This window comes from Quercus suber, unplaced genomic scaffold (assembly GCF_002906115.3).
Source record: "Quercus suber isolate HL8 unplaced genomic scaffold, Cork oak 2.0 scaffold_661, whole genome shotgun sequence".
In the NCBI taxonomy this organism is placed as follows: domain Eukaryota; kingdom Viridiplantae; phylum Streptophyta; class Magnoliopsida; order Fagales; family Fagaceae; genus Quercus; species Quercus suber.
Genome location: NW_027070102.1, coordinates 189,369 through 301,710, shown reverse-complemented (window position 1 = coordinate 301,710; position 112,342 = coordinate 189,369). Strand labels below are relative to the sequence as shown.

The 112,342-nt window shown below is 34.7% G+C and overlaps 5 protein-coding genes, 2 long non-coding RNA genes and 1 pseudogene across 10 annotated transcripts; 5 read left to right on the top strand and 3 right to left on the bottom strand.

The window, feature by feature from the left end:
• Positions 1 to 14,881: 14,881 nt before the first annotated feature.
• Positions 14,882 to 16,117, bottom strand: LOC136064305 (uncharacterized). The gene is made up of 2 exons (XR_010625943.1): positions 15,430 to 16,117; positions 14,882 to 15,307 (listed from the first exon to the last, which is right to left on the bottom strand). It is a non-coding gene; the product is annotated as an uncharacterized LOC136064305 (long non-coding RNA).
• A 5,201-nt stretch (positions 16,118 to 21,318) lies between these two features.
• Positions 21,319 to 34,670, bottom strand: LOC112005908 (alpha-1,4 glucan phosphorylase L isozyme, chloroplastic/amyloplastic). Of its 3 annotated transcripts, none has more exons than XM_024038227.2 (15): positions 34,097 to 34,666; positions 31,697 to 31,902; positions 31,518 to 31,619; positions 30,387 to 30,563; positions 30,007 to 30,282; positions 29,387 to 29,658; positions 28,755 to 28,872; positions 28,226 to 28,663; positions 27,919 to 28,071; positions 27,385 to 27,513; positions 26,536 to 26,772; positions 25,582 to 25,658; positions 22,522 to 22,708; positions 22,079 to 22,279; positions 21,319 to 21,683 (listed from the first exon to the last, which is right to left on the bottom strand). In XM_024038227.2, exons 1-15 carry the CDS (start codon positions 34,320 to 34,322, stop codon positions 21,567 to 21,569), a joined length of 2,916 nt encoding a protein of 971 aa, XP_023893995.2. In that variant the 5' UTR covers positions 34,323 to 34,666; the 3' UTR covers positions 21,319 to 21,566. The 3 variants fall into 3 exon arrangements, with proteins under 3 accessions (XP_023893995.2, XP_023893988.2, XP_065621957.1); XM_024038220.2 differs by having other exon boundaries at positions 31,697 to 31,935; positions 34,097 to 34,665; XM_065765885.1 differs by lacking the exons at positions 21,319 to 21,683; positions 22,079 to 22,279; positions 22,522 to 22,708 and adding an exon at positions 22,794 to 23,225 and having other exon boundaries at positions 31,697 to 31,935; positions 34,097 to 34,670.
• A 2,637-nt stretch (positions 34,671 to 37,307) lies between these two features.
• LOC112005964 (BAG family molecular chaperone regulator 8, chloroplastic) lies at positions 37,308 to 39,254 on the top strand. Its single transcript, XM_024038259.2, has 2 exons — positions 37,308 to 38,071; positions 38,152 to 39,254. Exons 1-2 carry the CDS (start codon positions 37,460 to 37,462, stop codon positions 38,974 to 38,976), a joined length of 1,437 nt encoding a protein of 478 aa, XP_023894027.1. The 5' UTR covers positions 37,308 to 37,459; the 3' UTR covers positions 38,977 to 39,254.
• An 806-nt stretch (positions 39,255 to 40,060) lies between these two features.
• On the bottom strand, positions 40,061 to 43,702 carry LOC112005953 (uncharacterized). Its single transcript, XR_010625944.1, has 3 exons — positions 43,491 to 43,702; positions 40,565 to 42,913; positions 40,061 to 40,471 (listed from the first exon to the last, which is right to left on the bottom strand). It is a non-coding gene; the product is annotated as an uncharacterized LOC112005953 (long non-coding RNA).
• Positions 43,703 to 51,746: 8,044 nt separating this feature from the next.
• On the top strand, positions 51,747 to 53,598 carry LOC112034073 (uncharacterized; annotated as a pseudogene).
• Positions 53,599 to 58,598: 5,000 nt separating this feature from the next.
• LOC112005855 (pentatricopeptide repeat-containing protein At5g39350) lies at positions 58,599 to 61,606 on the top strand. The gene has a single exon (XM_024038157.2). It carries the CDS (start codon positions 58,962 to 58,964, stop codon positions 60,978 to 60,980), a length of 2,019 nt encoding a protein of 672 aa, XP_023893925.1. The 5' UTR covers positions 58,599 to 58,961; the 3' UTR covers positions 60,981 to 61,606.
• A 5,566-nt stretch (positions 61,607 to 67,172) lies between these two features.
• Positions 67,173 to 77,870, top strand: LOC112005837 (probable galacturonosyltransferase 14). Of its 2 annotated transcripts, none has more exons than XM_024038145.2 (6): positions 67,173 to 67,879; positions 68,997 to 69,052; positions 69,187 to 69,342; positions 74,978 to 75,568; positions 76,229 to 76,531; positions 76,894 to 77,870. In XM_024038145.2, exons 1-6 carry the CDS (start codon positions 67,663 to 67,665, stop codon positions 77,176 to 77,178), a joined length of 1,608 nt encoding a protein of 535 aa, XP_023893913.2. In that variant the 5' UTR covers positions 67,173 to 67,662; the 3' UTR covers positions 77,179 to 77,870. The 2 variants fall into 2 exon arrangements, with proteins under 2 accessions (XP_023893913.2, XP_023893905.2); XM_024038137.2 differs by having other exon boundaries at positions 69,184 to 69,342.
• Positions 77,871 to 89,541: 11,671 nt separating this feature from the next.
• Positions 89,542 to 98,408, top strand: LOC111985647 (U2 small nuclear ribonucleoprotein A'). The gene is made up of 8 exons (XM_024017301.2): positions 89,542 to 89,805; positions 89,926 to 89,966; positions 90,100 to 90,229; positions 90,334 to 90,539; positions 91,408 to 91,575; positions 93,987 to 94,037; positions 94,172 to 94,342; positions 98,123 to 98,408. The coding sequence occupies exons 1-8, from the start codon at positions 89,724 to 89,726 to the stop codon at positions 98,126 to 98,128; spliced, it is 855 nt and encodes a 284-aa protein (XP_023873069.1). The 5' UTR covers positions 89,542 to 89,723; the 3' UTR covers positions 98,129 to 98,408.
• The last annotated feature ends 13,934 nt before the right edge of the window (positions 98,409 to 112,342 follow it).

Below are 112,342 nucleotides of genomic sequence, written 5' to 3'. Positions count from 1 at the left end.
ATTTTATTACCAGGGAAGGCGTTTCAATTTGAGGACTCGGATTAATAGATCCAACTCAAAACGGAGATGAAGTATTCTTATGGTAAAAAAGGATTTGGTGACCAATTAAAGATTGAAGAGCTCATAAGAATTCCAGGTATTGGAGTTATCTTTCCACCTATTTTGGCAATGGTAGTATTCCAGAAATGGAATGGATGCTTCAATTATTCATTTGATCAAAATGCTTCCTTTAGAATTTGGTTTTGCGAGGCTTCAGTTCTGATAAGGGCAATTGCATTATCTTTGCTGATTGGATGGAGAGTTTCCTGATCAGTAATGTGCGGAATTATGATAATTTAGGAGTGGAGCTTATCGCCAATGATCGAGTTTGTCAAATGGCACTGTCCCCTGTGACGGGCAAGGGGGGGTTCCCAAGAATCCCAACCCCTGGGTTTGGTGCATGCAACAATGGGATAGGAAGGGAGATCTGTCCCATTGGCCCTGTTGTTGTTGAGTAGAGCTCACTTTAATACAGAAATTGTTCATTCATCCTTCAACCATAATTCGAGAAGCAGGAGGAAAGGTACTGAAAAAGAAAAAGAAAAAAGTACTACGTTCCTATCGCGTAGTTGGCCCTGTTGCAATCTACAGGATAGGCTATCCTGTAGATTGCTAAAGTACTTAGGACCACTTAGATACAGAAAAGCTGTGTAGTTTTTGCTTACTCTAAAAATCAAATCCTGGCGTGGGGCTGGTTGGAGAGGGTTCCTGTTATTTTTTGGATTTAGATGTGCAATTACCACTTTGACCAAAGATGTAAATATTAACGGAATAAAAAAGTTCAAGGTTAAATCTGGTTCCTAAATGTTAAATGAAAAAGAATGAAATGAATCATTTTGGAATAGTTCATCAATTCCCTTGTTTTAGGAGTTTTTAATGGAAAAAATGGAAGCATCGTTCTCTTATTTGGAAGTTTTTAAATGGAATAGAACGAGTAAGTGGGAAAAAGCACCCATTCTCTCTATTATCTTAAAGCTTTATATTTTCATTCCTTTTAAAATTGGGAGTAATTTTTTTTTTTTTTTTTTGAGAAACAAACACACATACACACAAGGGAGAGGAAAAGGAGTTCTAACATAAAGACACACTACAACTCCACTCAAAAATTATGATAAAATTGGGAGGAATTAGAGTCAAAAAGAATGAAATTATATTTAATGAAAGTTTCACTAAAAATCTCAAAATACCCCTAGATTTTCAACACTTTATTTTAAAAGAAGGGGTCTAATAGTAATATTGTGATAAAATAATTCTATTTATTTCTCTATGTTACTCTCAAATAATGTTACTTACATTTTATTCATTTCCACCACTTAAATACGTTTAATTCCATTATTTAGACACCTTGGTTCATTCCTCAATTATAATGTATACTTTTTGCACATGCATCCCCCCAATAAAACTAATTGAACGAGCATAAACTCTCAAGTCTCTTTTTCTCATTTTGTTGTTTTAACTTTGCTTTTAATTTTACTTTTATTCATGTTTTCAATTATTCTTCAGCTCTATCTTATCAAGTTCTCAATTTCAATTTCAAAAAGCGTACAAAAATTCTTATTTCATTTATTATCCAAGTCTTGTATTTTTATTTAAACCAACTGTGTTTTTATCACAAATGAATTCTTTACTGTTTTGTCCAACTTTTACCTCTTGAGTAGTAGGAAAAAAAAAGTTTTGGCGTGAGGCGTGCACTGTGCTACAGTGTACCTCACCTGCCAGATCAAACAAAAGACGGGCATGCTCTATTTGCATTGTGCCGTTGGCTTTAAAACAAACAAAACAGCTAGTGCAACAGGTTTTTCAAAATTGATAAGGACTGGAGAGCCTGAAAAGTTTGTTTGTTTGTTTTTTTTTTTTTTTTTTTAAAGAGGGGAAGGAAAAATATGGAGAGTCCATCTCCGTTTGATTTCACAACTAAGATTTACCTTATATTTTTCATCTCTTAAAATCATTTCACTACATTTCTTTGTTTCTAATTTTCCAGAGCTTTCCAAAATACTAGAGAGAGATTGAAACATCTTGGGAGAAAATCCAATCCTGAGGGGGGACAAATCTGACCCTAAATTAACAAATCCAATATTCAAGTCTCTGTTGTTAGCTAAGCCCATGCTATACACAGCTAGTTCAAAGTGTCTTCATCGGCAGTTTCCATTGAGACATCATGTGGTGGGAGGACTGTCCTTGGGAAGGTCTTGGTCTTCGCTGCCGTAAATCACGGTGAGCGTCATCACCAAACTCACCTAAGGAGCGTTGGTTATACCTCTAAACTTACTGTTCTTATCTTTGCGTTTCTTTGTTGATTGAAGTTTGGATGCCTTGCTTTTTGGATTGAAATGGTTAAAGATTAAGGCTGAGTTTGTTTCGGGTGTAAATGAAATTTGAAAAATATTTCATAGATGTGTGTTTGGGTGCACATGAAAAATAAAATTAAACTGAAAATTTTAAACTTTGACCGTAAAATATGCCCATTGACCCAAAAAATAATTTACACATCTCATTTACCTTCAAATGCTTTTTTGGACTCAAACACTCAAAGAGAGAGAAAGAAAGATCAAGAAGAGAGAGTAGAGAGAGTGAGCTAGAAGAAAAGCCAAGCCATCAGACCACCGCCCAAATAGCGCTACCCCAACCCCAGATCGCACCATCGAGATCGCAACCTAGATCGCACCGCCGCCACCCTCTAGATCAAACTCACGTCGTCTCAATCTCATCGCCACCTAAAGCCTACCGTTGCTTGATCGATCTCATCGTCTCGATCTCGTCGCCCATGACCAATCTCTCTCTTTCTTGATCTACCTCTCTCTTTCCCTTAATTTTCAATCACTCTCTCTTCCTTCTTCTCTCAGTTTGACCGAATTTTTTAATTTAACGAATGGTTTTGTTTTGATTTTTGTTTCTTTAAGTTTATATATTGAAATTTTTTATTATAAAATTTGTTTAGAAGCTGAGAAAATGTGAGAAACTAGTAGAAAAATAACATTTTTCATAATGCAACCAAACACTTGAAAACATTTTCCAAAACAATTTTCATAATGCAGCCAAACACTTCAAAATATTTTCCTTTCCCAAAAATATTTTTACCTAAACATATTTTACACTTGGAAAATATTTTACATGTTGTCAAACGCAACCTAAAACTTGGGCCGTCTTGATAACGTATAATAGACTATGGGCCTTAGGCCCACCTTATTTACTTGTATATACTTATACTACACATTCTGCCTCCTATATAAAGGCACTCATGTATATTATATTACTTGTGAAATACAATACTATTAATTCAATATTTCTAACATGTTATCAGAGTCACTGCTCTAACTTTCTTGTGTCCTACAGTCTTGTCTTTGTTGGTATTCTTCGCTACCTCAACTTCTCTAGTCAGTAAGCTTTTTCAATGCCCTCTCCCAACTATTATGCCGTCGTTAAAGGTCCTCAGGGTTTGATCTTCGCCACCATAAACTCACTCTTCGCAGCCAAGACCACTGTCTTAGTCGGATCTGTCACATCTAACCTCCGATTAAGACACAAGACATATCATCGTGTAGATCGTCAACCAATCTACTCAACGTCGCTAGAATCGTCACCATTGGAACAACCACGCGCCTCCACATGTTGGTCAAAATTTTGGCAAATTCCCTCCACGCGCTTCACGTGTGTCACGCGCTGCTTGGTATCATGCTAACATCATCTATGATGTCATTAATACCACATCAGCCTCCACGTAAGCCCTAGTTGACGTCATACATTACGTCATTGCTTACGTCATCACGCCAATATCATCGCTTACGTCAGCATGCCTACGTTAGCGTTGACTAACAGCCTCTAGTTTACTATTGACCGTTGACTTTTGTTGACTTTGACTAGTGTTGATCGTTGACTTTTCACATGTTTGACTTTTTGCAGTACAGGTGTTCCACTATTCCTTACCCAGTTTATTCGCATAGATTTTATTTTTGCAGTCTATTTTTGCATATTTTGCTTCTAAATGAAGAATAAGGATATGTCTTCTTATTGCAACAATTGTCGTCGAAAATTTAACAAACGATTTTACAATTTTTGTAAACAATTTGGCTATAGTATTGAGACTTGCTATTATTGCATCAAATTAGTTGTTTCCATTATAGCTACTACAGTTTCTCAAACTGAGAATATCTAACCAATGGCTCCCATCTTCACGAAGTTGAAGTCTTTTAAATCCACTATCACCATTTCCACAACTGACTTGTGTTAAGGACAAAATTGTCACGCCACATGGTTTTATTTCATTGGCAACTAGCACCACATCAATATTATCATGGATTTTGGGTAAACCTATTTCAAAACCCAAAATAGCCAATTTTTACACAAAACGACACCAAAGGCCATGGTCCAAAACCCATGGTGATATTATCTCATCAAAACCCATGCTTCAAGCTCATGGAACATCATCTCATTTTCTGCTCATGATCCAAGCTCATTAGTCTCATTGGAGGAACTTTGGGAGTCGTGGTTTGGAGGGCCAAGAAGTATATTCAGTAAGACTCTAGTATTTCAAAATTGATAAAGGAAACATGCTGCTTGGCATGTCTTCCCCATTCCCTAAACTATGACAAGTCAATGTGTAATAGGTAACATCTTGTAAGTCTCTCATATCACATAACACTTAAAATGATAAAACTCTCCATTGCTCTTTACCTAAAACTTAATGTTCATCATATAATCTAATTATATTATTTCATATAAATTATATTACTATTTTCATCTAAATCCAGCCCAAGCACATGGCTAAATCTTATTGGCTATCTCTAAATATAAGAAATCTATTTAATATCTCATCTAGCACTAAATGCCCACCTTGCTCTCTAAGATTTGGTCATAATATTAAGAGACCATAAACTAAACCTCTAAAGCTTCATCAACCAATTAATTTATTAAATACTATAAATGTATTGTAATTAAACCATGGACTAAATATATATTTCCTAGAGAGGAAACTTAGCCAAAAGGTACCAACAGCAGCTCCAATAGAAGTTTCAGAAAATGACATATGTCCAAAATGCTATCATCAACCCATTAATGTTCAATCCCAGCGACTTGCTACCATACTCAAAGTAGCAAAGATCCCATAAAAGAAAACTTATCGTTTTAACCAAAATCCTTAGCCTCCAGCTGCAATACCAAAAGTAGGAAGATCCCATAAAAGATATCTTACCATTTTCAACCAAACCCATGAATTTATTGCTAAATATTTCGTCTAGTAGGTGACATCATACAACTGACATTATCCAGCTATGTCAAGACAACTACTGTTATGTAGCTGTCAGCTGTAGTAGCTACTGCTGTACTGCTATGTCAAAGAATTGCAAAGATCAAAATGTGTACTAACCATGAATTGAAGATCAATCTAGAGCTCTCAGATTTGAGAGAGAGAGAGAGAGAGAGAGAGAGAGAGAGAGAGAGACTCTCTCTCTCTCTCTCTCTCTCTCTCTCTCTCTCTCTCTCTCTCTCTCTGAGAGATATGAGTGTTTGCGTATGAGAGAGTGAAAGGAAAAAAAAAAACCCAAAATCAATATATGAGAATCAATCAAATTGGATTAGACAGGCAGTCAATGAAATTAAACCCTAAATTACAAAACCAAAGAATTGCAAAGAACAAAATCAAAGAATTACAAAGATCGAAATGTGTACTAACCTTGAATTGAAGATCAATCTGGAGCTCTCATATTTGAGAGAGAGAGAGAGAGAGAGACTAAGACATATGAATGTTTGTGTGTGAGAGAGTAAAAAAAAGAGAAGTGGGAGAATTATAAAAAATGAATAGCAGTTGTAGCGTACGTGTCCCCACATGATATCCAACTCGACATAGTTGAACAAAACCCGAACATTCAGTTCGAGTTGGGTCTCGGTTGTGTCCCTTCTATCTGGAGTTTGCTTTGATTTGTATTGGGAAATAAATCAGTTATTTTCAATTCATTTGATAAATTTATAAAGTACTTCCAAATATGATTGGGTTAGTCAATGTTGAATTCTTAAAATTCAATTTGAAAATTGCATAGGTTTTAATGGGGTGATTATAGATAAAATCTTTCCATTTGAATTAAGGTTTTAAATTCAAATTTAAGTTGGTCTATACTAAAAACTAATTGGTGTCTTGGTCTGATGATAGAGAGCTATCACCAGGAGCAACACCATAAGTTGTAACTCTCTCCAAAAAAAAGTTAGCATTTCTATTGGGAAAGTTTTTTATAAGTGGTTAAATATTTTCTCAAATAAATTGGATCATTAATGTCAAGAGATTTTCTTTTAAGGTTTATATTAATTTTCAATTGAAAATAAAATATGGAAAATATAAAAGATGATAGTCTTAAATCTTAACTGAGGAAATTAGGTCAGGTTTTAAGTTGAAAAAGGAAATAAGAGGGAAGTTTAAAATTGGAATTGATTTTTTTATTTATAATTGGAAATAACGTGGAAGGCCCCTGTAGGGGGGTAAATATTAGGCCTTATTATAATAGGATGAATACTGGGCCATTTCAAGCGGTGGCCAAATAGCAAGAAACAAATCCAACATGGACCAGCCCATTCTAACAATAGATATAGAGCCTCAGACTATTGATCAGGCCCAGTCCCCTTCCTAGCCTACTTCCAAGTTAGTGTCCAAACTACCAAGGTAAGTCCTAGCCTAGTTTAGAGGTAGTGTTCGAACTACCAAGGTAAGTCCTAGCCTTGTTCTGAGGCAGTGTTTGAGCTACCAAGGTAAGTACCAAAGAAGATCAACTTCACTGAGGAAGCTGTCTCAAATTTCCATATACTTCCACAACAACCCCCGCATTAAATGAAGGTCACCTGCTTGGCATCACTACATTTAATGTAGAGGGACAAGCCTGAAAGTAAAAAAGACTGCAGAAGTCTCTATCCATGATGAATAACCAAAAAAGAAGAGCCCGATAAGATCAGAAGTTATCCAGGTGGACACTTGAATAGTAAGAAGAAGCCCTAGAAAGCTCAGTTCATGATGAAAAACCAAGAAAGAAGAGCCTCATAAGACCAGAAGTTGTCCAGGTGGACAATGACAAAAACATAAAAAAGAAGGAGAAGACTCATATAAAGGAAGAGAGAGAAGAAAGGGGAGACGCACAGAAAATACTAGGTCTAAAAGATTAAGAGTAGAAAATTGTAACAAAATGAGAACAAAATGAATAAGAGTTTTCTTTTTGAACATACTTGTGTGAGAATGAGATAAATTATAGATTCTTGTTCAAACTTCCCATTGCGAATTGTTATAAGCCCATAATCTAAATTAATTGTGTTCTTAGCCAAGTTATTAAGCTCGGTTTAATTTCTTGCTTCCACAGCCCCCATTCAGATTATAGTTCTAAACTTTGTTGATGCTGAAGTAAGTCCAGCTGTCATGGTGGGTACTCAATTTTTTTTTTTTAAATGAGAGTTGTTGATGGTGCTAGAGGGGGCTTCTTTGTTGAGATTTCAATCTATAGTTCTTTAGTTGTTTTCAGTTTGAGCTATTTGGTGGCAAAAACATAATCGCTATATGTTTTGCGCTATATGGTTAACCGATTTCATTTTGCTGCTCACATGGTACCTACTATTTTGAGTAATGTGACCATCAATAGTTTGCAGATAATAAAAATCGCCAAACCCAGTAGAGGGCAGCAAAAAGGAACAATAAGAATTAAGATGAAAGTTGTATCATTCCTCGAAGAGAAAATGAGGTATCCTGTCAGCTGCTTACCTTTGAATTCTCATCATTCTCAGAATGTGACCAAATTGAAGGAATAAAAATGTTAAGCATCAAGTGAAAGTAAGAAATATTCAGGAAATATAGGTTATGTTAATTTCCAGAGGCCACCTCTAGATGAAATCTCAGGAAAATTACAAACAAGATAGGCGTGGTTAACAAATAAGAAGAAATCATATCTAGATGCTTTAACCACAGCTTTAGCTCAATAGCTTCTTTAGTAAGATATGTTATGTTTTTATCCTTACTCAATAAGTTTTACCTATATCATGTATTATGGATATTATATTCTTGATATTTGTTATATTAAAAAAATAGTGGTTCAATTGGTGATCTCACACTAAAACTTGTACTGAAAGCTGACCCTTTCTTATTGGGTTAAAGCTCGGTATGGTTATGACTTATGAGAACAATGGCTTAAGGTGGTCTTCACATTAGTTGAAGCTGGGCTTTGATTAAAGTTTAATGAATTTATCTACACTGTTTCTTTACCAATGTAAGTTATACTTGAAAAGTTTAGATTAAATGGAAGGAAGCTTGGGTAATTGGTTTTAACTTAGGGTTTAGGTTTCTATAATACTGGTGTGGAATATAGGTTGGGTTCTTTCTTCTCAGTTCCCACAAAATCTATTATGTCCAGAACTTAAGTAGTAACAGAAAATTAAAACCAATGAGTTGGAGGCCTGAGGGTTCGTTCCTGGAAGTGTTGCTCGGTACTGTTTGACAGTTCCAGGTCTAACAATGTCAATTCTGTACAATTAGAATACAACATTAGAATATGTGCTGTAACATTTACAATATACTTTTTTTTTATGGTAGTTGGAAACAGTTTTGTAATATACTTTTTGCTTCAGAAAGAATTTTTGTTTGATACACACACACACCCGCACACAAAATATCTTTTTCCCTCACTTTTCCATCGAATAGTAACTACTTTATGTGCATTGAGTGTGTCTGAAAGCAAAGAACAATTTTCGAAGTTTATGCATTAGTAGAATGTTAGATAAAGCTTTCTGAAAACTGAACCGCTTCTCTTTTTCCTCCTACCTCTATGTACTATTGCTGGGATGAGCCAGTAAAGTTAGCAAATATGAAGTTTGAAGTGATCCAGACTCAAAGGTGAAGCTTCAGATTCGCAAGGAATTAATGAAGTTCCAAAGGAGCTCTCGGACTTGTCAAATTGCATTTGATGAAGGATATTTCTGTTTTTAGACATTCTCTCTTAATGGCCAAGAAGCAATAGTGCCCATTGTTATTTGAAACTTTAATGGATTCAAGATTTAGTGTATTATTTTAGGAAATATTTTTAGAAATGAACCAATATAAATATTTTTTGCACAGTGCAACATATGAGGAGTCTAATATAAATGAATCATTAAAAACTCAATTTGTAACTATGCTAAATAAAGTATAGGCTAGCCTAACTCAAATTTTAGACAAACAGCACATAATCAGGCTAGCCTAACTCAAGTTTAATACACTAATGATCTTCTTCAAACACGTAATGGAAAAACTTTGAAACTGAATCCTGCCATCCCTTCATTTACCGTATGCAGCAAAAGTAAAACTACACAACCAAAAGACGTGCAAAGTAACCATATTAAGAATGAAAAATGAAATATCTTATATATTGTGATAACTCACTTTCAAGAATACACAATCCAGCAACAATGACATTGCATTCAGGGATGAAAACAACCTAAAATAAACAAACAATAGTGCAGTCTTTGGGTTAGTGACACATCTCTGAGATTGTAACAGGTACAAATAAACAAAAATTTCAAGAATAAATTCTAAGTTTTTCCAAAAAAAATCCAATTAAATAAACTAAAAGTAAATAATGTGACCATAAATTGATTTCTAGATTGAATACGATAGAGATGTACAAATATGTAGCTGTAGGCTGGGTCCAACCTGACTACACAGTGTTGTAGACAAGTCACCTCACCTCTCAAGAATCAAAAGAAACCTCGTTGTATTGCAGCTTGTACTACTTGATCAATGATTGTAGAGAAGATATTTCTTTGATGAAAACAACGTTCAACATCTTCCTTTCAAATATAAGTACTTTCAGCAAAGCATCAATTATTTAATAATGAAAGTCCTAAAACTGTATATTTCCCCATACTATCATTCCAGCATTTGTTGTTACATCTTTAACTTATTCAAACCTTTCTAGTTTCTTTATTCTTTCAATACCTTTTTTACAAGAAGGCATAGCAGTGACTCACTTGTATCAAGGCCCATTAATAGCATAAGTCCATAACTGATACCAGACGCCAAAGCACCAAAGAGCTTTGCTAAGGTAGGAAATTCATATATTTGATCAATTCCAAGAAACGCAAGAACTAACCAATTAAACAACAATAACTATGTGAAGTGAGACATGTGATGATTAAGAGTCTTCCATGTTCTTAATCATGTAATTGTTACAGCAACTCTTAAACAAAAATCCAATGTATGAGGACTTTTCACAAAATTCATTAACAAGATTTAGCATCAAACCACATATATAAGGATCATGGCTTACTGTAGCTCCAGTATCAGTGATAAATTTCACAATTCCGTTGGCTTCCACATATGTAGCAAATGCTTTCCCCTAAATATACAAACTCGTGGAATAAACTTCGATATCCTTTCTGCTTCTCTCATTTCTTTCATCTTCTTGGAGCAGTGAACATTTCCCAAGATATTCAAGAGTTCCCTCTTGTGTTCTTTGATTCATTTCAGCTAAAAATAATAAAGCCATTTTAAAATTAACAATGATAATAGGTCAGTTATCCAGGTATAACTAACCCACACATACCAAAAGGGAGTTTTTGGCTTCTTTCAAGATTTCCTAATTGGGTGAAGGGTTTAACAAGCAAATTATGTTGATATCAAGCTTCCTAAAGGGGTTTGAGAAGGGTTTTTGAGTCAAAAGATGGAAAAGTGGTGGTTAAGCCATTCATAACCATACCAAGCATCAACCAGAGAAGAAATCTGCTTTCAAAACAACCAGTTTTAACAATCACACCGCTGCTTTTTTTTAATATAACAAATATCTAACACATAATAAATGTAATATTAATATAAGTAAACATTAATAAGTATTAAAAAGATATCTTACTAAAGAAGCTCTCATGACTTAGAATACTGCAGCATCTCATCCAAACTTGAGGTTCCAAGTTCAAATCACCATGATAATTGCTACATGCAATTTGTCCACTTCAGGTAGAGTGGACAAAAAGAGGAGGGGAGGCTTTTACTCTATCTGCTTTTTTCTTTTCCCAGAAAAGTTATAATTTCAAGGTGCTTAGTTCAATCCAATTCAACAACTGGTTCTTATTGATAGCATTCTTAAAAAAATAAATAAATAAATAAATAAAAAACAAAAACAAAACCTCACTTCAATTCAGTTCCACAACCAGTTATATTGTACACCATTTTTTCTATTTTCTATTTTTGAGATAGGTAGATAACAGGGGAGCAGAATGTGAGATTCAAACCACAGACATGAGGCAACACAAAGGATGCCATTACCATTAGGCTATCACTTGTAGTCTTGAACCCCAGTTTTATTGCATATCTGGTTAAAATGAACCTTGTAAACCTTGTTGTATTGTATTATAATCCGCCAATGATTACATAAGTATAGCTCAGTACTAGCAAAAGTACTATCCTTTCAACCCACCAAAGGGAAATAAGCAGAAAGTTGGATTCTCTGGCTGATCTAATAAACAGTCTTACGAAAACTCTCTCATTTAAAGAACGAAGTTTAATTTAATCAATTATTTGAAACATATGTTCAACATCTTACATTAAATGTTTAGTTTCAATTATTTGATAATGTAAACCCAAGGATTCTATATTTCCCCATGCTTTCGATCCAACACGTTTTGCTAAATTATTCAGAAGTAAAGATTGGAATCTTAACAAAAGAAGCCTCCTCTACGATCATCAACAGCCCCCAAGCAAAATTGAGATCCAATGATGACAGCCGGATTCATTTCAACATCAACAAAGTTTAGAACTATAAGCTGAATAGGGGCATTCCAAATTAAAGCATTTTAGTGGATATATCAAGAACCATATAATTTATGCATTTCTTTTTTGAGAGAGAGAGAGAGATAGAGAGAGAGAGAGAGAGCAAAGTTCACAATTAAAGGAGTATTTCATTATCTTGAATCCACTAAAGTTTCAAATAAAAGATGCAAAGAACAAGGGGCATTCCCATAAAACTATTGCTGCTTGCCAATTAAGAGAGAGAGACTAATAAATTCAAAATGACCTTCGTCAATTGCAATCTGACAAGTCAAAAAGCTCCTCTGGAACTTCCTTAATTCCTTGCGAATACGAAGCTTCTCCTTTGACTTTAAATGACTTTCAACAGTGGTTTTCATTGTCTTTAACACTTGGCCTCCTTCAGGATCTGGCTAAGAAGTTCCATCTCAACTTCACTCCCTGAAAATCCTTTAAAATGACAAGTTTTAAGTTGTGATGACAGACATTCAGGAACATCTGTTGGCTCCTTCAAGCCACAGTAAGGTGTGAAACTATGTACTGTCAATTGAAAGACAAGTATTTGTAGCTTTGGAGCCCGAGAAAGTAAGTCCAGTCTGTAGTTGATAGTCAAGGTCGTGTAAATGTAAATAGGCCATCTGCCTAACTGACAATGAATCACATTAAGGATCTGCCTCAAACAAGAAATGGAAAAGGTTCGAATTGACTCCTGGTTCCATATATCATTTACCATATGCAGAAACAGTAAAACTATATAACCCGGAATGAACAGTGAAATACAGTATGTATATATACACACACACTGTACTTCACTTGAAGGAATACGCAATTCTGCAACACTAACTGACTAACAATGTAATCAGGGACCAAAACAACATAATATAAGCAAACTATTTACTAGTATTGGGTTAGTGACACAACAACTCTGACATTGTAAAAAAGGACAGATAGAAAAATTCAAGAAAGAATTCTAAGCTTTCACCCAAAAAAAAAAAAAAAAATCCAACTAAATCAATTAAAGTCAATAATGTGATTGTAGATTGATTTATGGATTGAAATGATAGAGATGTACTGATATGTAGTGGTATGTAGGGTCCAACCTGACTACACGGTGTTGAAGACAAGTCACTTCACCTCTCAAGCATCAAAATAAACCTTGTTGTATTTTATTATAATCCGCCAATGATTACATAAGTATAGCTCAGTACTAGCAAAAGTACTATCCTTTCAACCCACCAAAGGGAAATAAGCAGAAAGTTGGATTCTCTGGCTGATCTAAAAAACAGTCTTGCGAAAACTCTCTCATTTAAAGAACGAAGTTTAATTTAATCAATTATTTGAAACATATGTTCAACATCTTACATTAAATGTTTAGTTTCAATTATTTGATAATGTAAACCCAAGGATTCTATATTTCCCCATGCTTTCGATCCAACACGTTTTGCTAAATTATTCAGAAGTAAAGATTGGAATCTTAACAAAAGAAGCCTCCTCTACGATCATCAACAGCCCCCAAGCAAAATTGAGATCCTATGATGACAGCCGGATTCATTTCAACATCAACAAAGTTTAGAACTATAAGCTGAATAGGGGCATTTCCAAATTAAAGCATTTTAGTGGATATATCAAGAACCATATAATTTATGCATTTCTTTTTTGAGAGAGAGAGAGAGAGAGAGAGCAAAGTTCACAATTAAAGGAGTATTTCATTATCTTGAATCCACTAAAGTTTCAAATAAAAGATGCAAAGAACAAGGGGCATTCCCATAAAACTATTGCTTCTTGCCAATTAAGAGAGAGAGACTAATAAAGTCAAAATGACCTTCGTCAATTGCAATTTGACAAGTCAAAAAGCTCCTCTGGAACTTCCTTAATTCCTTGCGAATACGAAGCTTCTCCTTTGACTTTAAATGACTTTCAACAGTGGTTTTCATTGTCTTTAACACTTGGCCTCCTTCAGGATCTGGCTAAGAAGTTCCATCTCAACTTCACTCCCTGAAAATCCTTTAAAATGACAAGTTTTAAGTTGTGATGACAGACATTCAGGAACATCTGTTGGCTCCTTCAAGCCACAGTAAGGTGTGAAACTATGTACTGTCAATTGAAAGACAAGTATTTGTAGCTTTGGAGTCGAAAACTCTCTCATTTAAAGAACGAAGTTTAATTTAATCAATTATTTGAAACATATGTTCAACATCTTACATTAAATGTTTAGTTTCAATTATTTGATAATGTAAACCCAAGGATTCTATATTTCCCCATGCTTTCGATCCAACACGTTTTGCTAAATTATTCAGAAGTAAAGATTGGAATCTTAACAAAAGAAGCCTCCTCTACGATCATCAACAGCCCCCAAGCAAAATTGAGATCCTATGATGACAGCCGGATTCATTTCAACATCAACAAAGTTTAGAACTATAAGCTGAATAGGGGCATTTCCAAATTAAAGCATTTTAGTGGATATATCAAGAACCATATAATTTATGCATTTCTTTTTTGAGAGAGAGAGAGAGAGAGAGAGCAAAGTTCACAATTAAAGGAGTATTTCATTATCTTGAATCCACTAAAGTTTCAAATAAAAGATGCAAAGAACAAGGGGCATTCCCATAAAACTATTGCTTCTTGCCAATTAAGAGAGAGAGACTAATAAAGTCAAAATGACCTTCGTCAATTGCAATTTGACAAGTCAAAAAGCTCCTCTGGAACTTCCTTAATTCCTTGCGAATACGAAGCTTCTCCTTTGACTTTAAATGACTTTCAACAGTGGTTTTCATTGTCTTTAACACTTGGCCTCCTTCAGGATCTGGCTAAGAAGTTCCATCTCAACTTCACTCCCTGAAAATCCTTTAAAATGACAAGTTTTAAGTTGTGATGACAGACATTCAGGAACATCTGTTGGCTCCTTCAAGCCACAGTAAGGTGTGAAACTATGTACTGTCAATTGAAAGACAAGTATTTGTAGCTTTGGAGCCCGAGAAAGTAAGAGTCGTACTGCATGTAAGGAATTAACACGAAATTCTCATACCTGTGAGAAACAAAATAGAAAAAACACACACCAAAGAAAAATAATCACACTCACAAAACAGTATTTACGTGGTTCAGCAATTTACCTACGTCTACAGAGTTGCAGGGGTTTCATTATTATCAAGGAAAAATATAAATGTGCGGCAGTACAGTTTTTTTTCTCTCTCAAAAAGTACATCAACAAACCCTAATCACCAAAACAGCATTTTTTACATCCTACGCACAGGATTCACAACAGACTACAAAACATGCCAAAAAATTTTCCCGAGGGCAAGCGTAGAGCTTAAGCCGATAGCTCTATGGACTAAGCCTTAGAAAATCTCCTATTAAAAACCATGCAATATTATTTTGAGTCGAGTTGTCATCCGGATCAAACACAACTAGCTCCATAAAGGCCAAAATTGCAGGCCATCCATGCCAGTTAGGCTCAAGCAAACCATGAAACTTCAAGAAAGACAAATTATGAAACAAGGGAAGATCCTCATGATTAGAAGCATGGGAGAGGATCTGTGCAGACAACATAAGAATCACATAGTCAGAACTCACTCACAACAATATTATCATTAAGTATTTGGAAATTTAACTAATGATTGAGAGTTAAGATCACGGAAAATATAATGTTCCCTTACGTGTGCGGTTGATATCCACATATCCATGGATGCAACGTTATAGAGTGGTTCCATGAAATCCCATATCCTGTTCGCATAATTTTAAATACTCATACGACTACGTATCCCAATCACTAATTCAAACAAGTTGGGGAGGTTTTGGTTTTCCAACACAATGTGTCCGCCCAAATCAGCTAAAAAATTAAAGTACTCAAGAGCTGGGAGTTTATTTGGAGTTTGTATGACGAACAGTCAGCATTGGAACTGAAAAGCAATCTTTTGAGCGGAGCTATGAGTACAATGATATTGAACTTGGCAGCATTTTTGTCCAAATATTTCAAATCTGATACAGACATCTTGAGGGTCAAATCTTGGAGGAGCGGGCAGGCAGCGAGGAGTGTGGAGAGAGAGTTGTGGTTTGCATACTTAACATAGCTGAGTTGCAGAATCCTGAGACTCGGTAAGCTATAATCATGAGGAGGATTGAGAAAAATCTGATCCGTGAATTTGAGAACTACTAATGTTGTAGAAAAGAAGAGAGTACGGGGCAACTCCAAAGCTTGATAATATGTATATATGAATAGATCGAGTTCTTGCAACACGGCAAGATGAATGGTGGCTAGTAGCCATGTTTCAACATTGAAGAGCTGACAATTAGGATGCGCAATGTGTGTAGGGGAATGGCCTTGCAAAGAGTCCAGATTCTTGACACTCAATCTACAAAGCTGAAATTATGTTCATTCCTTAGAAGTGTGCGCTGGTCCAAGTTGAGAATTGGGAGGAGAGTCCAGAGAGGCTTCCACCTGCTCGACAAAATGCTTGTGAGAACGGCGTCCCGGGTTGGGAGAAAAGAGAGGATGTGGATGAGGAGAAAGTCTGGTAGAGTGCTGATAATGTCACCGCCATTTCTTTCTGCTTCTCTCTTCTACTCTCCATTGCTCAATTTTGTGGTGTGGAGTGTGTTTGGTTTTTATGGTAACTAGCTGCGAACCCGCGCGTTGCGCGTGATAATTATTTTTATGGTAGTTTTATTAAAAAAAAATTTACAATTTAAACTAATCTAATAATGAGTAATGCATTTCGTAATTATATTTTTATTTATTATAGGAACAATCATAAATGTAATATAGAAACAATCCAAAACACCAAAAAAACGTAAACTAAAAAAAATTAATAAAACTTAACAATGATTAATTGAACCAATATTAGGATAAAATTTTATTTTTGATAATTTATTAAGGTTATTTTCTTTGTAGAAATTATAATTTCAGCCATCCAAAACATATTATCAAATAAACAATTATTAGCAAAATCTAAGAATTAAATTTCTATATAGACATTGTTATAAAATAATAATAATTAAAATAAAATTGCAAAAGTTTAAATTTGTCACCTATTCGATTATTTTTGTTTGGCTAACCTTTGCTTTTCTTTAAATAAATGGCATTATAGAGTACTTCTAATACAATTATTAAGAGTACTTTGTCCACCATAAAGGATTAGAAAATAAACAAAAATTAGTAAAGTCTCATAGTTTAACATCTAAATTGAGTACTATGAAAAATGATGCTATGTAACAAAATAAATACCAAATTATCCAAATCATGCTATGTAATAGAATAATATTATATTTTTATATGCTATATTTAATTCTTTAGAACGCAATAGGATAACATTTAATAATCAAAGAGAATAAAAAATAAAAACAACAACAACAACAATTTAAAAAACAAAACTAAATTGCATTAACCCAAAATAAAGTTTTAAAGAATATAAAAAATTATCAACCTAAAGTAGAGATGCAAGAAAAATAAAAATATCCACCAAAAAATTTAGAGAGAGAGAGAGATAACCTTTTTTTGTGAGGGAAAACTATGCATAAAATAGATGAAATAGTGACAAATTTATAGTAAGAGGGTGTGAATAAGAAGAGCCAAAAATAAAGGAAGATGAAGGGAAAGAGGAAGAATGATATTAATGTAGAAGGTAGTGGGGAGATGAAAAGGTAAGGAAGAGAGAAAGATTGAAGAAGTAGTGGGGAGATAAAATGGTAAGGGAGAGAGAAAAGTTGGGGAAGGGTAAATATTAAAAAAAATAAATGTTAAAAACAATTATAGGAAAATTAGAAAAAAAAAAAAAAACCCTAAAGCTTGAAAGGCTTCAACGTTTTTTTATTTATTTATTTATTTATTTTAACCCTAAAGCTGAACTAAAAAGGTTTTGGATTGGGTTTAATAGTGGAACTAAATAAATAAGAGGTAGGCTAGATTAATTATATAGATTTATTATAGGGTGATAGTGGAAATAAATAAATAAGTAATGGGTTGAATTTATTATAGGGTGATAGTGGAAGTAAATAAACAAATAGTGGGATGCATTTATAGGGCTGAAAATTGTAAAAAAAAAACCATTTTAAAATTGTAGGACAAATTATATTTTAAAAAAAATGATGTGGTAGCTGATGTGGCGCAATGTGAGAGCAGCAGTATTAAACGCTACGCTTCAGTTTTTAGTAATATATAGATTTTTTGAGTGAGTAGGTGAAGGATTTTGGCAGTTTAGGTGGTTGGTTAATCGGCAGTTACAGCGAGAATAAATGAGAATATTGGCAGTGACTACAAGTTCAACAATGAGAATGAGCATGAGCGAGAGCATTTTCCAATTGCCAAATGCTTACAAACGACGTCGTTCTGAGGACCCGCCAAATGCTTTCGTAATTTCTTCTCGCCTATATATTTTCATACTATATATTATAAATACACTACTTAGTTAGCTCTCGACAAACGACATGGCGCGAGCCTCTTTCTTTCTCACTCACTCACTAATTAAGGGTCTTTCCTATCATAATCAATCATCTTTTTGGCTAGGTAGTAAAGTAACTAGGTTTAGAGATGGAACAAGAAGTGGTGGACAGGACAGCCTACACAGATTGAAGCTTACAAAGGAAGAAGAGGAAGATATCGTCATCACCAAAGTCAGTAAACCAAAAATAAACGAAGAATGCTCTTTAAGCTTATTTGGGCGTCTCCTTACTGATCGAAGCCAGAATCAAAGGGCCTTCAAAGATCTGCATGGAAAATGGGAATCCGATCGATCTAAGGATTGTGAAAGTTGGAAATAACGTCCTGCAATTTAAATTTAGCTCTAATTATCAGCTGGGGAGTGGGTTGAAAGAAGTGGTCCATGGAACTTCGACAACAATCTTCTCCTGCTATGCCGATGGCGGAAAACAATATTGCCTTCACCCATTCTCCATTTTGGGTACAATTATGGGGACTGCCTTTTGAGCTCATGTCAAAAGAAATTGGACATGATATCAGAGGCAAAGTAATCTGTAAAATTGTTATTTACAACTATTTTGTGTTGGCTTTTATTCTGTATCAAATTTTATTTTAATTCCACTCAATCAATTTTTTTCCTCTGTATTTATGTGAGATTTTAATTGTAAAAGTTGTGTGTGAGAGAGTGTGAAGACTCAAACTTATATTGAAGATCAAGTGGATTGCACGAGAAGCTCACGAGAAGCTAACCCACGAAGTAGCCACGTGTAGAGTACATGACTGGAATACGAAGAGTTATGACAGCTTGGAGTTTTCGCGAATATCTCGCAAGTAAGGTCTTCCCACAAAATACTCGAGAAATATTCAGTTTTGTTATTTTGTCATTCCTGCTCTACTAAATCTTTACCTACACTATATATGTCCTCATTACCCACATATTGTAAGGAGTGCTTTCAAAGAGAAAACCCTAGTATGCACACTTAAGAGTTAGAGATTGATATACCGACCATAATCATCTACACATTTTCTTGTGATTTTCCTCTACTCTTACCTCTCCATATCCAAATCCTTGAGAGGTTGATAACGAAAACACTTACTACACCCAATCTGAGTGTAAAGTGAGATTTTGGTACTACTAGGAAGCATTAGAAAAAGCCAATTGTTGGCGGATGCAATCGGACTGAATGGCGTGATCCGGGAAAGCTAGAGAAAACAAGATTTCATCAAACCAATTGGTAGCAAGAGCTTGGAGGGCTCAAGTACATGGAGTAGACTAGGCTTGGAGGGTATTTTGTTATTCATGTACTCCAACTTATTCTCTAGTGGATCAATTTACTGCTTGGAAAGCGGTGGAGAGGTTTTCGTCTGGAAAGCGGCGGAAAGGTTTTCGCCGAGTTCTTCGGTTTCCTCTTTGATAACACGTCTTGGTGTTATCTTATGTTTGCATCCTTCTTCCCTACTCTTTTAGCTTTCATTTTATTGTTGATATTTGATGAATATGATTTAGAGTAGTTTTATCGTTTATTCGCATGCATTTACTCTTATTCCGCACTTAGTTTAAATTAGAGTAAAAGCAACCGAGCCGTAACTTTTAATTGGGGGTCTAAACAAACTCTTGTGTATTCACACATATTCGAGCTTTAATAATCGAAATAGACAAGCGATCAATGCAAACAGATCAGGCCAAGCTAGGACAAGTTCATGAGATACCCATCGATAAACCTATTCGAAAAGGAGGGAATGTGGCAAACGGAGAAGGTGAGAGGAGTTGGGCTACTTTTCAATATGAAAGGCTTCCCATTTTTTGCTATAACTATGGAAAGCTTGGGCATGACGAAAAACACTGCCCATCAGGTTCTCCAAAAAAAATGCTTTGATCGACAATATGGCGAGTGGTTGAAAGCAGGTGGGACGGTCAAAAATGGAAGTGAGAAAGCAAGAGCTGCTAGTTGGGAATCCATGGGGACTGAAGATACAAGAGTTGATTCTCAGCCGGATCTACATGCAGGGAGGGTCTACTCTGAAGAACAGATAATGATTCTAATTAAGAAGGATATCAAAAGTAGAGTGGAGACTAAACGCAAGAGCTGTGAGTCAGTCCTCAATCAATCGAATGTTGTGTTGTAAATGGCAATTTAATTTTTCTATGTTGTGGTGTAAATGGTGCATGGTTGTCCTGGGACATATTTATTATGACGTGTAATTCTGCAGAGTAGCAGTAGGCATACTGTTGTAATTGGGTTAGCTCATTCTATGTTAGGATGGTTCAAGATGGAAATGTTGCACAGATGTTCCAAGGTGGTTGTTCTGTTGTTCAGCTCTGCAGAGTAACAGCAGCTCCAGTTTTGTTGGTTGCAGGGCCTCGTATGCTCCTTGCTTATGTTCATGTTTTCTGCATTTTACAAAATTCTACTGATTCATGAAATTAAAAATTCTACTGATACATTAGGACTTTGTATTATTGTTGTATTATTGTCTTGTTATAAGGACTTTGTATGATTTTTATTTTTATTTTTTATATTACTGTTAAAATTGGCTTTTTTTTTTTTTTTAATCATGACTTTTGAGTAGTAGAATTTGTGATGCGTCTTCGTGTTAAAACTTTATTTCCTCTTACTTGTGTTAAAACTTTATTCCCTCTTTACTTGTGTGTGTTCTCCAAAAGAACAATAAAATTGGCTTTTTTCAATATATATATATATATATATATATATTCTTGGTAGGTAAATAATTCGTTTGTGCCATTTTTTATTTATATTGTATGTTTTAAATTAAGTGTGCGGCTCGGCCTTGCTAGATAGAGGGGGTTGGGGGGATTGGATCCTGTGGGGAGAGCTCCGCAAGACAGAGAAGGGGCGGGACAAGTTTCCCTGACCTGTAAGGTAATGCAATTGCAACATCAACCTCATATTTGAAGACTGAAGAAATATCTAAATCTTCAATAAAATACAACCGATGTCAGCTTGTTAGTCTAGGCATGACTATCAACTAGTTGGTAGACTTTGAAGTTTGTACCTTTATACAAGAAATTCGCGGCATGTCCATGTCAAGACAGGATCAAGTTATTTACCATATTGCTGAACAATGGCAAAGTTGCAATGTAAACAAGAACCACTTTTATGCACAAAAGTAAAACCAAATACTTTGTATTTTTTATTACATAACACATTTATTTATATTACACCTTAATCCATCATCACTGTGCGAAGACCATCTCTACCATGGTAAATATATCACTTCTACAAGAACCACTTTTATGCACAAAAGTAAAACCAAATACTTAGTATTTTTTATTACATAACACATTTATTTGAATTACACCTTACTCCATCATCACTGAGCGAAGACCATCTCTACCATGGTATAAATATATCACTTCTACAGCAATTTTACAGGTTCAATGTTCCATATGTCCTTGGCATATTCATGGATTGTTCTATCACTGCTGAACTTGTATGAACCCGCCGTATTCAAGATTGACATTCTTGTCCACCTCTGAATCAACACCATTCACAGATATTAGGCACAAATAACATAAACCAAATTAGAGTGAAAATAATAATAATAATAATAAATGCCTTCAGATTATACACAAATGCCTGTTGCATTTCTTATATTACCAAAAGCAACATGAACAACCACCAAATATTTGCAATAATTTTCTGTGAATATTCCACAATTGTACGTATAAAACAATTTTAGTTGAATATGCTTGATAGATGAGTCACACAAGCATTTGACATTCAAAAAGTCATTTAATACCAAAGATGGAATCTGATACATATTCAAATGAACCCAGTAAATGAAAAATGTCCTCCATGAATGGTGCTCACATAGATTTCTGCACCACACCACATAGGCATGCACATATAACTGCAAATATAACTCACCTTTCGATCTCGATATGCCTCGTCAACCTTCTCTTGGCATTCTATGTAACTGGGGAAGTCCTCGCCAACAAGGAAATAATCAGCGCAGCCAAAACCTTCATTTCCTTCCAAAGATCCAATCAGCTCATCATAATTGTAAGATCCGAAAACACCACTTCGGACAAATTCCTTGACTTCCTCAAAACGTGGGTCTGGAACAAACTATATCAAGAGTTCAGCAAGGTCAAATATCAATGAGGGTGCCCAAGACAGGAACAACTGAAGTAACGATACTTTTTTTCTCATTTCTATACTTCATTTCTTTTTAAAATCAGGAGAAGTGGTGAAATTTTCACCAACTAACCCACCAGCCTAGCAATCATTATTATGTGGTAGAAACAATATGACAGGTTCAGTACCAAAACAACAAAAGTAATGATTCAGTTGTAATTATAGGGACATACCTTCCCCTCAGCTCTTTGTTTCCTGAGCCCAGCAATCTCATGAGCTTTAGCACCAAAGAGGAAAAAGTTCTCAACTCCAACCTCTTGTCTTATTTCAACATTCGCCCCATCCAAGGTCCCAATCAGAATGCAACCATTCATTGCAAACTTCATGTTGCTAGTTCCACTGGCTTCCATCCCAGCAGTACTACACAGAGGAAAGAGAAAAAAAAAAAAAAAATCACAGAGGAAAGAGAAAAAAAAAAAAAAAGAAGAGTCAGTTTTCTGAGATCTTTATCTAACACAGCTAACTATTACATAAAGACTTTGAAAATTTGTTCTTTGCTTTCACACACACACACACACACACACACACATGCTCACTACACTTTTATGGAAGTCACTTTACAATGGAAAAATATGAAAACTAATAACAAACAAGGTACTTGAGAATCTGTACCACATATACTTCTGGTTCTGAAAAAAAAGGTCTATCAAATAATTATTTCCAGCAACTACAAAGAAATATTGTAGATGTCACAGTACATATTCTAAGGCTGTATTCTAATCGTACAGAATTGGCATTGTTGCAACTGGAACTTCCAAACAGTACTAAGCAATACTTCTAGAAATGAACCCACAGGCCTCCTATTCATTGGCTTTGTCTTGCTGTTACTACTGAAGGGCTGAACATATTAAGTTTTGACGGAAGAAAGAACTATATTCTGCAACAGTAGCATAGAACTGGAATCAGTCTGACGAATACCTTGAATAAACATTTCACAAAATCTTAGAAACCCAAACCCTTAGTACTCATTACCCGTGACATTTCATCTATACCTTTCAAACATAACATACAACATTGATAAAGAAAAAGTATAGATAGCTTCATTGCACATTGCACTTCAATCAAAACCCAGCTTTAACAAATGCCAGGACCACCTTAAGCAATAGTTAAGCAATAGTTATCATAACCGCATTGAGCATCAACCCGAGAAAGGGTCAGTTTTCAGTACAACCAGTTCAACCTTTGCATCACCAATTGAGCCTCTGATTTTTTAAATATAACAAATCTCTATTACAAAGTATCAATACTTATTAGTATATGCAAAAATTAATAAATAAAAAGGAGATAAGTTCAAGTTACACTTGATGTATCAATAATTATTATTTCCCACATTACCAAATTCTCGGACATATCAATATTCATCTTCTTCTCCACAGGTTCTGTACACTTTCTAAACAAACCAATGTTATTTGCAGATGATGATCACAGAAGAGAAACATAAGCCATAGCGGGTGTTGCATAAAATAGAAAGTTCACTGTGGTAGGTGGTAGCTCCACCATTTCAGCCCCTTTTTTGTCCATATTATATCTATGAATTTGATGGTAATGTCCTCTATTTTTTTTCTTCCTTGAAAAAGAACTGTATACATGCTAGTCTTTCAACATTGTATCGGGACAACTTTGATCAAGAGACTTTAAAGGTTGGGTCAGAATTAAGCACATAAAAATTCTAATATGTCAGTATCCTCCTCAAATTGTAATTTTACAGCCTTTTAGAAACCATTTTTTGGATCTATGGGGTGTTTAGCAATCCAAATTAAATAGTTAATAATTTGGCCCAGGCACTTGGTGACGCTTGAAGGTGGAATCCATTCAGAAAGTACATAGAACCTGTGGAGAAATGTCTTTGAGATGCAAAGATTGACTACAAAGAGTTGATAAAACCCAAATTTTCCACATCTATTTCTCTCATGTCATGGGGAATTTTTTTTTTTTTTTTTTTTTTTTTTTTTTCCACATCTATTTCTCTCATGTCATGGGGAATTTTTTTTTTTTTTTTTTTTTTTTTTTTTTCAAATGATCATTTCTGTTCCCATACAATACAATACATAGAACTCAGAAAAATATATAATTCACTATCATTGAAAAACCCGGAAAGAACAAATTTTGTTTTACCTCCACCTTCTTTCACGCAGGACAACGATTCCTACAAATTCTCATAATCCACGAAATCAATTCCACTGGAAAACATAATTCCATATAACTCAAAAAAGAAAAGTCTTGTTTCATGAACTAGTTCTGGGAACCAGATAAAGCCATGAAAAAGGCGAAACATTTTGTTCAGAATCTCTTAAAGCAATTCAAGTTCAGTTCAATCAAATGTAACAAGTAAAACCCAGTTCCTATTTTTACAGTGGAGAAGAGGGAGGCAGTGGAGTTTAGAGAGAGAAGGTGAAGAATTCCAGGATTAGTGAAGGCAGATGAAAATTAATAATTTGATGAGGTCTAAAAAAGTGTAATTCTTATGAAGTTACACCAGGTGTAACTTGAACTCATCTCAATAAAAAGATATCATATCTTACTAAGGAAGCTCTTATGACTTAGAGATACTGCCTCATCTAATTCAATCATGAGGTTCAAGTTCAAATCACCACGAAAATTACTACATCCAATTTGCCCACTTCAGGTAGAGCAGACTATAGAGGAGTCTTTTGCTCTATCCCAGACAAGTTATAATTTTCAATGTGATCAGTTCAATCCAGTTCAACAACTGTTTAATTGACAATATTCTTAATAATAATAATAATAACAAACAAACAAACAAAAAATAAATAATAAATAAAAACCAAAAAAAAAAAACAAAACAAAACAAAACAAAAAAAACAAAACACAAAAGCATGTTGCTAAAATCCAGTTCTACAACCAGATTTATTGTATATCTGGTTAAATAAAAATATTAAACTGAAAAAACAGTGAGTTCATACTTCAGCCAGTTCAACTGCCAGGTCAGTACAGTGCTGATAATTAGGCTCATCCCAAAATCAATTTCAGGCCCCAAATTTTAGAGAGATTTGATTATGCTAAATAAAGCATAGGCTACTAAAAACAGGCCATATTCTGGCCAGCCTAACTCAAAATTAAAAACATTAATGATCTGCTTCAAACACAAAATGGAAAAAAGTTTGAGACCGACTCCCCATTCTATTCCATCATGTACCATATGCAGCAAAAGTAAAATTACACAACCAAGAGACAAAGCTACATAATCATATTAAGAATGAAAAGTGAAGTACCTTATATGCTGTGATAGCTCACTTGCAGGAATAAGCAACTCAGCAACACTGACATTGTAATCAGGGACAAAAACAACCTAATATAAACAAAAAATAGTATTTGGGTTAGTGACACAGCAACTCTGACTTGTAATTAGGGAGAAATTAACAAACATTTCAAAAAAGTAAGTTTTTCCTAAACATCCAATTAAATCAATAAAATTCGATAATGTGCATATATGTAGCTGCAGGTAGGGTTCAACCTGACCACACATAGTACCTCACCTCTCAAGCATCAAAAGAATCCTTGTTTTATTTCGTTATGGTTCACCAATGATTAAAAAAGGATACCTTAGTACTTGCCAACATACTATCCTTTCCACCCAACAAAGGAAGAAAGAAGAAAGATGGATTCTCTAGCTGACCTAATAATCAGTCTTGTGAAAATTTTCTCATTTCAAGAATGAAATGTAATTAATCAAAGATTGTAGAGAAGTTATTTTTTGAAGAAAACAATGTTCAACATCTTAACATTAAATATTAGTACTTTCAGGAAAGCACCAGTTATTTGAAACAGAAAATCCTAGAACAGTATATTTGCCCATGCTCTCATTCCAGCACATGTTGTTACATCTTTAACTTATTCTAAACCCTCAGGTCTCTTTTTCTTTAAATACCTTTTTATAACATGGCATTGCAGCAACTCACTTGTATCCCGTTAATACCATAACTGATTACCCAGACACCAAAGCACCAAGGAAGCTAAGGTAGGAAATTTCTATAAATTGATCAATGCCAAAAAAGCAAGCGAACTTACCAGTTAAACAATGATAACTACATGATGTAAGAATTGTGGTAACAAGAGTCTACCAAGTTCTTAAGCATGAATTGTTACAGCTAACGTTTTGACAGAAATCCAATGTATGAACTGTTCACAAAATACTTTAACAAGATTTAGCATCAAACCACCCATACCTTCAGCAAATCACCTATTTCAGGATCATGGTTGACTGTAGCTCCAACATCGGTGATAAATTTCACAATTCTCTTGGCTTGCACATATGTAGAAAATGCTTTACCCCCAAATATACAAACTCGTGGAACAAACTTTGATTTCCTTTCTGCTACACTCATTTCTTTCATCTTCTTGTAGCGGTAAACAATCCCCAAGATATTCAAGAGTTGTCTCTTGTATTCATGGATGCGCTTCACCTAAGAATAATAAAATGCATTTTATGGTTCATCAATAAAAAGTAACCTCTAGGATGGGTGAAGAAAAAACAGATTTCTGCCTTCTCCTTATATTATATACTTCCTGTGTACTTGGGTAGCAGCCTGTGTTTGTTTCTTCCCTTTTAAATGAATTTTTTAGTTATTAAAAAAACAAAAGAAAAGACACTGAATTAAGAAACTTGGAGAAGGAAATTTGGTGGTCGTAACAAACTAGTAACCATGCACTAAGCTGACTTAGAAGTTGGCAAGTCTTAGGTTAACTTCAAGCCTTCATAAGCACACATTATTTTGCAAGGCATTAAATTAGCCAAAAAAGGGAAAAAAAAAATTGCAAGACTTTAATACAGTCCATGAAAAAAAAGTTAACAACATGAACCTTGAGCTAAAGCATTGGTTGGAGCATTTAGATATAATCTCTTATGTATCTCATCATTAATTTTCTTGAGATTTCATCTACAGTCGGCCTATGGAAGTTTACATAACTTATACTCATTTCCTGAATTTTCTTACTTTCATCTAGTCTGATCTTTTTTATTCCCACAATTTCATCACAATCTGAGAAAGAGAAGAGTTCAAGGGCAAGCAAATAACCTGAATATCAAACATTGCATCAGGGCTGACAGAATATCCTGTTCTCTCTTTGAGGAATGATACAACTTTCAACTTATTGTTCCTTTTTGCTGCCCTCCACTGGGTTTGGAGATCTTCATTATCTGTAAACTATGATGGTCACAGGACTCAGATTAGTAGGAACTAGGTACCATGGGAGCAGCAAGATGAAAACAATTAACCATACACTTATTATTTATGCATTCATATATAGCAAAATATATAGAGAATATGGTTGGAAATTTAAAATCCAGGGTTTATATTCTGGAGAGTTCCCATGAATAAACAAAGAAGATGACTTTACTCCAAAAGCATGAAATGTTAGATTATAGAGACTTAAAAGTCTTACAAGCAACATTTACTAAGGCAGATAAGAAAAGACAGAGCCTAGTTGAGCTAAATTAAGATTAGGAAAGACATAGACATAGCAAGGCCAGTTGGCCCAAGTGCTGTCAAGACTTATGATCCATTGATGAGACATATCTACAAGCAAAAAATTTGGTTATGGTGGATTACCTTTCGTAAGTCTGCCAGTTTTTCAGTATTCAAGACCCAGTCTTCTGAGCCAATCCGGTCGGTTACAATTTTACTTAATTCTGGATTGCAGAAGTGGATCCACCTTCTTGGTGTCACCCCATTTGTTTTATTTTGAAATTTCTCAGGCCACAACTGCCAAAATTGTAGGGTAGAGATCAATGACATGAGCATGTTTCACAATATTGTAGACATTGGCTAAAAATAACCACACTTTTTTCTAGAATCATTCAACTGTATTGCATTGTGATCAAAGAAAGAGGGGGGAAAAAGCTATTGATATATGTACCTTAAAAAATGCATTAAATACTTCATCCTTTACTATTTCACTATGTATCTCAGCAACACCATTTACTGCATGACCACCCACTACACAGAGATTAGCCATATGAACCCTCTTTGGGGGTTCTGGTACTGGTTCTGGCAACTCCATTTCTGTTTCCTGAGTGACTTTCTTTTCAGATGGTTCTGGCAACTCCATTTCTGTTTCCTGAGTGACTTTCTTTTCAGATCCATCTTCTTCATCAATGGGTTCAACTGCGTCTTCCGAATTTTCAAGTTCCTCACTGGGAACAACAACAGGGCTTTCCTTGGGTTTAAGTTTAACAAATAAATCTGCAAAGGCTGAAGGCAAATCAACATTTTCTAATATTCTCATCTCCTTCAATTTTTTCTCCAACAATTCATAATCTGCTGTATCATACTCCGATACTATGGTGTGAATAAGCTGGAAAATATGGAATGGTAGGAATTAGGAAAAACATAAATAAGTTCCGAAGGTAAAAAAGGTTTTGATTATGTAAATATTCCAGCATTACCTCCTCATCAATCATTTCTATAATCTCAACATGTCGAGGAAGCAGTTTCTGCATAAGTTCTAAACTCCATTTCTCCAATGCCTCAGGAAGAACAGTATGATTTGTATAGGCTACAGTTCTAGAAAACAGGTTGCAGAATGTGAGAAACAGAATTACTAAATTTGAAACTGTATTAAGCAAAGATATTCAGTCATGCATCAAAAACTAAATAGAGAGTTAGAAAACATTCAAAGAATCTCGTAGACTTTTTTTTTTTTTAAATTATTATTATTGGGATGAAAACATGGCTTAAGACAACCAACTGGAATCTAGGAGTGCATGTGTGTGCACGTAGACATGCTTCTACAGCATGCACGTAGATTAGGAAAAAAAAAAGTCTATTCTTATCTTATCTGATCTGCATTAGTTTTCAGCTATCGCAATTTTTTTATTTTAAAAAAATAAATAAAAAGTGAAGCAATCCCCAAAACTACCCATTGGGAAATTTTCCACTAATTATGATCTGGTATCCCTCATTCACTTCATTACCATAAAAATATTTACTAGTATATAATTCCTCTAATTACCAACACTGGTACAGTGCACAATCAACATAGCAAAGTGTGTGCATGTAGAACAGTCATTGAATGTACCTTTGAGTGATATTCCAGGCCTCCTTCCAGCTTAAACCCTTCAAATCTATCAAAATTCTCATCAGCTCTGGGATGCAGAGAGTTGGGTGTGTATCATTCATCTGTACTGCAACCTTCTCAGGAAACTCTTCCCATCTTACATTTGCTCCAGATCTTCTCTCAAAACGTGCAATGATGTCTTGGAGAGAAGCTGAACATAAAGTGTATTGTTGCTTCAAGCGAAGGACTTTACCCTCCATTGATTCGTCCCCAGGGTAGAGTATATAACAAATCTGATATTGAAAAAAATCATTACCCACAACATCTTTCTACAATCATCACTTAACATAGTAGTAAACAAAAAATTAAACAAATTAAAGAAAGCATCCAAAAATAGGCATTACTGGTGGTCAAGTCACCCACAATTTGAAAAGAGACACAGCATAGGGATGCTGGGTATCAGGTTGGTAATAAGATAAAACCTAGCATTTTCCACTGCAAATGCTATCACCTAAATTTCAGAATCTCCAGCACATGTATGGCCCTAAACTATTTTTTATGTTAAAATGTAAGAGACGTGAACTTATAGAAGTCAAAAAATCAAGGAAAATGTTTATGCAATGATGACTATCCAACCAGACCTTCTCAGCATTTGCTAGGGCCTCATATGCTTTGCTGTGCTCCCCAGCATTAAAAGCATTTAAGTCAAAATCTTCTGACACAGCTTTGGTTGACCAAAGTCGCAGATTGATAGTGGTTTTAGTTTTATATCCTGGAATGGGAACATCACAAGCAACAGCCTTTATATCTTCTCCTCCAATCCAGTGTCTTTTTCCATCTGATCCAGAAGCAACCTTGCCATAGAATTTGACAGGATATGAGACATCATTTCTCACAATTTCCCAAGGGTTGCCCATCTACAAGGAGAAACCACATTAAAATAATGAACCAGTAAGACATAATGCTAATGTGCTAAATTAAGCACTTGGAAGGGGAAGAAAAGAAAGGGTAATCAGCATACCTCAAGCCAATCTTCAGCAACTTCCTCCTGCCCATCTTTTGTAATTCGCTGCTTAAACAAACCATACTTGTATCTAAGTCCATAACCCCAGGCTGGGTAATTTAATGTTGCCAAAGAGTCCAGAAAACAGGAGGCAAGCCGCCCAAGACCCCCATTACCAAGTGCAGCATCAGGCTCCTACAATTAGTCAACCGAAGAAAATTAGCTGACATGACACAAACACAAAGATTCACTGGTTTTCATGAAAATGCTTTTAGATAAATAATGACAGACAAGGTAATATTCAAGATTAGTAGCTATGATAGGTGGTAGAGTCTTCAAAGCAATTAGGAAATGCTTTGCAAATGCAAGAAAATCTTGTAGGACAGGAACAAGGCTTAGAATCAAAATCACATTCATTAAAAATTATCCATGAACTTTCTAATTGATAAGGTAAACAATTTTAAAAATCGTCACCAAACCTATATTCCTATTTTAAACAACTACACCTGTAAGTGTTATTAGAAAATAGGATTGTTCTTTAGTTATAATCATCATCTGTTTTCTAATACTGGGAATCCAGGATTAAGGAGCCTGTTGCTAAAATTTCAGATTCTCTTTGGTTGGTTTCAGTCGGATATTGATTAACAAGAATTGGTGAAATCAAACTTAAACAAACATCAAAACTAATATGAAATTTCTTTTGCTGAAGTCACACTTCCAGGCGATGAAATTAGAGGTTTAATCCCAGAAGTTATCATTATATTTACACTTGTGATCTTAAGCTTGTCTACAAAGACTTTGTTAGACCCCATTAATTTTAATCATGTAAAATGATAGTTGATATCCTGGTTTCCATATACATTAGAGTACTTAGGCATAGTAATTTTAGTGACTCGCTTTATTGTTTTACTTCATTTAATTATGGCTGTGATTCACTGTAACTTTCAAATACCCATTTAATTTTGTTGCATATAATGGCTATTCCTGACCCTGACAAATAAGTTGGTTAGAATCAGATTTAAAACAGAAAACAAAAGAACAAAAAACACCATGGAAAAACACAGAATTTAACTTATGCAGAATCAACAATGAACAATCCATAGCAAAGTATTTTAAAGTGAAAGGAAATTCCATAAAAAAGCACCTGACCTGGATAGCCACATGTTCTAATTTGTGTCCTAGGTTTCTCAAAGCCTCTGCATAAGCACCAGTGAGCTCTAAATTACCAATTGCATTTAACAGTGCTCTACCCTGCAAAAATAAAATGTTAGGGAACAAAAAAATGAATAATAATTTGTGGGAATCAATGCAGAAGACACATAACAAACCTGTAGAAATTCCATTGACAAATAATATGCCTGCTTTACATTCAATTTTTCATAATAATCATATGTTGCATTCCAATTTATAATGAGAGCATCACGAACACTTTGTGCAGTTGCAAAGAAAGCCTTCGGAAGATCAAACCGCTCAGGAGAAAATAATGGAGTGAACTCTGCATGGTATTTGATACTTGAGGCAATGGATGCAGCATCTGGTGTGAATGAACTGTGAGCAGTCAAAGCCTCTAAACCAAAATACAAATGCCAACCATTAATTATGCTGTAGAATGCCAAAACTACTATAATATAATATATCAAAAACATAGAGGAATCTCCTTCCAAATCTCTCTCTCTCTCTCTCCAGCATACACCACACACACGAGGCATGTCACATTTCCAACAACCAATCACGTATTTCCATGTCAGCATCAAAAAAGGATCCGAACGCACCAATTAATGTGCACCATTTAGTAGCTCAACATAACAATGATTCAACTTAATTAGTTGATTTTTCACTCATTTAACCCGTAAACTCCTTTCCCAAACATCCTCAATTGAATTAGACGCATCAAATGAGTTTGACCAGAACAAGATTAGTTGATTTTTCACTCATTTAACCCGTAACTCCTTTTCCCAAACATCCTCAATTGAATAGACACATCAAAGGAGTTTGTCCGGAACAAGATAATCAAATAGCATGATTTTTTACTTTTTATTTTTCTATAGATTTGAGGTACTAACCCAACAACTGGTGAGTCCCAATCCTTTCTTAATGCTAACAAGGTAAAATGTAAATGACCATACATGACATACCAAACATAGCTTCGTAGAGGAAACAAAATTCACAGATACTTTCATGAGAGAAATGCCATATACAAGTATGCAAGGTTGCTGCCATCATTTACATCATAGTAAATTAAGCAGCATAATGATAAATGATTAGGTCAACAAAAGCACACTCCTTCCTCTCACACAAAAGTGGGTCCTACCTAAAAACCTTTTACATCATAGGACCCGCCATTATGTGAGAGGTAGGAGCACTACTCTGCAGCTATTTAATTATCCACCTGACCTTGTAAACTTGTATGGAATGCGTCTCTGTTCATAAACAAAAATTAACCATCATCACTAGATATTATTAGTTACGCCATAGCATACTCCTCCTTTTTCCTATCACATAAAAGTGGTTCTCATCTATAATCCATGGGACCCATCATTCATGTGATGGAAAAGGTAGCATTGCTCCACGAGTACCTAATAATGACTAAGTCTATAGGGACGCACTTTTTGTTCACAAATTTGTTGAGGTGGTAAGTTGTATTTGGCAGACAATCACTTTTACATGAGCTCACCAACACCACTTTTATTGCCTAGCAAAAGACAGCTTTCCACCTCGAGTTGAATCAAAATCAAATGCATGATTAAAATTATAGTAACTAGAGTCTAGAGTCACAAAAATTTCAAAAAATATTTAATAATTACTAAGGTGGCAAGCTGTCAATGATAGGTAATAAATTGATGTCAAAGGTGGGTCTAGATAAGAATGAATAAAAAAATCATCAACTCAGCTCATGTAGCATTACTCTTAATAATAAGTCTAAAGATTCTACAAATTTCACAGCTGCTAACATGTCAAGTTATGATTAGTGTACAATAAAAGTGGCGTCCAAGTCAGTGATGATCCTAGTAAAAATGATGTTGCACTCATTACCATTTGACACATCAAGAAGTTGTGAAACTTACTGTCTTTACTAGCATTGTTGTATGATTAGTGTGTGTACGCCACTTTTATTCCTTTCCTTCACACACACTCTCTCTCTCTCTCTAGCTTAAAATAATTAGGGGTAGCAAAATCTGACACAACCCGCGAACCCGACACAACTAACCCGTTTATAAACAGGTCATGACTTGAGGGTAAATGGGTTCGGGTCATATTCAGATTGACACTACTAACCCGTTTAACAAACGGATTGTGTTCGTGTTCAACGTGATTCCGTCTAACCCCATCTAACCCGTTTAGCTTATAAAATTATTAATTATTTTGATATTATTGCTTAATTAATAGTTGTTTTTATATATTTATTATTATATTTATAGTTTTAATTGTATTTTAATTTTAAATTAACATTTACATAACTTGTTAATTAAACGAGTTAAAAATATCGGGTTAACCTGTTTAATAAATATGTCGTGTTCGGTTTGAAAATTCTTAACACGCCTATTAAACGGGTCAACCTATATAACTGAATACTAATGACACGACACCATACAAACCCGACCGCGAACACGAATTGCCGCCCTTAAAAATAATACTAAATACTGAAACACAACCAAATAAAAAAGGATCTGAAACAGAAAAGCATAAAAATTTTAATAAATGAAAGCTGAAGATGAGAGAAAAGAGACCTTCTTGAGTGATCGGATCCTTCAGTGTTTGCTTGGAGTCGCTGGAGACGCTGTTGACAGAGAAAGACCGCCTGACAGTGACAGGCCGTGAAATCCATGTCCTCATCAACAACACCTTGGATTTGCTGCCTCTAGAACCCAACCCACCACCGAGTAATCCAGACCGAGTTAGTAACGCCTCTGATCGTCCGGTCGAAGTTGCTGCTGAGAATTGCGAAACAGCCATTGCGAATTTGCTATAGATATTCCTTCCTCTTTCTTTTTCTCTCTCTCTCTCACACTCACTTAGATCACTGACTCGAAGATAAATAGAGAGACTCTGAGAGACTGTTTATGTGAGAAAGACGGACTTCTTATCCTTTTAAGAAATAGGTACTTGCAATCTGCTCAAAAACTACTTTACTGCATGTACCGCACACTTGTATCCATGGTACTTGGTGACGGTGACGGTGATGGTGATCTAAGAGAGGTGTTCGCTCAAGTGCATCGCGCCTGTGAAATTTATGTTCACACATGAACGGTGACTATTTACTAGTTGGATGTGTTAATGGAATGATGCCAAAGAGACGGTCAGGATAAGTGGAACATTGTTTATTACTTCTACTATTTTTATAGGTACTTGCAATTTCCTCAAAAACTACTTCACTGCATGTACACCGCACACTTGTAACCATGTTACTTGGTGATGGTGACGGTGATGATGATCTAAGAGACGTGTTTGTTCGAGTGCATCGCGCCTGTGAAATTTATGTTCACATGTGAACGGTGATTTATCTACACTACACACATTACTAGTTGGATGTGTTAATGGAATGATGCCATAGAGACGGTCAGGATGGTTCCTGTTTGTCATTCAACTAATATTGTTAAAAACTTGGAACTTAAATTCATGCTATTTTCAATTGAGACATTTTAGACAAATCTAATTACTAGAATTCGCAACAAAAAAGGCAATGGGAATAGAGTAGGTCTTAATCGGACTGGAAGCCATTGACTGAGTTTAATTCTAAGTGTCAGTTTCTGTGTATTATCATCTCTTAAGTTAATGGGGTAATCGGAGAGGATGACTTCTATCATTCAACCTTAACCACTCGTGATAAAAAGGTACATGATGGGTCAAATATACAGAGGAATGACTTTTACCCAGGTCAAGCTTACTCTGCATCCTCTTATAACATATTTCTTAACTCATTCTAAAGGTACATAATTCAAAATAATTATTAAAAAGAAATGCTTCTCCCCATTACATAATAATAATAAGCCATATATGGATTCAATTTATGGCCCTATATACTTCTGTACGAGAGAACATTGTTTCAACTTTCAAGAGTGTTAGAATAATTTGGGCACAAGTGATTAGCTCATAGCGATAGCGCAATGCTAATAATGTCTTTTTTTGATGTTATATTTTTGTGATTCAAATTCCAATTCCCAACTCCCTCATTTTGCAATCTACCTATCTAAAAATGCCCTCTTTCAACAATCTACCTATCTAAAAATGCAAAATGTTAGAATAATTTTTCCATATCAGCCTTATGGGCTCGTGTGTTATCTCATAAATACCGAGGGCAAAGGAGTAGACCTATTAACCTTCTCAAAACCAGCTCTTGCTCATCCACCTGGGCTGGTATTAAGAAAGGTGAAGACATTGTCAGTAAAGGCGCTAAGTGGGTTGCTGGGAAAGATAGTGGCCTACCTTTATGGTTTGACAAATGGCTGAATAAGGGCACCCTTAGAAGCTGCATTTCTGGCCCACTTAATAGATGAGAAGATGAAGTCAGATTGAGTGATAATTCTAGCTTCTTCGGCTGGAATTGGGAGGGGATCTCCTTCTCCTTTCCCAAAGAGATTCTTATGGAAATAAAAGCCACTCCGATTCCCTATTCCAAGCTAAGAGAAGATAGACTTTCTTGGAGCTCCTCTTCCAGCGGAAAATTCCATCTTAAAGATGCATATCATATAGTTAATGCAAAGGAAATCAAGCCAAAGTTTCAGCCTTTCAGTGGAGCGTAGGTATGGAAAATTCCAAGCCTTCCAAGGATTAAGTGCTTCCTTTGGCAATGTTGTCACCAAAGCATTCTTGTGCGTGCTCTTCTTGCTAAAAGAGGTATGAATATTTCCCCTATCTGCCCCATGTGTAATGCAGCCCCTGAGACTATCAGCCATGCTCTTAGGGATTGCCCGAAGGTACAAAGTTTCTGGAATTCTTTCTCTCCCCCGGTTTCTGCTTCTATTTTTTATGGCACCCAAATTTTGGATTGGTTGAGACTAAACTGTAAGTCGATGCAGCAATGTGATGTTGCTGATCTAGATTGGGCTATTTTGTTTCCCATAGCGGTTTAGGGGATTTGGTTGTATTGGAACAACACTATCTTTGGTAAGGCAACTTTACATAAAGACTTAAAGGCCGAAGCACTAGCCAAAGCTGCTAAGATGGCTTATTTGGGCATCATTGAAAAGCACAAGCAGACAAAAACAAAGATCCAGGTAAGGTGGATGCCTCCATCTCTTAATTGGGTTAAGGTGAATTCTAACGGTTCGTCCATGGGAAATCCTGGCCTGGCTAGAGGGGGCAGTCTGATTCGTAATCAGGAGGGAGAGTGGGTGAAAGGCTATGCGAGAGCAATAGGTTGTGCCACTAGTGTTGCAGCGGAGTTATGGACTTTAAGAGACAAAATTCGTCTTTGTATCTCCCTTAAACTTCCAGCAGTTGTTTTTGAGCTTGATGCAAAGTTGGTAGTTGATCTTTTTAAAAAGGATATGGAAAAATTTAATGGCATTGATGTGCTGGTTGCTGATTGTAGAGAAGGGTTTAAAGAGATTCCTATGGTGCGAATCCAACATTGCTATAGGGAGACTAATAAGTGTGCTGATGCACTAGCTCGCAGGAGAGCACTCATGGACTAAGACTTTACTATTTTTTTGATTCCCCCACCTGATGTTGTATTTTTGCTGAGTTTAGATACTGCTGAAACTCTGTTTGATTGGTTTGTTGCCTCTGGTTCAGAGGCTTTTTAGTTATTTAATGCATTATCCTCTTAACCAAAATAAATAAATAAATAAATTTTCTATAACTATTTTATGGTCAAAACCCATTAATGGTTAGGTCATCAAAGCATGGACCATACAAAGGTCCAGTCATTATTGAATCAGATCGGCCTTCCCTGTTGTTCACGTGATGTTAGCAAGGTTATCAGATCGTTTTGTACCAAAAGACCTTTTACCCTTGGATCCATCCAAAATGACTTTTAACATTGATAGATAGATAAAGACACCACAGTGCCAGCACGGCGCGACAGACACTAGCCTCAAATTCTCCAAAATCCTCAAACCCCCCGAATCTCTGTCTAGCTCACCACCCAAATGGCCTCTCACTTCCACCACCTCCACCACCAAAGCTACTCTTCCCCCACCACCCCCTGTTGCTGCAACTCTTGTTGCTTCTACAGCCAACCCCATCTTTCTCCACCATCACCAGACCCACTTCTCCAAGCCCTCGCTGCTCACATTCTTCAATCAACCCCACCAAATCATCACCAACATCAATATCATCCCCATCACGATCCTTACTCTCATCAATCTATGAAACTCAACCCCCACAAACTCCATCCTCAAAACCAACACCAACATCATCAAAAATTCCAAGAAATCCCAGATACAACCCATTATTCCCTTCTCTCCTCTCTGCATCAACGCATCGATGCCCTTGAGTCCTCTCTCCACCATTTTTCCATTTCTTCTTCTCATTGCTCTCCTCCACACTCTCTCAGGGACTTAGCCGCTCGTGTTATCCAAACCCATTTCCGTGCCTTCCTTGTTCGTAGATCAAGAACCCTTAGACACCTCAAAGACCTTGCTCTCATCAAATCTACCTTCAACTCTCTCAAGTCCTCGATTTCCAGTGAGACCCACTTCGATTATGACACTCTTTCTCACAAAGCCATGGATTTGCTTCTCAAGCTTGACTCCATTCAGGTAAATCATTCGTGGTTGTTTGTTATTCTGTTCAAAGTTCCTCTCTTTTTGTTTTTTAAGTATGTGGGTTTTGTTTTCAGGGTAGGGATTCAATGATTAGGGATGGGAAGAGGTCGATTAGCAGAGATTTGGTGAGTTTCTTGGAGTTCATAGATGGGGTTGCTGTGAAAAGGACTAGACTTTCCTTAAAAGCAATGAAGAATATGAGGTTTGGTCATCCAAATTGTAACAAAGGTAGCGTTTTGGGCACTAAGATTAGAAGTTTTGGTGGGCAGAGGGAAGTGACACAGAATATGAGGGCCAGAGCTGAAAAGATTGGTGGCTTTTCTAGGGCTTATCAAAATGATGAGGATGATGTGGAGTTTGAGGGGTTCCAGCAAGCTTTTGATGATGAGGAGGAGGAAGAGGAGGAAGGCCCTAGAGTTGTCATTAGTGGAAAGAATGGGCAAATTAGAAACGGGGTTTTGGTGAAAAGAAATGGGGTTCAATCTAGGGTGAAGAAAAGTGTGAGTTTTGCAGAGAACGGGAATGTGTATAGGGTTTTTAGCAACACCCATGAGCCTATTTCAAGGAAGAACGGTTCTGCTAGCTTGGATGAGAGTGTTTCCAGTGATGATCAGGGAGAGCTTGACGGAAATCTTTGCAGTGAACTTGAAGAAGTTAAAGGTTTTCCTCAGGGGGCTGAGGATGATGATGAGGCACACTTGGAGAATGGAGGATCACCAGAGACCAGTGATGGGGAAAGAAACAGTGCAAGGGTTATAAGAAACGGAGGTGATTACGAAATTAGAGGGCATTTTAATGATCAAAATGGTGACTTTGTATTCTCTGCTCCTTCCCCAGTGAAGATGGAGGCTAAAGCTGATCAGATGAAAAAGAAAAGGACCACGAAAATTGAGAAATAAATGGCAACTATGGGAGTTAGGTTCAATGTTTTTTGTGACTGTTGAGTGGACATTTGTGGTTTTTGTGTTGCACAAATATCCTAATTGCTAGTTTAGAATTGATCAAAAAGTCGTTGTGAAAGAGATGCATGTAACTGGGGCTTTGCTTGTGCGTTTATTATAGCCGTTGCTGTGAAAAATAGGGTCCGAGGTTGGTCAATGTGACTAACCTGCCCCCGAAATTGTAATGTCTGCTAATTCAATTCTCTCACACCGTCATTATTTCAAGTCATTCATTACATTCTCCTTGTTCTTATTATAGTTTTCTAGTACTATTGATGTAATATGGACTTAAAAGAGCTTACTCCAATTTCTATAGTCTATCATTGTTTTAGGCCTGCCTATGTTACATTTACTTACGGAATGAACTGTTGGCAGCGAAGGATAATAGACCCAAGTCAGTCTCTTCAAATTTATGTCCCCTAGCAGAGGCCCCATCATAAACGCGTCATTAAGAAATAAAAACATGACATAAGACCTAATAAGACCCTCATTTAGGCCTGGGTTGCAGAGCACTTGTTCTGTATATGATGATGCAGAATTCAATACAATGCTCACAACGTATTCTAAATCGTTGAGGGAGGATAAATCAAGCCACTATATACAACTCTATTTAGCTAAATATTTGGTGTGTTTCGGAGTTTGAAAATTGGTCTCTGAAAAAATTTAAAGTAAGTTTGCCACCAAATATTTCTCTTTGCCCTTATACAAGTGAGAGTTCAGTGTTCAGAGTATGACCTTTTAAACAAGCGAGAGTTCTATTTTCGGAGTATGAGAGTATGACCTTTTAAACAAGTGAGAGTTCTATTTTCGGAGTATGACCTTTGTGATTAAAAATAGCTTAAATTTAAAAGCACCCAAATCAAATCACAAAGTCATCTTTAATATAGCAGATTTATCCGATACTAACAATGGCAAAAATCTAAAGAGCTCATTCTACAAGCAATTGGCTACTCAAAAAACCAACTCTGAAACCATGACCTCTGCAAAGTAAAGAAGAATCACCAAAACCTTTTACTTATTTTTTACACAAAAACACACGTACTACAGGGGCAGAAGAAACAATAATAGATACTTCAAATACCTTTTCTATTTATTGGTAAGTTAGACAAACACCCTATCGATCTTGAATCTACAACTTTACCCTCCATCCATTATTTAAGGAAGAGAAAGTGGCATTTGAGTTCAGAACTCATAGGCAAAAATGTTACATATACTTTCTTTCTTTCTTTTTTATATAGGAATGTTACATATACTTGAAAGAATAAAGTTACAAAAGTTAGACTACAATGCTAATTTTTTGTAAAGATCTTTTACCTTTATTAAATATATACGAAGCGGAATGAGGCTGACATGTTAGACAATTAGGGAAAATAAATAAACCTTCAATTCAGAGGAATAACTTCTCCTATCTGCATGGGCTGGTTGTGTAAGCAATTTTCTGATTTTGGTTATCCTACAACCAAAAAAAAAAAACTAGCTTGTAAACGATTTGAGCAGATACCATATTCAACATAGAGCAAATTCTATTGGAATAAAATAATCTTACCAGGGAAGTGTGTTGGCTTGAACCCTTTAACCACAAGCAAGTACTGCCATCATGGCCAGGGCACTTACAACTAGTGCAAAGCGTGACCCTGCTTGATGATTGCTCTGGTGCTAATATATTATTTTCTCTTGAAGAGTCTTTTGTTTAAGTTTTCAGGCATTCAAGGGGATTTATTGGTGCTGATGAACTGTCCACGTGACTGGCAGTAGTGGTGTTCTCATCTTGATAACTCATGCTGGCCATGGTTTCAAGTTTCTTTGGATTGATGGCATCTTTCTTTGCATCAATGATCTTAATCCTGGCCTCTCTTAACGCCTTTAATGCCAATCTAAAACTATGGTCAGATGTCATCCCTTCCTCCGCACATTTAATGGCTTCCTGAAACAAAATATTGTACTGCAACTGCATGCCTTTCTGAGAATTGCCTTGCATTTCACCATGGCCCTGTACATCCAAAATGGCCTCATCCTTGGCATTTCTTGTCCATCGCTTTAAGACATAATAGTGTGGAAGCATAAAGACATTCTTTGCTTTAAACACTGCAAGCACATGTCGGCAAAGAACAATTTCAAAATCAAACATCTTGCAGCTACAGCTAGCAATTTGTTCAGCTATATTGAAACAAACAAAGAAACACTTATGTTCTTCATCAAATCTTGCTACCTCATATGTGCCCCTTCTTCCATCCTCTCCAGTGAATTTGACAGCCAGTGCAACAGATTAAAAAACTTCTTCCTGATATATTATGAAGAATTTTCTTGTGTAAATGTCTGCTGCTTGCTTTTCCATAGGAAGTGGTGTCTTCAAAACTGGTTTAGTCTAAGGTTTCAAACTCTGCCCTTGCTTCTTTTTCATATCGATCGTCTAAAGCCTTTTCATATTGCTCTGCAAAATCTTGTAAGGTAGTCCTTGCATTCACATTGACATCAAAAAGTGAGTTTACACTTGTGCTTTGCTGGGTAGCATACATTCCGGCAAAGAATGTGTCTCTTACTTATGTTGGCACCCACAATTTGCGGTCAATATAAAGTGATTGAAGCCATTCATTTCCTCTAAGGTTGTACTTATCAAGAAGCACTGGCCAAGCAGATTCAAATTCATCAGGTGTCTTATTATTGCACCTATGAAATTCTACTTGAAATGTTCTTGGTAAAGAGCTATATGTATCACCCATTTCCCTAGGCATTTTGCTCATGATATGCCACTTGCAATATCGATGCCTTGACTGGGGAAAAACATGTTCGACTGCTCTACCTATGGCTGAATCAGTTATGATTAAGCCAGGTTGCTGTCCAGACATTGCCTCAAGCCATGTTGTGAAAAGCCCAATGAATGTGGATTCAGCCTCATCTGCAAGCAATGTGCAACCAAACAGCACTGATTGTTTATGGTGATTTACTCCAGTAAAAGGTGCAAATGGCATTTTATTCTGATTCACCTGATAAGTAGTATCAAAGGCTACAACATCAGAGAAACGATTATAAGTAATTCTGGATCTTGTGTCAACCCAGAAAACACTACTTAACCGATCTTCTTCATCAACCTGTATCGCATAAAAAAATGCAGGATCACTAGCTTGCATAACCTTAAAAAACCTGAGCAGACTTTGGGCATCTATCCCAAAAGTGCTCAGGCTTCCCCTTCCGATGTAATTGACACTATTCTGTGCAGTAAAGACCAATTTATCAAAACCGTTGGAATCGTTAATCAAGACATTTACAGGATCACTTAGACCCATTCCAGGGGAACTGCAAGACTGACTCAAACATTTGCTGGGATCAAAATCCTGCTTATGTGATCGAAGAAAATGCCACATTGCTGGAGTCACTAGCTCATGATTGTGGTTCTTCTCTAGTTTTGCCACAAACCATTTCCCATTATCTCATTTTCTCAGAGTCATCAAAGCTTTACAACCTTCCCTTGTGATAGGTCTAGCACGCCTCCTTTTCATGTCATCACCTGAATCTATCCTTTTACCACACCTCTCTCGATGAAACCCTTCTTTAGAACAACAAAACTCTCGAGATATAATCAAATTATCTTTCTTTGAACGATAGTATGAGTTCACACGAATACTAAACTGGTTTGCTTAGCATACGCATTGTAAAAGTTCCTCGCATCATCCTCTGAAGTAAACTCCATCCCCAATGTGGGCTCTACAACCCCACCTACCAAACTCTCAGAATACTCAAGATTCACATCGTGCTCGCTTGCAGCATCCAATACCATTGGAGCTTCAACATCCTCAACAACACAACATTCATCACCTTCTTCTTCCAAAGCCACAAAAGAGTCCACCAATTCTTTAGCTTCACTAGAAGGCTCTACCTCCATTTTATATTATTAAACCTGTTGCATATATAAATCATACACTAATAGCAACGGATACCCTTTAATTTTCATTCACACGCATTATGTTTCTCAAAACAAGGTACAGAATATACCATACATGATTTTTCAGTTCACATAACATTCTTTTGCTTTGGTGTGTTGAACAAACAACTTATCGACATAGATACATTAAAAAAACAAACCCATTTACAAAACAACACCATATCTGAAGAATATAAATTTAAAAAAGCAACAAGTCATAAGCTTTCATATTCAATGAAGTAGTTGGCAATCAGAAAATAGTCATAATTCTTTGGGCAAAGAAGAATTAGAAGCACAATAACAATGGTAAAAATAGGGAACCAAAACTTAAACAGTTCTTCACAGATGGTTGTATAGAGAATTCATCTTAATACAAAAGGATATACCAATGACCATAATTGCCATTAAAGAGCAAGAGAAAACCATTCAAAGAAAACCCAAAAATTATAGTCAATTCTTTTCTTTCTTTCTTTTTTTGATGGTGACAAATGGAAGAGAAATATAAATACTAATATATATTTTGGGTTGTTCAATTCAAGCTGTTCAAGTTTACCTTTGCTAAGCAGAGAGCAGAGCGAGGGAAAGAGAGTGAGAAAAAGAATGAGAGTTCAGAGTAGTGTCAGTGTGGTCTGTGTCGCCGCGGACCAAAGGCACTGGGAGGACACCAATAACGCTCTGCTTGCGCTCTTTTTTCCGGATGGGAAACCTATACCGCCAATTATGGACCGTCCGATGCTTAAATCTTCGGACATCATGGTTCATGTTTCGTGTGTAAAAGCTCAACTTAAGTTTCGGTACGAGTGTGTTTGATACTAGTTCGGTTGGATCGCTAAAGATTGTGTCCTATCAATGCATCCGTTACCATCGTTACATGTGTTCACTTTTGGTTACGTCCGTGTGCTATAGACTTAATATCCAATCCAAGTCGAGCTTTGATGAGATAAAAGTTTTACTAAATTGCACTCTTTTTTTTTTTCCTTCTTTTTAATAATAAAAAAAAAAACTACCTTTTGATGGTTGTATAGAGAATTCATCTTAATACAAAAGGATATACCAATGACCATAATTGCCATTAAAGAGCAAGAGAAAACCATTCAAAGAAAACCCAAAAATTATAGTCAATTCTTTTCTTTCTTTCTTTTTTTGTTGGTGACAAATGGAAGAGAAATATAAATACTAATATATATTTTGGGTTGTTCAATTCAAGCTGTTCAAGTTTACCTTTGCTAAGCAGAGAGCAGAGCGAGGGAAAGAGAGTGAGAAAAAGAATGAGAGTTCAGAGTAGTGTCAGTGTGGTCTGTGTCGCCGCGGACCAAAGGCACTGGGAGGACACCAATAACGCTCTGCTTGCGCTCTTTTTTCCGGATGGGAAACCTATACCGCCAATTATGGACCGTCCGATGCTTAAATCTTCGGACATCATGGTTCATGTTTCGTGTGTAAAAGCTCAACTTAAGTTTCGGTACGAGTGTGTTTGATACTAGTTCGGTTGGATCGCTAAAGATTGTGTCCTATCAATGCATCCGTTACCATCGTTACATGTGTTCACTTTTGGTTACGTCCGTGTGCTATAGACTTAATATCCAATCCAAGTCGAGCTTTGATGAGATAAAAGTTTTACTAAATTGCACTCTTTTTTTTTTTCCTTCTTTTTAATAATAAAAAAAAAAACTACCTTTTTTTTCTCTTTAAAAAATAAAAAAAAAAGTTATACCTTATGTATTATGCAAAGATTAAGGCTGCGTTTGGTTTGGTTTCAAACCACTTTCGGAAATGGTTTTCCGTAAATATGTGTGTTTAGTAAGCACAGGAAAATAGGGTCAATAGAAATTAATTTCAGCTTTGACCGTAAAATACCCTCTCAAGCTAGAAATCAATTTCAGTTGCTATTTTACCTTCAAATAGATTTCGGAAAATAGAGAGAGAGAGAGAGAGCACACCCCTCTGGCCAGCCAAGCTCTGGCCAGCCCAGATCGTGCCGCCCCCATCGCTGCCCCCACTGCCCAGATCACATCGCCCCACAGCCCAGATCATGTGCCGGCCAAGCTTTTTTTTTTTTTTTTTTTCTTCACTAGAAGGCTCTACCTCCATTTTATATTATTAAACCTGTTGCATATATAAATCATACACTAATAGCAACGGATACCCTTTAATTTTCATTCACACGCATTATGTTTCTCAAAACAAGGTACAGAATATACCATACATGATTTTTCAGTTCACATAACATTCTTTTGCTTTGGTGTGTTGAACAAACAACTTATCGACATAGATACATTAAAAAAACAAACCCATTTACAAAACAACACCATATCTGAAGAATATAAATTTAAAAAAGCAACAAGTCATAAGCTTTCATATTCAATGAAGTAGTTGGCAATCAGAAAATAGTCATAATTCTTTGGGCAAAGAAGAATTAGAAGCACAATAACAATGGTAAAAATAGGGAACCAAAACTTAAACAGTTCTTCACAGATGGTTGTATAGAGAATTCATCTTAATACAAAAGGATATACCAATGACCATAATTGCCATTAAAGAGCAAGAGAAAACCATTCAAAGAAAACCCAAAAATTATAGTCAATTCTTTTCTTTCTTTCTTTTTTTGATGGTGACAAATGGAAGAGAAATATAAATACTAATATATATTTTGGGTTGTTCAATTCAAGCTGTTCAAGTTTACCTTTGCTAAGCAGAGAGCAGAGCGAGGGAAAGAGAGCGAGAAAAAGAATGAGAGTTCAGAGTAGGGTCAGTGTGGTCTGTGTCGCCGCGGACCAAAGGCACTGGGAGGACACCAATAACGCTCTGCTTGCGCTCTTTTTTCCGGATGAGAAACCTATACCGCCAATTATGGACCGTCCGATGCTTAAATCTTCGGACATCATGGTTCATGTTTCGTGTGTAAAAGCTCAACTTAAGTTTCGGTACGAGTGTGTTTGATACTAGTTCGGTTGGATGGCTAAAGATTGTGTCCTATCTAGGGGTGTCCAGAGTACCCGAAGACCCGCCGGAACCGATCAGCCCGACCGGAACCGACCCGTCACGGCCAGACCGACACCTCCGACGGGTCGGTGACGGGTCCCAAACTTCAGAACCCGACCCCGGCGGGTCGAGTGGCGGTTTCGTCCTCAAAAACCCGATCTACCCGACCCGCCAGACAAAACCTCAGAGAGAAGGCCGAAATCCGGCGATGTATGGGCTTCTCAGCTCCGATCCGGCCACGTTTGGCCTTCTTTTACTCAAATCAACTCAAATCCTCACTCAACATGCTTAAATCCGGCGAATCTATCCCAGATCTACTCAAACTCGGCCAAACTCCGGTAAGCTCGACTGTAACTCGGCCAAATCTCGGCCAGATTTCCATTGATACGAAGGAATATCGGCCATATCTCGTTAGATCCGGCCAGATCTGATGAGGTCCGACCAGATTTCGGCCAAAATCTGGCGAAATCACAAAATCCGAAACCGACCGATTATTACCCGAAACCCGATACGGCCCGACCCGGTTGATCTAAAACTTCTCACGGGTGGGTTGCGGGGTCGAAATTTTCCCCACTAGAGAAAGTCGGGTCGAGTCCGGGTTGGGCACAAACCCGACCCGTGGACACCCTTAGTCCTATCAATGCATCTGTTACCATCGTTACATGTGTTCACTTTTGGTTACGTCCGTGTGCTATAGACACTATATCCAATCCAAGTCGAGCTTTGATGAGATAAAAGTTTTACTAAATTGCACACTCTTTTTTTTTTCCTTCTTTAAAAAAAAAAAAAAAACCACCTTTTTTTTCTCTTAAAAAAAAAAAAAAAAAGTTATACCTTATGTATTATGCAAAGATTAAGGCTGTGTTTGGTTTGGTTTCAAACCACTTTCGGAAATGGTTTTCCGTAAATATGTGTGTTTAGTAAGCACAGGAAAATAGGGTTAATAGAAATTAATTTCAGCTTTGACCGTAAAATACCCTCTCAAGCTAGAAATCAATTTCAGTTGCTATTTTACCTTCAAATGGATTTCAAAAAACACAGAGAGAGAGAGAGAGAGCACACCCCTCCGGCCAGCCCAGATCGTGCCGCCCCCATCGCTGCCCCACTGCCCAGATCACACCGCCCCACAGCCCAGATCATGTGCCGGCCAAGCGCTTTTTTTTTTTTTTTCTCTCTCTCTCTTCTTCCTCAACACTTCTTCTCTCGATCTGGGCGATCTGGCCGTCACCGCTCAACGTCACCGATCCAGCCCTCCCTCATCACTGATCAGGCCTCTCCCTTATCACCGATATGGCCTCTCCCTCCACCCCTCTCTCATCATCGATCGCCAGCCATCACCGATCCAGCCCTCCCTCATCACCGATCATCCAATCGATCCACCCCTCCCTCATCACCGATCCACAAACACCCAAGACCCACCTCTCCGATCTTAAAGGCGACGTTTTGCTTGCTTGGGTTTGTTGTCGTGGGTCATGGCTTTCGCTTGCTGGAGTTCACTTGCCGTGGGTTGTGGCTTTTGCTTGCTTGCCGTCAGTTGTGGCTTTTGATTGCCAGAGTTTGCTGCCGTGGGTTGAAATGGAGTTTGCTACCATGTGATTTGTTCTGTGGATTGGGATTTGGTTGTGATTTTGAAATTTTCTATAATAAAATTTGTTTGGATGTTGAGAAAATAGCTAAGAAAATGTGAAAATTTTGTAGGAAAATAGCATTTTCAGAATAGAACCAAACACATGAAAATATTTTCTAGAATAATTTTCATAATGCAACCAAACACTTGAAAATATTTTCCTTTCTCGAAAATAGCATTTCCGAAAAATAAATATTTTCCGGAAAATATTTTACGAGAACCAAACACAACCTAAAACTACACTTTTAACCTATTTTATTTAAGGATGTTTTCATTTTTCTTCTTCATATTTATAATTTTTCATTTCATCTCTAATGTTTGATACAAGTTTTAGCCTTTCCATCCATATTCATTATTTGACTCGTGTTCACTTTTGGTTACGTCCGTGTACTATAGACACTACACCAATCCAAGTTTTACTAAATTACACTCTCTTTTTTTCCCTTCTTTTTAATAAAAAAAAAAACTATCTTTTCTTCCTCTTAAAAAAGAAAAAAAAAGTTATACCCTGTGTACTATCCAAAGACTAAAACTACACTTTTAACCCATTTTATTTAAGGATGTTTTGATTTTTCTTCTACATATTTATAATTTTTCATTTCATCTCTAATGTTTGATACAAGGTTTACTCTTTCCATCCATATTCATTATTTGACATGTCCTTAAATATAAACCAAATCTTTGAATTAAAAAAAAAAATATATATATATATATATATTTTTTTTTTTTTTTTTTCTCTCTCTCTCTTCTTCCTCAACACTTCTTCTCTCGATCTGGGCGATCTGGCCGTCACCGCTCAACGTCACCGATCCAGCCCTCCCTCATCACCGATCAGGCCTCTCCCTTATCACCGATATGGCCTCTCCCTCCACCCCTCTCTCATCATTGATCGCCAACCATCACCGATCCACCCCTCCCTCATCACCGATCATCCAATCGATCCACCCCTCCCTCATCACCGATCCACAAACACCCAAGACCCACCTCTCCGATCTTAAAGGCGACGTTTTGCTTGCTTGGGTTTGTTGTCGTGGGTCATGGCTTTCGCTCGCTGGAGTTCACTTGCCGTGGGTTGTGGCTTTTGCTTGCTTGCCGTCGGTTGTAGCTTTTGATTGCCAGAGTTTGCTGCCATGTGATTTGTTCTGTGGATTGGGATTTGGTTGTGATTTTGAAATTTTCTGTAATAAAATTTGTTTGGATGCTGAGAAAATAGCTAAGAAAATGTGAAAAATTTGTAGGAAAATAGCATTTTCAGAATAGAACCGAACACATGAAAATATTTTCTAGAACAATTTTCATAATGCAACCAAACACTTGAAAATATTTTCCTTTCCCGAAAATAGCATTTCTGAAAAATAAATATTTTTCGGAAAATATTTTACGAGAACCAAACACAGCCTAAAACTACACTTTTAACCTATTTTATTTAAGGATGTTTTCATTTTTCTTCTTCATATTTATAATTTTTCATTTCATCTCTAATGTTTGATACAAGTTTTAGCCTTTCCATCCATATTCATTATTTGACATGTGTTCACTTTTGGTTACGTCCGTGTACTATAGACACTACACCAATCCAAGTTTTACTAAATTACACTCTCTCTTTTTCCCTTCTTTTTAATAAAAAAAAAAAAACTATCTTTTCTTCCTCTTAAAAAAGAAAAAAAAAAAGTTATACCTTGTGTACTATCCAAAGACTAAAACTACACTTTTAACCCATTTTATTTAAGGATGTTTTCATTTTTCTTCTACATATTTATAATTTTTCATTTCATCTCTAATGTTTGATACAAGTTTTACTCTTTCCATCCATATTCATTATTTGACATGTCCTTAAATATAAAACAAATCTTTGAATAAAAAATATATATATATATATATATATATAACCAAATCTTTATAGCCTATTTGGAAGTTTAGAGAGGGAGGAGAGTAGAGGGGAGGAGAGTAGTGGAGAGGAGAGTAGAGGAAAATGGTTATACTCCACCTTATTTGGATGTTTTTTAAATCAGTAAGGAGGAATGAAGTAATTAACCTTTCCTCTTGTTTAAATGTTTTAAAAATTAGTATGAAAATGAGAGTAAATGATTTAAATAGACAAATTTACTCCTATTTGAAAATGGACTTGCAATATTGGTCTACGATTAATTTGTTAGATTAAATAATTATTTAATCAACATTTTCATTCCATCAAATACCAATAATAAAAGTATAAAACTACTATTAACTATTATAAAATAAATTTTATTACCTCAAAAAAAATATATAATAAAATAAAAATGCTTCATAAATTTCTACAGTTTCCTCGCATTTCTCACTAACCAAACAAAAAGCTAGCTCCACCTCCAGTGGCAGCGCCACGTACAGGTCAGGGTGTTCCTAGGAACACCCTGACTGGGAACACCCTGACCTGAAAAAATTATATATATATATATATATATATATATATATATATATATATATATAATATATATTTAATCTGTATTAGGAACACCCTCAAATTAAAAAAAAAAATTATCTATTCTACTTTCAAGCAAAAAAAAAATTGTAACAGAGCCAAGCCCATGGCAAGCCCAACATAATATGGAGGTAGCAAACCTATGGATTCTCAAAAAAAAAAAAAAAAAAAAAGTACAGAGCAAATCAGAAATCAAACCCACGGTCACATCGCTCGCATGTGTAGCTCGCTCCTCGTTGCCGTAGCTTGCTTGTCGTCGCTCGCTCGCCCCTCGTCATCGCTCGCTCACCCCTCGTCATCGCTCGGCCATCGCAAATTGCTCGACTACTCCTATGCTCAGTGTTCCCTCCCTCAAGGTATTTCTCTCTCTCTCTCTCTCTCTGAAATGAAAAATAAGAAATGAAAGTAATGAATGAGTCTCTCTCTTTTTATTCTTTAAGAGTCTAACTCAGTAACTCTCTCTCTCTTTTGAACTGTAAGACTTTGATTGGCTAGCCGATTCTTTACTCTTTTATCTTCATTAATATTTTGCCTTTTGCCTGTTTTTTGGTTTTATCTTATCCATTGCTGTTGGTCAGTGTGTGGTGGTGTTGGTGTTGGTGAGATATTGATTGTCTTTTAGTGTAATGTGTATTGTGATTTGTGATTGTGGAATTTTCTGATTGGCAGCTTGTGATTGAGGGCATCAGACGGCTTATGTTTGTCTGTTGAGTGGGGTGGGGGTAGCTAGGCTGATGGGCACATGGGGCCGGGTAAACAATAATTAAAGCAGTGTAATGTGCTGCACATTACACTGTTTTAATTATTATGCTGCACATGGGATGTATTATATCTGGCTCTTTTAGTGTAATGTGCACAATGGGCTAAACAATATAACAAATTATAGCAGTATAATTAATGACCAACAAATTAAAGCAATATAGTTTATTGTTACGCTAAACAACAATAATTAAAGCAGTATAATATAACAAATTATGTCAGGCTAAATAATAATTAATAATTTTATAATTAATGAAACAATAATATAACAAATTATAGTTTATAAAAGACAAACAAATTAATGAAATAACTAAACAACAATAGTTAATAATTTTATTAATATTTCAAATGAACTTATAGTTTATTGTTTATTCTTTTGCGAGAATTATGGACAAATATTTTATAAGAAAACCATGTATTCAAGATTCAGCTCCTGCGCAAGATTCATCTTTATCTTCAAAGCGAATTCGTGTTGACTTTAACTTAGAAAATCTTCATTCAGATCCTGGGCTACGAGAAAAGATATCATCTTATCATCCTAATCATCATGATGAAATAAACAATAGTTTATTGTTTATTCTTTTGCTAGAATTATGAACAAATATTTTATAAGAAAACCATGTATTCAAGATTCAGCTCATGCGCAAGATTCATCTTTATCTTCTAAGCGAATTCGTGTTGACTTTAACTTAGAAAATCTTCATTCAGATCCTGGGCTACGAGAAAAGATATCATCTTATCATCCTAATCATCATGATGAAATAAGAAGATATTATTTACAAAAAGGCCATTGTCAACTTGTTTTACACAGTGATGATTACCCTATATCATATTTTTCTGAAAAGCGCCATCGATTTATATCCAAATGGTATAAAAATAGGTACTGGTTGGAATATAGTATAGGGAAAGATGCAGTATTTTATTTTTATTGCTACCTATTTGGGCAAGATGTTGGTAAGCAAGGAGGAGGTGACACTTTTGTAATGAACGAATTCAAACTTTGGAATCAAAAAGATAAGTTAAATTCCCGTGTTGGAGGAGTTAATAGTGCTCATAACCAAGTTGTCCAGAAGAGTGAAGATCTATTGAAGGAAAAGCAACGCATTCAAAATGTTTTGGTTAAGCAATCAAATCAAGATAAAATTGAATATCGGGTTCAATTAAATGCAATAGTTAATTGCATAAGATTCCTTTTATGCCAAGGATTAGTTTTTTGTGGTCACGATGAATCTCAAGGTTCAAGTGATAAAGGAAATTTCCTTGAGCTTCTACAATTTTTGGGGGATCACAATAAATCTATCAATGTAGTGTTGCAAAAAGTTCCTAAAAATTGCAAGCTTACCCACCCTGATATTCAAAAAGATATTGTGAATGCAATTACACGTGAAACATCCAAAGCCATCATCAAGGATCTTGACAATGGGTTCTTTTCAATATTAGTTGATGAGTCACGTGATATCTTAGTGAAAGAACAAATGGCCCCTGTACTTCGTTATGTGAACAAAGAATGAATTATTATAGAGCGATTCCTTGGTATTGTACATGTAGCAAGTACTACTGCTTTGTCACTCAAACATGCTATTGAATGTTTACTTTGTGAACATAATTTGAGTTTATCGAAACTACGTGGGCAAGGTTATGATGGGGCTAGTAATATGCAAAGTGATATCAATGGTCTCAAAATTTTAATTTTGAAAGAGAATAAGTCAGCATTTTATGTCCATTGTTTTACTCATCAACTTCAATTGACATTTGTTGCTGTTGCTAAAAATCACATTAACATTGCTGAATTTTTTTATGTGGTTAGTAATTTAGTAACTGTTATTGGGGGCTCTTGTAAGAGACGAGATGCTCTTTGAGATACACAATTTGCCAGAATTAAAGAAGATTTAGAGAATGGTGTACGTAGAAGTGGGCAAGGTTTGAATCAAGAGATAAATCTTAAACGTCCTGGTGATACACATTGGGGATCATATTATAGGACTATTCTCAACTTTATTTTGATGTTCTCTACTGTTATTAATGTACTTGAGATTATTGAAGAACATAGCCTCTCTGACCAAAAAGTTAAAGCTCAATCTATTATGAGGTCAATTCTATCTTTTGAATTTGTTTTTGCTCTGCACTTGATGAAAAACTTTTTAGGGATCACAAATGAGTTGTCAATAGCATTGCCAAAAAAAAAATCAAGATATAGTAAATGCTATGGATCTTGTTAAAGTGTCTAAGCAACAGTTGCAGGTGATGAGAGATGATGAATGGACATCTTTATTGGCTGAAGTGTCTTCATTTTGTACCTCACATGATATTCATATCTTGAACATGGAAGCGATATTTGTAGTTAGTGGGAGGCCGCGACGCAACACCCAACAAAATACAAATTTACATCATTATCATGTTGAGCTATTCTACACAGTCTTAGATATACAATTTCAAGAGCTTAACAACCGTTTTTTAGAGGCGAATATCAATTTGCTACTTTGTATGGCTTGCTTGAATCCAAGTAATTCATTTGTAGCTTTTGATAAGGAAAAGTTGATACGTCTAGCTAAGTTCTATCCATCTGATTTTCTTAGGACAGATATCTTGGCACTTGACTATCAACTTCAAAATTACATTTTTGATATGCGCAATAATGACTTCTTTTTAGAGCTTCAAGGATTTAGTGAACTTGCTGAAAAGTTAGTTAACACAAGGAAGCATGAGACTTATCCATTAGTTTATATGCTTTTGAAGTTAGCTTTGACCCTTTCTGTTGCTACTGCAACAGTAGAAAGAAGTTTTTCAGCAATGAAATTTATAAAGAATTAACTGCGTAATCGAATGGAAGATTAGTGGATGAATGATTGCTTGGTTGTGTATATTGAAAAAGATGTAGCTTGTAGCATTGATAATGAGACTATTATGCAATGATTTCAAAATATAAAAACTCGTAGAAGACAATTGTAAACTTTATCTATTTGCAAGTTTTTTTTATTGTTGTTGTTGTCAATTTATAAAATTTTCTTTCTATTAGATTTTGTAATTTGTGCTTATTGAGGAATACCTTGGAAAAAATTTCTAGAGTCGCCACTGTCCACCTCAGTCTATCATATGACATCCAAAAAGTAAAATTAGAATTCAAATTTTCTGAGCAACCAAACAAAGACCAAGAGAGAGAGAGATAGAGACTGTTGCTCTGTTAGTTATGGATTAGCCACTGTAGAGGAGGGCACCGCTGAGGGTTTTGGAGAATGACGGAGAGTTTGTCGATGTGGTGGTCGGAGAAGGGGATGGACTGGGAGCCAGGGTGGTTCTGGCCATGGACGTGATGGTGAAGGTTTTTTGCGGCATACGGAGCCAAACTTTTCGTTGCTGTGGCAGCGAAAGAGGTAGTATAGCTCGAGTAGTAGTGGCTTCGTCATTGCCAGGAGGAGAATCCTCACAGACACTCACTCCGTCAAGCATTTCACTCAGGTAAAGCTCAAGAAGCTTGGCTCCGACACCAAGTTCCTCGCTACTGTCCTCGCTATCGGCACCGAATGCGACATTGGTACGCCTTTCCTTCTTTCTGGTGATTTTGTTTGGAATAGATATTTGAGCTTCTTTTGGGTTCGATTTCGTGGGGGTGTTTGGATGCCAAGAACATGTGGGAAATTGGGTGTGACTGATTTTGTGTTTTGTGATCGTTGCTCTGTTAGTTTATGGATTTGGGTATTGGATCTTTGGATCTATGCAATTAGAGACTTTGTTTAGTATTCGGTTTTGGGTTTCTCTTTTCTGTTTGGTTGTTGAGAAAATATTGGATAGAAACTGTAAAGATACTAAATTTAGTAGAAATTGTGTTTGGTTTGTAAGAAAGCACTGTGAAGATTTGTCATTTGTAGTGTTAAATTTTCTTAGGAAACAAACAAAGATTATTTATATAATCGGTTTGTAATTTTGTTAATTTAGAAAGGGTAAATTGGGAAATTCATTTGGTCAATAATTTATCTACTCTACTCTCCCTCCAAATTTCTCCAATTTGGAGGAATTAAAAATGAGGGGTTAGATGAAGTTGAAACCCCTTGAAACCTCTCCCCCTCATTCTTTAAAAAATTTCTAAACAAGGTAATTGAATTACTCTCCCTCCCTTTACTCTACTCTCCCTCATTTTTTAAACTTCCAAAAAGGCCATTAATTTCTAATATAGCATATGTCTATCTTTTAGATAGGAAAAAAAAAAAAGTATAGCATAAGTGATAGTCAATCCAATCCAATCAATACGTGTACATTTGATCTTTTCTTTTTTTAAAAGACCAAAATCCTATCTTTTTTTCAAAAAAATGAAAATGAAATCTTGAAAAAACACTATTCAATTCATCACCCTTTTTACCATTGCCACCGCTATTTTCAGTTGCCACTATATCAACGGCTCCAATTGCCTCAACCATTTGCCTCCAACCCACAATCCTAACCCAACCAAATAAAAGAGTTAAAAAAAAAAAGTTTAGAGAGAAAGAGGGAAAGATATGGTGGAAGACATGATTGCATGCAGCGATTTTCCCAATTGGAGCAATAAAACTTTTTTTTTTTTTTTTTGAGAAAGAATTGGAGCAATAAAACTAATAAGTAAGAAATGATATTAGTTTCAATTAAATTTACGAAAAATCTATAATAATATGAAATTTCTTATTAAAATTAATTTAATGAAGTGGTTTTTTTTTGTGCTAATTCTTTGTTTTATAATTATTTTATAGATATAATATAATTTGACCTTATCCATACTACTATTTAGCCCTCGTTTAGGAGAAATTAATGGAATGGAATGGAAATGAATAAAAAACATAATTTTAGAGTATTCTTCTATTCTCTTGTTTAAGAGTTTTAATTAAGGGAATAGAAAGTTCATTATCTTATTTAGAAGTTTAAGTGGGAGAGAATAGAATGAGTATGAGAGAATACTCATTCCTCTCTATTCCCTTAAAACCTCAAATTTTCATTCCCCCCGAAATTTGGAGGAACGAGAGGGAATGAAATTAGATTTAATGAATTTTTTACTAAAATTCTAAAAATACCCCTATATATTCAACAATTTATTTTAAAATAAGGATCTAATAGTCATATTGTTATAAAATGAATCTATTACATTCCCTACATGTTACTCCCAAATAAGATTACTTACATTCCATTCATTTCCATTATTTTATTTTAAAACATCCAATTGAAGTTACTTAATTTCATTCAATTTCATTCTTTTTCATTCATTTCTTTGCTTAAATGCATTTCATTCCATTCCATTCCTTTCAATTCCCTTATAATCATTCCACTCCATTCCATTCTATTCCCTTATGAACTCCCAAACGAAGGAGGCTTTCCCTATTTATGATCCTCATTTTTTTTGTTAAAAAATGCCCATATACTCCTATGTTTAAGTATAGACAAAACTAAATGACAATTTAGTAAAAATATAATTCTAACTCCCACTAAAACATTACCTAAGAAGTAGGGCTACTCTGATTTTCAAATTACTTTATTCACTTATAAATTAAATTTTCAAAATAAAAATTATATATATAAAATAAAAACACTAGTTTTTTTTTCTACAAAATAAACATGTAATATTTGTTCATTATTTAATGAAGTGGTTTTTTTTTTTTTTTTTTTGCTAATTCTTTGTTTTATAATTATTTTATAGATATAATATAATTTGACCTTATCCATACTACTATTTAGCCCTCGTTTGGGAGAAAGTAATGGAATGGAATGGAATGGAAATGAATAAAAAACATAATTTTAGAATATTCTTCTATTCCCTTGTTTAAGAGTTTTAATTAAGGGAATAAAAAGTTCATTCCCTTATTTAGAAGTTTAAGTGGGAGATAATTGAATGAGTATGAGAGAATACTCATTCCTCTCTATTCCCTTAAAACCTCAAATTTTCATTCCCCTCGAAATTTGGGGGAATGAGAGGGAATGGAATTAGATTTAATGAATTTTTTACTATAATTCTAAAAATACCCCTATATATTCAACAATTTATTTTAAAATAAGGATCTAATAGTCATATTGTTATAAAATGAATCTATTACATTCCCTACATGTTACTCCCAAATAAGATTACTTACATTCCATTCATTTCCATTATTTTATTTTAAAACATCCAATCGAAGTTACTTAATTTCATTCAATTTCATTCTTTTTCATTCATTTATTTGCTTAAATACATTTCATTCCATTCCATTCCTTTCAATTCCCTTATAATAATTCCACTTCATTCCATTCTATTCCCTTATGAACTCCCAAACGAAGGAGGCTTTCCCTATTTATGATCCTCATTTTTTTTGTTAAAAAATGTCCATATACTCCTATGTTTAAGTATAGACAAAACTAAATGACAATTTAGTAAAAATATAACTCTAACTCGCACTAAAACATTACCTAAGAAGTAGGGCTACTTTGATTTTCAAATTACTTTATTCACTTATAAATTAAATTTTCAAAATAAAAATTATATATATAAAATAAAAACACTAGTTTTTTTTTCTACAAAATAAACATGTAATATTTGTTCATTTTTTTAAGCTAACCTCATGAAACTTTGGTTATATTAGTAGTTGTAAATATGTAATATTAATAAGGAAACATGTAAATCTCAAATTGGAATGAATGAAAAATTATGACACTAAAAATAAAAAATAAATAAAAAAAACCTCTTCGCAAGCGTGAAGCACGTGTAATGAAGTTAATTTGAATTTATGGTATTCACTTTGAGAAGATATTTAGCATCGAATGATACAATGTCAATTAGGGGTGTTGTGCGGTTTTGGGCCATTTTTAGCACCACACTTTGTGGTGCGGTTTAGCTAAAACTATAACTGCACCACACCTTATTTTGCCACACCTTATTTTGCGGTCACAGGTGCAGTGTGGTGCAGTTTAGAGTTTAGCCAAAACCATAATCGCACTGCACCTCATTTTTGTGGTCACATGTGCGGTGCTACGTATAAGATGCAGTTTGAAATCATTATATTTTTCAAATTTTTGGCTTTTCCTACCCAACCCAAAACTAATTTTTCTTTTTTTTTAGCTAAGTTTTAAATTATTGAGCTAGTTTTTCTTTAATTTGGCTTGAATTTTCTAATCAACACTTGCTAGGACTATCAAATTTTTTTTTTGAAAACTAGGGTTATTAAACTATGAATAATATATTTAATATTAAAAATAAAAAAAATATTAATATATAAAGAGGGTGCGGTGCGGTTTATACGATTTTTTTATTATAAAAATGCAAACTACACTACACCATGCAGTGTGATGCGGTGCGGTGCACTGTTACTTGCGGTGCGGTGTGGTTATGCCATTTTGCGAGCGGTTTTTGCAGTTTGGTGAACACCCCTAAATTGTCAGTAGTATCAAAATCCAATAAGTGTGTGACATACAATAAAAAATAACTAATTCACTAACAATTGAAAGACATGTGCTAGTGAGTAGTTATTTTTACACACATGTTTTTCGTTTATTAGATTTTGATACGGGTGACATGGTATTATTTGATACAAAATACTTTTTTGTTCACTTCATGACAATTACACTTTATTATCAAATAAAAACACCAATAAATTTCATTTGTTTTATGTGTGTTTTAGTTAATTTAAGTGGTAAAGTTTTGTATCGTCAAATATATATCTATATATATATTACATATTTTTATTATTCTTTAAAAAATTAAATAAGAGATGAGAGATATTATTTTTTTAATTAAAAGAAAAAAAAAAAAAACTCAAATATTTTGTAAAAAAATAAACTTGGTTTGGGTTATTAGCAAAAGAGGAAGGTGGGCCTTCCAAGAAGGCTGATTTTCGAGTTTCAAACTTTGAACTCACTGTTGACTTGAATGTCTTTTCCTATCCTATTTCAAATACCTGACGCACCCGCGTGATTTCATTTCATGCTTCTTTACGCGTTCACTTCCTCGCTACTAGCGCTGCTTCTCCTTCTTCACCTCATCTTTAATCTTCTTTCTTCTTTGTTTTTATTCTCACCAAGCGGCGCGGCCGGTGGCTCATTAAATTTATTGTTTCATCGTCAAAGATCAGATCACCGGAATGGCGGTTTAGGCCGGCACTGGAGCGATACGGAACACGGGTCTGTTGTACCGGAACGGAATTCAAACTTTGATTCTATCATTTTTAAAGTTAAAGTGGCTCATAATCATAATTTGAATTGATGAATGGCACATGACATCTCAAGCTCTCTCAAAAACCAAGCACCTTCTCACTACTACCGCAGCAGCCCAGTGCGAGTCACTCTTGCGAAGCTATGCGACCATTCGCTCACTCACAAAAACCAAACAACTCCATGCCCACACCATCACCTCTGGCCTACTCTCCACCCACCTTCGCTCAAACCTCTGCAAAGCATATACACTATGTGGCTACGTCCCCCATGCGCGTAAACTGTTCGACGAAATGCCTCACCGAACCTCATTTTTGTATAACATCTTCATAAGAATGTACATACAAAAAGGTGTTCCCTTTGATGCACTTAGCGTGTTTGTTGAAATGCTCAGCTCGGGGCAGTGCCGGCCTGATAACTTTACGTACCCTTTTGTTATCAAGGCCTGCGGTGACTTGTTGTTGCTTAATGTGGGGCTTGTAGTTCACGGGAAAACACTGATGGCTGGGCTTGATTTGGACACGTTTGTGCAGAACTCTTTGCTGGCAATGTATATGAATTGTGGTGAGAAGGAGGAGGCGAGACTGGTTTTTGATGCAATGTGGGAACGGAGCGTTGTGTCTTGGAATACAATGATTAATGGGTATGTTCGGAATGGGTGTGCAAAGGAGGCTATGATGGTTTTTAATTGGATGATGGATGTGGGTGTTGAGCCTGATTGTGCCACCATGGTTTCAGTGTTACCAGCTTGTGGGTACTTGAAGGATTTGGTATTGGGAAGAAAGGTTCATGCGTTAGTAGAAGAGAAGGGTTTGGGGAAGAAGATAGCAGCAAAGAATGCGTTGGTAGACATGTATGCTAAGTGTGGTAGTATGGATGAAGCACGATTAGTTGTTGATAAGATGGGTGAGAGGGATGTGGTCACATGGACAACAATGATCAATGGGTACATTTTGAATGGTGATGCAAGAAGTGCTTTGGCACTTTGTCAGCTGATGCAGTTTGATGGGGTAAGACCCAATTCAGTGAGTATAGCTTCTCTTCTTTCGGCATGTGGTAGTTTGTGTTCTTTGGAGTACGGTAGGTGCTTCCACGGGTGGGCAATAAGGCAAAGAGTTGAGTCTGATGTTATTGTGGAAACTGCATTGATTGACATGTACGCAAAATGCAAAAAAATTTACCTCAGCCTTCGAGTGTTTGCTAAAACTACTAAAAAACGAACCGTCCCTTGGAATGCAATTCTTTCTGGGTGTATTCACAATGGGCTTGCAAGAGAAGCAATAGAATATTTCAAACAAATGCTAACGGACGCATTACAACCCAATGATGCAACCCTGAATAGTCTCCTTCCTGCATATTCTATTCTTGCAGATTTGCAGCAAGCAACAAATATACACTGTTACCTAGTAATATCTGGGTTTCTTTCAAGCACCGAAGTTGCTACTGGGTTGATAGATATATACTCAAAATGTGGAAGTTTAGAATCTGCTCACAAAGTTTTTAGTGGAGTTCCTGAAAAGGAAAAGGACATTATCCTATGGAGTGTAATAATAGCTTGTTACGGAGTTCATGGTCATGGTGAGATTGCTGTTTCACTTTTCAATCAGATGGTTCAATCTGGGGTGAAACCAAACGAAGTCACTTTCACCTCTGTTTTGCACGCATGCAGCCATGCTGGTTTGGTGGATAAGGGTTTTAATTTGTTCAAATTCATGCTTGAAAATCACAAAATCAGTCCTCGTCCAGATCACTACACTTGCCTTGTCGATCTTCTTGGTCGTGCTGGTCGACTGGATGAAGCTTATGATCTAATCAAGACAATGCCATTTAAGCCTAACTATGCTGTTTGGGGTGCACTGCTCGGTGCTTGTGTGATACATGAGAATGTTGAGCTAGGAAAAGTGGCTGCAAAGTGGCTTTTTGAGCTTGAACCAGAGAACACGGGAAATTACATATTGATGGCAAAAATTTATGCTACAGCAGGAAGGTGGAAAGATGCTGAGAATGTGAGACATATGATGAATGAGATAGGATTAAGAAAAACAGCTGCTCACAGTTTGGTTGAGGTCAGAAATGTGTGATATGGGTACAGATTTTTCGGTTTGAATGGATAAAATATCTCTGCTATGACCTATACCTAAGTAGAGGTTCCAATCAAAAGCCAAGGTGCTTGCCCAAATGGAAGTGTTTGATTATGATGACTGATTGATACCCTTAATTGGAAGATTTTGTTTGATTGACAGAAGGGAATCTGTTTTAGAGACTAGGGAATGCCTTCATATATCACTTCAATCTAACTTATGTTGCAATCAGTTCTAACCAGCGTTGCCATTGTATCAATTACAGTTGGCATGCAGGTTAATTTTGTAAGTTATTGACTGAAGAGGCAACTTCTTAGTCAAACAGAATGTGCAAGTGCAACTGTCATTATTATGCATGGACCAGTTTGCCATTCCATTTATCTGCATTGTATGGATACTATAGGTAGGCATTTGTATGTATCATGTTAGCCTGCTGGAGGATCAGGTATATTGAATTATATTACTCTTCAAGGGATCGAAGTATCGAACTGTAGATTGATGAGAATGTTGGTGATGAGATATCTCATGACAGCAAGCAGTCTACATTAGATCACAGGATATGTCTATGTAAAATGGAGTTTGATATGGTTCTTTATAAAAAAATTACTTTAGGCTTTGCATGTTAACTTATAATGTTCTTTATCATTTACTATAATTTATTTGTCTTCTTGAGTTTCCTCTCGTCACCACAGATTATTGCATTCCCCATCTTCAAGAAATGATCAAACATCCTATTTCAGTACTTTGTCAGAATCACATACTCAATTTGAGAGCTCAACGTTATCATTAGATTTGAGAGGTTTTGGTTTGTTTTTGAGCTTTTTAATAAATTTCTTTTTTATGATTGAAAATAGGAATGGTTTGGGTTTAATTTTTTATTACAATTATAGGCTGAATTAAACACTTGTAGAGGTTGCCTATTTCTTTTTCCCAAATTTTGCCTTTTTATCTATTTTTTTATTTTTTTTTTTATTTTTTTATTTTAGCATAGAGTATGTTACGTACTACTTAATCATGGGATTTTATACACATCTTCAAGCATTTAGCATTGTGTATCAAGTTTAAGAGGTGATAAAAAGCAAAATTTTACCTATGCTCATACACAATTTTCAATATTTTTTGTACTAACACCTGAAAAAAAGTTTAAAATGTCTTATATTAATATTGCTTAACATTTATTTTTATTGGTAAGTTATACATGCATTCAACAAGTCTTGAACTCAAAACCTCACACTGTTCTATGCCACCAATTATGATTTTATAGGAACAAATTGCTCAAGACTCAAGAGTTCCCCTCCCACCACCGCATCCATCTCCTTCATTTCACCGCCACTTTCAATGCTTGTTCATAAAATAAATGGATTTTTATTTATTTTTCTTTGTTTCACCAACAAGCTTGGGAGTTCACTAACCAACACTACATCCTCCTTTCACCCCAACCTGATCCCCCCTCCATCTGCTTGGTTCAAGTTTAATTTTGATGTTGTTGTGAAGCCCAACAATGTTTACTTTGTTGTTGTTTGTCGAAATCATTTGGAAAAGAGCACACATGCTTGGATAATGGATTGGTGTTGACGTTCATGGCGATCCTCTATGGGTTGAAGCTGGAGCCGGACTTCTAGATGTTACCTCTACACAGGCTTTGGGATTAAGCTATATTATCTTTGAAAGTAATTCATACAATATTAGATAATGTCTCTTACAAATATTTTGTTGCACATACCATACATAAATTATTTTTTAAACTGAAAAAAAAAAAATCCCATTTAACATAATCTGTTTAACTTGTATAACAAATAAATATTCATTTTATTTTAGATTTGTCAAATAACTTTTATATCTAATCTATATTTTAAATTTAAAAAGAAAAGTAAGTAATTACAAAAACTTACAAGGGATATAATTGGAAATTGAAACTTTACAAACCCTAGATCTCTAAACCCTAAATCTCCAAACCTTCTTATATTTTTGTAAAGAACTTATTTCTAGATGGATGTTATATGTTTGTTGAACTATATTATCTTGAATGTGGGTTGAAGACTTAAAGTATATACACTACTTTGGGATGTAAAAAAAAAAAAAAAAATTATTTCTAGATAGATGTTACATTTAATATTAAGCAAGTTGAAATGAGTTATGTCACATTCGTGTCAACTCAACACGACCCGTTTATTAAGCATGTCAAGTGGGTTGGGTTAGGTCAACCCGCCTTATTAATAGGTCAGGTTAGGGTTAAAGGATCATGACACGATTATTAAACGAGTCAGGTTCGGGTTGAGTCATTTAGTCAAATACTCCTACTTTGACACCACATGAACTCAACACGTTAACTAGAATTGACACCCCTAGATGTAATTAGAAAATGGTGACGGAGGGCTTGAAAAGGAGAATGAAAGTAGCTCACCCAATAGGCATGCATGCAGGGTTCATTCAAAGCACAGTAAAATTTCCTCCCACACGTCTGGTTTAGTTTGAAAACCAAAAATTTTTTTCCCTTTTTTTTTGGGTTCTAGCTAGCATCTTGTTCACTCATGACTCAATTTTAAATGGTACTTTGATCAAATTGTAACACAATAAAGAGTGGAAACTTAATTAATGAAATAAGGATGTTTCTAAAACTGAAAGGTGCTTGTTGCTATTTGAACTTCAAGCATAAAAACCGTGTGCTAGATGGTCTCTAGACAGAAACAATAATGGCAAAATATCAGCTGGATTTGAAAGAGAAACAAATAGAACTGTTGCTGTTGCCAATTGCTGCCATGCACTGGGCAACTGATGGGAATTTTTGACCTCATAGCTTTTAGTCTTTTAGAAAAGAAAAGAAAGCATCCATACGTCACCTAGTTATACTTTCAAACCATTGTCTCCAATACACTGCTACATGTCATGTGCCATTACTTTTTTCAATTAAAGATCTGCTCTTGGATGGGCCCATCCGATGCGCATTTCTATTCTAGTGTGCGCATGAATGAGAGAGAGAGATCATCAGCTAAGCTAAGATGGACACTGCTTGTCTAAGTACATTTACCCTATATGGCTAAAACTGATGCCAATTACGTACTTATATGCTATAAATATGCTAATCTCATTTTTTGTCTCTAATTGTTTAAAGAACCAAATGCCTGTGCAACACTGCAATATATATATATATATATATATAAATAATATCCACTAATTACCACACCATGTAATATTACAGGTAGATAATTGAATATCCTTGGCTCTAATTGGCCAAAAGATATACCTACCTATGGGAAGTGTGACTGGAATCATTTACTTCTATGATATGATGCTAATGCCATTTGTCTCTAATTGTTTAAAGAAGCTCAGGCGTTACTTCTAGATAATTGGACTGCACTGCAAAGATAGCCCATTTCTTTCCCTGCCTGTACAGTATAAGGGCCTCATGTCATTGTAATGCAACAAAATCTGTTCATCAGAGATTTATGATTAATTATATTGCATTTGCAGGGCATTATAACATTCGCAAATTCTAAGCCTATTATTACCAATCAGCTGCAATTAAGCCTAGACTTGATCATCCAATTAATCACTTTGTACATCTCATGTAATGGAAGCAGTGAAGTTTTTGCAATTTGCAACAAGCCAATAAAGTAGAGACGATTATTAGGCACAACAACATATCAAAAAAGTCGAATGGCCCACAAGTAACCTTTGTTTATTTTTGGTAATCACCTGCTCTCTCCAGCATGCATGTTACCTTCTTGTGCAGTGGCATTAAGAATCAAACTTCTCCCATGTGGAGGTTGCATCATGTAACTAGCTACTTGCATACCAAATCACTTCAATTACTTTTTATACTCTCTGCTCTATAATAGCTCCATTTTTAACTTACTTTTCTTGCATACTTGCATTGTTCTCTTACAGTCTTAAGCGTGCATTTGGATTGACTTGCTACTCAAACTAGGTAACAGTCCTTTTCTTCTGGAAAAAAAAAAGCTAAACCAAACGCACACATAACCCCATGGCCTAAATTCATAGTGCAGGGGAAAGGTGAGCAGATCACATGAAGTACCTTAATCACATGTGCCTCATAATGCAATTGTTGTGTGGATTCCAAGTTCCAAACAAGAAAGGTTTGTACTTTGAATTACAGAAGACTCGAACACCCACCATAGGCCAGTAGGATTAACACAAGGCATAAATTAACTCTATAAATGATGTTAATCCTGGTAAGCTTTTCCTTTAGTTGAACAAAATTAATACTAGTGTCTTATTGCTTGTGTATGTTTGCTTTTTGAGGGTCATCTGAATATAAATGTATACGTTATGTGGAACAACAAAGGCCATATACCATATAATAGGTCTTAGTCAATGTTTTCAGTTCCTTGTTGAAATGCTTATAATTTTGAGTAGGGAAGTCCAACTAGATGCATTAGTGAATGCCTCGGTTCTGAAACAATGCTGATTAAATTCCTGGCAAGGGAGTTAGACAGAGATAGGCCTGCATCATACGATTTGAATGGTCCACATAACAAAAGGATACTGGCTCCATCAATGATGCTGTACTATCTGTGCAACTGAAAAACTAGGAAACGTGGATGGGCTCTGAAAAACTAAATGCCATGCCCAAATTTGGGTCTTGAATCCTGATTCTCTACCTACCAACAGACCCCAAAAAAAAAAAAAAAATGAAGAGGAAAAAATGAAAAGACAATCAGTATGGTTATACCGTTATAGTGAATGGATAATATGATATTATCATATGAGAAAGCCATGGTTGTGAATTGAATATTGAAGATTGCTTTCCTAATCACTCTCATATAATGAATAAAACCTTGATTGTCCCTCCACCTCCCGTGATTATTTGAAACAAGTTCTTAAATGGCTCTTGCTAACCATAACAATAATTATGAGGCCCACAGTAGTTAATTAGAATCATAAAACAAGCATATCCTTCATTATCTAACAATAAAGAGCTATATTTCAATATTTATTTTCTTTTCCTTGCTCTAAAGTATTTCAGGCATTGTTTGAGTGTCATCCGTTTCTTTTTAAAATTCATTTATTTTAAAAATATAGATATGGTAAGAGTTCAAATGATAATCTAGTGGTAATAATATTATTTACGATGCCTCATATTTATGATTTGAATCTCCCCTCTTCCTCTCTCACTATCTACCTTTTTTTTTTTTTTTAAAAGCAAAGATTATTTTACTATAAAGATTTTAGTTTTTCATGAATCTAAAGCCATGCTTTTATTTTATTTTTTTATTATAGGATCATCTAAAAACAGGTATGATATCACCTCATTTAAAGTTTTAAACTCAATTCTCATTAATTATTTATTACTATAAGATAGTTGTTCTTAGAGAGGATCATGATATTTACCATGGGCTTAATGTGACCATTATCAGCTCATTATTAATAGTTACCACTACGCAATCGCTTATAAATAAAAAATAAAAAAACACTACGCAATTAGAAACACTTGAGAAGTTCAACTCAAAATATATATAGCTATAAGTCAGCCCAATTAGCCTCGGCCTTAGCCCAACGTTTTCAGCTTTTACAGCCCAGAAGGTTAAAAAACAAATCCCTGTCTAAGCAAAAGTCCATACCCTATTAATTATTTATTATTCATCCTAGAGCATGTAGTGGAAGTGGTATCCTAAACTTGTCCAAAAATAGTAAAAATGTTTAGCTCAAAAAGTGAAATAGTTTTACAGTTTTACCCCTGAGAAATTTACCTCCCTTAACTTAACTTAACTTAACTTAAGCAAGTTGAAGGCCACCCAGACCCAGGGCAGCAACAGCAAGCAAAAAAGTATAACTAAAATTAATAAGCAGCCCTCTTATCCACATAAAATCCCCCAAAGCTTGGGCATGACAATAGGAGAGCTCCCAAATTAGCTCCCAAGCCAAAATCACACAGCCCTCCCTGACTCCCCAGCTTTCCTTGTCCCCAAACCCTTCAAGTTCAAGGTCAAACACCCCCACCACAAGTTTCTCTTTCTCTCTCTTTCTACTCTCTCTCTCCAAACCCAACACGGTTTTGACTCCACAAAGATTTGAATTTTATTATTATATTATTAATAAATTAGTAATTATAACTTACCAAAAAAAGTGTATTTATTAATGGAATTTATTATTATTTTTTAAATGTAAAGAATAATTTTAGATCAGACGGCGATCCATCTCCAAAAAAAAAAAAAAACCATATTTTTATTATTATTATCATTTTTTTTTCTCTCTCTTCCCCTGTTTCTCTCATTCTCTCTCTGTGTGGGGCTTCCTGTGTGTGAAAGCAGTCTCTTTGATCCATGGGAATAAAAATCAGTTCAAAACCCAGATACCAAAATAGGATTTTGTATTGAAATCAGTGATAGGGAGGCCTAAATTTGATTTGGTTCAATCTCCAATGCGGTCTTATAGAAGACCAATAAAAAACAGAGACGACAGCTATTGTTATTATTGCAACAGCGGAAAAACACGGAGAAATAGATCTGAATTGGGTGGTGGGTGTTATAGAGGGAGTGGGTGTGAGCTCGGATCTGATGGTGGAGATTGTTTTGGAAGTGGGTTCAGAGAGTCGGGTAGGGTCATCAAGTATTGAATTTGGCATTAATAATAATATTAATAGAATAATAATAATAGAGGAGGAGTTGGAGTTGGAGTTGGAGGTGGTGGTGGAGGAGCTGGTGGGGCTGCATAGACGACGATGCAGCTTCACTTCTCGCCCAGCATGAGAAGCATAACTATCTCTAGCAGCAGCAGCAATGGGTTTATTGACTTGATGAAGATCAAGGTCGCAGCTCGCCATATCTCTTATAGGACTCTCTTCCATACCATTCTAATCCTTGCTTTCTTGTTGCCCTTTGTCTTCATTCTCACTGCTGTTGTTACCCTTGAAGGTGTCAACAAGTGCTCCTCATTTGGTACTTCATATTTTTCATCTCTTTTTTATTTATTTTTATTATTATTTTTTGTGTGTGTTATAGATCTTGGTTTCAATTGGCTTGTTTTGTTATGCCCATCTGTGGATTCTTTGTCAGGTTGATTTGTGTAGCTGAATCTTATTGTTTTCTCGATTGATTCATTGGCTTCAATTTTGGGTTTTGTTGTGATTGGTGTAGCTCAATCTGATGGTTTTGTTAAATGATTTAGCTGAATTTGGTTTAGGGCGGTATGCCCATTTGGTAATTATTTATCATTTTGATTTGTGTGGCTGATTTTGGTGTAATGCTCATTTGGTGATTATTTGTCATGTTGATTTGTAAAGCTGAACCTGATTGGTGTATTAATTCGGTTGGATTGGCATTTTTGTTCTAATGCTTTTGTGGTGGATTTTTTTTTGTCATTTTCATATTTAAATGGGTTGCATTGGTTTTAAATTGAATTCTATATATTCTGGTATGGTGTAATTGATAATGGTTCATCTCATAAGTTTGATATTTGTTGGTACTTTATGTTGGTTTACTAATGAATTGTTGGAGTGTTTATATTGTTGAACATGTGAAATGAATAGACTCTTATCAGAAATTCAATTGTTTTGTTTGATTGAATTTGAGTATGAATTGAGAATTGATATTTTTTTTAATGATATATGCAAAAAATTTTGATTGGATGATCATTGCATGTTCTTTTTTTTTTTTTTCCAAATCCATAGATTATTTACGCATGTTCCAGCATCATGTGATTTTAATATTTGAATTCCATTGTTGGTTCTGTTTTTCTGAATATATTATAATTCTCTATATTGATATTGAGCTTCAACTTTAGTATTTGCAGAATTTTGAAGAGAAAAATTTGGTTCTTTATTATTATTTTTTATGCATCTTGCTTATCTTCCTACTTGTTCATGATTACTACATAAAGTATAAATTTGGCTGTATTATTGTCTACAATTTCTTATTCAGTTCCCTTGTGTTTGCTTTCTCTGGCCTGCTTTTTTCATTCACATTATAGTTAGATCAGGCTTTAGAATTTTTTCTTAATGATATCATAGTGTTTATGGCAGACTCATAAATTTATCCCTGCTCTTCTGTGCTTCAGATTGTTTAGGTAGGCGGTTAGGACCAAGGTTTCTTGGTAGGGGTGATGATTCAGGGGTAAATAATTCTTCCTTGATACTTTAATTTTGTATTAATCATCAGCAATGAAATTCAATTGTTCTTTTAAGTCTACAATGCTTGTTATTAACTTATGATGGATCCTTGTGCTGGTGGTGGTGATGGTGCAGCAGAGACAGGTTAGAGACTTGTACAAGATTCTTCACCAGGTGAACACTGAGGAAATACCGCATGGTCTAAAGGTGCCAGATTCATTTAGTCATCTTGTTTCCGATATGAAGAACAACCAGTATGACGCAAGGACCTTTGCTTTCGTCTTAAGGGCAATGGTATGTTGCATGTGAAAGAAATATAAAGCTGTTTAGATAGTATTTTAATACTAGAAGAGAGGGTTTTTGAAAATTGAGGTTTCCTCTTTTTTTTTTTTTTTCTCCCCATCATCTCGCAGTTTGTCAAGCTATCAATTTTGAGCCTTCTAAATCACTTTAGATCTATTGACAAGGTTGAATGAAGCCTAATATTGTGAGGGTTAGACCCTTTGGTAATATTTTTAACATTTGTAGCTCTGTTGGGAGATTGTATGTTCTTTTGGGATAGTTTGCTCTAAACCATTCAGTCTCCTCATTAAAGAAATTACCTAAATAAAGAAAAAACGTAGTGAAGGAGATGAAAAGTTTCCCTGTTATATGCCCCAAAATTATGACCATCTGGTTCTAATTTTAGTAGACATCCAAAGCATTACAAAACATAATTTAAGTTTCTTCTATCGAAAGTAAGATTGATGATCATTTTTCCTTATTAGTGTGACTCTTGTAGTCTTACGAGTTAATTGCAAAAGGTATGAACTAGTGAACATGCTCATGTTGGATGACTAGATGTCTATAGGTCAACAACAATAACAACTAAGCCTTAATCCCTAAGTTTTAGAGTTGGCTATAGATCCTCAGCAAATTAGCCAAGGTTAAACACATGTATTCTTGTTCTCCATTCTATTCTATTAAAAGTCATACCTTCTCTTACCTTCTTAATTGACATGTAATTACTTCTAATGTTATTTTAGGTCATCCTCAACATTTTTTCATTCCCTAGACTCTAATCAACTCACTCTTTCTCGTAGGTTCCTTAATTTCTCTCCTTTGCACATGTCAAACCATCTCAATTGACTTTCTTGTCCTTTTATCAATAGGGGTCTCCCCTATTTTTAAGTGAATGTCCTCATTTCGATACATGTTGATAGGTCCCATGTATAAATTTAAACTTACAACTTGACTTCTTTGATTCAAATAAAAGTAGACAGGGTTGTGTTGTGCATACACGATTGAATTATTCTTGGGGATTAATTTGTATGTTTGGCTTTTTGTTCAATTTTGTGATTCAAGAATCGAGTTCTATGCTCTGGGTCAAAATAGAATAGAAAGGAAAGGAGAGAGGGGGGGGGGGTGTTCTAAAAGATATAGATCTCATCAAACTATGGTACTTTACCTTTTGACTTTCTTTGCTTTTGACAAAAATACACATCTTGATGATTAAGACTAATATGAAAGGCACTAATTTGATGGTCGTTAAACTCTTTAATGGTACCATAGCATATATTTTTGGGCAACTTGATTTGTTGCGAACAATTCAATGCAGGGATTTGAAAAGTTGTTATGTCAAGATTCTTGAAGCTCAATTGGTTGGTACCTCTTGGTGTTTCCAATGGAGACATTTAAGGTTCAAATCCACCCCCACCTCCATTTTAACTATCAAAAAAAGGAAGCTGTTTTGGAAAGTAGGGGATAAATTAGATTGGTGAAGACATTTTTGAGAGAAGAGAGGAACCATTGGAGGATGTAGGGTGTTTCCATGTCTCAAGCTTTTTCTATAGTATCTTATAGTTCAAGCTTGCCTGTAAATATATGACTCTGAGCCTTAAAAAGTTTAGTAGGCGTATGTGTCTAAAGCTATTTCACAGTTTTATAATTTGTCTGTCACTATAGAAATCTGAGTTTTAAGTGTTTATTGAGTAGGAAACATAGGATCAGTTTTATAGCCTTATCAGTGGCTAAGGGGCTGTTTGGATTTGCAGTTTCCATCACCTATAACTCAAAATTTGTGGGTCCCACGGCTGAGTGTTGTGTTTGGATGTGTTTCTAGTTTTTGTTTCATCACTTAATTTTCTGATTTTTGAGCGATGAGTTATGGAAATTGAAAACACATTTTAGGTGTTTTCAAGTTATCAAAACTGAGTTTTCAGGGCATTTTGGTAATTAAACACACATACATGGGACCCACGGTCAGAGCAACATCACACTAGCGCACCTTTTGATACTACTTGCAACGGCTCTCTTCATCAATGGGAACCAGATCACTCCTCCATCTTCATACCGCCATCTTTTTTTTTTTTGGGGTAAACTATACCACCATCTTCATACCACCACCGATCGGAGCTCAAATCCACCATCTTCTTCTTTTTTTCCTTTTTTTTTTTGGTAAACTATATCACCACCGATCAGAGCTCAGACACCATCTTCTCCATCCTTCCAAAGTCAAGAAACGAACTTTTCAATTCAAACAATACCCACGAACTTTTCAATTCAAACATCTCCAAAACAAACCTCAACCCAAAACAAACACAACCCCAACTGCACACAAAAAAGAAAAAAAAAAAAAAAAAAGGAGACCGGGTAGGATGTTTTTGTGTGGGTATTGCTGTTTTTCTTCTCCATTTCCACCGTCGGCACCATCATCTCAGTCTCAGACCCATAAAAAAAAAAAAAAAAAAAAAATCAAGAAACAAACTTTTCAAATAGAACAATACCCACAAAAAATCTTTACAAATTTCATTTATAAAACTTAAGGGATCTATGAAAAATCAAGCCTTGGTGACGGTGGGTTGAGAAGGTGGGGGAGATTGGCGCCGCTAGGTTGAGAAGGGGGAAGATTGGCGCCGCCGCTACACGTCGGAGGAGATCAAGTGGCCCTGGTGACGGTGGAGATTAGCGCCGCAGGTCTGATCATCTTCTATCTTAGCTGGGTTCGGGTTTGTGTTGGGAGAGTAACAGGGCAATGGTGATTGAAGGGGAAGAAAATGAAATGAAAAGAGTGAGGATGAGGCGGGTAGGCTAACAGAACTTATGACATGGTGATTAGGTATGGGTCCCATAGAAAGTAGAAAAAACTGAGTGATGAGAATCTGAAAATAGTGTGCCAAACGGGTGGGGTTTAGAAAATTGGGGTATTTTAAGTGATGAGTGATGAGTGACAAAAAATGAGTGAGGAGTGATGAGTGATGAAATTTTAAAAACCAAACAGCACCTAAGTCTTGCAGTTTAAGTTCTGCATTGCATTTTTTTTGTCACAATATGCTGACCTTTTGTTTGCTTCTATGTAGTTTAATTTCATTTCTATATATGCTCATGAGCATTTATACACCATTCCTCTAGGTTGAAGGTCTTGTGCTATAGTTTTAACTTGGCATTTGTGCTTGCTGAAGCCCCGAGTTTAGTCCTATGTTGTTGGTGAAGAACACAGTACTTAACCATTTTCCTTTTGAGCTCAGCTTGTTCATCTATGCCCAGCTCTAAAATTTGGAGATGTGATCTTGATGCAGCGTTTGTTGCTGATGGAAACTAATTTTTTCACCTTCTAATGTTAGTTTTCTCTAGCATATGTCCAAAGTTTTTGCTATATATATATATATATACGCACACTTTTGTCCTTATAATTTTGCTTTACCTGTTGTATATGCCCTGCATACATGGGTGGTGCTTTTGAGCCTTTTTAATGAACTTTACTTATAAAATAAAAAATAAAAAATCCATGTCCTTATATTCATTAGCTTGTTACTCAGGGATTCTGTTGTATTGTTACTTTTGTTAGTAAAAAACACAACCACCACCAAGCCTTTATCACAAAACTTTGGGGGTGACTATGTTCAGCCACATATATTCTTTATCTTCTTTTTGTCCTATTGAAAGTGATACTCTCTATAATCTCCTTAATTAACATTTCATTTTTACTACTTCCACTAATGTTATCTTAGGTTTTCATTTACCTTTTGCGTTCCCTTGACTTGAATAAGCTTGCTTTTTTATTAGTGCATTAATTGGTATCCTCTTCACATGATCAAATCATCTCAAACAATTCTCCCTCATCATCAACAAGGATCTCCCTTAGCTTTAAGTGAATTTCCTCATTTCAAATCCCATCTTTCTTTATATTTCCACGTATCTATCTTAACGTTCTTATTTTAGCTACACGCATTTTATGAAAATATTGCATCTTAATAGCCCAACAATTAGTGCCATAGAGCATAGTTAGTTCTTATATTACTCTACGATCATACAGTACTCATGATGCACTTCCACACTTTATCCACCTTATTCTTATCCTATTTTTTACATCCTCTTTAATTTCTCTATCCTTATGATTATTGATTCTAGATGTCAAAAGTATTTAATTGATCCAAGTGAAGGGAATGATAAAAGGTAAAGGAAGACCAACAATCACATTAGTAGAAGTAAGGAAATAACAGAGCATATGTCTTTAGATAAAATAAAATGGAGGAAAAGAATACATGTGGCCAATCCTAATTAATTTGCTGAGGATCAATAACTGACGCCAAAATTTTGGGACCAAGACTTTGTTGTTGTTATACAAACCTTTCTATGAAAAGCCTTTATTTCTCTTTGCATGGTTAGACCACAAGATATTGTCTTGTGTGAGATGCATCTGAGGAAATTTTAAAATGTTTCTTATACACAAAATTAGGAAATTTGAAATCTTCTTTGCATAGGCATTATGGGAACTTTATGTTGGTTGTGTCCTAAGTTCTTAACTACAAGCTTGACCTTTTTTTGAGCTGATAACTCCTGTATCCTATATATTTTGATTTAGATATTCTTGATATTACTTATCAAAAAAAGAAGATATTCTTGAGATTGACTAATAGTCCTTGTTTTTGGGTTTTGTCATGATGAGCATTTTAGTCCTTTTTGTTCCCTAATAAGGAGCTTAATGAATTTTGGGGCCATGTAAGTAATGGGGTCTTTTCATCTAGCTTAAACCAGATGATGCATATGTTTAGATTCTCCACTGAGAATATAAAATTGGACTCAGATGGTTGGAGTATTAAATGACTTTTATGAGGTTCCAAATTTGTTTGTATCCTCTAGGTGTCATGGTGGATAAATACTAGTATGGCTGACGCTACTAGTGTCTTGTTGGGGCCTTGGGAAGGGAAAAGTCTAGGACTTCTCTTAGAAATATTTGTGAAGTGATTTGGCTATTGCTATAACTTGGGGGGTACTAATTATTTGATCATGAAGACATCTTTAATGATTGGAGGAACTATCACTATATTTCCTCAACTATTTTTACCTTGGGTGGCATGTCTTGATTCTCTGGTGTTTTAGGGATTTCTTTCACATATTTAGTTTCATTTTTTTGCTTTAGCCCTTTTCTGTATCTTTTCCCACATTCCTCTAATTGTCTTGTATCATTTGTCTTTTTATAGCTAACTTTCTTGTCTATATTTTTTTCTTCACTATTTATACGCTTTGTTTTTGTAAGATATGTGTATAAGGAAGCTTTTTTTATTCAAAATACTACTTGTTTGCTGGTGAATCTTGGGGTCTAAATTGACAGGAAGGATTGTAATTTTAAGGAGAATGACCTTTTTTCTTATTTTTTTGGGTAGTGAGAAGTGTTCAAATATTTATCCTTATAAAAATAAGATTACTTGTTTACATATCCTTAACTTGATACTAAATTGTTTATATATCTGTGCTGGAGCTTAATGATTGCATTTGCTATTCTAAAAGTATTGGATGTTGTCATAGGCAGTATGAAGGGATATTTGTTTAGAGAGAGAGAGAGAGAGAGAGGGCACATTTACTCCTTCCTCTCATTCCCCCTCCCCAGATGGAAAATCTTAAGATAACTTCAGCATATTTTCAACAAATGTTTTGTTTATTTGCACAGATGGAGAAATTTGAAAGGGACCTTAGGGAGTCAAGATTTTCAGAGCTGATGAACAAACACTTTGCGGCAAGTTCCATTCCTAAAGGGATCCACTGTCTGTCTCTGCGTTTGACTGATGAATATTCCTCCAATGCCCATGCACGCAAACAATTGCCTCCTCCGGAATTACTCCCTTTGCTCTCTAACAATTCTTATCACCACTTTATTCTGTCTACTGATAACATTTTGGCTGCTTCGGTTGTTGTCACTTCTACTGTCCAGTCATCTCTAAAACCTGAAAAAATTGTCTTCCATGTCATCACTGACAAGAAAACTTATGCGGGTATGCACTCATGGTTTGCATTAAATCCCGTCTCCCCAGCTATTGTTGAAGTGAAAGGCGTTCACCAGTTTGACTGGTTAACAAGAGAAAATGTTCCAGTACTTGAAGCTGTAGAGAACCATAATGGAATTAGGGATTACTACCATGGGAATCATGTTGCAGGGGCCAATCTTAGTGATACAACTCCACGGAGATTTGCTTCAAAATTGCAAGCTAGAAGTCCAAAGTATATATCCTTGCTGAATCATCTCCGCATTTATATACCTGAGGTAATTACATGCGATTTGAGACTGTTCTTTTGCCTTATTTAGTTTCTGGAAACCTATAATTCATGATGCTATTTTATTCAAGAATACCCCTCCCAAAAAAAAAAAAAAAAAAGCTGTTGCTTGATATTGTAGGCAGTTAATGCTTTGAATGTTTACTCTGCTCCTGGTTGGAAATATAGGCCAAAATTTTCTCTCATCTCCTTCCCTGCATAACCCTGATGTTATTGAGAGCTGTAGACCCCTAAGTCACATTAGTGATGACAAACAAGTTTCATTAACAATGGTCAAGAATTTCATCAACTAGGATGAAAAAAAACTTGGCATACAACTGGGGCTGTTAGCTATCAGTTTCTTGTGAGTTAAATATATTTACTTAAATTGAGTGTAGTAAATTCTAAAAAAATAATGGATTGCTTTGGGTTGTTTATTGAATTTGTTTTGGGTGGCAATGATTATATAGTGTTTTGTTTTGGATAAATTTTCTTTATTTGTATGACCTTTTGCATTCCATCCAAAATAAGTGTGCTGATTATTCCTTTCATGTGCTTTTCTCTGTACACAGCCCGTGTATTGGAGTTGCACCCTTTTTAGTTTTTAATGAAATTATCTACTTATTATTAAAAAAAAAGAAAAAGTGTGCTGATTATGTATATTGAACAGCTCTTTCCAAACCTCGACAAGGTGGTCTTTTTAGATGATGATGTCGTGATTCAGCGTGATTTATCTCCACTTTGGGAAATTAACCTTGGGGGAAAGATTAATGGAGCTGTCGAAACTTGTAAAGGTGACGATGAATGGGTAATGTCTAAGCATTTCAGGAACTATTTCAATTTTTCCCATCCCCTCATAGCAAAGCATTTGGACCCTGATGAATGTGCATGGGCTTATGGGATGAATATTTTTGATCTCCGTGCCTGGAGGAAAACAAAGATAAGGGAAACATATCATTCTTGGCTGAAAGAGGTAAACCCTAGTATTCATTTTTACTGGCAAACTTGTTATTTTTGTTTATCTACTTCTGGAAATAATGTGATTTTCTATCTGCAAGAGTGTCTGTGCCAAATATTCAAATGTTCTATAATTCATGATGCTATTAGAATTTTTCCACAAGGGAGTAGAATAGGGAAAAATTCTAGTAAAATGACAGTATTTTTTGAACAATGATGTTTCAACATGGGCCAGAATTTTCAAATGTTGGTTCCTTTTCTGGCAGAGTTCACTGTTGATAGTATTTCCCATGGGCAATTGTTCATCTAACTATAGCTAAAGAACAGATGCATTGCCACAATTTAACTTAGATTCTGGTTTTTTTTTTTCCGTGGCAGAATCTGAAGTCAAACTTGACAATGTGGAAGCTTGGAACCTTACCACCAGCTTTGATCGCATTTAAAGGTCATGTTCATCGAATTGATCCATCGTGGCACATGCTCGGCTTGGGCTATCAGAGCAACACCAACATTGAGAGTGTGAAAAAGGCTGCAGTTATTCACTACAATGGCCAGTCAAAACCATGGTTGCAGATTGGCTTTGAGCATCTCCGGCCATTTTGGACCAAGTATGTCAATTACTCCAATGATTTTATAAGGAACTGTCACATATTGGAGTCGTAGTCTATCAGGTAGAGGTGGTTTAAACAACATAGATGGGCCTGGAAAAGACACGAGTGATACAGGTTTCATATAAGTTTTTTTGTGGCTCGGAATTCTTTTCGAGATTTATTTGAGAATGCAAGAAGAAAATTGGCCGAAGGGACAAACCTTGCAAGGTCCAGATTCACTGTCATCCCCTGCACTGTTGCAGATGAGGACTAGCATCACTAGCACGGCATGAGATTCATTCTTTCAATCTGTAACATAGCAATCCGTCCTTTATTTTTTGGTTGAGAAAAGGATACTATTATTGGTTTTCCATCAGGGGAGTCCTGCCTGATTTCTTAGAGCATATTCTGAAATAAGGTGGAAATATACAAAGATAGAAGGTACTGTTGTTAACGCCATCATGTTGATTGGTGCAAGGAAGAGAAAGGCTAGGATAGACTCCCCCTTTAGCCCAGAAATGTTCTTTCCCTTCATTTCTTTTTGTTGCCTTCATTTTTGTTAGTACCCATTTTTTCCCCTTTCATTTGATATCATCATTTAGGGTAGATCATGAGATTGCTCTGTTACAGGTCCCATTCAAATGGAGAACTGTTCTTAGGTTATATATCGGTATTTGTTATGTACGATTCATGAGAGACATTGAAATGTGCAGAAAATTCTTTTTCCCGACTTCATGATAATTTCAAATTACTGAATTTATTTTATTTGGCACCCAGCCTTGTATTCATAATTTCATTCAAAACAAACAAAAACAGAAGCTCATTCTTGCCCTAATGGCCTCTTTTCTTGATCGCCCCTTGGCAATTATAAATAAATACACTTAATAATAATATCATGAGCAATGGGGTTGGTATAATTTAGATCCTGACAGCTCATGATCATTCAAGGCATTCATTCCATTTATTGGAATTTGAGTTTTCCATTGTGTTTGGCATAACATTCCAAGGGAATCAATTATATGTTTTGATTATTAGTTTTGTATTTTATGCACTGCAGTCTTTGGTCTCACACCATTCCCTTCAACTGCTCTAGGAAACATTGCGTCATTCTAATGTCATGAGGTTGATGTCCAAAAACTTTCCCTTCAATATTTTCTTGCTGATTAGCAGGAGATTTTCTACCATAACAAATTTGATGGAAGATTCTTGTTCATGGAATTTGGCGAGTCGATGATGACAAAGAAACCCATTTAGAATTGCTGTAATATTTTAACAATCCCCACAGCCGTATTTGGTAAATTCCGGTCTTTCCAGGTCCATGGGATGGGGATGGGGCCACGTTTCATGATTCACCGACGAAATAGCCCATTTGATTGGACCCTTTGGCATTTTGCTTTTCTAATATTTACTAAACAACTTTCATTTTTCAATAAACTATTTGCATGATTGGCACTGGCTTATTGTCGTTAGATTGCATTATTCTTTTAAAATCTCAACGGAGAATCTGAATAGTTCTTGGACTTGTCAGTTGCCTATGCTATCAAACATGATGAAAGTACATATATAGTTTCAAAGACATCAGATATGCATGATGCATGTACCAATTTTACTGTCTATCACAACAGAGGGAATTGGTTAGATATTACATCTTGTTCTTTCATAGGGTTTGCATTCTACAAATGAATCATTTCTCTCACAACATGTTGACTCTATACTACTTGTTTATGAGAGAGAATACGTATGTTGGATACACAGGATACCTTTCCTTGGTCAAAATTCACTCACATTATCAACCTTATGACATTAACTTGGATATAGGTTGTTGCAACTTGGGGTATAATGGTATATTGCCCACAAGACTTGTGAATTGGTATAGTGATACCTTGTTTCTTAAAAAAAAGAAAAAAAAAGGTATAGTAATACCCGTATCTAAGGATTGATTGGCATCATAAATGCCCTTACCCTTTAGGAATTTAAATGCAAATCTTACATGTTTCTTCGTTACAATTTAATGAAGGCTTTTATTCTTTTTACGGTTACTTGCTTTTTTGAAGTTTACCTTCACCTTTTTGCCCTTTCGATTTAATAAGAACATTAATAAAAGACTTAAACCAAGCAAAGTCAAGTTAATAACTTCAAAATTAGGTGGTTGTTAATTTGGTGTGTGTGAAATGGGAGAATTGTATACACTACAGAGAATAGTCAGATACTCGAAGAGGTTTGAATATCCTTGTCTGTTAAAAAAAAAAAAAATAGACAATCCAAATTGTATACAATATGTATATATTTTTATTTGACCATCAAAGGAAAATCATCCTTATACTTTAAATGTTTCAACTATAGTTTTTTTTTAAAAAAAAAATAGATTTTTCACTTTAATTCTTATCCTTTAAAAATTATTTCAATTAGGTTTTTATGTATGAAAAATACTAACTTGACAAACACAATTTAACAAGGCCAAGAGCCTTATAACTCAAATAGTCAATACCTTTTAGCGTTTTCAATGAATATATTTAAACTTTAAATCTTCTATTCTCCAACTATTGAATTATAAATAAATAAATAAGGCAAATTCATGCCATGTTGTAGGTCTCGAAGTGACTTTGATGTCATCAATTTTGTTTACTTTGTCATTATTTTTCATATATTAGATGACCACAAGGATTTTTTGAAATATTTTAAAATATTGGAAAGATTTTGAAACATATGTGAAAATTTGAGTACTAGATATGCAATTTTTTTTTTCCTTTTTTAGTTTTTTTTTTTTTTTAAAGAGAATGTATAAGACTTTTTTGGCTAAATGTTTCGAGCTCAAAATCTTATAAATCCAATTTTTTTTGTAAGGAAGTTGCAACATGAATATGTCTGTGTGATAGACACATGGTAATGGTCCTGGTCCATGACCATGACCATGAATGAATGAATGTGTAAGGATGGTGCAACACGATATAGTTTGTGAATAATATCTCAAACTCAAATTTTTACATTTTAAACAACATTATACTGTTGTGAAATGATGAAAAATATATAAAACAAAGTAAAAGGAACAAGAAATATAGATTGATGAACTCTTATATTCAAGTGGTCATCCACAATTCTTTTGATTTCTCTTCGACGTGTACAACAACAGTAAAGAAATCCCACATATATATAAGACCTTAGAATGCTTGTAGAGTTTATGGGATAAGGTTGTAATAATGAGTATAATTATGGACATACATCTCCCCTATAGACTTTACATATTTCAGTCTTTACACATCCCAAATAACCTTTTCATTGCCCAAACTTTACACATTCCAATCAGACTTTATTTCTAACACTCCCCCTTGGATGACCACTTTCTAAGAATATGCCTCGTTAAAACCTTGCCAAATAAAAACCCTGTGGGAAAAAATTTTGGCTAAGGAAAAAGAGTACAATATTCTTGTATATCTTTTAGTGTCTTAAGATTGCCTCATTAAAACCTTGCAAAGGAAAACCCAGTGGGAAAAAACCTTAACGAAGGAAAAAGAGTACAATTAGCACACATCCTTTAGAAGCTTTACTCCCCCCTCATGAGTATATTGAATATCTTTAAGTCGACGCATACCAATGTTGTGCACCATCTTCTTAAAATTCGCAGTTGGTAATGGCTTAGTGAACATATCGGCCAAATTATCACATGATCGTATCTGCTTAACATCAATATCGCCACTCTTCTAGAGCTCATGTGTATAAAAGAATTTTGGTGCAATATGCTTGTTTCTATCACCCTTGATATATCCTTCCCTAATTTAAGTGATACAAGCAGCATTATCTTCGTATAATATCGTTGGACTTTTTATGATTGATGATAATCCACAGTTGTCACAAATATGTTGAATTATCGATCTCAACCAAATACATTCACGACTTGCTTCATGAATTGTGATAATCTCTGCATGATTTGAGGAAGTAGTAGAAATTGTTTGCTTAACAGATCTCCATGAAATAGCAGTATTTCCATAAGTAAATAATAGTAGTATTTCCATAAGTAAATAAATATCCTGTTTGTGATCGGCCTTTGTGTGGATCAGAAAGATAACCTGCATTAACATATCCAACTAACTGTGATTTTAATCCATTTGCATAAAATAATCCCAAATCAGTAGTCTCACGAAGATAACGTAAAATATGTTTAATTCCATTCCAATGTCTTCGAGTTGGTGCAGAACTATACTTTGCTAGTAAGTTAACTGCAAATGCTATATCAGGTCATATGTAATTTGCAAGATACATCAAAGCACCGATTGCACTAAGATATGGTACTCCAAGACCAAGAGTCTCTTCATCATCTTCTTGTGATCGAAACAAATCTTTCTTGACATCAAGTGACCGACCCACCATTAGAGTGCTCAAAGGATGAGCTTTATCCATGTAAAATTGCTTCAGGACTTTTTCTGTGTACGTTGATTGATGAACAAGAATTCTATTTGGAAGATGTTCAATTTACAGGCCAAGACAAAATTTTGTCTTACCAAGATCTTTCATCTCAAATTCATTCTTTAAACAATTTGCTGTCTTTGTTAACTCTTCTGGAGTTCCTATAAGATTTAAATCATCAACATATATTGCAACAATAGCAAATCTGGATTCTGATTTTTTGATAAAAACACATGGACAAATTGGATTATTCTCAAATTCTTCTTTCAAAAGATATTCACTGAGGCGATTATACCACATGCGTCTGGATTGTTTTAACCCATATAAGGATCTTTGTAGCTTGATAGAATACATACTTCGGGATGTAGGATTATATGTTTCAGGCATTTTATATCCTTCAAGGATTTTTATGTAGATATCATTATCTAATGATCCATACAGATATGCTGTAACAACATCCATTAATCGCATATCCAAATTTTCTTTTGCTACCAAACTAATCAAAAATCTTAATGTAATTGCATCCATTACAGGAGCATATATTTCTTCATAATCAATACCAGGTCTCTGCGAGAAACCTTATGCTACAAGTCACGCTTTGTACCTTATAATTTCATTTTTCTCATTTCGTTTACGTACAAATACCTATTTGTATCCAACAGGCATTACACCTTTAGGTGTTCGGACTACAGGTCCAAAAACTTCACGTTTACTTAGTAAATTTAATTCTGCTTGAATTGCCTCTTTCCACATTGGCTAATCATTTCTACGTTGACATTCATTAACGGTTTGTGGTTCATATTCATTATCATTACTTTTGGTAATATCAATGGTAACTTTATATGAAAATATGTTGTCGACAACAATTTTATTTCTATCCCATATTTCTCTTGTATGTACATAATGTATCGAGATCTCGTTATTTTCAGGTACTTGATCCTTTTCAGGGGATAACTCTTTAAGAGGTTTATTTTCATGAGATTTTTGTGCATAAGTTTTAGATAGATCAATTATTTCTGTGACCTGTTTCTTGGGTATAGCCTATTTATAGGCTGCAACTTGTTTTTCTTGTACTTTTCTCTTTCGAGGAATTTTATCTTTAACACCAATAGGTCTTTCACGCTTCAAGTGTGGCTTTGATTCATTTGCTACTGTTTTTCACTATTTTCTTATTGTCGGTGAATACATCCGGTAATTGATTTGCAATTCCTTGCAAGTGAATAATCTTTTGAACTTCCAGTTCACATTGATTTGTACGAGGATCAAGATGAGATAACGTCGAAACATTCCAAGTAATCTCATGTCGTACTTCAGGTAATGACTTTTCTCCCCCTAATGGTGGGAAGATTGTTTTATTAAAATGACAATCCTCAAAATGTGCCTTAAAAACATCACCAGTTAGAGGTTCAAGATATCTAATGATAGATGAGAAATCAAAACCCGTATAAATTCTAAGTCTACGTTGAGGACCCATCTTAGTGCGTTGTGAGGGTGCAATAGGTACATATACAGCACAACCAAATGTACGCAAGTGAAAAATATTTGATTGTTGGCCAAGTACAAGTTGCAATTGTGAAAATTTATGATAAATAGTTGGCCGAATACGAACTAATGATGCAGCATGTAAAATAGCATGACCCCAAGCAGAAACTGGTAATTTTGATTTCATAAGCAAAGGTCGAGCAATAATTTGAAGTCTCTTGATAAGTGATTCAGCTAAACCAGGATGTTCAACATCAATTCCAATTGACATGCAATAGTCATTAAAAACTTGAGATGTGAATTCACCAACATTATCTAAATGAATTTTCCTAATTGGATAATCAGGAAATTGTACTCGCAACCTAATTATTTGAGCAAGAAGCCTAGCAAATGCAACATTTCTAGTAGAGAGTAGACAAACATGTGACCATCTGGTTGATACATCAATTAAAACCATAAAATACTTGAATAGACCACAAGGTGAGTGTATTGGTCCACATATATCACCCTGAATTCTTTCTAAGAAGAATGGACACTCAACAACAATCTTTGAATGTGATGGTTTGGTAATTAATTTACCTTGAGAATATGCATTACATGGATAATCACTAGGTAAAAGAATCTTCTGGTCCTTTAAGGGATGTCCGTGGGAGTTTTCAATAATTCGACGCATCATTATTGATCCTAGATGACCTAGACGATCATACCAAAGCATAAAAACCTTTAGGTTCGAACACTTCTGGTGTATTCCAACATGTGTTTCAATTGTTCTCATTATAGTATAATATAACCTAAAAGAGAAAAATAGGTAGTTTTTCTAATATGAGCTTCTGGCCCGATACTATTGAAGTAATATAAAGAAATTCTTCACTGCCTTCGTTATTGGTTTCAATATGATAACCATTATAACATATATCCTTAAAACTGAGTAAATTTATGCTTGATTTAGAAGAATACAAAGCATTATCAATACAAAATTTTATGCCCTTTGGCAACATGATAATCGCTCTTCCAGAGTCTTCAATTAAGTTTGATGAACCTGATATGGTATTGACATTGGCTTTGCATAATTTTAAAATTTGAAAATATTTTTTATCTTTAAGGATCGTATAAGTTGTTGCACTGTCTGCTAGACAGAAATCTTCTTTATTCATTTTGGAATTGATTTTACCAGTAGAACCCATGCATTTTCATATATGCAAAACATAAATAAAACATATCAAAATAAAAAAAAAAACTTATTACAATGCTATATAATGAAAGAAAAATAATTAATTGGTATGGACACTTCCATCACCAATCATGCTTATTAGAATATGATAATATAATAAAAGAAAATAATTAATTGGTATGGACATTTCCATCACCAATTAAATTATCAAATTTTCCATCAACATCCTCAAAGAAATCAAAGACATCAAGATGAGTCATATCCACTTCATTTGGAAGGTCAAGATAATTCATGGGATCTTCAAGATCATTATGATCAACAAAGTTTGTTTCAATTCCCTTTCCCTTTTCTTTTATGGAGGCTTGGTACAAATCTACCAAATGTTTAGAAATACGATAGGTACGTGACCAATGACATTCCATTCCATACCTATAACACTTAGGGTACGTTTGGTACACTTAATGTAGATTATATTAGGAATAATAATCTTTATTACTAGGAATAGAAGACATTGTAATAGAATAATTATTACTATTCATAAGTTTGGTTATTACATATGTAAAACTTGTAAAAGATGATGTATAAGGAAAATTTATATTTTTAGAAATATATTAATTTTAAAACTTATTATATGCACTAAGGAATAGTTATTACATTTATTTTAAAGAGGAACGACTATTCTTCAATTTAAAGAATAATTATTCCAATGTAATAACTAATCCATGTAATAAAGATGCAACCAAATGACCGAATTAATATTACACATGAATAACTATTCCATTACAGGAGCTATTACAGTGTACCAAACATACCATTATTTTCATGATCGTTTGATGGTTTATTTTGTAAACCCTTGCTATTTTAATTCTTCTGATGGTAAGGTGTGTTATTCCTTTTTAAAGAATTATGAGTACAATCCTCTCTATATTGATTGTTCCATCCATAGCCACGACCATGACCACGAGTCCACGACCACGCCCACGCCTATGACCACGACCATGAACATAATTTCCTCTATGTTTATCAAATGAGGTTCCATTCGCTTCTGGGAATGGAGTAGAACCGGTTGGGCGAGATTGGTGGTTTTTCAACAAAAGCTCATTATTTTGTTCAGCCACTAGAAGACATGATATTAGTTTAGAATATTTTGTGAACTTACGCTATGAGAATCAACAAGCATTCAAGGATCCATTGCATGTTCCAGTTGGGCCTATTATTACAGCAAGATCCAAGAAGATCAAAGAAGCACTTAATGGGCTGATTCAAGAGATTTGGGCTGATTCTAACGGAGGACATTCCAAACTTGGCCCAAAGGAAGATAAAGGCGTAATAAATTTAATCCAAGCTATTGAGGGCTAATCTGGCTTAATTGGGCGTGATTTATGGCGTGAATTAATGGCTGATTGATTTTCCAACTTCATATCAGTTAATAGATATTTTTCCTAGTCTGGAGCATCTAGTTTTGGATCAGATCTACCTTAATTTTAGGCTTTTATTATTTAGAACGTTTTTAGCTATTTTTCCTATTTTGGATCTGCTAATTTTAGACCAAATCAACTTTTATTTAGGGTTTTATTATTTAGTACGTTTTTTATATTTTCTATTTCCAGTCATGTCATATAAATAGCATGCACTTATTGTAATAGAGAGATTATTGAATAAAAATCAGAAAAGGTGAGGCTTTGCTCTTCTTTTGGTTCTTCAAGAACTGTGAACTTATCAGAGATTTTTCCTTGTGGCGTTCAAACTTTATACCTTTGGTTCATGATTCAATTATAATCATTGGGTCAAGATCTATTACTTATACCTTTGGTTCGCGTTTCACTTATAAACGTTGGGTTAGGGTTCTATCAAAAATCTGAATTTTAGTTTTCTTGGACAAGTATTCCAATATTTTGTTGGGTCTCAAAGCATGTCGATTGAGGTTCGCATCATACGCTCTCGATATTGCTGCTGCAGAAGCATATTCGAGGCATGAAATGTCGTAAATGTTTTCTCTAACATGTCTTCATCAGTGATTTTTTCCCCACATAATTTTAATAGTGAGATTATTTTAAAAAGTGCAGAATTGTACTCACTCACACTTTTAAAATCTTGCAACCTCAGGTTCAACCAATTATAACGAGCTTTTGGGAGGATTACAGACTTTTGATTCTCATATCTTTCCTTTAAATCATTCCATAAGACAAGAGGGTCTTTTACTGTAAGGTACTCAGATTTTAATTCTTCATGGAGATGATGGTGAATAAAAATCATTGATTTTGCACGATCCTACAGGGATGCTTGATTGCCAACCTTAATTGTATCTCCAAGGTTCTTTGCCTCTATGTGAATCTCAGCATCAAGGGTCCATGACAAGTAATTCTTGCCCGAGATGTCAAGGGCAGCAAATTCAAGTTTTGTAATGTTCGACATCTATATAAATATATAATTATGTAAGAAATTAAATAACTAAATATATATATATATATATATTATCATACACAATTTTGATGAAACAGTACTACATATACATGTTCAAATTTAATTGTAATGAAACAATACTTACATTTTTAAACATTATCAGTACACGTAATAATGCATAAACGTGAAGACAATATATAATAATATATTACTAATCATTTTTAACAATTTTTTAAAACTAAATAAACGTGAATCTCATAAAAATTTTAATCAATTAAAAATCACGAAAATTATGAGCATAAAACATAAAGACAAACAAATAGAATAATTACTAATTCCGTAAAAAGAAAACTTACAGTGAGTTAAGAGAACTACACAAATAATCTTTGATGTTTGAAGAAGAATGGGATCCTTTCCAAAATTGGGTAGAAACTCGTGCTGATAATGTGTTGTAAAATGATGGAAATGTATATAAAACAAAGTAAAAGGAATAAGAAATATATATTGATAAACTCTTATTTTTAAGTAGTCATCCACAATTCTTTTGATCTCTCTTAGATGTGTACCATAACAATAAAGAAATCCCACATATATATGGGACCTTAAAATGCTTGTAAAGTTTATGGGATAAGGTTGCGATAATGAGTACAATTATGGACATACATCTCTCTTACAGGCTTTATACATTTCAACCTTTACACATCCCAAATAACATTTTCATTGCCCAAACTTTACACATTCCAATTAGACTTTATTTCTAACAGCCTTTTTTTTTTAAAAAAAAAAAAAAAAAAAAAAAAGGGGAGAGGACTACATGGCAAAATTAAAAATGAACACATCGGTTTGTGGATTTCAAAGAACTCCTATTTTGGATAATACAACAGGATAAGAATCCATAACTATTTGTCATGATAGCGAGGTTGATTTGGACTCAGCGGAATCAAGTCTCCAAGGATTGAAATGAAGAGTTCATGGCCTTGCATTCAAAATTAATTTCAACGGAGCTATTTTTGCCGCTGAAAATAAGTCTGGCATCAGAGTTGTTATTCGAGATTCTCAAGGCATGGTCATTGCTTCTCTATCTCAATTGCTCCCCTAAGCATTTCAAGCTATTGAAGTTAAAGCCTTAGCTACGGTGAGAGTTTTGGAGTTTGCCTCGGAGCTAGGTATTGCACAAATAGTTTTAAAGGGTGATTCAAAGGTAGTAATGAATGCTCTTGCTGAGGTGGATGTTTCTTTATCTTCATATGGTCTTTTAATTGTGCATGCAAAATCTTTTTCCCTTGATTTCTATCAATTATGTTACTCTTATGTTAAGAGAGAATGAAATAAGGTCACTTATAGTTTAGTTAGGCACGCTATTATTGTTTCTGATTTTATTGTGTGGATGGAGTATGTTCCTTCACAGGTTTTTTCTATTTATCATACTGATTTATCTGGCCTTTCTTAGTTTTTAATACACTCGTTTTCTTTCGCAAAAAAAAAAAAAAAAAAAAAAAAAAAAAAAAAAAAAAAACCTTGTTAAGGAAAAACAAGGCAACCTGTACCTAACTTACTAAAATGTTGTGTGGGACTAGGGTAAAGGACTTGAACCGACCCTAAAAGAGCTGGTCAAGTATGAACATTTACATAACTAGATTTACTATTAAAGTTATATTAGATTGAGGAGCAATTCAATATATATATATATATATAATATGTTATGTTTTATTTTTTAATTTAGTTATCTTTTTAGATAATTTAACTTTATTATTATTTTACATACAACAATACAAACAAGGGCACTTAAAAAGGTTGATTACTTTACATGATCCACAACATTTAGGATACTTTTGGTATACTGAATAAGAATTGCGATATAAATTGTAATATTTATTATTAGAAATAAAATATGTTGTAATGTAATAACTAAACATATTCATAAGTTTGGTTGTGAGTTGTATAACATTAGAATAAAACTTAAGATTTATTTTAGGAAATATCTTACTCATATAATTATATCTCCTTAAAAATTGTTATTTTTTAAATTTAAGAGATATAAATGTTATTTTTTATTTTTATAATTGTTAGATGTATATAGAAAGTTTGTTTATTTGGAAATATACTAAGTTTTGAAATTATTGCACTTAACAAGGAATAACTAATACAACATTTTTAAAGATGAATAGTTATTTCTAGTTTTGAAGAATAGCTATTCAATGAATATTCCTTGTAATAAAAATACAACCAAACTAAAGAATAGCTAAACCATAGGAATAACTACTACATTACAGAGTTTATTACAATTTACCAAACATGCCCTTAGTATTTTTTTATTCCTTTTTTTTTCTTTTATAATGATGATATTATTAGTAAAATTTGGCTAGTGTAAGCTTAAGACTTTATTTAACTTTAATTTTTAAGTATTTTGTTATTTATTCTCTTATTTGTATTGAAAGGAATATCATAACAATATGCTCTTTTTTCTTTTTCTTTTTTTGCATGTGAAACATACGAGTTGACCCAACTCGCTAGCAACCCAATTAAGACAACCCATTTCTGATCCATAACCTGATTAACTCTACCTGAACTTGTCCTTCATTTTCCATGTCTAAGGAGAAGTGGTTTGAAGGGTATCCTAACCGCTCTTTTTTAATGCCCTCAAATTGGAAGAATTTGAAAGGATGGAGTTCAACTTATATTTAAAAAAAAAAATTAAAATCAATCGTCAATCTTATTCTTATAATGTTAATGTTTATTTTCTTAAAATTGACAAATGAAAATCATGATTGTCAATTTATACGAACTCTTGACTCAAGCTTAAGTGCATGACCTGAATTGACATAACAAAACATAGGTACAAAATTATTCCAACATGAATATATAGAGCAAAGCTAAACAATATTAAAGGACAAGGTCAATCTATCTCCACAAATAAAAACATAAATATATAAATCCAACTTTGAAATATTCTAGTTATAAAAAATTACATGGTACGATTCTGCGATCACAAAAAGCCTCCAAAATATAAAAGAAGAAAAGAAGAAAAGAAGAAAAGAAAAGAGGGTTAAGTACAACATAAATAAAATATAAAAGGGCGAGAGCGCATCGCCTCACCGTTGTTTTCTGTATGTGTAGCCGACTAACCTGCTTCAAAGTAATCAGTAGAGTTCAAAAGAAAAATGGTGAGGCTCACCGCCGACTTGATTTGGAAAAGCCCTCATTTTTTCAATGCCATCAAGGAGCGCGAGTTAGATCTTCGAGGTATTCTTTCTTTCCCCAAACCCTAAAATAAAAATTTTCCTTCTTCTTTTTTCATGTCTTTCTTTGTGCCCTATAAATTAACTCCTGCCCAAAATGTCTATATCTAATTTGGGTTTTCAGGTAACAAGATTCCTGTGATAGAAAACTTGGGTGCCACTGAGGTCAGCTATTTCCCTTCTCTATATTTTAACCTTTTTCTTTTTGTTTAATTTGATGAAAACTTCAAGTTTTTTGTATGCAGCTTGGTTTTGGTTGAACAATGAGCCTAATTTTCCCTATTTTTTCATGTGGCAGGACCAATTCGACACCATTGATTTGTCTGACAATGAGATTGTTAAGCTTGAAAACTTTCCGCTCCTTAATCGTTTGGGTACTTTGATTATTAATAATAATAGAATTACGCGTATCAATCCCAACATTGGAGGTAAACACATCACTTCCGTTCCTTATTTTTCGTACCATGCATCATTTAACATTAGAAGTACTATAATTGAATATGTTTTTTTTTTTTTTTTAAATGTATTGCAGAGTTCTTGCCAAAGTTACACACATTAGTTCTTACGAACAATAGGCTTGTTAACTTGGTAGAGATTGACCCTCTTGCATCCCTTCCGAAGCTACAGTTTCTTAGTCTGTTGGATAATAACATTACAAAGAAACCCAACTATAGGCTGTATGTGATTCATAAGCTAAAGCAGCTTCGGGTTCTAGATTTCAAAAAGGTGAAAAACAAGGTGAGGCTCTTTAATTGCACCAAGTGTTTGCTGTTTTCTGTGCAAGTTGTTGTTTCTTTTATGGTTTAAGTTTTAGGGTGGCCTTGGGACTTTCTTGCAATAGTTATGGTATCACCATCTGAAGTTTCAACGAAGCTTACTGCTGGTTGTTTATTGACCTGATGAAATCTTAGAACCATAAAGCTGCAAAGTGCTTTTACATTATTCTTAGGAAGTTGAACAATTCTGAGGACTCATTTTTCCAAAGAACCTTTTCTTCCCAATTTAACTGAAATTTGGACCTCCACTTTAAAAATAGAAAACAAGAGCACTATTAAAGTTAAACTTGAACCATTTTGGAAATTCTAAACAACTATGTATTTTTTTTTTTTTGGGGGGGGGGGGGGGGACCTAAATCGGATAAGAATCTGAAAAACCACCAACAGAGAAAACACTGAAATAGAACTGGTGTATTTAGCTAGGTTACTATACACTTATTATTTGGCATATTTATTAGGCATCTATGACTATGTTGGGCAACAGCCTGGACCCCAAGCTTCACTGCATAGAAAGCAGAAATTTCAGGCATTATCCTTCTACATTTTCTTCTATATTGTGTTTGTCTGCTGATTCCAGACTTTTTATTTCACTATTTCTGTTTAAATATTTAGTTGTGTCATATCCTTGAGTAGAATGTTGTCAAAACACACACGCACACAAACCTAAAATAAGAGGTTACTGTCATATAGGTTGAATATTCATTCATACATTTGATGGAATTTCCACAACTTCAATACAATGCTTCCTTATTATTATTATTATTATTATTTTTTCAAATCTCTTACTCCTATTGTGTGTTCATTTTGATGATCATATTCCATAATAATAGGAGAGACTGGAAGCAAGAAATTTGTTTGCATCTAAAGAAGTTGAAGAAGAGGCTAAAAAGGAATCCACGACAACTTTTATTGAGGTACCCAATGTATCAGAAGTCGCAGAGGAACAACAAACTCAGAAAGTGACTGCCCCAACACCTGAGCAAATCATAGCTATCAAGGTATTTTGTATTGATCTAAACATTTAGTATCCATAGCAATGTGTGATAGATCTAGTTAATTATAAAGCATGTGCCTCATTTAGGGATTGAAGGTTGTGAATTTTCTTATTTAGGCTTGTCTCTCTCTCTCTCTCTCTCTCTCTCTCTCTCTCTCTCTCTCTCTCTCTCTATAAATTTAATGAAAAGACTTATTATTCTGTGGTTGGGGTATATCATATATTGCATGTGTGCATGTACTTTTCTATGAATCACATACATGAATAAATAAAGTCACATGCATGTTGCAACTCTTTTAGTGTTTTTATGTAGTTTCTTATTATTAATATGCCCTTTTTATTTTATCTTAGTGAAGTGAAGAAAATGACTAGTCTGTAAAATTATCCTATGGGATATTTAGCATGTCTAGGCATTTTAGGTTTATCTGAGTGAAGGTGTTGTTTACCTTTACTAAATGGTCTTAGAAGCTCTGTTTTTTTAAGGTAAATCATCTTATTGGCTGTTTAGTGGATGATTGGAGGTTATTAACAGTATTTTCATAGCTTTGAAGGAGAGAGAAAAAGATTTAAACCCCTTATGCTTGGTGTGGATATTGTATAGGGAGTGGAATTAGTGCCCTTTTGAAGATGTTGAAGCTTTGGAAATGCAGCTGAAGACATCTTTCCTTAGATTTCTACTTGAATAGTTTATTGTATTGGGTCTCAATGATAATCGTTCCATTGTAGACTTTGTAGAATCTCTTTCATTTGCTCACAATTTTTTGAATGTAATTCTGTAGGCTATCTTGTGTATTACTTTTGTACATGAGGTAGTCCTTTTGTTATTCCTTTTGTACATGAGGTAGTCCTTTTCTTCAATAACAATAACAATAACAATAACAACAACAACAACAACAACAACAACAACAACAAGAGGTAGTCCTTTTGTTATTCCTTTTGTACATGAGGGCTTTTGTTATTCCTTTTGTACATGAGGTAGTCCTTTTCTTCAATAACAATAACAATAACAATAACAATAACAATAACAATAACAATAACAATAACAATAAACAATTTTTTCTTTTTTTTTTGGGGTGGGGATTTGAACCTGGTTTTTTGGGGTGGGGATTTGAACCTGGACACTTATGTTGGAAATACCAAAAAGTGCCAATTGAGCTTCAAGGCCCTTTGCCTTTTCTTCAATAAATTAAATTGCTTCTAAAGATAGAGATACAAGATTTAATATCTTCTTTGCATTGCCATACGTGGATGCTTGGCAGGAGTTGAATGTTCAAACTTTTGATGCATTGAGGTTGCTCAGAAAATGTTGGAGTCTATGTTTTCAAGATAGTTGTTGATTGGATAATATCTATGGCTGATTATTTTCTTTCTATTGTGCATGTTAGTTTTAAGGGTAGTGCATCCGTTGTTTTGGAGTCCACTAAAGGATTGTGAGGTCTAGTATCTCTTTTTTTTTTTTAATAGGTACTGTGAGGTCTAGTATCTATTGGTGTCTCTTGGAAATGAAATATTTCAAGTGGTTGCAATTCTTGGAAATAAAAGCTCGTAGTAAATTTATCCTTATATAACATATTTATGGCATTCTTTTAGTGTCTAGTTCTTCTTCCTTGACTGTTGATAATTTGCATAAGCAGCACATTATAATTTTGGACTGGTGTTGTATGTGTAAGAATGGTGGAAAGATGGACGGTGGATTGTTGTTAGGTTTCTAGAAAGTCATGATCAAGAAGTGTTGGCTTTATTTGGAGTTTCTTGGGATATGCCAAATGCAATAGTTAAAATCCTGGCTTGTTAAGAGCCTGGAGGGCTGTGCCTCTATGCATCTTCTGGAATATATGGCAAGAAAGGAATGGCAGTGCTTTTGATGGTGTTGAACGCCCAATTCACATTATTAAACAGTCCCTGTTATGATCTTTTGTATGATTGGATGAATGTATTAGGCAACATCCCTGTTGTATCGTTTTAAGATTCTTAGGTTTGTTGAATTCTGGTTGTAATTGCTTAGGAGTAGTAGGTTACACATCCTATGTAATCTCCTAGTCTTTTGTTTTAATAAATTATTTTTAATTGTAAAAAAATCTTTCAACATTATTTTATTCCAATTCCCAGTACTTGAAATTTTGAGTGGTTGTGGATTTTGGGAATTTGAACTCTTAGCAATATTATTCCTTCACAATCACACAGTCATGCACATAAGACTTTTCGTTGGCCAAAACTGTTCAAATCTATAATTAGTAAAGGTAGACATCTTTCAACTTTAGTTTGAATTAGTGAGCCAAGTTTTTCCCTGAGACTTCTTGTTACAATGTTATTTTCATATAATGTTTGAGTATGCCTCTGTCATTGTCATTAGATTCATGTTTAAGATTATAATCAAGGTTCTCTAATGTTTAACGTCTTTTCACCTGTATGTAGGCTGCCATTGTGAACTCCCAGACTCTTGAAGAGGTTGCAAGACTTGAAAAGGTTCTTACATTTTGATTAGTTGAAATTACTTTTTTATTTTTAGACTGTCTTCTTTTTATGCTAGTTACATAACACTGAGCGTAATGAAGAATAAAAGAATGCAAGGCACAAGTTAACTTGGTTTTGATGAGCAGGCATTGAAGTCAGGTCAGCTTCCTTCTGATTTGAAATTAGATGCTGAGACTGGGGCAAATGGCGTTAAAGAGAAGGATGAGAATATGGTCTCCAATAGTCAGAATGAGGGTGATGGTGGGCCAGAAGATGTGGAGGAACAGAGGGATAGTGAACCTACAGCCATGGAACAGGTATGACTTTGTCTTGTGGCTTTTGGAGTGTGTGTGTGCATTCTCCCACTCTAATCTCTAATGTAGCACTGAGTGTAATGTGTGTGTGAGACCTTGAGTGGTGCAATGACCTTGAGAACGTGTATTATTTTGTTCCCCACTGGTTTGAGATCATAATGCTTCAATGACAGGATAATGTCAGATGTCTGTTGTGATTAATCTAGGCTGAGGATGTCAAATTAACAGTTGGCCCACTTAGCATTTTACTACCGTGTTCTGTAAGAACTTCTAAAACTATAGGACTGGAGAACATAGGTATGAGAAAATGCAACTGTCTCATAAATTGGATGAAGAATTACATGTGTCTTAGTAGGAGGATAATTCTGATATCATCTGCCCTTGCAATCGTCATAGCTTACCACATTTTGATCTAGATTCCATAGTTATCATAACTGTACCGGAGGTTGACCTGGCTGAAGAATTGGTTCACTGGTTCATTGGTTAAATTGTAGGTTTATTAGTTAATCAAATAGTATATTTATAATAATAAAAAGAAACTAAAATAAAATAAAAATACTTCATTTAGGTAACTTAATAAATTATAACAATAAAAAAATTACATCATATGACATAAAATTAGAGAATAAAAAAAAAAAAAAAAACCACATCATTCGCATAAATCATCCAATAACCAAGTTATATAGTCCAAAAGTCTTGAAAAAACTTATCTCATAGAAATTCAAAATAAGTTTTTAGCTTAATCATTAAACCCTAGAACATAACAAAATAATTTAAATCTCCAAATACAACTGATGACTTCAAAGTTCAGTGACTTAAGTAGTTTAGTTCAGTGTTTTTGAGTTTTGTCAAAGATACACACATTTTTTTTTTTTCCTTTCATCCACAGGTTAAAAAGATAAACTTTTGCAATCCGTTAGTTTACACGGTTTGATAAAATGGGTCATTGCATATCCGGTATTTTACATCAAACCATTTCGGATAATCTTTGGTTCACAGGTTTCACGGTTTAACTGGTGGTTTGGTATGGATTTAATAACTATGCTAGATTCTGGTCATAGTTGCCATAGTTAGTTATGGGAACAGAGTACATATATTGTGGTTTCTAGGAATTTGTTAATGGTGAGTGGCTGTGGTGTCTCTTGCTTCATAGCCTTGTCATTTGATCATTTCAAATGAGTGTCCGTATGAAAACAATTTATCTAGTCTTTTGTTGAAAACTTTTTGTTGAAAGTGTGCTAAAGTATACTTGTACCTTGAAAAAAGTGAGAAAAAGTGGGAAAAAAATGAGGTTTTAAAAACTGGTGCTAAAAGCTGATGCCAAACAGATTGGATTCAAAACTGTAATTTGGCCCCTAGGAACTTGTGCCCTAGGAAATTTGTTGATAAAAAAGTTACCTTATTTTGTTTCTTTTGGTATCAGATGATGTTTCTTTATCAAAATTTTTCTATGCCAACATCTTTGAAATGCATAATTGTATTCTATTGTTGTGTTTTGAATCTAGTAGAGTTAGCTCCTTCCATAGACATGGCTTTGCTCTTGCCAAAAAAGGAGACTTTCATGGGTCCAATGGCTCTGACTGGTGTGTCTGAATTTTTTTTTGATAAATGGGCTTTTAAAACTCAATTTTTTTGGATTGTCATACAAGGTGAACAGTTTGGAAGTTACTTATGTGGCTAATCGTTGGAGAGATTGTAGTGGAAATTTTCTTTTTGGAGAGAGAGAGAGGGGGGGGGGGGGTGTTGGTGTAGAGGAGGATGGAAGATGAATCTAAAATTACACAAGACTTATAAAAAAGAATCTAAAATTACACAAGAATGGGGGCTGGGGTGAGACCATGGAACTTTTAATTGGTCCCCATTGGGAAAATGGCTATGGCACTTTGGAGAGGAAGTGGATCATCTTTGGAGAAGAGTTGTTGGCATGAAATATGGGAAGCATGGGGTCAGTAGACAACAGAGTAATTAGAAGCACCCATGGTTGCAGCTTATGTTGAAGCATTGGGACAGACTAGGAGAGTTTTGTTGGTTATATTCATCATGAGGTTGGAGATGGTCATAGTTTGAGGTTCTGGCATGACATATGGTGTGAGAGTTGAGCTTTGAAATAATTATATCCAGATTTGTGTTCAATAAAAATGGACAAGGATGGCTTTGTTCACTCCTATTTGGAGATTCCAAATGCAAGGGGACCATGATCATGGAATATCATATTTGGGTGTGATTTTAATTATTGGGTATTGGATCAAATTGACTATGTTTGACACCTTGTATTCCAACATCCTTAGTGAGCCTTGACTGCTTGAGATGGAGTTTGAATGGTAACAGTAAGTTTGATGTTTGGTCTTATTATGAGGCTTTGCAGGGGTCTTGTGGTGGGATATTTCCTTATACGAGTATTTGGCAAACTAAGGCTGCAAAACGAGTTGCATTCTTTGTGTGGTCAGCAACACGGGGGAAAGTCCTTCCAGGTGACATTCTTTTTTTAGGGTAGGGTAATATTTTATTGCAACTGCATAGTTGCAAGAGAGTTGTGGACTTTATTTTCTATGTTTGGGGTTTAATTTGGAATGTCTAAGAGTGTTGTGGAGCTACTTCTAACATGGAGGAATTGGTTAGGTAAATACGGAAGCTGTTTTGCTTGGAATTATCCCCTTTATTCTTATCATGGGACATATGGAGGAGAGGAATAATTGTGTTTTTAAGGTACTGGAGATCTTAGTTTTGGCACAAAATCTTTGTTTTTGAGATCATTGTTCAAGTGATCCCACACTTTGGAAACTAGTGATACAAATTTGCTTGTAGATTTTATATAATCAATTTCTTTTAGAATGTGATTTACCTTTCATGTAATTCTTTAGGAGAACTTTGTAGAATTGTGGACGTCAAGTTTTTTCTCTATATATCAATAAAATTTACTCCATTTGTCCCAAATTGTTGGTCTAGTATTCCATTTTGGGATTTCCCAAAATTTTGTCCTGTTTTTAAAATTAAAAACCATTAATTTATTGAGTTTCCTATTATGCCCCCACCAAACACAAGCAGTTTAAATGATAAATTTTTTTGAGAACTTTGTTTAAGGGTAATTTTGGAAACTTATGTCTTTTTAATCAAGAGACAAGATAATAAATGATGTTCCCTTAAAAAGAAGGGTTTTCTAAATAGGAATAACAATTTGGGACGGAGGTAGTATTACTTATTGAAAAAGAAAATTAAAAAACAAGAGGCATGCCTTTTTCCTCGTTGGGTTAAAAATAGATATTTTGAGGGATTGATGGGTCAAATGGCTTATTGAATGCTTTAGTTTGATAGATGCTGGTTGCATGAGTTTTGTTTGTATATTGTGATTGCTAGTGTTTTCTCAATTGGTGGACTTAGCCCGTCAAAGGTAACTGATATGCCTCCATAATGGTTGCCTCTTTTCCTTATCCCTATAAAGTTCCTTGAAATTTTAAACCTTTAATCTTCATTTATGTTTCCTGGTGTTTTAGAATGAGTTTTAGATATTTTGCAAAGGCTTCCAACAGTACCTTTATTTATTTTTTTTTGCTGTGAAAAAACTTGTAACTATGTTAATTTCCATAGAACTTAATTGCATTACTGGATCTGTGTATTGCTGCTTTTTATTCCTCACTGAGTGCACAATTCAGGAGTTTTGGGGGATCAGATGGTATATTGGTGGAAATGGTTGTTACTATTTCACCTGAATGATCATTGATTTAGCTAGTATTTTTGTTGTTGTTAAGCACTTCTAGTATTAATGCCATTTTCCTGTCCTTGCAGGAGTAGAAGGGTGGCTTTGGATTCCAGTCTCCTCAAGAAAGCTTCTCGTCTCTTTTTCACTCCTTGATGCTTATTTAACAGTTGAACTTTTATTTTTTAGGATAGTTCTGAGAACTTTAGATTTCGTGATTATGTGCGCATGCTAAGTCTGAAAATAGTGCTCCCTTATTGAGTTATTCTTGATGTTTTCCTTCCCCTCTTCTTTTTCTCTTTCTCCTGAGGGGTCCATGTACTGATTGCTACCTGAATTTGATGGGATTTATACAGGTTTACCTATTTTTGTCTAGAGCTGATTACAGTACATTTCTGCCTTTGGATGGTGTGGGTTTCAGACTGGAATCCCAGTCTTATTTGATGACAAAGGGCGACCCAGTCTAGTTGAGTCAGCCAGACTCTTTCCATATATATATATATATATATATATAATTTTATATTATTGTTATTATTAGCACTATATTTTTGCTGATAGGTTGAGGATTAACTTAATGGAACAGACCTTGATCCATTGCTTAATTCAGCTTGTCTCAGTTATAGTCCTACATCAATGGACTATGTTCTTCTTGCCATGAAGCAATTATCTTCGCATTCCGTTGTAGTCCAACTGTTGGGATCTAATTAGACAGCATTTGGTTGGAATAGGCAGGTTTTAGTTAGTGAAAGGTGGCAAATGAGTTGCGTATGACCTTGAGAGTATTTGTGACAATTTTGAAGTTGATTTAAAAGGTTGTTAAATTGTTGGAGTTGATACTTGAGAGTTCGAGGTCACGTGCATGCTTGATTCTTGGTTTTGTGATTATCATGTTCTCTAGTCAAGTGGAGTTCTCCTCTATCGCAGGAAAGGTCTCAAGACGATTTATAGGGTATGGCTTCTCTTTTATGCTTCTATGCATTGGAGGTGACATGGACATGACACCTCTAAAATGGTCGTCTTTGTTTGAATGTCCCCATCCAGTGCTTCTATGCTCTTGTTACTGGACATAAGTCTCACCCCAATTTATAAAGGGAAGAATTTCAATGAGATTGGCCTTGAAGAGCTACTCCATGATTGGGGGCCGAGTGGCCATTGTAGTTCTTTATGTTCATTTGTAAAGGGTCATATTAACAGATGTTTTTAAGACAATTGTTAATAAACTATTCTATGAAAGTTTTTATTTCACTTTTATGAAAAATTGAAAAAGTTGTCAAAACTTTAATTGTTTTTTCTCTTTTGACAAAGTTTAGTTACAAAATTAGTTTTAGTTTTAGGTTACAAACTTATTCAATATTTTTTTTATTGTAGATGAATTTTGACAAACCAATAATTGGATTATATATTCTTTTATATTATTCATACTTGCAAATTTTTTAGAAAATTAAAGATCAATAGTTATGTTATCAATAAATTGTTTAAATTGAAAGTTTTTGTAGTTTAAAATTATACATAATAGTTTACTAACAAATACTCTTAGGCATTCGTTAACATTTTTCGTTTTTAAAGGGCTTTCAGCTTTGACTTTTGGATTCGTAATGGAGTGGGTCAGTTGTTGAAAATGGCTTAGGGTTTTTTTTTTTAATTATTTTTTTATTTTTTATTTTTTAAAATTTAAAATTTTTATTTTTTTTTAAATTTTTTTATTTATCATTGCGAATGTCACAATGCAATTTTTTAGCGGCTTAGCTTTTTTATTTTTGGATCAGATCAAGGTTATCAGGATTGAGATCTTTTACGAGATTGGTAAGAAGGTTTAGAGATTAGTTCGTAGGAGTGGCATGAGGATCGTCACAATGCAATTTTTTAGCAGCTTAGCTTTTTTATTTTTGGATCAGATCAAGGTTATCAGGATTGAGATCTTTTACGAGATTGGTAAGAAGGTTTAGAGATTGGTTCGTAGGAGTGGCATGAGGATCGTCAGATATTACTTTTCGATTAAAAAAAAAATTAAAAAATACATATAATTATAATTCATAATATATATTAAAAAAAAACATTGAAAAAGAAGTAAATTTTGACACAAATTAATGAAATTATTAGTAAAAGGCAAAGTACCAAAATACAAATACATAAAGAAAGTTCAAAGTTCAAAAAATTACAACTTACAAATACCAAGTTTTAAGTTAAACAACTCCAAATATATATAATATTTCACATAAACATCTCAAAAGCAAATAACAATGTCAATACCTAATGTCTCACATAAATAACAAAAAACAAATAATAATATTTCAAACAACACCACAAACACACTCAATCATCAAGACCAAAGTTTTGGTTATCTTGAATGGGCTATTCAAAGTATGGTTGATTATTATAAATAACATTCTTGTCATTGTTAGCGGAATTACAAAAAGAAAAACACCTTTGTTGTCGATGGTCTCTCTCACAATGGCGTCATTGTCGGATTTCTTAGTTTTCTTGCCCTCACCTTCTACTCTCTAGTAGTCTAGTCTCTTCTTTTCTCTTCTATCTTTAGTGATTTTATTTAATAGGTTAAGGTGACGATTGACGTGAGCTTTGGTGTTTTATTTTTTGTTTTAATAAATTTGGGCTAGAGCCATTGTGCCAATTTGTTTTATTAAATTTTTTATATTAGTTTGGGGCCTTTAGACTACATTTGAAGGCATGAAATAAGCAAAACTTTTTTTTTTTTTTTGAATTTTCCTTTATAGCACATGATCTTTAGTATTGTTATGAGATCGGGATCCCACACAAATTTCACATTAGTAGAGATCCTAGTGAGATTCAAAAAGTTTTAGGAATGTAGGATCTTAGAATCTTAATCCGGATCGGTATATTGATAACCATGTATGTGAGTACCTTTTGTTTCAAATGTTTTAGAAAATAAAATCTCCAGGTTAATTCATTATTTGATTAAATTATACCCGTGGCTCATAAAGTTTTGGGTTGTTTTCATATTGGCCTTTGAGTTTTAAAATTTTCATTTTAGTCCTTCATCTTTATTTCTATTTGGCCCTTTACATTTCACAATTTTCATTTTCATGAAGGGCCAAACAAAAAACTAAATTAAACATGAATGTCTAGTATTAAAACTAAATCATGAACGACCGAAATGAAAACTTTGAATCGTAAAAGATCAATATACAAACAGAATCAATCATGAATGGCTAATATGAAACTTATTTAAAATATAAAGCGTCAAAATGAAAACAATCCCAAACTTTATGGGCTAAAAGTTTACTTTGCTCTCATTATTTTTACTAGTATGCAAATTTACATGGCATGCAATGCATGTGGAAACATAAACATAATTTTTTTTTAGAGATAAATAAACTTGATTAATCACACCACTTATTAAGATTTGTTCAATATCTATTTGTATTGTAATTATAATGTGCATTATTCTATATCTAAATTTGTCTCTTACTAATAAGAGATTATTATAATTCTTGAGAGAGAGAGAGAGAGAGAGAGAGAGAGAGAGAGAAGCACATCAGTGAGAAAATTCAAATTAACATTTTTATAAATTTTATCTAGGCCACCTGATAGTACACGTGACATCTCAAAGTGAGGTTGGAACCATCCAATGTGATTAAAAAAATAAGGCAACTAACTAATGTGACAATGGTATAGTCATATGTAATGTTGGTAGTGCTCAATGTGATGTTGGAACCATCTAATGCGATTAAAAAATAATGGAACCATTGAATGCTATGATACGGTCATATGTGATGTAGATACTGCCCAATTTGACCTTGGAATCATTCAATGTGACTAAAAGTTAAGAGAACTACCAAATGCGACAATGGTACGTGGTATATGTGATGTTTGTACTATCCAATGTGACATTAAAGCCATCTAATGTGACTAAAAAAATAAAGGAACCATCAAATGTGACAATTGTATAGTCACATGTGATGTTTGTACTATCTATTATGGTGTTGGAACCATCCAATGTGACTAAAAAATAAGGGAAAGGCTCCAAAAAATTATTTTAGGGGGGGTAAATTTTAACAACTATTGGTCTTTGTAATTTTTCTAATTATTGAAGTTTTTTTTTAATATATATATATATATATTTATATAAAGCATTAACCATCAAAAAGAATTCTTTGGAGGGTCTATAGCATTAGACTATTAAGGATTCAACTCAACAATTTAATAAAAAATAATATGTCTTCACCCCTTACTGCATCATATCCCATTGTCATTTACCTTGTATAAAAAAAGAAGAAGAAGATTTGTTTACCTTTCTCAAAAGAAAAATATTGCTGCTTATATCTTTATTATTAAGCTATTATTTGCAAATTAAATTAATGAACTTAACGTAATTTTTTATATAAAATTCATAATAATATAAAATGGTTAAATTGGTTATTCAAAAAAAAAAAATGTCAAGTTTGGTATTTTCTGTAAATAAAAAAATATGTAGAGATATTTGTAAGTTATGAAACTTCAAGGAAGCTTTCTTTAAACCTTAAACTCCACTCCCACCACCTACCCACGGAATATCACATTTATTACTACTATTTTTTATTTCCAAATCTCATAAACTATCTCACTTTTCAGTTTCCCTTCTCAAAGATTCAGGTGTAGACGATGAAGAATAAAATTTCAAACTTAAGGTCCTCTACCCCGCTTGTGAATTTCTATTATCTTCTACTTTCTCTTCTTGTTTTTCTCCTCTTATCGTGTAGCTATGCATCTTTTAATTTATTGTTCGATTTTTCAATCCTTTTTTTATCAGTTTTTAGTGTTAGGGTGGTCAAATTTTAATTTTAGGGGGTTCAAAAGATTTTTATTTTTATTTTTATTTTTATTTTTTTATAAATATTATATTTAGTTTTTTCATTTTCTTTTGGTTAGGGGTTCATTTGAACCCCTTGCCTATGTGGTGCCGCCATTGGAACCACTGAATGTAATAGTTGAATAGTTATATATGATGTTAGATCTGCCCAATGTAATGTTGGAACTTGAAACCATCTAGTGTGACCAAAAAAAAAAGAAGAAAAAAAAGAAAAAAAAAAAAAAAGGAGAACCATCAAATGTGTTAGTAGTACAAATCATTTGTGATGTTTAAGAGACTACGAAAAGTGTAACATTAAAACTAGCCAATATGATATTTTCGTGACCTGCAAGTTAACTAATTAGGAGGGTTAGAATTTGTTAGGATTAGTGCCCTTAAATCCTATTGTATGATACTATGTATGATATTAAGTTTGACATTGTGTATGACATTATGTATGACTTAATATTGTGCTTAATGAATTTATTTTATTGTTATCTGAAGTAATGATAACATGAATATTCGGACATTATCTTTTGGTCCATGAGATGCATAGTATGTGATTTATGTGAAAAGTTACAGAAGATATAAATCACAAGTTCTTTGTAAACTCAGAATTATAGTTCGTAGTCGGTGATGAAATTGGGCATTTCATCTGCGAAGACTATAACATATTAACCACGATGATTTGTCTTGATCATGGAAGTGGAAACTTCTGGTTGATGTGTTAATATGTTTTAAGAGTTAAGACATATTGAACTGGGCCGTTGTGAGATTTATTATTTTCCTAAGGACTGTCATATGAATAATAAATCTCACGACTTGTATTTGCATAAACTCTTAATCCTGAGAGAATAATGGACTTGATTATGAGGTGTAGGTTGCTTTGATATATCAGGAGTGAGATCTATAGTAATGGTCAAAACTTCAGTATGTTGGGCAGCCACATTTAGTGTTGATGGAACATGTATTCTCAATATGGAATTCATAGTCTCTTAACGGAGATATAAAGTATTCTCTTGAGATAAGTTTAATAATTTTGTTATTCAGAGAGTTAGGCCTAACCACTTTAGTAAGACTAAAGTATATATTTATGGAATTGGATTTCATAAATATATAATGAATAACATTAAAGGATTAAACCGGGTACTCAAGGATTAAGATGTAGTAATTTGCAAAGTGGCAGTCTACATTAATGACTTTGTATTACTACGAATATTTTATGAAGGGGTTGCATGTATAATAAAGTCTTNTCTTCTTCAAGGTGGTAGCCTCATCCATAGAATCAATAAGGTTCTTCTTCAACTTTGAATTTTCCCCCTCCAAAGCTTGCATCTTGGATGTGAGAGATGCCAATTTGGCCTCTTGAGTAAGATACTCAGAAGTGATATGCAAACTTTCTCCCAACACCTGAAAAGAAATTCAAAACCGTCAGTAAAAAAAAAAAAAAAAAAAAAAAAAAAAAAAAAAAAAAAAAAAAAAAAAAAGGAAGTGAAAAAGAAAAACAACATTGTAATGGTGTGCAAGTGAGTGTATGTCACTCTCTAATCATCCCTTTGTAACCAATTGAGAGTCCACACTTCTTGGGCATTAATGGAATTGGAGTGAAAACTAAAAGTATTCCTAAGTGCTTCAATCTTCGGGTTTTGAAATTCACCGCTTCAAGGTACGCTCACTTGTTCTCTAATTCTGAAATTTTACTTAACGCACGTTATCAACTTCGAATGATGTAGATCCGTTTTAAACTTAATTTTCCGCTGCGTTCATCTTTAAATCCATCAGATCTAAACATATAAGCATGTAGATCTGAACATCTAAGCATGTAAGGATGTAGATCTAAGCGTGAAACATGGCATAAGGCATAAAAGCAAAGAGACTTAGGCTAGAGACACAAATAAAGCAAGCAACATGCTAAAGAAAACAATGAATCATGTTAGGCGAAAACCACATTTTCGTACCTATATTTTCACACGATTTCCACTTTGGTCCCTAACTTTTTTTTCCACCGCTTTTCTTAATATTCATATTCTTCAACTTGTTCTTCATGTTCTTCATAGACCAAACCTAGCAACCAAGAACTCAAACACATATCAGAAGAACACAAACAAAAACAAGAAGAAAAAATTAAATTAAGTACTAACAGGAAATTTTCTTCATGTTCTTCCCAAATTCAAGAAGCAACCAAACCAATCTCTAGCAAACCCCAAATCCAAATCCAGCAAACAAAAACCAATCTCCATCCAATCAAGAAAAACAAAAAATAAATCCAAGAAACAAACCCATAAACACATACAAAAACGAAAGAGGGCAAAGATGAAGAGAACCCAAATCAAGAATCATAGTAATAGACACAAAAACATGAAAAAAATCAGGGAATTAAGGAAGGTTAGAAAGGTACCACTAGAAATCTTCGACGGTGTCGAAGGTGGAGACCTTGTGGAGAGAGGTGCCAGATCGGACCTTGTGGTGGCAAATCAGACCCATCACCACTTCCACTAGTAAAAACCCACTACTTTCTTTTGCTCCATCACTCATTTCACTCCTCACTTTCTTCACATTCCACCTGTCACAGCTCCTCTTCAGTGCTTCTCTCTCGCTCATCTCCTCGCCCTATCCCCATTCCCCTGCTTACCCTTTTGAGCTCTTTCTCGGCCTCGTCCGATTCTTTCTCATTTCAGACTCTTTGGCTTCGGTATCACCGGATTTTCGGACCCGGGCTAAGGTTTCTCTAAGCTTTGTGTTGTTTGTGGCGGCCTATGCTGTGTCTAGGTTTGTGGGGTTAGTGTCTGTATTCTAGGTTCTAATTTTGAAAAAAAAAAAAAAAAAAACTTTCTATTCTTAAGTGTGTTTGATATAGATTTGTATGTTGTTTTTTGAAATTGGGCCAGTTTTTTTCTTGGATTTATTTTTTGTTTTTCTGGATTTGATGGAGATTGGGTTTGGTTACTGGATTTGGATTTGGGGTTTGCTAGAGATTGGTTTGGTTGCTTCTTGGATTTGAGAAGAACATGAAGAAAATTTGCTCTTAGTATTTAATTTAATTTTTTCTTCTTGTTTTTGTTTGTGTTCTTTTCATATGAGTTTGAGTTCTTGGTTGCAGGGTTTGGTCTGTGAAGAACACGAAGGACCAAGTTGAAGAACATGAATATTAAGAAAAGAAAATTTTAATTAAAATTTTAAATTAATTAGATTTAAGGTTTTCGTTTAAATTTTTTTTTTTTAATTTTCTGACGTGGCTTTTAAAAAAATTAAAATGCTGACATGGCATATAAAAATGCCAAATAATATTTTTTTTAATAATATTTTAATTGCCACATCAGTGCCACATCAGCTAATAGAATGTTCTGTTTTCCACCTAGGACATTGTCATTAGGGCAGTGTTAGTAGGGACAAAAACAAGATCGCTTTTTTGATTTTAGGGACCAAAGTGGAAATCGTGTGAAAATATAGGGACGAAAATGTGTTTTTCACCATCATCTTATTCAAGCAAAAAGAGCAAGATAAATGCTAGAAAAAGACTTAGAAGGTTAGGGGGTGTGGATGGTAGCTAGAAAGCTACATTCACACCCCCATAAACCCCAAATCCAAGATGTAGAACTAAGGAGAAGAAGAATGAGTATAAGAACAATACCTTGTATTTTTAGTAAAGAGAAAAGAATCAAGAAACTTTGATTTGTTTTTTGGGTGTTTTGTGTATTTTTTGTGTTTGGAAGAGAGGGAAAACGTGTATAAAATGTCCAGGGAGAGAGCAAAACCCAGAAAAATGGTCTCTTCCCTGGTCTGAAGGGTTCATAGGGCATTTTATAGCCCAAGCATGATTTTCGAAGAGGCAGCCCTTCAAGAGCAACCAACTTCAAACGGTTTTTGATCGGGTTGATCTTGACTCCCATAGAAAGATCTTGACTTCCTATTTCTAAAAAGGTATGGAACTTGAAAATCCAACGGTCAGATCAAAAGTTATGGACTCCGGAAATTAGTGGTGCATCGATCGATGTGTTATCCCAGTTTTCGTGATATCTTAGCCGACCTAATTCTGATTTCAACCCATGAATAGTCGTTGGAATGAGAATTTGATAATCTTCGCAATGGCATTGGCTTCAACCCATTCTGATGATCGAAACAAAATTAGGGTTTTTGAGCCCAACCAAGATCAAATACGAGTCAAACTTGGTCAAAGTGGCCCAAAATACCCGAGAAGCTCGAGTTTGATGTAAAACTATGAAAAGTGTTGTTTTGTGAGGGTTTTGACCCCGTTTGACCTTCGGTCAAACCTATGGTTGACCAGAGGCATTTTGGTCATTTAAGCTGAAAAGGGTACTTTGGGTGCTCCAATATCCGAACAAGTTGCACCATGTCAATATTTTTGGATTTTTCGGGGTTTGGCACAAAAACTGAGGGAAAAAAAATATGATATCAACAATAGACTGAACTTTTCAGTAAAAGCAAACCCAAGAAGGGAACCAATCTCCAACGCGGGTAACCTCAAGAAAGGCTCCTGCCATAGAAGTTACACACTCTGAAGAAAGGGCCTAAATGGTTTGAGTTTCGATTCTCAATCTTCAAAGAGTGGGTCTCTCAAGAGGGAGAGAAAAGGTGGTCTATTTGATGCGTGCCTCTATTCCTACTGTTTATTTTCCCTTTTATTCTCTTTCTAATTTTTCTTTCTTTTCTTTTGTTTTTCCGTCTATTCCTTTGTTTTTCTATCCTTTCTTTTTTACCTCTTGTGTCCCCCCCCCCCCAATTTACTGTTCATGGCGACCTTTTATATATCATCTACCATTATGGGATTTACCTCTTTTGTCCCTCAACCGTTTTTGGCTCTTTATGGGCATCCCTCCAAGACTGCCCACCAGCCTATTAGCTATCCAACCACTACCTCTACTTAGAGTGTGTTGGTTGCACCACTCTCTGTTTCCAGAAAAAAAATTATTTGTCTTGTTTCTTACCTCTCTCTATTCTTGTTTTACCCATATGGATAAGGATTAAGTTATCTCATCACCTACCTCTATGGCATGCATCAAGTGGTTGCAGCCCATACTTACCTCTTTTGGGTGAAATGTCATCCCAGCAGGACATTTCCCCTAAAGAAGCTTAAGCTGGAACCCCAGAATAGACCCCTCCTTTCTCTCCACCGCCAAACCACACCCTCTAATTACCTTGACCCGTGGCTCACCTCCCATGTATTGGCTGTGTACCACTAGCCCTTTGTCCATGCTCCACTCCATCTAAATTTGTTTCTTTCTAGCCTTCACACCATTTCTGCTGCCCTTGCATTATTTGGTTCTGCTGTTTGTACTAGTTGATGTTTATCCTTTGTAGAGTGAAGGATGCATGGGCTTTTGGGCTCATATTTTCTTCCTTTCATCCCTTCCTGGGCTGGGTATCACTTAGGCGAAAGCCTTCATCTTCTTACTGAGCCCATGTTTTCTTCTTTATGACCGTGGGCCTTTTGGCCACTAATCCTGCCATACCGCTTCATTATGTCTACTACAACTTTGTTTTTCTTTTTACTTTTTATTACCCTGTGGGCTTGCAACCTAATGTTCCTACCATATCAACCCATTTCTTCATTAATCCTTTGCGTAGGGCTTCCTTAGCCCACTTACCACATCTTTACCTCTTTTGGGCTTGTTGGCCAACATTCCTGCCATGTTAACCCATTTTACTATAGGCACTTGATTTTGCACCCATGATTTAATCAAAGAAGATGACTAGAATGACCATCCGTGTACCCCAAAAATCATGATTGCATTACATGCATCAATTTGTTATTGCATTTCACGCATCAATTCATTCAGTGTATATCATAAAATGATCTTGAGATTCTAACGGTCGCAACAGTGTGTCCGGTTCCAAAATCGGACTATCGGATCAAAAGATATCACATGATCAAATTTGCACAGTTAACATGCATTGTGTCTAGGTAAAGTCGACCACGCATTGTTAATTTAAATTAATTTTGATTGGTTAAACAATTAAAATTAATTAAATAATTTTGTGATCGGTTGATAATTAGTGTTTAAAATTGGATTGCATGCATAGGAATAAAGAAATAATTGAATAACAATAAAATTGTGGATAATATGAACCTTTTCAAGATTTATTTTAGGGTATTTATCTACAAATAATTACTCCTGAAAAAGCCTGAATTATCCAGAAAAGAGATAAAATTCTTAGAATACAGGTGAAAACACGTCTAGCTGCAAGGACCGGCTTAAGAAAACCTAAAAAGGGAGTCCAAAATGCACCCGAACATAAAAGTACGTTTGGTGCCCAAGAGTACCATTTAGCACTTTCAGAGTGCCGAACAGCACTTTAAAAGGGCCGAATTGCACCCTTAAGGGCTAAGGCCCAACTCCCTTCGAGTGATAATAAGGCACATCCTTTTCGACCTTTTCACAAAAGGATGCGTCCCGATTCACATCCAAATCGTCTAAGCTATTTTTTAGAGTCTCCTAACCTTTATAAATAGAGAATGGATCTCAAAATTCAGTACATTCTTTTACGCTCTCAAGAGGCACTACTCACACTCTCAATTTGCTCATATTTTCTGATCTTCTCTCTAATATTTTTTGTTGAGGCTAGGGTTTTTAGGTTTCAAAGATAATTGCATAAATTTCTTTGAACCCTAAAATATCCTCTCAAGTAGAAGAGTGTTCCATGCAAGAGGTTGTTTCTTAACCCCTTTTCCTATATTTCTCTTATCATGATGATGCATTTTGTATATTTCTTTTAGTTTAGAACATTCATATCATGACTTGTTAATTTAGTTTGTGAAAACATGTTTTTGAATTTTTTTTTTTTTTATTGTTGCTATGATCTCTTGCTTATTTTCAAAAGTCTGCATGTAAACAATTCTTTCTCTTCAAATAAAACTGATCTACATCTTCATTAGATGTAGATCTGAAGTTTTCTTAAATAAAACAGATCTACATCTTAATTATATGCATATCTGAATTTTTCTTAATATAAAACGGATTTACATCTTCATTAGGTGTAGATCTAATTTTTTTTAATATAAAACGGATTTGCATCTTCCTTAGATGTAGATCTGAATTTTTCTTCAAAATAAAACGGATCTGCATCTTCCCTAGATGTAGATCTGAATTTTTCTTAAAATAAAATGGATCTGCATCTTCATTAGATAGGAATCTAAATTTTTTTACCACAAAAACTAATTTGTATCTTCCTTAGATACAGATCTGTTTTTTTTTTACACATGCAGATTTTGAAACAAAGAAAAAGATCATACATGATTATGTTCATTGTTGTTTGTTTTGTTTGGTCCATGTAGCATGAAATTATTTTATGAATGAAATTCTCTTCATAAAAAATCTTTTTCATATTTTTGAACATATAAAAACAAATCTGACCTTTTGCAAGTCAAAAACCATTTTTTCTAAATTCTTAAAAATGGATCTGACCTTTTACAAATCAAAAAAAACATTTTTTTCTAAATTTAAAAAACAGATTTGAAGTTTTTTTAAAAACCTAAAGACTTTGTTTTAATTAAATAAAACATATTTGATTTTTTACAAACCAAAATCAATTCTTTTACTCACAACAACATATCTAATTTTTTTAAAAAACAAAGAAGATGATACATTCATAAATTAACTTGTGTGATTTAGTTTTTGTCATATACAACATATCATTCATCTCATGCATAAAAAGGGTACATGGGTCACAAGAGTCTAGAAGACCAGACTCTATCCAGGCGGAATGGGTGTCTAACACCTTCTCATTCCGTAACCTAGCCTCCGAATCTAGTTTCTTTGGATACGTAAACTTAGGTCTTATCTTTGTCTTATTTTTGGGTAGATTGTAGGTGATAATGCACTTTTAATCCCTACATTTTGGGTCAATTCCCATTTTGGTCCCAAAATTGATTTCGTTACTAATGTCATCCCTAAAAAAAAAAAAAATCATTTTTAAAATGGTCCTTACCGTCAACCAACCAACAGAAAAATCCGACGTGTCTAACGGAATGCCCTGCTTGCTGAAATGGCATTGACGTGGCTATTAAAAATATCATTAAAAAAGATTATTTGGCAATTTTAAAGGCCATGTCAGCATTTAAATTAATAAAAAAAAATTCCAGATCAGAGTATTTAAACTAAATTTAAAAAAAAAAAAAACCTTTAATTTCTTAATTTTTATTTAAACTAAAAATACAAATTTGATTTAAATTAAAATTTTAATTTCTCAATTCTTAGTTTTAAAAATTTTTATCACAATCCTCTACACCAAACCCCAATCCCAACCCCACGAACCCAAGTTACCCAACCTAACATCAAATTTTAATTTTCTTAGTCACCAACATCAAAGCATCAATTTAATCCCTCTCTCTACCCCTTGTTCTCTCACTCTCTGTCTCTTTGATTTCTCTTTGATTTGCTCCATACCCAGACACCCGTGGCCAAAGACCCCAAGCTCTGCCTCTCACGATTTCTTTTTAATTTCTCTTTTATTTAAATGATTTCTTTTCATTAGACCATTTTTTTCATTAGCCCATTTTGAACCCATGATCTGGGTTTAGAGAGTGAGAGGAAGATAAGAAGATAAAGAAATGAGGCCGACGGTGGTCTGGAGCAAATCGGGGGGAAGGAACCTCTGAACCCCTCTTCAACTTTGGCTTCTTTACTTCTCCATGTGCCAGGTAAGCCACCATGAATGGCGAAACCTGTCTCTACCTTACCCTATCTTTTCCTCTCTCAGGCCCGATCCCAGCCATGACCAAAACCCTTACCTCCACCCCCGCTGTTCACCAATGCTACCACCCCAGGCAGTGGCTCTCAAACCCATATGATTGGGTTGACAAGGGAGATGGTGGGTTTCGAGTGACACGGCATTTTTGATAGGTGGTTGTTTGGGTGATTTGGGTTATGGATCTTGGACGATGATGCCATTGGCTCCACTGTAACACTACCACCATGAGAAATATTGTATTAGGATAATAATTTTTGGTTGAATGTATAATTAATTTTGTGGAAGAATTTGTGTACAAATTTTGGAATATTTTGGGTTTCTATTCTTTTGTTCTTGGGATTGAATATTCTGGGTTTGTTGTTCTTGTGTGTTCATGATCAATAGGAATTTGATAATTTTAATGTGAAATTTATGAGTTTATGGGTTTGCTGGACATTGGTTGGTTTGTTGGATTTATATCTTATTTTTCTGGCATTGATGGAGATTGGATTTGGTTGCCGGAGATTGGATTTGGTTGCTGGGTTTGTTTCTTGGATTTGGGAAGAACACGAAGAACAAACTATTATGTTCTTACGAAAAAATAATGAAAAGTAAAAATAAATAAAAATAATTAAATTAGATTTAAGGCTTTTTTTAAAAATTTAATTTATTTTTTGTTTAAATTTTCTGACATGGCTTTTTAAAAAAATTAAAATGCTGACGTGTCATTTATAAAATGCCAAATAATCTTTTTAAATAATATATTAATGGCAATGTCAGCACCACATCAGCAAGTAGGGCATTCCGTCTA

What these genes read in the sequence shown, in the direction of transcription:
- LOC112005908 (XM_024038220.2), bottom strand. Translation starts at nt 34,322, where the DNA reads ATGGCTGTTTCGCAATTCTCAGCAGCAACTTCGACCGGACGATCAGAG. An exon ending in GGATCCGATCACTCAAGAAG is followed by an intron (nt 31,936 to 34,096) that starts GTCTCTTTTCTC and finishes ATTTTGGTTTAG; the next exon opens with AGGCTTTGACTGCTCACAGT. An exon ending in AAATAGGTGATTTGCTGAAG is followed by an intron (nt 25,659 to 26,535) that starts GTATGGGTGGTT and finishes TGTTTATATTAG; the next exon opens with GTTGTTTTTGTCCCTGATTA.
- LOC112005964 (XM_024038259.2), top strand. Translation starts at nt 37,460, where the DNA reads ATGGCCTCTCACTTCCACCACCTCCACCACCAAAGCTACTCTTCCCCC. An exon ending in TCAAGCTTGACTCCATTCAG is followed by an intron (nt 38,072 to 38,151) that starts GTAAATCATTCG and finishes TTTTGTTTTCAG; the next exon opens with GGTAGGGATTCAATGATTAG.
- LOC112005855 (XM_024038157.2), top strand. Translation starts at nt 58,962, where the DNA reads ATGACATCTCAAGCTCTCTCAAAAACCAAGCACCTTCTCACTACTACC.
- LOC112005837 (XM_024038137.2), top strand. Translation starts at nt 67,663, where the DNA reads ATGCAGCTTCACTTCTCGCCCAGCATGAGAAGCATAACTATCTCTAGC. An exon ending in CTTTCGTCTTAAGGGCAATG is followed by an intron (nt 69,343 to 74,977) that starts GTATGTTGCATG and finishes TTATTTGCACAG; the next exon opens with ATGGAGAAATTTGAAAGGGA. An exon ending in ATCATTCTTGGCTGAAAGAG is followed by an intron (nt 76,532 to 76,893) that starts GTAAACCCTAGT and finishes TTTCCGTGGCAG; the next exon opens with AATCTGAAGTCAAACTTGAC.
- LOC111985647 (XM_024017301.2), top strand. Translation starts at nt 89,724, where the DNA reads ATGGTGAGGCTCACCGCCGACTTGATTTGGAAAAGCCCTCATTTTTTC. An exon ending in TATCAATCCCAACATTGGAG is followed by an intron (nt 90,230 to 90,333) that starts GTAAACACATCA and finishes AATGTATTGCAG; the next exon opens with AGTTCTTGCCAAAGTTACAC. An exon ending in TCAAAAAGGTGAAAAACAAG is followed by an intron (nt 90,540 to 91,407) that starts GTGAGGCTCTTT and finishes CCATAATAATAG; the next exon opens with GAGAGACTGGAAGCAAGAAA.